The following is a 144,179-nucleotide window of genomic DNA, read 5'->3' on the forward strand; positions in this document are numbered from 1 at the left end:
CAAACAAACACATACAAATTGAAAAATTATGAAAATCTTAGATCCATTAAATACATTAAATACATCTTTACATACACAAATTCAAAGAAAATAACATGACACATAAACAGATGATTATCTCTTAGCAGTCTTTTCTAAACCTGAAAGAAAAGTTCACAAATAATTTTTTGCACACGTGGTTGTAGCCGCTTTGGCTGGCGTCCTACACTTCCATTCACAAGGGTAGAGGAGGGGAAGTTGCTATGGTGTGCGTCCTTCACGTTCTCTCTAAATTACATGGGGGAAAGGGGAGGGGTCACTGTGAGTTGTGTCCAAGTCACCCCACGCTTTCACGCAGCTACCAGGCTGCCATTATCTGGTTTGTCCTGTAGAACAAACAAAAAGAGTGCCTCAGACTCTGTTCACTTAATATCTAAGGGTGGGTCACAATGAAATGGGGATATATACATTTTCTCTTCCAATATGTTACTGGAACAAAGTTAACAGAACTTTTTCAGTATTACTCTGGCGGTTACTTAACTGTCATAAAATCGTTAAACAAATGGCTCAAAACGCCTTTAGTCATGTACTAAAGAAAATCTATGCTCAAGGCATACAATCATAAATCATATTTAATCTGAATTTATTATTTCTGGGCCGGAACACTGAACCAATGCTCGGTACATTCCTGACAAATCTGCATTTTATTTACTTAACTGACTCATCTTTGATTACTTTATTCTTAGAGATAGTATAAGTATGATTAGTGGTTGTTTTCTCAGCTTCCATGTACATGTGAGTAACTTTTGGTAATAATACAGTTGTGAGTGTTCAAAACACACTACGTTTAGTTGACTATTAAATCCACTTATTGGTCCTCTGCTTTTGTCAGTTCCACATCTGCAATTACGTACTTACTTACTTTGAAGTGTATTTATGCGGAGCTAAAATAATGTTTTACGTCTGCCATTATGTACTTACTTACTTTGCTAGTGTATGAACTTAAGTAATACTCACTCCATTTAAATTTAAAGCATAGGATAGCACATTTATTTCATATTCATAGTGTACTGCAGCTGATTAGTTTGCTCACGTGACAATCCATTTCCACTCGATCGGACGCTGAAACCTCAGGTAGTCTCTCTCGGACCTACCACTAAACTGCATCAAATAATTATGGACGAGCGTAATGCTAAATTCCTTAAACCTATAGGACACCATGAGCTGCTCTGTCTCATCTAACATAAGGGTACCTATGGTCGCATTCACGCCTCCAACTCATAACCTCACTATGTGTAGGTGTATCCTGTCACACACTACGCTAAAATAATGGCCAGCTCCAACCTTATAAATACTTCAGGGATGTGTCCTTCACGTCTCAACCACAAACACTGCTCAGTTCTATTTACTCTGCTTTTCCTTGCTAAACCAGGTGAGTTTATCCTTACAACTTATGTGCATATTTTTCATAACACTAAGCAATCTCTTTTATTATTAATTAGTTAGCTCTACAGCATACACTAGGTTTCACTACCACTTCAGATCCTGCTTGTACACGAATTAGTACATCCTTTTAAAATATTATTGTAGACCATTTCCAATAAAACAACACTTTGTACTTATTATATTACCAGGGTACTATACATACTTGTTACTCAAATACATTTTATATCTTAATTACGTCATACTTCTCTATTGTTTGTCACTATTAGGTTTGTCACATTAGGTATTTTCTTTTATCACTAATCGGTAGACAGAATGGTTACATAACTCATGGCTTGATAGCCATGACAGAAAATTTTCATGTCTGGAAAGAAGAGGTCGAAATTTTTGTGGACAGGAAAGAGGAAGAATGAGTGAGACCTGAAATGGAAAGAAGATCTCACACAGCTGGGACTGCACAGCTGCCACACTGTGTAGAGGTTACAGAACAACCTCCTCCCTACAGCATTCATTAGTTTAATGCTGTAAAGAAGAGTTAGAAATTTTAGGTGGATAGGAAAGAGGAAGAATGAGTGAGACCTGAAAAGGAAAGAAGATCTCACACAGCTGGGACTGCACAGCTGCCACACTGTGTAGAGGTTACAGAACAACCTCCTCCCTACAGCATTCAGTGGCTACCTATGAATCTGGCAGGTCGATCTGAAAATACTTTATGATGCCTTTTTAGAACCTGTCTCAGTTCTTCCTTCTGATTGGCGGAAATATTATCGATTTCCTGCAACTTAGCTTCTATCTTGTTTAAAATAATTGCTTCTTCTTCTTCTTCTGTATTCAGCTTATTGTTATTAAGATTAACATCCTCGTCCCAATACCTCCTGTTTTTCAGAATTCGTATAGGCAGCTCCCAAGTTTCATGATCAGTTACTACATGTTTATCACTAAAAGGTACTATAATTACTCCGGTTATTGGCAAGACCATTTTTAACTGGCTTCTTTCAAAATCAACAACACTCTGATATTTCGACAAGAAATCTATGCCAATTAAAACCTCAATACTGAGATTATTTACAATTAAACATGGATCATCAATTAAATTACCACTTATGTTAAAGGGTAGTAAAGCTTCTTGCTTTACCGTTTTTGAAACTTTGCCAGTAGCACCAATTATTCTTAGTCCTGATACCCTCATTACTGTAAGCTTATCTTTACCAGGTAATGCATCAAAGAAGGACTGAGATATTGCACTCACCTCACTTCCACTGTCTAAGAGACAACGTACATTGATACCCAACATATTCACTATTATTATAGGGTGGCTTATTCTAGGTTGTACAGGTGGTTCCTCAAATTCATCTAATAGTTCCTTTTGGATTTGTCTCCAACTAAAGTGATCAACATCTGTCTTCATTACATTTAGGTTACAGTGTGTAGGGGTTTCCTGAATTACACTTTCAGCTGCCTTTTCCAGTCGGTCTATTAATTTTAAATCGAAACACCGCACGACTTCATTAAATTTAGTTTGCTGAACATGACCCAAATTACTATAGTCTGAGCGATTCTGCGCCTCCAGACCGGGCATAACATTAGTTACAGCTAAACCACTTTCACCATTATCGTCGGTTTCCTTCTCAAGTGACAACTGGTCACAGCTACTGGGTTCATCGACCCTCAACAGCCTACCCTCCACATTCTCACTTATCTCCTGTCCTAAATCTATTAGTACATTATCAACATCCTGCACAGGCACTTTAGATAAGAGCACATCATCCTCATCGTAAATATAAGCATGAATTTCTTCTGCTTCTTCACCTGTCAATTCAGTATTTTGTAGCTCGTCCCTATCGTTACACTGCTGCGCCTTTTCTTTCTCTTCCCACTTAGAAAGCGTCTCTAACACGGTATCTATCAAATACTGTGAGTGATCTAATATTTCTGTTGTATCCTTAGGTGCTACCGACTCTTCATCCACATGTTCAGTTTGAGTATTCTGATCTGTCTTACCAATTCCCGTAACTACTGGCTTAGGAAAAGTAACCGCCTGGTGAGCGCCAGTGTCCTCATAGACGGGAACTAGTTTTCCTGCCTCGGCCTACTGCTGTTTCCTTTATTTTCATTATAGTTAACTGGCACAGCATTACTTTCCGTACTGTTGTTTACATGCATATTTCTGTTTGGAACAAAATTATTATCCCTTGGATGCCATTGTTGGTTCTGATAATTACTTCCCCAATTCCTACCTCTCTTAGGATGGTGAACACCTACTGTTCTGATGTTTACTTTGCCATTTTGCTCGTTCCTAAAATTACTACCATTATTATTAGCATTTCTATTATTACGTGCTTGCTCCTCATTGGCAGCAACACGTTCTACACGTTCCAAATACTCAATGAAACGATCCAGATTGTCTCTAGGGGCTGATATAATTCGAGTTTGCCAGTACCATGGCAGTTTAGCTTCCAGACCTAGTATAATCATTTCTGGTTTTAGCTTTTCCGCCAAATGTGACAAACGTGAAATCCATGACCTAGCAAACTCTTTAATTGATTCCTTGCCTGCATTGAAGCGTGTCCCACTCCAAAATTCTCTCAACACTTCATTTTGCTTATTGCTAGACCAATACTCATTAATAAAAGCTGTTTTAAATTCCGCTAATGTTTTACATTTCAACATAACATCAGCTGACCAACGCATGGCGTCACCTGCTAAATGGCTTCTAATAAATGAGATTTTCTCTCGCTCAGACCAAGCTGGTGGAATTACATCTTCAAAATCGTTCCAGAAATCTAGCGGGTGGATATTTTTATCTGGATCGAACCGCGAGAACTGCCGACACCCGATAAAAGCGGCGTTTGCAGCTACAACTTGTTGTATACTACCATTACCAGAAGTTACTGAAGCTACTTTACTCTCAATGTTAGCAATGTTAGTACTTATATTTTCTACTTTCATTTCAACATTATCTACTCTTTGCATAATATGAGTAGTGTCAGTTTTGATTGCTTTTACTTCTGCTTGACATATGTTTACTTTTATATTAACATCTTTAAATCTATCTGAGCACAGTTCAGATTCCGCTTCGATCTTTTCTGTTAACTTGTGCTCCAGCTTCGCATCTTCCATTTGGAAGTCTTTGCGAACCTCAGCAACTTCAGATTTAACTGTTTTATACATTTCAGAAAACTGTTGAGCAACCTTTTTCTTAATATCCTCATGATTGCAATCAATTTTGTAATTCAAACTGTCTAGATCCTCTTTCAAATTATTGCAACCAGCCTTGAAGGTATCGTCCATTACCTCCAATCGTTTATTAAAATTTGTTTGGCTGGCCAAAATTTCAGACTTTAATTCAGCGTTCATCCTAGCATTACTGGCTGACATTTCAGCATTACTGCTTTTGACCTGTTCACTTATTTCAGCCTTTAATTCAGCATTCATTCTAGCATTACTGGCTGACATTTCAGCATTATTGGATTCTAATTTATTGTTCATTGCCTCAAACCGCATATTAAAATTTGTTTGGCTGGCCACAATCCTGTTATTTACTTCAATTATATCAGATTTTAAATCAGCTGTCATTCTAGCATTACTGGCAGCTATTGCTTGTAATATAACATTTAGATCAACAGCCCCAGCATCTTTGGGTTGCTCACTAGCTGGCTTTTTATCACACTCAGGTGACGAAAAACTAGCTCCAATACCAGAATCATCAAAACTAAATGAAACTTCTGATTGATCAGTCATATCTAACTGCTCCTTCTTAAACTCTACCATCTCTGATGACTGTTTTAGTTTTAATTCATCAGAGAAACTATCATCCAATAAATTTACCATTTCTACTTTCCGCTTTACTACAGGAGTCTCTATTATTGAATCATTGCCCCTTCCCACACTACTGTCAGGAGACAATACTTCATATTTCACCTTAACATTACTACTTTCAAACATATTTACACTTGAACCGTTGTCTGTATTTACAGTTCCCTCAACAGACATAGGTTCTTATTTAAGTTTAACCTCAGTTTCTTTTGGCGGTTCCATCGCCGACAGTCTTTTAGTACAGGTTAGTAAAATTTTTAATAGCTTTTCACTTAACTTAGTTCCTTCTGCACGACGTATGGCGTTGCCGGCGCGGCGTACCAGGATTCCTGATGCGACGTGGCACGTTGAACTGCAGACGGCTCTCCGACGGCTGTTGTGTGTTTGCGTGGCCCGCAATTGCAGGCTCTGCGCCGGCTGCTCCAGGGAACGACTGCGGTGCGGCGAGACTTCCTTCTCGCGATGCCGGCAGCACCGCTAGACTCAGTGCCAGCTCCGTCAATCCAGATGCGTTGTTAATCCAATTGCGTCGTCCATATGCTCACGTAACACATTCACTGTTCTATACTCAGTTGCGTGTCGCATTTCACTCGCGAATCCGAAAAGTTAAAAATCACTTTCACTTAGTTGAGTTTCCCGGCCGATGCACCATATGTGGGGCGGCGGATAATTTTAGTTTGTAATAATAGTAAATCTATTGCTGGATAAACGCTTGCGTGTTGAATTAGTTCTAGCTTTTAGAATGTTGTTATTGCTGTCTTTTGCCGTTCTCAACACTGGCTCTCTATTTACTCCGTGACCCCCAGAAAGTGATTTAATAAAACTTGGAGCCAGTAAATAGATATCCTAGTGCCCACTTTACCTGAGAATGTTCTTATAGCTGCAGCTTATAGCTCTGAGGAATTAGGAGATTGTCCAGGATTTCTAATCAAAAACGGTTTTCCAAAATAGTTGAGTATATTCTGAAATTCACTAATAAAAACCACAAGTATCCCTACAACCTAACTAACAGAACAGTTCAGAGTCTAATGCGCTGATGCAACTATAAATGTCCGAATCAAATGTTAAAAAGAATGCTCGCCAAAATTTGATGAAAATATTTCATCAAACGCCATGCTAAATATTTGGTAGAATGACTGTCCCGCGACGGCACGTGAAAATACGACAATACGCAAACTGAAGCTAGATAATGAAAATCATCCCAGAATTAACACTTCACATGAAATGTTTTCATGGTTCCGCGTATCTCTAGTAACTTAATACGGCACCCGAGGCTGTTTGTAGCAGATACACTGATGCGACGCGACTACCGACACAGATGGCGTGTCATTCAGCGTCTGGAGAGAACTGGGGCCTTTCTTCCTCGCGCAGTGTTCTTATATATAAAGCCGCGATGCGGACGGCTGAGGGAACGCCTGATTAAATCCGCTCTCCCGACTAGCCGCTGGGCTAGTAACGCACCACTTCAAGTTACATAATAATTTATAGCTTCTTTGGCTGATGGCCGAAGAAGCTCTTAATTTAAACGTGCATTCAGCACGCAGGTAAGTATTGATAATAAAATTTTGACGTGGCTAAGTTAAATACTTTGGGCGAGAGAATTAATCTAATTACCCTGCACGCAGCAGATGAGCTCTGAACTGTCCCTTTTGAGATCCGCTATCGCTATAATTTTATAGGTATTAAAAAGAAACTTTACACATCTTCATAATCATAGCGGACCTCCAACCTATTTAAATCTAAACATCCTAGCCTTATTTATTAACCTACTTAATCTATCTTGCTTCCTTCAGTTTTGAGACGAAAATCAGAAAATCATGAATTTCCACTAAAGTCTTAATTTGTGAAATCCAAAGTACTGTTTTTATTAAATCATTATGAAAGATGAATCTAAATATAAATTTTGAAGTCTCTAGCTCTTTTCTGTTGCGCCAATGACTTTTCCAGAAAAACGTCCAAATCTCGGAAATGGCTGAAGTTATCGAACTGATATTTAACACACATTAATTTAGTATTATTTTTGACATGCTGGAAAAGTTTTAGTTCATTTGGTTGATTTTTAAGGTATTGCGCAACATTTATGACGTCAGAGCTAGTTACAGCAGACTGGCTGGCACACAATGGAAACTGATGTGAATTTACTACAGCGTGAGTAGGCTGCTTCCCTACAAATAGTATGTAGCTTTTTAAAATTATTTATACATGTTTTTGAATAGATATTTTATGGTTATTCTTAAACATATAAAGCTTGGTTAGAGTAACTTATTTGCAATTGTATTAAAATATAATGTGATTTACTCACGTATACTAGCCCATGTGCAACATTTGGTCTGTTCCTGTATCTAGCGAACAGGTTAAAAGATAATAAACTGTTTTACATTCTGGGCATCTGCAGCTTTTGAAAGGCATGCTGTCTGGAATAATTCCGCTAACGGCTGGTAAAACTGTTGTTTTTTGAAATGCGTCGCACTCTAAAACTGAATCATCAGGTACATCGTACATGGTAATGAATAACCCACACAGACACCACTTCGTGAGCTGTAATATTAATAAAGGAATGTCTAAAATATACTCACAATGTTAAAAGGTCATAGTCATACCTATTTCTCCTAGTCGAAATGCATGATTGCCTCAAGAAATATATAGGGCAAACCAGTAGGTTATTACGAGTAAGATTTCAGGAATGCCTTAGTATTGGAACAATCTGTGTTCTGGCACATTGCACATTGTTGCCTGATGTATCCAAGATGGCGGCGATGGCGTCATCCAAGATGGCGTCGTGTAGACTTGGCTACAGCACATGATGTCATCCAAGATCGCGACCATGACGTCAGCTGAAGATATCAAGATGGCAGCTTTTGAGGGAAAGTGTCGTACCCCCCCTCCTCCAGCAGAAAAAACGGCGGGAAGTTAAAATCCGAACAGGATAATGCATCACACCCCAGTTATCTCTACAAGGCAAAGAAAATCGTGGGAAGATAGCTCACTTGGCCTACCTCCACTAACCTAAGTCACCCGAAGACCAACTCTTCCTACGAACTGTCACTAAGTTGGAATTTTGGCGGTAAACAAAGGTCAGTTAGGGTTCTGCTGCTAAGCTAAGAAAATGGCGCGAAAGAAAGGACACTTGTACTAGCCTCAGTCACCCAACCACCACCTCCTCCTAAGGATTTGTGGGAAAAAGGACTTGGACATAAGTCTTTATTTAAAGAATTTCATGCAGGTGTGTTCGCCACAAGGTCAGGAGTCCAACTGACTTAGTAGACATCGCCGCCACCAGAGGGTGCTCTCATCTGTGATGTAATCCAAGATGGCGGCAAACACCGTGTTCACCACAAGGTCTAGACTCAAACTGACTTAGTACACAGCGCCACCGCCAGAGGGCGCTACTGTGACGTCAGCTGATGACGCAAGTACCGTAATCCAAGATGGCGGCAAACAGTGTGTTCACCACAAGGCCTAGTACATATTGACACCACCAGAGAACGCTGCTATGGACTTGGAATCAATTTTCGCGAGTGTCACGCCCACCTGGACTTGGAAAGACATGGTTAAAGTCTTCACAACGATCCTCAACCAACTGCCACGTCCTCTTACCAACCCATGTTGTCGGGATAATGTACACTAACATGCCCTAACGTGTACTAAAGTGTACTAACGTGCACTAATGTGTACTAAAGTGTACTAACGTGCACTAATATGTATTAACGTGAACAGCATGTGACGTCATCCATGTGACGTGATGGGGGGAAATAATGGGAAAACAACTTTGCCTATGATGGACATAAGTTTTTATTATTTTTCAAGAGATGTCTCCACCATGAGATCTAGATTCCAACTGACCTAGTACACAATACTGCCACCAGAGTGTACTGTCATCCCCCCTTTGACCTAATCCCAGATGGTGTTCTGTAGGGGGAAAATGATTCGAAAATGACTCAGGCTGTGCTGGACTGCTGGGGAGAGTAAGGAATGAGGGCACTCTATTTAGTTTGGAACATTTTATTTATGGATGGACTATATTTATTACACTGACACAAAACACATGCCCTTATGTGCTTGGGGTCACAACACACAGTCTGCAGACATGCAAACAACTCCTAATTTACTGAAATAATTTCAGTACAGACCTGAAAACTTCTCCTAAATAATGCAGCACACTGTTGTCTACACATGCTCAATACTTGTAAACTGTCCAAATAATGCATGGCACAGCCTACAGGAACACTCGCAAAATAATGCAATCAACACACACTAGCACTGCCCCCCCCCCCCACACCTTGTCCACCAGACCACGAAGTGACATGGTCGTCAGCTGTCAAACCACACACAGATGCCTGCATGCATGAGGTAGGGACATTCCTTCCATACTTTATTTCTGAGAAATTCCTATCCAAATATCCAAATATGTACTCTCCTAGACACACATGCTGATGTGATCGGGTGGGAGTTCAGTTGTGAACCGCCACCACTAGCATTTGAAATCTACATCCAGGCCATTGATGACGCGATCAGATGGGAGCGAAGACTTATTTACAGACTGCAGACGCTCCAAGCTTGGCCACACATGTGGGTTCATCGCTACCCTCGATCTAACTGCAGACTGGCGAAGACGCTGCAGAAATCCATTCCAGAATATCACAAGCTGCTTTCTCCTTAGCGATTGTAGTAGACCATGCGTGGTGCATGGCTGATGGTTCGCTACGTGTAGCTACTTGCCATTGCAAGTGCACCTATCAACATTCTCAATGTCATTCGTATGTCATTTGGCTTTGTAAACAATATCAGCCAAGTCGAACTCTATTAAATTGCATAGTCCCCCAGAAACACTTAAGTGCGCTTTTGTAGGAGTTTTCATGTTGTCTCAGCTTGTATGCACAGAAATTCTTGCCCTAACAGAACCTTTTTACGAAAATAGTCCAGAATACCATCGAATGCAGTCTTCCTCGCGGACCTAACGTGGTACCCAGTCCATCACGTGTTACCCTTCCCGCTTTCAACAAACACAACCATTCCCTCCACTATGTAGAGGCTCCTATATCCAAGCACAAAGGATGTGAATGAAGCATTATGATTGGCTCTTATCGAATTTACCCATCGAATTACTAATACCACCGATATCGAAGCGCTGTCCACCTTTTTTCCTTCTGCAGACGAGACTTTCAGTGGTCATTTTACACAGACCGCCATATTGCACTGACAATTAAATCATACAAACCACCATACATATCGTCAAATACCGAAAGACTCTTATGTTATGACACACAGTCATCCTCTCTAGTCATGCCTTAACATAAACCATACTAACTTTAGACTGCAATACATACACATTTTACACAGCGTAAGCCACAGTAACTTTACAATACAATATATACACATTTTACACAAACAGGGCAGTTACCTTTTATACCTGTCACCACACGAAAAACTTATTGTATACCTATACTCACACAGGTTATATGTCATGATGCTCCCCAGTCCTAGGGAAGCACCGTCAGCCTTTTGTTTCTTTCTACAGACTTGACATTCAGCCCATACAAAATCATCCCTTTTACATCGGAGCACCCTGAGCAGACCGAAGTCGCTCTTAGAACTCTTCTACAAATTTGAGACCTTTTCCCCTTGGCACAAACACGTTACTGTTTCTGCTTCGAACCTGCTCCCTTGTCTACAGACATCTCCAGACTCAGGGATTACAAGAACATACTTATTTTCGCATGGTTCACCATAATACTATACCATTTTCGCGTTAGTTCACTTTAGTACACGTTAGTGCATGTTAGTGTACGTTATCCCGACAAAATGGGTTGGTAAGAGGACGTGGCGGTCGGTTCAGGATCGTTGTGGAGACTTTAAGTATGTCCTTGATAGTCCAGGTGGGCGTGGCACTCATTAAAATTGATTCCCAGTCCATGGCAGCGCTCTCTGGTGGTGTCAATATGGACTAGGCCTTGTGGTGAACACACTGTTTGCCACCATATTGAATTATGGTAGCTGTGTCATCAGCTGACGTCACGGTAGCGTCCTCTGGCGGTGGCGCTGGGTACTAAGTCACTTTGAGTCCAAACCTCGTGGTGAACACGCTGTTTGCCGCCATCTCGAATTACGTCACAGATGAGAGCGCCCTCTCGTGGTGGCGATATGTATTAAGTCAGTTGGAGTCCTGATCTTGTCGCGAACACACCTGCATGAAATTCTTTAAATAAAGACTTATGTCCAAGTCCTTTTTTCCCACGAAACCTTAGGAGGAGGTGGCAGTCGGGTGACTGAGGTTAGTACAAGTGTCCTTTCTAATGCGCCATTTTCTTAGCTCAGCAGCGAAACCCCAAGTGACCTTTGTTTATCACCAAAATTCAAACTTGATGCCAGTTTGTAGGAAGAGGTGGTTGTCAGGTGACTTAGGTTAGCAGCCTAGTGAGCTATCTTCCCGTGATTTTTTTTACTTAGTTGGGATGACTGGGGTGTGATGCATTATTCTGTTGGGATTTGAACATCCCCCATTTTTTCTGTGGGAGGGGGGCGTGGCACTTGCCGCCATCTTGGATAATGATATTTGCATCATCAGCTGACGTCATGGCCGCCATCTTGAATGACATCATATGCTGTTGGCAAGTCTACATGACGCCATCTTGGATGATGTCACTGCCACCACCTTGGATACATCAGGCAACAATGCAGAATGCGCCAGAATACAGGTTGTTCCAATACTCACCTTAACTTAAATATTTTGCAACTAGCATTAACAGCGCACTTACGTGAAGATGGGCACAGTATCAAAACCCCTTCAGAAAATTAGAAAATACTTCATAAAAAGAAATAAAGTCATACTTGGAATATTTTGGAGGAAAAAGTAATATTTAGATATAAAAAAGAAAATTCATTGCTCACGTTGAATGACCAATTAGAATTAAAGCAGTGTAGCATTCTGACAAACACTGATTGTTTATACGATTAGGGATTAGTAAGTAATAAAATTCTGTATTATTCTCGAATTCAGGATCAGCAATCCAGCTTTACTAATCATGAGTATATGACTTCAGCCTATACATGTGGATAGCTTCTTTGCTGCCAGCCAGCTAGTGTCTCTCAGTCGTTCGTGTGGGCCACTTTTACTTTGCCCAGTACTATGTTGCCCTGACCTCGCACCAGTACGACATCCCACACAGCAATTTGCATAGTCCTGGAGCTAATTATGTTAGCATTGACAATTTTTTATCGCCAATTTGGCCCTTTTTTAAAAATATGTTGCGTCCTCTTCCTATGAAATAGTTTTCTTTTTAGATGCAGGCAAATATTAAAACAAAGCTCTCTACCTGCAAGTTTCACCCACCAGCATTTTATCCTAAATCAATGTTGCTTGTCTTCGTTACTGCCGGCCGTTGTGACCGAGCGGTTCTAGGCGCTTCAGACCGAAACCGCGCGACCGCTACGGTCGCAGGTTCGAATCCTGCCTCAGGCATGGATGTGTGTGATGTCCTTTGGTTAGTTAGGTTTAAGTAGTTCTAAGTTCTAGGGGACTGATGACCTCATATGTTAAGTCCCATACTACTCAGAGCAATTTGAAGCATCTTTGTTACCTTTAGGTCGCTATAGTATTGACAATATTCACTGAATAGCAAATTTTGACTAGGAGGATTGGGTATGCCTATGACTATTTAACGTTGTGAGCATGTTTTAGACAATGTTTCATTAATTTTGATACGGACAGAGGGCTGACACTGTATGTTGCTCCCTACCATGTTGGTTACACGCGAAACTGGTTGTATTTCAATAAACAACATGAAAGAAAATAGCAAATAAATAAATAACACTTCTTTTGTAACAAGGAAGAAAATAATACCATATATTGCGTTATGTAATGTACCATTACTTATCGCTTTATTGATGACAGGCAATTCATTTCCAGATATCCTGGGATATGAACATTTTTGTTCCTTTTGTATATTAATCCTGCATACAAATAATTTAAAAACAACAACCACAGATGAAATGATGCGTGACTTACAGATAGATTTGTGATATACACTACTGGCCATTAAAATTGCTACACCAAGAAGAAATGCAGATGATAAACGGGTATTCATTGGACAAAGATATTATACTAGAACTGACATGTGATTACATTTTCACGCAATTTGGGTGCATAGATCCTGAGAAATCAGTACCCAGAACAACCACCTCTGGCCGTAAAAACGGCCTTGTTACGCTTGGGCATTGAGTGGTGTGTACAGGTTCAGCTGCCCATGCAGCTTCAACACGATACCACAGTTCATCACGAGTAGTGACTGGCGTATTATGGCGAGATAGTTGCTCGGCCACCATTGACCAGACGTTTTCGATTGGTGACATATCTGGAGAATGTGCTGCCCAGGGCAGCAGTTGAACTATTCCTGTATCCAAAAGGGCCGGTACAGGACCTGCAAGATGCGGTCGTGCATTATCCTACTGAAATGTAGGGTTTCTCAGGGATCGAATAAAGCGTGTAGCCACGGCTCGTATCACATCTGAGATGTAACTTCCACTGTTCAAAGTGCCGTCAATGCGAACAAGAGGTGACCGAGACGTGTAACCAGTGGCACCCCATACCATCACGCTGGGTGATACGCCAGTATGGCGATGACGAATACACGCTTCCAATGTGCGTTCACCGCGATGTTGCCAAACGCGGATGCGACCATCATGATGCTGTAAACACAACCTGGATTCATCCGAAAAAATGACGTTTTGCCATTCGTGCACCCAGGTTCGTCGTTGAGTACACCATCGCAGGTGCTCCCGTCTGTGATGCAGCATCGAGGGTAACTGCAGCCATGTCTCCGAGCTGATAGTCAATGCTATTGCAAACGTCGTGGAACTGTTCGTGCAGATGGTTGTTGTCTTGCAAACGTCCCCATCTGTTGACTCAGGGATCGAGACGTTATTGTAGCAAAACATCGTTTTTGAAATGACACTGCTTCGGTTTTTTGAAGGCATCGTAAACCAATTAGCTTGAAATTCTCGAAACTCGTACCCTTGCCAACCGTCCCTCCTCATCCTAACTCCGTCTCCCGTCAATATGGGCTGAAAGGGATGAAACAATAGTACAGGAAAAAGTTATGATGAGCTGTGAATTAGCAGTGAATTCAATGGCGGCTGTCACACACTTCCAGCTTTACGTAGGTGCATTAAACACTCAGTCGAGTTACAGATCAGCGTTACTGGATCAGAAAAATAAAATGACTGGTGGTTATTTGTTCACAGCATAGTTGTCATAGCAATAACTAACCAGAAAATGAGCCTGTTCATGCCTTCCATTGTCATATCGCTTTGCTATCTCCAGTGCCAGCCGGGACAGTCAGTTACAGACGACGCTTGCAGCCGGTAGCGTAACAGTGTGGTTTGCATTCATTGTGCTTCTCCGTGCAGATGTTTACTTTTCACAACAGAATGTCCTAAACTACAGCAAGTCGACGTAAGATGATCCCTGCCTGCGCTGTTGTCAGCTTGCATAGTGCTAACAGCGGCAGGCTCAAACAATACTTGTTGCTACAACTGCGACAACAGTGTAGCTGTAGCATTTACAAATTAGTGTCACGTGACTGGTTGAGTTAGGTGTGCGAAGCTTCCGGCCCAGACCAAAGCAACTCTCAGGGACCTTGTTACCCCGATTCGACTACAGCTGTGAAAGTGTGCGGTAGGGCGATGTGACTATTACCACCTTCTGAGAAAAGCTAATACTGTACCTTAACGGACGGAGAACCCAGTCGCCGAGCCATTACTTCTGCGCCTCATGCAGACAAATGCGATCCAACAATACTAGCCACATGTTTGTTCAGCTGTGAAACACTTTATTATTATGATCAAGATATCGTCTTCATCACAATGTGATCCTTCTCAGAGACTTCCCCTTTTAAATGTAACTGTGAAGACATGTTCTAAAATGTCGATGTAGAAGCCCTAGATCGTGTTGTTTTGTTCAATTACTAAATGTTCTGCCTTGATTGCTAGTTACTGTTATTTCAGCGAAGATCCATACATGACACACTTTGGTAATTCCATCATATTTTTGAAAACACAGTATCTAAAGCACCTAAGAGCTAAGCTAGATGTTAACTATTCTGATCCACTGAACATCATAAAAAGAGGTGCAAAATCATGTAACTTCACAATAAAAATTTTCTCCCCAAAGCACACACATTACTTCGTCAGATCACTGCTTCCTTGTACAAATGTTACTGTCAGAGTGACAACTTCACTCAGTTCATGTTAGAAGAGACTACCAGATGGCGCCACAAGCAAACCGTCTAGCAGGCAATGCTAGCTTCTCGCTAAACACTGATTTCGGCAGTTTTGGTGATCCAGTCGAGAAAGGAGGTCACCCTGGCGAAAGCAGTTGGCGTCGGTGTGTGGCATCCCCCAGGTGACCCAAAGCTCGACACGCCGATCTGCTTGTAGCCTGTTGCCGTCTTGAGAACAAGTGCCCCGCCGCTGTCACCCTGCAATGCAAGCAGGTTTTGGTCAAATGTTTGAGCAGAGTGAAAACACGTCTGCCTACAAATTACACAATGAATGTTTGTCTGAAGTTTCGTAGCCATAGGAAGAGTGGAAAAATGGACAAATGGAGTCTCAAATTGTCCAGCATCAGGTCTAGTTTAGAAAAAAAAGTTTAATTGCTTGGAAGAAATCAGGGTGATTAAGAAAACTTTCATTAGTGATCTGAGGAAACATTGAAATTTTTGGCGGCGCGGGATTAGCCGTCTGAGGCGCTGCAGTCATGGACTGTGTGGCTAGTCCTGGCGGAGGTTCGAGTCCTCCCTCGGGCATGGGTGTGTGTGTTTGTCCTTAGGATAATTTAGGTTTAGTAGTGTGTAAGCTTAGGGACTGATGACCTTAGCAGTTAAATCCCATAAAATTTCACACACATTTGAACACTTTCATTAGAAATTTTTCGGGAACAGTTGCTGGTAGCTATACAATAATGTTTCAAAAAACTTCATCTCTTCAAGATCTATCTATTTTGCACATAACAAAATTGCTTTTCTGTGCTGTTTAAACATGAGAATGGTTTCCTGCGAATCAAGTACTACATTGAGTACAGAAGATGCTTGTAAATCAAATGAGGCGTCATTAAAATCATGCTTTCTGAACAAAACTTGAATATTAAAAGAATTGAAAAAAATGTCGGTAAAGTTTTTTCTGGGCCTGTTTGTATAAAAGTAGGAAATAGATTTGAGAAACATTTGACATGCTGTGACGGTACGTCACATAAATGGACATTTGGAGAAAGGGAAAGGAAGTTTTTGTTATGAGACGTGTGAATTATAAATTATTTCAAAACTGTGTACGTGCGCGCGATGTATAACAAATAGTAAAGAACGTAAGTTATTATTATCAAAACACAAATATCGATGTAATTAACAAAACACAGTTTCTTTTGGTATAATCTCTGTGTAACATAGGCCATGAAGATCAGAGACAATGCTTTGACTGAACTAGCTCTCCTGTTTTGTTTTGTCTAGCGGTAGGCCGCCATTGTGGTGCTGTCTGATAATTAACGTAAGTTTTATCTGTATTTTGAAAAATATAGTAGAAATTGTTATTAGAAAGTGTGTATTATTGATTTAATTGTCACCTCTCATGATCGCAACCATTAATTATAATTAACAAAGTTTTTGCAGAACTTCGCAGTACAGGGAGCTCATCTCCCCTAGCAGGATTTAGTCAGCCATTACGCTTATTGTATTATTTAATAAAAATATCATGTCATAATATTAAATGTAAATGCGAGAGACTACTCAGATTGATCCTTCATTAATTTAAAAGTTAAAAAGAGTCAAAATAGATTTCGTTTATTAATATTTAGAATACTGAGTGAGTTTAGTATGTTACATTTTGGCCGCCTAACGGCAGAGGAGATTCTCTCCAATTCTGCCTTGCAAATAATGAAAAAGAAAGATAAAAAAATCATTACATTACGCAATATCTCAATTAATCTTTGTGTACTTTGGTACATAAATAATCAGTAGCCCCTGAGACCCACATTAATAATTACAGTTTGCGTAAGAGTACACATTTTTTCTTTTCTAAATAGCAGCGCTCACGCAAACTATTTATTAGAAGGCCGTGAGTCACGCGCTGTGTTTAAAAAATATTATATCGTGCGTACTTCGGGGTAGCCGATGTCCGTACGAGTGTTATCGCGGTATAAGATAATTAAATGTCTCGTGCTAGCCCACAATATTTAAAGCTACCCCAACCAAAATCATAAAATATATAATTATAAAAATATACACTTATACCGTGATAATGCCTTTGAATCGGCAGAGGGGAAAGTGGAAAGAACAGCTAAAGTGCAGTGGCAAAGTATGTGGCATGTGGCTTTGTTTCATATCTCATATTTCTCAAAAACGTAGCTCATTAGCAAAACAAATTCTTTGTGTTGTTTATTATTTTTGGCGTGCTGAAGACATAGTAAAATTTGTATCTGGCGCAAACTGTCGCTATACAGACAGATCCAGATACATTTGCAGAGTTTCGTCACTCAGGTTGCCACATTATTCTGTCTTATTTAAGTTTGTAACAGAAAAAAGCCTTTCGCGCACGAATGTTGATCTGATCCATCTCTATCTTAACAGGAAGTGACTAGTTTTATGTCTCTTACTTTTCGTTCATTCTGGACAGTTTTGCCAATCACGCTATTTTTCATGAACGCGAAAGAAAAATGTGTTTGGCTGAAGATGATAACTGTCTCATACCGTACGGCAAGATGAGCACAATTACATAGTTATTGCTGGATGCACAATAGTTTTTTTAGCAACGTAAAAACTATTTTGCAAGTTATGATACATAAGTCAACTACATGAAAAATTTTCTGTACAAAGTCTTTTTCGTTGCATTAAATCACTTACTGACATGCTGTACGGGCACGTGTGTTAATCACTCCAGAAGTCATGTTAAACTATACAAGCTAGGTTAGCAGGCAAGTGATGATAAACGTTTTATATATCCAGGTAATGTGAATACTTTAGCTTGGACTTATTACCACGAGAAAGATGATGACTAATTTTATCATGTAAAATGAAATTTGTAGTGCAAGAGAAAGTTAAATGTGAATCCTGTGTGTGGAGGCGTAAAAACTTTGAATGAGCTTTCTAACTGTTTCACTGTGCTAAATATTATAAACACATAGACTGAATGAATTTAATTCATTTTATGTGAACGATCCGTCGGTTTAATAGGAGGTTGACCATTAATCTAATACATTACAGTCTTAACAAAAAAAAAAAAAAAAAAAAAATCATGCATTCAGAAGTACTTGAGCTGTCCTGTGTGAAATGATGCAACACACACTTAAAATTTTTCATTGATGGAGGAAAGCATAAGAGCTATGAGGCTACCGTATATGCCAAAGATTTCTAAATCTGTGTGTGTATGTGTGCTCACCTAATTTTGATAAAGAGAAACCAGATCGTTCATATACTTTTTTTAAATATGTTTTCAATTCAGGAGAGAAGACTTACGTAAATTTTTGATGTACAAAATTGTAGTATAAATGGATACTTTTGAATATGGCGGACTATACGTAATGATTGGCCTGCATCGTTTTAGAAGCTGTCAGAGGCTGTTTTATTTTAATTATGGCCAAAACGTTGCCCCACCATCACCAGCTTGCGTTTCTAAGCGCTGTGATTAGCTGTTTCATTGTTATCGAATGCTAAAAGAAAAACATATCTCGTCATCGTCATCTTGCAGTTCTAAAAGTCTCGCCTTCGTCATCTTATAGCTGTTTAATTTCTCGCCCACTCATGGATAAGTTAAACAGCTAGTTCCAGCTTGATTTGCACCTAGCACTTTCCATCTGAGGTGAAATGCAACCGGGATTGCTATCACACTTTGCGTACATCCGTTCATAATTGACTAATCGCATAACCAATTGGAGCAGATCTGATGAGGTGAGAGAGTTTTTATTTTACAGAAGTGTGCAGTAGGAATATTAAGATGAGTTGGAACATACTGGCAGATTAGAACTATGTTGCTGCACTTCAATACGGTGTTGACCCACCCTTAGCCTTGATGACAGCTTCCACTATCGCACTCATATGTTCAACCAGGTGCTGGAAGGTTTCTTGGGGAATGGCAGCCCACTCTTCACTGAGTGCTGCACTGAAGAGAGGTATCGATGTCGATCGGTGAGGCCTGGCACGAAGTTGGCGTTCCAAAGCATCCCAAGTACTCAGACCAGGACTCTGTGCAGGCTACTCCTTTTCAGGGATGTTAGTGTCTTGTAACCACTCCGCCACAGGCAGTGCACTGTGAACAAGTGCTCGATTGTGTTGAAAGATGCAATCACCATCCCCGAATTGCTCTTCAACAGTGGAAGCAAGAATGTGCTTAAAACATCAATGTAGGCCTGTGATAGTGCCACGCAAAACAAGAAGCCCCTTTCATGAAAAACACGATCACACCATAACACCATCGCTTCCGAATTTTACTGTTGGCACTACACACGCTGGCATAAGACGTTCACCAGGCATTCGCCATACACACCCTGCCATCGGATCGCCACATTGTGAACCGTGATTCGTCACTCCAGATAACATTTTTGCACTGTTCAATCGTCCAATGTTTACGCTCCTTACACCAAGCGAGGCGTAATTTGGCATTTACTGGCGTGAGGTGTTGCTAATGAGCAGCTGCTCGACCATGAAATCCAAGTTTTCTCACCTTCCTCCTAACTGTCATAATACTTGCAGTGGATCCTGAAGCATTTTGGAATTCCTGTGTGATGGTCTGGATAGATGCTTGCCTATTACACATTACGTCCCTCTTCAACTGTCGGCCTGTACGATTTTGTGCTGTACGTGTCGTGGAACCTTCGCTATCTGGGGGGAAGCGCTCCACTGGCTGAACAATCCGAACGCGGCTCAAGGCCGCCCCTCGCTGTTTTACTTTCGTCAGTACCTCATCGCCTACCTTACAAACTTTGGCTTTGCAGTGCATAATTTTAAACTGTCAGAAAGTTTCGTTTCACCACACACTCCACCGCAGAGTGAAACTTCATTCTGGTTACGAAAAGTTGATAACGAGACATGTTGCAGAAATCTCTTCAAGGACCTAGTACCATAACATTAAACTGCTTAATGCTATTTGTGGTAAATAACAGAAGTGGATGAAACATAAAAATTGCAGTACACGACAGTGCGACCCTCTAGCACTCCCCTGAGGTACATCCGAAGTTACTTCCGCATCTGTCGATTTCTTCTCTTTGGAACAATGTGTCGGGCTTTTTTTCTGTTTAAAGCAGATAAAAAATCTGCTTAATGGACTCTGTCTCCATTTCTTCCAAGCTAAGTACGTAAGCGTGGACCAGATGTAACTTAAATTTGAAGAAACAGTATTGACGGCAGTTGAATGTAAGGTCAATTTCTGTACTCTGCCCCTGCATCTCTGCTCTAAGCGCGAGCATTCTTGTTGTAAATCCAGTTAAACGTAATGTACTGCGAATTGTATCTCGTTCCTTATTCGTCGATCTTTGTTCCTAAATCAGCACCTGCAGTAGATTGTAAAATGCATCGTGAACTGAAGTGTAACGAGCCCGTGTTCCTGAAACGACCTCACTTTGTGTGCTTACAGTTTCTTTGACCTCCGAAGATACCTGCTTAACCATTGCACGCATTCCTTGTACCACATTTTGCCTGCCATCTGTTGATTTCATACCGGTCCTCGTATCCGGCACATCAGATAAGCGTCAAACTATAGATTGAGCTTCTGTAACTCTTAAGTGCTTGTTTTCCATTAACCAAACATCGCCGTTCTCTTGGCCTCCGCTACCTAGCTCTCCTGACTTCCAGGTGGCTACTGTTGCTTTGTATTTCAAAAAACTTTTGTGCCTGCGATTCTCTACACCTATACATATCATGAGCAGCCAGGATTCGACACCGCAAATCTTTTGGTAAACATTAGACAGGAAATATTTAATGTGTATGTGTAATATTCTCTTACAGGAACGTCGTAATTTCTGTACTGCAGAGAGAGTGCAGTATCGAAAAATTGCAACATTTTAGCCGCGTCGTATTCTAGAGGAGCAACCGAAAACTCTTTTACGAATTACGAAGCACAAAAAAATCTAATACTGCTTTATAACTGGACGAAAACACTTCTGTTTTGCACACACACACACACACACACCTATTATTCACTTTGATTAAAATTTAGCACCTCTCCAAAAACACGTTACAAGTTTCTAGAAAATGGTTCAAATGACTCTGAGCAGTATGGGACTTAACATCTGAGGTCATCAGTCCCCTAGAAGTTAGAACTACTTAAACGTGACTAACCTAAGGACATCACACACACCCATGCCCGAGGCAGGATTCGAACCTGCGACCGTAGCGGTCGCGCAGTTCCTGACTGAAGCGCCTAGAACCGCTCGGCCACAGCGGTCGGCCAAGTTTCTAGAATACGACACCGCTACAATGTTGCAATTTTTCAACACTGCACTCTCTTTGCAGTACAGAAATTGGACATTCCTGTAAGAGAATATTAAACATTAAATATTTCCTGTCTAATGTTTACCAAAAGATTTGCGGTGTAGAATCCTGCCAGGCGTCGCCAGATAAAAGTTCTTCTTACAACGAGGATAAATACCATTCTTAACGCAATATGAATAACTGACTGCCAAGTCGTCTGAGATTTAGTGAATATTAATTGATTGTTAGTCCTAGTCTCCAGTGGTTAGATATTACAGGAAAATGGGAAGCAAACGGGCATGTACGTTGGGGTGAAGCTTAAAACTAATCAGCTGCATTATGAATATTTATATCACAGATGAAGCATATTTCATGAGTTAAAATATCTCAACTATGTGACAAATATGCCTCTCAAAGACCGGAAAAGTAAAAAAGGAAACCTATATCTCAGCTGATTGAAGAAGTAAACAGCTCATGAATCTCAGAGGCGCTGCACATCGGGCATACAAACAGCGTCCCACGCCTGAAAATCGTGGTACGTACAAACGGAAACGGAGCAGAGCCAGTCAAGCTGTGACAAATGCAAAACTCAGGCGCGTCCATACATGAACCGACAACAGAAGCTTCCCATTGATGCACGAGAGGCAACTTCTATGAGCTTCTTAGATTTCAGCATGGCGTTCGACCATGACATTTTACTTGCCGAACTTATCAGCCCAAATTTCTCGCTAAGTACTGTGCAATGATTTCACTCATTCTCGATTCTCGCCAGCAGTCCATCATGTTCGTGTCCATAAAGTCAAAAAGTAGACAGTTAGAATCAGTCTTCTCCCAATGTTCGGTATTAGGTTCTATATGCTTTTCACTGTACGGTAAAGCTCAACACATCCAAAACCCAAGCGGTACTAATTGGTCATTCTAGGCTCATTAGCCAGGAATATCTGGAATCCCTATCATCTTTAACCCTAAATGGGACAAATATCAACTTCCCTCCTTCATCAAATAGTCTGCGAGTAATAACAGACGAAAATCTAAATTGGTCTGAGCACGTAACTGCAACGTGCACAAAGGCATCAGCATCTCTCCATGCTTTACAAAAATATAAAAATTTCTTCCCTCTTGATCTGAAAATGAAACTTCTACAAGCACTTAAACTTACAACTGTTGATTAGAGTGATATTATCCTGCAAGACCTTTTTAAAGTAAGCTTACTGCTTCTGGAACTGGTTATGGGTGTCTGTGTTCGTTATATCTGTGATATTCGACACTTTGATCGTGTTTCACCACATCTACCCACGCTGCGTTCAAACAATCGCAGAGATTTTCATACTGTCTCTCTACCCTTATGCGTGATCACTGTCTCTCATATCTCTCATCGACTTTAACGCTCTTACCTGAACAACACTGCAGAAACACTCATTCTACACTCGTTTCCGTTCCACTCCACAGTTCAGCCATCATCCTGAAGTCCTTCTCAGTAGCAGAAACCTGACTTTAGAACATCCTCCTACATAAAATTAGAGAACTAAATAGAATCTCCAGCTTGAAAGACAGGTAATGAAATACCTAATTAAGCAACAATAAGGATTACCATTGTCCCTGTGCTTCTAGCTCCCCTTGTGCATCCCTCTTCCCAATTTGATCTTTCTCATTCCCCAATATTCTTAGCAGATGTATTCATCTTAAATCTCCTGTTCCCAGAACTCGCTATATCAGAAAACATCTATTTAGTATACCTATAAATTCCTCTTATACGAGTATCTGCCACTATAATTATTGTTGTTATATCACAATTATTATTGCTATTATCAGTATTAGCAGCAGCTGCTGCAGTAGTACAAGGAGTGATAGTATTGACGATATTAGTTCATAGCCAGTATAATGTAGTCACACTACCTCTTCAGACAATTAAATCATTTTAATACTAGTTGTCATATCAAAATTGTTATTTCTTAAGTAAATATGATGTAAAAAAGTACTGTATGTGGGAAACAATGATCCAATATCAGAGAGGGGCCTATGGTCCTAATCAGATCGGGTTCAACAAATAAATAAAATAAATAAATAAATACTCCCCCCCCCCCCTTAACCATGGACCTTGCCATTGGTGGGGAGGCTTGCGTGCCTCAGCGATACAGATAGCCGTACCGTAGGTGCAACCACAACGGAGGGGTATCTGTTGAGAGGCCAGACAAACGTGTGGTTCCTGAAGAGGGGCAGCAGCCTTTTCAGTAGTTGCAAGGGCAACAGTCTGGATGATTGACTGATCTGGCCTTGTAACAATAACCAAAACGGCCTTGCTGTGCTGGTACTGCGAACGGCTGAAAGCAAGGGGAAACTACAGCCGTAATTTTTCCCGAGGGCATGCAGCTTTACTGTATGATTACATGATGATGGCGTCCTCTTGGGTAAAATATTCCGGAGGTAAAATAGTCCCCCATTCGGATCTCCGGGCGGGGACTACTCAAGAGGATGTCGTTATCAGGAGAAAGAAAACTGGCGTTCTACAGATCGGAGCGTGGAATGTCAGATCCCTTAATCGGGCAGGTAGGTTAGAAAATTTAAAAAGGGAAATGGATAGGTTGAAGTTAGATATAGTGGGAATTAGTGAAGTTCGGTGGCGGGAGGAACAAGACTTCTGGTCAGGTGACTACAGGGTTATGAACACAAAATCAAATAGGGGTAATGCAGGAGTAGGTTTAATAATGAATAGGAAAATAGGAATGCGGGTAAGCTACTACAAACAGCATAGTGAACGCATTATTGTGGCCAAGATAGATACGAAGCCCACATCTACTACAGTAGTACAAGTTTATATGCCAACTAGCTCTGCAGATGACGAAGAAATTGAAGAAATGTATGATGAAATAAAAGAAATTATTCAGATTGTGAAGGGAGACGACAAATTTAATAGTCATGGGTGACTGGAATTCGAGTGTAGGAAAAGGGAGAGAAGGAAACATAGTAGGTGAATATGGATTGGGGACAGAAATGAAAGAGGAAGCCGCTTGGTAGAATTTTGCACAGAGCACAACATAATCATAACTAACACTTGGTTTAAGAATCATGAAAGAAGGTTGTATACATGGAAGAACCCTGGAGATGCTAAAAGGTATCAGATAGATTATATAATGGTAAGACAGAGATTTTGGAACGAGGTTTTAAATTGTAAGACATTTCCAGGGGCAGATGTGGACTCTGACCACAATCTATTGGTTATGACCTGTAGATTAAAACTGAAGAAACTGCAAAAAGGTGGGAATTTAAGGAGATGGGACCTGGATAAACTAAAAGAACCAGAGGTTGTACAGAGATTCAGGGAGAGCATAAGGGAGCAATTGACAGGAATGGAAGTAGAAGAAGAATGGGTAGCTTTGAGGGATGAAGTAGTGAAGGCAGCAGAGGATCAAGTAGGTAAAAAGACGAGGGCTAGTAGAAATCCTTGGGTAACGGAAGAAATATTGAATTTAATTGATGAAAGGAGAAAATATAAAAATGCAGTAAGTGAAACAGGCAAAAAGGAATACAAACGTCTCAAAAATGAGATCGACAGGAAGTGCAAAATGGCTAAGCAGGGATGGCTAGAGGACAAATGCAAGGATGTAGAGGCCTATCTCACTTGGGGGAAGATAGATACCGCCAACAGGAAAATTAAAGAGACCTTTGGAGATAAGAGAATGAATATCAAGAGCTCAGATGGAAACCCAGTTCTAAGCAAAGAAGGGAAAGCAGAAAGGTGGAAGGAGTATATAGAGGGTCTATACAAGGGCGATGTACTGGAGGACAATATTATGGAAATGGAAGAGGATGTAGATGAAGATGAAATGGGAAATACGATACTGCGTGAAGAGTTTGACAGAGCACTGAAAGACCTGAGTCGAAACAAGGCCCCGGAGTAGACAATATTCCATTGGAACTACTGACGGCCGTGGGAGAGCCAGTCCTGACAAAACTCTACCATCTGGTGAGCAAGATGAATGAAACAGGCGAAATACCCTCAGACTTCAAGAAGAATATAATAATTCCAATCCCAAAGAAAGCAGGTGTTGACAGATGCGAAAATTACCGAACTATCAGCTTAATAAGTCACAGCTGCAAAATATTAACACGAATTCTTTACAGACGAATGGAAAAACTAGTAGAAGCCAACCTCGGGGAAGATCAGTTTGGATTCCGTAGAAACACTGGAACACGTGAGGCAATACTTACCTTACGACTTATCTTAGAAGAAAGATTAAGGAAAGGCAAACCTACGTTTCTAGCATTTGTAGACTTAGAGAAAGCTTTTGACAATGTTGACTGGAATACTCTCTTTCAAATTCTAAAGGTGGCAGGGGTAAAATACAGGGAGCGAAAGGCTATTTACAATTTGTACAGAAACCAGATGGCAGTTATAAGAGTCGAGGGACATGAAAGGGAAGCAGTGGTTGGGAAGGGAGTAAGACAGGGTTGTAGCCTCTCCCTGATGTTGTTCAATCTGTATATTGAGCAAGCAGTAAAGGAAACAAAAGAAAAATTCGGAGTAGGTATTAAAATTCATGGAGAAGAAATAAAAACTTTGAGGTTCGCCGATGACATTGTAATTCTGTCAGAGACAGCAAAGGACTTGGAAGAGCAGTTGAATGGATTGGACAGTGTCTTGAAAGGAGGATATAAGATGAACATCAACAAAAGCAAAACAAGGATAATGGAATGTAGTCTAATTAAGTCGGGTGATGCTGAGGGAATTAGATTAGGAAATGAGACACTTAAAGTAGTAAAGGAGTTTTGCTATTTGGGGAGCAAAATAACTGATGATGGTCGAAGTAGAGAGGATATAAAATGTAGGCTGGCAATGGCAAGGAAAGCGTTTCTGAAGAAGAGAAATTTGTTAAGATCCAGTATTGATTTAAGTGTCAGGAAGTCATTTCTGAAAGTATTCGTATGGAGTGTAGCCATGTATGGAAGTGAAACATGGACGATAAATAGTTTTGGCAAGAAGAGAATAGAAGCTTTCGAAATGTGGTGCTACAGAAGAATGCTGAAGATTAGATGGGTATATCACATAACTAATGAGGAAGTATTGAATAGGATTGGGGAGAAGAGAAGTTTGTGGCACAACTTGACCAGAAGAAGGGATCGGTTGGTAGGACATGTTCTGAGGCACCAAGGGATCACCAATTTAGTATTGGAGGGCAGCGTGGAGGGTAAAAATCGTAGGGGGAGACCAAGAGATGAATACACTAAGCAGATTCAGAAGGATGTAGGTTGCAGTAGGTACTGGGAGATGAAAAAGCTTGCACAGGATAGAGTAGCATGGAGAGCTGCATCAAACCAGTCTCAGGACTGAAGACCACAACAACAACAACAAATAAATACTCCTGGAAGAGCAGCTACATGGAGCACACGTGAGAGACACTAAACCTCTGGTTCCATGTGGACTAACGATAGTAACATAACGGACTTGCAATTACTCACACACAAAGATTTTGAAGAAAAATATACCAATTTCCATTAATAAACGAATAATCAAAGATTACCCATGACTCACAGTGGAAAGAATCACGATAACTGACTGGGCACGTGATAAATTAAGTGAATAATGACAGATTAAAGAGCGAATTTGGTTCCATATGAATTATTGTAAAATTATTCTAGTACTCGCTAGAATCCCACACTGTCCCTAACGACTGAATTTAATCGTAGTTATAGAGAGACCTCTCAAAATCGAACTAATTCCCATTAAAAAATCACATCGCACTTGATCACAGAGCGGCAACTGCTGGCTGCGTCTCACTTCTTCTGAAGCCATGTAAGTAATTTGCGGATCTGAACTGGCTCACCTCTGGATACAGATATCCGCAACCGGGTATCTATAGAGAACTTCAGAGAAAGTTTAAGAAATTTTAATTGGGGAGATGTATATAATGAGCCACATGCTAATGATAAAAGCAACATATTTCTTGATAAATTTATATCCCTTTTTGAACATTTTTGCCTAAAAAGATAAATGTAACACCAAACAGTTTTCAAAGAGACCTAGGATTACTACAGGTATTAAAGTATCTTCAGAGAGAAAAAGAAAATTGTACGAGACAGCAAGAATTAATAAGGACCCAGAAGTAATTTTACACCATAAATTTATTGTAACATGCTAAGAAAAGTTGTTAGAAAACCGAAAAATATGTGTATTAGGGATGAAATTAACAATTCGGTCAATAAAACAAAATCAGTATGCAATGTTGTTAGAGGAGAGACAGGAAAAGTAACCACTGGGATAGGTAGCATTACTATTGAAGAGAACTAGACCATCTTAACCAACAGTACACAAGTACCTAATGTATTTAACAACCATTTCTTAAGTGTAGGCGAAAAAATTTGTGAACATAGCTCAAAAGAAAGAGGCAAGCAGTACATGGAAGAGTCAGTTTTGGGAAATCCTTGTCAGATTAATTTTCGTCTAACAACCTTTTGTGAAATAAGGAAAATCATTAAATCTTTGAGAAATAAATGTTCTGTTGGGGTAGGTGCCATCTCTAACAATATATTGAAACAATGTGGAGCAGTTACAGCTGATGTTCTGTCACATCTGTAATGCATCACTAACTCAAGGTATTTTCCGAGATAGGTTGAAATATGCCACTGCCAAGCCTCTCTACAAAAAAGGGGACACCACAGATGTCAATAATTACCGACCAGTATCCTTGCTTATAACATTTTCAAAAATCGTTGAGAAAGTAATGTACTCAAGGGTGATTAGCCATCTCAACAGTAATAGGTTAGTAAACCACAGTTTGGATTTCAAAAATTCTGTTCTACTGAAACAGCACTATACAGTTTCACTGCCCACATAATCGAGTCATTATACAATTATATGTCAGCAACCGGAATTTTCTGTGACTTATCCAAAGCATTTGATCGTGTGAAGCATGACATTATGTTACAGAAATTACAATTATATAGCATAAACGGAACAGCATATGAGTGGTTCAATTCAAATCTACAGAACAGGAAACAAAAAGTTTCTTTTCATGATTTAAGTGATTTAAGGAAGTTTCTCACTTCATCTAACTGGGGTGCTATTATATTAGGTGTTCCACAGGGTTCGATCATGGGTCCCCTTCTGTTCATGATATATGTGAACGACCTCCCTTCTTATCTGAAACAAGAAGCTTAACTAACACTGTTTGTTGATGATACAAGCATCATTACTAATCCAGTAAAAGAGACTCCAATAGAAAATGATACAAATAATGTCTTTGGAAAAATTATTGATTGGTTTTGTGCAAATGGGCTTGCTCTGAACTTTGAAAAAACACAGTACATCGAATTTTCTTCTGCAAAAAGTACAGTTCCTTCAATAAACATAACACATTAACAGAAGTCTATAGCCAGGGTAGAGCATACTAACTTTTTGGATGCACATATAGACGACCATCTTAATTGGGTTGGGTTGGTTGGGGGAGGAGACCAAGCAGCGAGGTCATCGGTCTGATCGGTTTAGGGAAGGAAGGCGGCTGTGCCCTTTCAAAGAAACCATCCCGGCATTTTCCTGGAGCGATTTAAGGAAAAACCCAAACCAGGATGGCCGAAAGCAGGATTGAACGGTCGTCCTCAGGAATGCGAGTCCAGTGAGAACCTTAATGGCAAAATTCATATTTTGTATCTCCTAATGTGATTAGGTTCTGCATCTTTTGTGATCAGAATAATTGTTAATTTTGAGGACATAGAAATTAGCAAGCTAATATACTTTGCATACATTAACTCTCTGATGTCATATGGAATAATATTTTGGGGTGACACAACACTTGAGCAAAAATTATTCACTGCTCGAAAGAAAGTGGTTAGAATAGTATGTAGGGCTTATAGCCGCCCATCTTCTAGGCATCTGTTTAAAAGGTTAGGAATCGCTATGACAGCTTCACAGTACATTTACTGAGTAATGAAATTTGTTCTTAACAACATGGACCAGTTTAAAAACAACAGTGACATTCATGATCATAATACCAGAAGAAAGAGAGACTTACACTATCCTCTACATAACCTATCTTTGGCGCAGAAAGGGGAAAAATTTGCTGCTGTAAGACTTTTCGATAAATTACAAGATGAAATAAAATATCTGACAGACACCAATAACAGTTTCAAAAATAAATTCAAATCATATCTCCTTGACTACTCCTTCTACACCATAGCTGAATTCTTGAATAGGAATAAAAAAAATCTACAGGTATAACATATGCGTTTTGTGCCATTTAAGGGAAAGAGGTAGGTAACAAAAATATTAAGGTATTTTTTATTTAATTTTTAAAAATAAACCTTGATTCACGTGTGCATTTCTTACCCACTTGACACATTCCACAACATGACGGTTTCCGTGAGACTGATCAATAGAACACGTAACTAATTAGATGGGGGCACACTGACCAATCACTAAGATGCTAACTAACTTGGTGGGGGCACACTGAAATGCTTTTGTCAGTATGAGCAGACGTTTTTACCAACCAGAAGACCGGAGAGGAACACCTGATCCTTTCAGCCTAAAATTTTCCACTTGTTTCAGTAGCTGAAGCTTTGAAGACAGCGTTCCATTGCTTGCTTTCGAAATGACCAACTGCACGGCCGCGTGCCTGGGCACACACAGACGTATGTGGCCACACAGTGTCAGCCTGTCGCTCCAGAGCTGGCTTCGAAATTCGAAAATAACATCCAACTGTCTTCCCAGGCTCCTACTGCAAAGCTAAACCTAGAACAACCGCCTGAATTTGCCTAGTTGCGTGCACTTGTCATTACACCCACATTCATTCAAAATGAGCCTGTACCCATGCTTGTGGCAGGTGGTTATAGATACGTAGTTACTGTCAGTTGTAATTAAGAGGAGAATAAACATACACATATCCAGTTTCTCCTGCGTGATCTTCCTTATTGGCATCAAACATATGAGTATGAAAAACATGAATAGATACAGGCAGAGAAAAGATGCTGTGATGAATTTGATGAAGAAGAACCACCAAAATTATACGAGAGGTGACTCGATTGACGCCTTTCAAATGCAGCTTTTGACACAGTAGTATAAGATAAAATGATATCTGCAAAATACTTCAGTTAGTGGATACATTTCCGCGAAACATGGAACAGACTTTAGTTGTAGTGGATTTATGGGAGGGGAACCTGCTTGCTCCCAGACATGAAGGTGTTTAGAATGGCACACTGCTGGACAACCAAGCTCCGGATAACTTATAGGTGGCGTTTCTAGAAACAGGTTCGAGGGACCCGACTCAAGGCTTGCTTTGCCCTATATGTCGGCGATAATGGTAAATAATTTGGCGTAAGGACAAGAAGAACACAACGACCCTGCATAATGCGAAGTTTAAAAGATGGCAAACTAGCCAGTATTCAGGAATGCACTGGAATACTGTTCAGAGAGTATATTGTTGGAGAGTGGAAATGCGGGCAAAGAGAGAATTACGCCAGAGCAACGAATGTTTCTACAAACTGATCTGACTGGCAAGACAAACAATCCAAACTTATCAGTCAGATGAGTCTACTCGCCGAGAGAACATCCTGCAGGATGCAAGTGGAGAGACATCCCATGTTATGGAACGCTTGCAGTGATTACTTTGGTGAGGCTCATGGATGCCTGCTGGTAGGTGATACAATTTTATTTGTGCAAAAGCGACCTCAATCAGTCAAAATTATCACTGGCAGACACAGAGGTCATGCCACTCCATTCACATTTGCTGCCAAGAAACTCTGCTACCACAGGTGCCCAGCGCCATGAACCTCTCAATGGCAACTCACCATCGCAATGGAGAGTAGGTACGAAATGCGCTACATCACATCCGTGACAAGTCTAGGATGACTAACGTCCAGGAACGTGGTCCTGAAATAATTGTCAACACAATGAGCATATTACTATTTACTTCTTTTATCACAGCATGTGATGGAGAAGTTTTAATTGATTTGACAGTAAGCTTTGTAAATGGCCGCTGCAGTAAATCTATGAGTATATATAATTCATAAGAGATATATTTTATGGAAATAAAAGCGATTATAAAACAATCTCTTTGTGTTCCCCAACCTGGAGCACTAACTCCTGTTATTTGTTGCAAATGTCACAGAATAAGCAGGCTGCAATTAATTTTTATTAGTATCACGATGTCAGGCTATTTCATAGCCATATAAATTGCTTCCCATTGTATCTCTTAATAGATGTATAGAGGAACCGTATTGAACGGTTTAACCTCCCTTAAGTTCTTTCTCATTGATTTCTCCTAAAAGTTACAGATCAATCACAACTAACTGCACTGCTAACTAGCTGCACCTCTGGGCTGCATTATGTGACATGTCCGTAGGAGCAACAGTAAGCGGAACTGAACAGTTTGACTCAGCTAACAATAGGAATTATTGGATATTCTTTGAAATAACTGTATGTAATGTTGAGTAATTGCATGTTTGATTATTAACAGCTCTTCAATCTCACAGTTAACGCCATGTTGAGGAACTCTTAAGAGAATGTGTTGATAAGTAGTAAGTTACCAGAACGAAACACACATTCTACTCACCTGGCAGACGTCAGAGTAATCGCTGTTGGCGCACAATGTACTTTTAAGAATAACGCCTGGGTAATAGTAACCCAAACATGTTTTATACGATACGACTTCAAGCTCAGTCCACATTAGAATCTCAGAACAGGCTGAATCTATAATCAAAATATTTTTATCATATCGTATTAGTGTTTTCATAACAACAAGAGAATCCATTTACTATATCCTAAATAATTTAATAAAATCGACTCAAAAGTATTCGATCTGGAAGGATCTATGATTAATGAAATGAAGAGTCTCATTAACAATCACTGCATTACTCATTTCGGTTAGGTCAGTTACTAAATTCAGTCTTTCACAAGCTATTTCGCTATGCCCTAAAACGAGTCACACTTCATGCTATCAATACATTAGATTTGTTTTTGTATCTAGCTACATACTGAAATTGACATGCGAATTGGTACCACAGAGATGCATATTTAACTTCATTAACATCACAACATATATTAGCCTCCTACATGACACCTAATACTAATAACACATCTCAAACCTTTAGAAGGAAAGTAAAAATGTAAATCTACTTCACAGGTCTACTCTAAAATTTTTTCACTGGAATGCAAGAAGTTTCCCAGAGTAAACACTTGCTGGCTAATTGAATATTGTCTTACGTAACTCCTGTTATTTGGTTTCTGCTTTTATTAAGAGCTGTATTGTAGACTGATTAAAGGTTTACTATAGAATGTTATAGTTAATATTTTTAATAGTCAGTATTACTAATTTATGATGAATTATTTTGACCAACTTTATTAGAAAATATACTGCCTGCTGAAGAGGAAACTATAATCGTAATGAATGAACAATTCATTCTCTATCTCTATAACATACATAGATTTTTCGTAGGTTATTCACGAAAGAATATTTTACCAAAGAGCTCAAGTGAGTGTAAACGATATAACTACTACAATACAATAATTAGTTACATGACTAACAATGGTATAGAGTGCTAAGGTAGCAATAGCTCATTGTCCATTTCTACCACATACATTCTTTTTTCCTCAGAGCTCACGTATGCAAGAATATATTACCAGAATACACTATTGTGTCAAAATGATTAAAATATAAAAACGGAATAATTTTTTGCATGATGAACAATGATATATAGTTAACGCAACTGTATCTATTTGTTTGCGAATATTCGGTAATTTCCAGAATGAAATTTTCACTCTGCAGCGGAGTGTGCGCTGATATGAAACTTCCTGGCAGATTAAAACTGTGTGCCCAACCGAGACTCGAACTCGGGACCTTTGCCTTTCGCGGGCAAGTGCTCTACCAACTTCTTCTTCTTCTTCTTTTTTTAAGTTGCAGGTAAGGAGAAAACAAATAAAAACCTCTTGTGTATGAAAATAAAAGACATTCTTCATAAAAAATAACAATATCCTTTGAAAACGTAAAACATAAAAGGTAGCTATATTTCCGCAACGGGCTTCTTTTATTTATTTATATATTTATTTATTTAATTATGAGATTGTTACATGTGTAAGGAAAAAAATACTTAGGAGAGGAGGAGAAAAGAGAAGTGAAATAAAATAGGAATACTTTCCGCGCCATGCTCCACTTTATCGCGCCATCAGAACAAAATGCATTCTATCATCGACCATTAAAGGGGAACGTGGGATCGTCCAGTCTTGGCTGGCACAGGTCGTTGAGATTCCAACTTTGAGGCGGATTGGTGAAAATACTCTGTAAATACACTACTGGCCATTAAAATTGCTACACCAAGAAGAAATGCAGATGATAAACGGGTATTCATTGGACAAATATACTATGCTTGAACGGACATGTGATCACATTTTCACGCAATTTGGGTGCGTAGGTCCTGAGAAATCAGTACCCAGAACAACCACCTCTGGCCGTAATAACGGCCTTGATACGCCTGGGCATTAACTCAAACAGAGCTTGGATGGCGTGTACAGGTACAGCTGCCCATGCAGCTTCAACACGATACCACAGTTCATCAAGAGTAATGACTGGCGTATTGTGACGAGCCAGTTGCACGGCCAGCATTGACCAGACGTTTGCAATTGGTGAGAGATCTGGAGAATGTGCTAGCCAGGGCAGCAGTCGAACATTTTCTGTATCCAGAAAGGGCCGTACAGGACGTGCAATATGCGGTCGTACATTATCCTGCTGAAATGTAGGGTTTCGCAGGGATCGAATGAGGGGTAGAACAACGGGTCATAACACATCTGAAATGTAACGTCCACTGTTCAAAGTGCCGTCAAAGCGAACAAGAGGTGACCGCGACGTGTAACCAATGGCACCCCATACCATCACGCTGGGTGATACGCCAGTAAGGCAATGACGAATACACGCCTCTAATGTGCGTTCACCGCGATGTCGTTGAACACAGATGCGACCATCATGATGCTGTAAACAGAACCTGGATTCATCCGAAAAAATGACGTTTTGTCATTCGTGCACCCAGGTTCGTCGTTGAGTACACCATCGCAGGCGCTCCTGTCTGTGATGCAGCGTCAAGGGTAACCACAGCCATGGTCTCCGAGCTGATAGTCCATGCTGCTGCAAACGTCGTCGAACTGTTCGTACAGATGGTTGTTGTCTTGCCAACGTCTCCATCTGTTGACTCAGGGATTGAGACGTGGCTGCACGATCCGAGACTCGAACTCGGGACCTTTGCCTTTCGCGGGCAAGTGCTCTACCAACTTCTTCTTCTTCTTCTTTTTTTAAGTTGCAGGTAAGGAGAAAACAAATAAAAACCTCTTGTGTATGAAAATAAAAGACATTCTTAATAAAAATAACAATATCCTTTGAAAACGTAAAACATAAAAGGTAGCTATATTTCCGCAACGGGCTTCTTTTATTTATTTATTTATTTATTTATTTAATTATGAGATTGTTACATGTGTAAGGAAAAAAAAACTTAGGAGAGGAGGAGAAAAGAGAAGTGAAATAAAATAGGAATACTTTCCGCGCCATGCTCCACTTTATCGCGCCATCAGAACAAAATGCATTCTATCATCGACCATTAAAGGGGAACGTGGGATCGTCCAGTCTTGGCTGGCACAGGTCGTTGAGATTCCAACTTTGAGGCGGATTGGTGAAAATACTCTGTAAATACACTACTGGCCATTAAAATTGCTACACCAAGAAGAAATGCAGATGATAAACGGGTATTCATTGGACAAATATACTATGCTTGAACGGACATGTGATCACATTTTCACGCAATTTGGGTGCATAGGTCCTGAGAAATCAGTACCCAGAACAACCACCTCTGGCCGTAATAACGGCCTTGATACGCCTGGGCATTAACTCAAACAGAGCTTGGATGGCGTGTACAGGTACAGCTGCCCATGCAGCTTCAACACGATACCACAGTTCATCAAGAGTAATGACTGGCGTATTGTGACGAGCCAGTTGCACGGCCAGCATTGACCAGACGTTTGCAATTGGTGAGAGATCTGGAGAATGTGCTAGCCAGGGCAGCAGTCGAACATTTTCTGTATCCAGAAAGGGCCGTACAGGACGTGCAATATGCGGTCGTACATTATCCTGCTGAAATGTAGGGTTTCGCAGGGATCGAATGAGGGGTAGAACAACGGGTCATAACACATCTGAAATGTAACGTCCACTGTTCAAAGTGCCGTCAAAGCGAACAAGAGGTGACCGCGACGTGTAACCAATGGCACCCCATACCATCACGCCGGGTGATACGCCAGTAAGGCAATGACGAATACACGCCTCTAATGTGCGTTCACCGCGATGTCGTTGAACACAGATGCGACCATCATGATGCTGTAAACAGAACCTGGATTCATCCGAAAAAATGACGTTTTGTCATTCGTGCACCCAGGTTCGTCGTTGAGTACACCATCGCAGGCGCTCCTGTCTGTGATGCAGCGTCAAGGGTAACCACAGCCATGGTCTCCGAGCTGATAGTCCATGCTGCTGCAAACGTCGTCGAACTGTTCGTACAGATGGTTGTTGTCTTGCCAACGTCTCCATCTGTTGACTCAGGGATTGAGACGTGGCTGCACGATCCGTTACAGCCATGCGGATAAGATGCCTGTCATCTCGACTGCTGGTGATACGAGGCCGTTGGGATTCAGCACGGCGTTCCGTATTACTCTCCTGAAACCACCGATTCCATATTCTGCTAACAGTCATTGGATCTAGACCAACGCGAGCAGCAATGTCGCGATACGATAAACCGCAATCGCGATAGGCTACAATCCGACCTTTATCAAAGGCGGAAACGTGATGGTACGCATTTCTCCTCCTTACACGAGGCATCACAACAACGTTTCAGCAGGCAACGCCGGTCAACTGCTGTTTGTGTATGAGTAATCGGTCGGAAACTTTCCTTTTGTCAGCACGTTGTAGGTGTCGCCACCGGCGCCAACCTTGTGTGAATGCTCTGAAAAGCTAATCATTTGCATATTACAACATCTTCTTCCTGTCGGTTGGATTTCGCGTCTGTAGCACGTCATCTTCGTGGTGTAGCAATTTTAATGGCCAGTAGTGTAGTTCGCGAAAGTTGCCCGATAGTGTCGATGTCGGCGAAGGGTGTGGTGATGTACTTGGAGGCGTGTCCAAAAGTCCGCCGGATCAACGATGTCGTTCCGGAAGAGGTAGTTGACAGCCATGCCACTGATCCATGTGATGGCGTGCCACTTAGCCGATGGAAAGAAGGTCGAGTCGGGAGATATCATCATGGTAGGAGAAACGTCATGTGGTGATACTCTGAGGTAGAAAGCCACAATCTTCTGTGCGAGGGTCCAGACAGCTGCTGCTGGGCCACACTCAAAACGATGTAAATCTGTGTCTTCGACATTGCACTTGAGGCACAGGGGTGAGTCCACCAGTGCGATGCGATGCAGTTTTGTTGTCTAGTATACTTGGCGAGAAGGTTCCACATAGAGGTGGTGTCAGTGGTGTGATATGGTTGGTGGATCGCTTTCCAAACTGTAGGCCATGAAACCCGGGGGTGACGTGTTTCGACGGAGTTGCGGGGTGGAGACTTTCGGAGAAGGCAATAGATGTCGCGGGTGGTCGTCTTCCTGGTCCTGGGGAGCTCGGTGCATATGTAGCTATACTCCAAAAAGAAACGGCCGATATGTGATATCGGAGGTGGGATGTGTGCCAGAGACGTCGGTGGGCGTCTCGAAACAGGTGCGAGCTCAGTGGTCAACATTCGAGTAAAACTAGCATTTTGGCTTTTCCATAACCGGAGCATAGTATTGGTGTAAAGTGCCGTAGTCCTGGCTCTCACATTAACCAGATCGAGACCACCGTCTCGCTTCGGTAAGGTGAGAGCTTCATACTGGACTTTGAAGATGTGTCCAGAACAAATAACACAGCCGAAAGCCGCCTGTAATCTGGCCGCCATTGTCGCAGTGATGGGCAGAATATGCCCTATATGGGGTATCCGGGCTGCCAGATGGGTATTGACGAAGGTGACTCTCTGGCACATATTCAGCGGGCGTAGTATGTGATTTTGTATGTTGGCCCGGATGCGTTGCAGTAGTGCCCGAAAATTGATCGCCGGGATACGGCGAATGTCTCGTGTGTACACCAATCCGAGACAACGAAGGGTGTCCACCAGTCGAAATGGGACTACGCTATCTGCGGGAAGGCCGCGGCCGATCTTCATGGCGTATGATTTTGCCACGTTCATAGCGCTCCCAGCGCCTGGACTGTAACGGGTAATCCACTGCATCGCAGCTTGTACGTCGGCCGATAAATGTACGACGAGGGCAAAGTCGTCCGCGTAAGCTCGGCAGCGGAACATATGATCCCGGAGTGGAATACCTGTCAAACGTCGCCGTAATCCGCAAATGAGTGGTTCCATCGCAATGGCATAAAGCACCGTAGACAAAGGGCAACCCTGCCGTACTGAGCGTTCAATCCGTATAGGTTCTGTAAGTCTGCCGTTGACGAGAAGTCTGGACGTTGCCCCACGAAGGAGCCGCATAATCACTTGCGTGAACGTCGGGGGAAATGCCATTCGGTCCATCACTGCGTTGAGGAATGCATGATTGACGCGGTCAAACGCTTGTTTGAAGTCGATGGAGATTAAAGCGCCTGGCAGTCGCGAGTGTGTTGCCACAGTGATCACATCTCGATATTCACTGAGGGCTGTCTGTGTATTACGATCGCCGCCTAAGGATGTTTGTTCGTGGGAAACAATGTCTCGTAAGACATGTTTGAGTCGCACTGCTAGAAGGCGTGTGAAAATCTTGAAGTCGGAATTGAGTAACGTGATAGGCCGATAACTGTCGAGTCGTGTTCCTCCTGCGGTTTTCGGGACTGGTACAAGTAAGCCTTCCATGAACATTGGTGGCGGGTTCGCCGCGCCGGACAAAAGTTCCCAGTACATGTCCCTCCATCGTGGCATCATCAAATCTTGGAAGGTTCTGTAAAATTCGAAAGGTAAACCATCTGGGCCGGGAGATCGATTCAGAGACCCTTTGGCCACAGCGCCTTGGACGTCGTCGGTGGTCACTTCAGAAGTCAGGAGGGTTGCAGCTACTGCGTTGAGAGTACCAAGTGTCTCCTGGGAAACCTCAGCAATGGCCTCTGCACCGGTAGGTACTTCTTGATAGAAAAGTCTATAGTGCGTTGTGAATGCACCCGCAATGGTAGCTTGCGAAGTCAACCGTCGTCCATCAGGTAAGTCTAAAGTTGTCATTAAAGCCTGTCGGCGTCGACGAACATATTTAACAATATGATGCATAGAAGGTTCTTCACCGTTAATCCTATCTTGGCTGCGTGCTCGTACAATAGCTCCCTCTAGACGGCATCTGGTCAAGGTTAAAATCTTTGCCTTGATGCGTTGAGCTTCTTTTAGACGATCCGGGGATGGAGGATGATCCATGAGTTCACGTAGAGCGCTATAGTAGAAATCAGTTGTATGGTGAATCCACATGACTTTGGCTCTGCCATAGTGTGTCAATGTGCGTCGGATGGCCGGTTTGGCGCACAGCAACCACCACTAAAGTGCGGTCTCTTAACGCATAATGCGTTGAACACAGGTGTGCCACTTGTCGGTGACCTGTTGTCGATATTCAGGGCCCTGCAGTAGCGCGACATTGAGCTTCCAAGGTCCTGCACTGCGCTATATAGATTGTCGACGTAGGTTCATGGTACAGATGTATATGTCATGATCCGAAAAGGCAGACGGCCAACGTTCCGCGTCGAGGAGAACTGATTTCAGAGCGTCAGAGATGTATATTCTATCAAGTCGGCTGGCGGAGTGGCTCGTGATGTGTGTATACCCCTGGCGGTCGCCGTGTACCACTCGCCAAGTATCGAGGAGACGAAGGCGGCGGACTAGGAAGCGAAGTTCCGGACATGTGGTGAAATGGGGGTATTGGTCTGTGCGCTCGAGAACACAGTTGAAATCTCCACCTAAGATGAGGTGATCGTATCGGCCGAGGAATAAAGGCGTGATATCTTCTGCGTAGAACTGGGAGCGATCCCTCCGTTTGTCAGTGCCCGATGGGGCGCAGAGATTTATGATTTTGAGTCCTTCAACTGTTATGGCCACCCCTCGCGCCGTTGGGAAGTATGCGACATCGGAAACTGCGATCCCTTCTCGTAGGAGGATGGCTGCGCCTGTGTGTTGCATAGCTGCAGGTGCGGCGTACGTCTCATATCCATAGCACCCAGACCAAGTTGCTGTCCTCAGTTCTTGTAACAGGGCGATGTCGATGTCCGCTGCTCTTAGCGTGTCACGGAGCAGTTGAAGTTTAACGTGGGAGCCGATATTATTAGTATTGATAGTAGCTATTCGGTACGCCTGATGGGAGATCCGTGCTGCCGATAGGTTCGTAGCTGGTGAAGATTGCCGTGGTGGATGCGTGAAGTCCATAGAAGTCGCCGTAGAAACTTCCCCCATTTTAGTGTTGGTCTAACGGAGGAACAGCTCTCATTTCCGCGTCGGATGGAGGTGGGAAATCCGTGTCATCCGCCCATGAAAAATGTCCGACAGGTTTGACATCGGCGAGAGGTGGCAGCGCTGGCCGAGTCGGCGCAATTGCGTCGGTGACAACAGACGTTCTATGTTCCATGGCTTCTGGGGGCGGGACTTGCGCACGATCTCTGTTGTACGGTTCACAATCTTGCGGATGACGCGTCTCCGTGGCAGAGGAGAAAGTGTTATCGTGTTCTTCGTCAGAGTGATGTGCCATCTCTTCGTCCTGTGGAGAAAGCTCAATGGTCGATTCTGATGTCTTGCGACGTTTTTTTCGTCGTTTGGGCGACTTCTGCTTTCGGCAATGAGTTTCGGTGTCTGAGGAAGGAAGAGATTCACGTCATTCCGGTACAAAAGCCGCGGGTGTTATGATGCGGTCGTCATTCTCCAGAACAGTCTCGTTGGTATCTTTGTGATCTTCTAGCGTGGGCGTGTCCGTCAAGGTGCTGGGACGCCTCCGGGTGTATCGGACCAGAGAGACGCTCATGAATGGCGTCTTGTGAGGGCTGGACGTGCAGTGTCGCCGCATAGGTGACTGGAAGGGTGGTTGTGGTTCTGTCGGTGTTCGTGTCGTCGTGCCTTAGTTGTGTGATGCGACGTTGCAGGCATTCATTACGGACGTGGCCTTCTTTGCCACAACCGGAACATGTTCGAGGTTGTCCGTCGTAAATGACCACCGTGCGGCAGCCGCCGATAGAAATGTACGATGGAACGTGCCGTTTGAGATCGATTCGGACTTGTCTCACACCATTAAGCACCGGATACGTCGTAAACTGTGTCCATGTCTCGGCTACGTGGCTCTAGACTTTTCCGAACGGGCTTAGCGCCGCGATGACTTCATCTTCATTCACCTCGAAAGGCAGTTCGAATACACGGATCGTCCGAAGGCCAAGTCCTGCATGGTCGACATCCACAGGCCCGACGTTTCCGTCGGAGTGCCGAAATTTTAGTCCATGTCGCGTCCTTTGAATGATCTCGTTGCAGGCAGCGTCGGAAGTCATCTTAACATAAACGACGCTGCTAATGATCGATATGTGTATGCCGATGAGTTCGTCACGCGGGATGTTCACGTCTTCGCGTAGGAAGCGTTCGACGGCCAGCGCTTTAGGTCGTGCGTATTCATTTGAGACGGGGAACTTAAGAGTGTTCTTCCTGTAAGAGTTGGCCATTAGAGCTTGTTCGACTGAGAAGCGCGGTGACGACGAAGTAAACAAAACACTCCGCGCGCGCAGCGGCGTGGACGGCCGAGCGCGGTGCGCACTGCTGCCCTGCCGAACGCAGACTGCCATCTGAGCTAGCCAAGCACGACTCACGCCCGGTACTCACAGCTTTACTTCTGCCAGTACCTCGTCTCCTACCTTCCAAACTTTACAGAAGCTCTCCTGCGAACCTTGCAGAACTAGCACTCCTGAAAGAAAGGATATTGCGGAGACATGGCTCACCCACAGCCTGGGGGATGTTTCCAGAATGAAATTTTCACTCTACAGCGGAGTGTGCGCTGATATGGCAGAAGTAAAGCTGTGAGTACCGGGCGTGAGTCGTGCACCGGTAGCTCTGATGGTAGAGCACTTGCCCGCGAAAGGCAAAGGTGCCGAGTTCGAGTCTCGGTCGGGCACACAGTTTTAATCTGCTAGGAAGTTTCATATCAGCGCACACTCCGCTGCGTAGTGAAAATGTCATTCTGGAAACATCCCCCAGGCTGTGGCTAAGCCATGTCTCCGCAGTATCCTTTCTTTCAGGAGTGCTAATTCTGCAAGGTTCGCAGGAGAGCTTCTGTAAAGTTTGGAAGGTAGGAGACGAGATACTGGCAGAAGTAAAGCTGTGAGTACCGGGCGTGAGTCGTGCTTCGGTAACTCAGATGGTTGCCGGCACGGTAGCTCAGCGTGTTCGGTCAGAGGGCTGCGTGCTCTCTGTAATAAAAAAACTGAGTCAAGAAATCAACGATCAACTTGAACGGATGTCTTGTGACGTCCGCCCAGACCAAACGAAACGAACCACATCGAAAAAAAAAAAAAAAAAAAAAAAAGAAAAAAAAAAATGGTAGAGCGCTTGCCCGCGAAAGGCAAAGGTCACGAGTTCGAGTCTCGGTTGGGCACACAGTTTTAATCTGCCAGGAAGTTTCATTCAGTAATTTGTTTTTCAAAGGATTATTTTGCAATTTTATAGAGATAATCAGCTAAATACAAAGAAAACATTTGTTGTATAAACAGACGTATAAACTACATGGTGTTTCAAAAAGAATATACCATTACAAAGTATTATTTTGTCCAAAATGTCGATCGCTACGCCTCGGCTCGGCTACTGGGGAAACGAATACATAGTGTAGTCTATATTAAACGCCGCTAGATGTCAGTTGTCTTCTGTTTTGCTTGGTAGCCGTCATATGTTTAAAAGGGCTTCTCCGCAGCAGAAATCATTTTGTATCCTCGAGTTTGCGAAGTGCCATTCCGTCATGACAGTGCAAAGAAGTTTCAGATTGGGGAACCAAATTGATCCTTCGAATAGGTGCACCATTCGCAGATGGTATCGACAGTTTCTAGATACAGGACGTGTATGTAAAGGAAAGAGTCCTGGCCGCCCTCGTGTTCCTGAAGCAAATGTTCCACGAATTCTAACTGCTTTCCATCGTAGTCCTCCAAAACCAACTCGCCGTGCCATTCGGGCTGCAAAACTGGTTGTTTCCGAGGCTGCACGAAGACAATTTTATTTTTCAATAAGACGGGGCACTCCCTCACTGGAGTCGCCAAGTGCGTGAATATTTGAACGAAACTCTTCCGAACCGAGACTGGTCTTCAAGGAACTGGCGACTTAGCTTGTCTCAGCTGGGCTCCACGGTCACCGGATATGACACCCTCTGACTTCTTCCTGTGGGGTTTCGTTAAAGACAACCTTTATGTACCACCACTCCCACAGAACCTGGAAGAGATGAAGAACCGGATCCATACTCCCATAACATCAGTGACAAAGGACATGCTTGCCCGAGTGTGGGAGCTATTTGAGTATCGATGTGATATTGTTCGGTGTCGCTGATGGAGGACATATTGAACGTCTGTAATCTGAACTTGAGAGGTTCAAAAATATGTGTGTAAAGTTTCATATTCGTATGTCTTAAAGTTTAATAAATATATGCATTCGAAATACGTATATTCTTTTTGATATGCCCTGTATTAGCAGATTACAGCAACACTAGTGCAGAGCCGTTTTCCAGAAAGTTCCAAGTTCGACTCACCTCTCCTTGCAAATAATAACAGCATTATTTGTCTTAAGATACCGTCGCTGTTATGCTGCAAATGTATGGAATGTAGTTAAACCTACTTACAATTCCCTTACATTTGTAGACAAACATGGAAGAACTTAAGTTTAACACTTGAAAAAATAACGACACAGTGTTCCTTAAGGCTTTTCACACTTTTCACTGATGAGACACACACTCGCAGATGACCTTAGGAACACGATGATGCTGCCACGCCTCTATTATAAAATCGTGTCTTAGCCTTTCCTGTTTGAAAAACTGAGTTGTCAATTCAATGATTAAGGAACATTCTCTCCACCATTTTAATACGTACTTTGGAGGAGCGCACAGCATATATATAATACCGTCGCTACGATTGTTCCCCTTTAGGAGAGCGATTGAACTTGAATTCATAATTTCATCTCTGAACGTTTTTTATCTTTGCTTCCCAAAAACTATTCATCCTCTCAGAATGCTCCTTCTTCCGTTCTTCTCATCATTTTTTACTATGCTGGCGCTATGTTCTTTCCTCAAACTTCACACTTGTGGTTTTATTCTGGCACTCAGTGTGGTCTTCGAGATTTTTTATGTTGGTCTACTGTAGATCCCTCTTACCTTCTTTCAGTCATTCTGTGCCGCATTTATTCTTTGTTATAATATTGAAAAGTCTCTTTGCTGTTCTGGAGACTTCCATCCTGTAGATATGTGTACAAAATTTGGGTCGGCGTTTTCTGATTTCGTCTATTGCTGTGAATGTCTTTATATACAGCTCATTTTGTGGTCTCTTCATCCAAATGCCGTTTTTGTTGTTTCCCCCTCAAATCTTCCTGAGAATTTTTCTTTTCTGCTTTTCTATTTCCCTAATTTTTGAATGACCATCAATCACCATGGTTTCAGCCTTGTAGATTGCTTCTGGAAGAATCACTGTTCTATGGTGCCTTAATTTTGCTTCTGTCGAAATACACTTCTTGATGTAATGCGTTCGTGTTAGCTTGTAGGCCTTCTGGAGTTCGATGATTCTTTGTGCATTGGCGATTTGGTTTAATCCTGAGGACTGTATATAGTTCCTCTGAGGTATTTAAAATGGCAGACTTGTGCAATTTTTGTGACTGCTAAATTTTCTCCACGCAGTAATTCGGTTGTCGACTGCCTGATCGCAAGTTGCGTTCCACCAGCGATGTTTCCTGGTGCGAGGGGGTCGTCCTAATTTGATGGCTTCCTGAATTTTCTCTGTCAGTTCCTTACAGTCTGTGGATTTTTCCTGATTGATTTGCATGACGATTCTTCCTTTGTTGAGTTTAAGATATTCCGGATCTGTTTTGATACTTTTAGATGGCCTTTTTAGCATTCTGTTGGGTTGGAATTTTGTTTTTATTTGGAGAAGAAGATAATCTGATTCAAAGACACCTTTGCGGGTTCTCACGTTTAGAATTCGTTTTATGTTTTCCTTGCAGACTGCGACATGTTCAATTTGGTATTCACCATGTCTGAGATGGGTGATCTCCATGTGGTTAATTTATGTGCAGGTTTTTGAAATTGGGTATTCATGATTTTAAGTCCGAAGTTTCTGCAGAAGTCGATTACTTTTTCACCGTTCTTGTTGGTACGTTTGTGTTTGGTATGGGGACCAGTGGTAACTCAGAATTTTTTTTCTTTGCCTAACTGTACGTTAAAATCGCCTAATAAGATTTTCACAGGATGCCTTGGTATTTTATTTGTTGTTTCTTCTAGTGTCTTCCACATGTTGTCCACTGTTTCAGGGTCGAATTTATTGTGGTGATTTGTGGGGGCGTGCACATTGATAAGAGTGTGGCCTTTATTAGCAGATTTTACTGAAAGCAGGGAGACTCTTTCATTGGGAGTCGAACACGGACGTGTGTACGGTGAATCCAGTTCCGAAAAGTGGTAATTTGTCTCTTACTTTTATGGCAGGTTTTCTCTTGGAGATCCTGTAATTCTCTGTGTTAAAGTATCCTTCATCCATAAACTTGTCTTTGCAGTGCGCTGGTGAGTTGCATTAATTTGTCTGTTTTAGAGAGGGTGTTCACATTGATTGTGCCAATGAAGTTCTTACATTTCGTTTTGAGAGTGTGAGAAGTCTTTCAGAAGCTCCGATTCTTCTTCTCATGGTGTTCCTGATGCCCCAGAATCCGATGATCAAGTGAATCCAGTCTGTCGACCGGTGCCTGGGGTAGAGACTCTGTAGTCGTCTTTTTCATCATGTGTTGAAGTTGAATTTTTGTTTTTATGGTGATATCTGTTGAGACCACAGGTATACGACTCAATTTTTGAGTAAGAGAAATTTTTAGTACAGCCGCCTCAACTAGAGGAACAGACGCTGATCACTGGCCACCAGATACTGAACAGACACCATTGGGTTTGTGTTTTTTGTTGGTTTTTGATCCGCCCTGGGTATTTCATTTCCGTAGTACCACCTATATATAGGAAACTTTCCCTTATCCACCACCTGGGGAGGCGCTCGATGGGGTACCAACACGTTATGGTTCATGTTAGAGGACAATCTAATACCGCCCAGAGATTTAGAGTTTGAATAATATAATAAGAAATTGTTATGTAAGTTAGTAATGTTATTACTTCTAGTATAATTACATATGTAATATTCTGTACGTTTTATTTGTGTAGCAAAAAATTCTGAGTTAGGAAGAGACAGATGACGAGTGCGTAGTTCACAGTGGGACTTGGATACGTTAACACGACATGACAGGAGCGCGGTGTAATTTTGCGAAAAATTAATTCAGTTTGTGAAAAGAAGAGTAGCTTTAGTATTAGTGGAAAGAGAAGAAGTTTGGAGGATAACGGGGACGGCATCTTGAGACAGATAATGCTGTTATTACTTGCAACGAAAAACGAGTCAAACTTGGATGTTTCTGGAAAATGGTTGCTGCCTAATGTTGCTGTAATTTGCTAATACTTCAAGAAAAGGGTTTACTTTCGAAGATCGATTAAAAAGGGTAAATTGCAAGTGTCAAAGATATCAAAAAATGAGAAGAATCCCAAGCAATGAGACTTATTTCAAGACCATAGCAGAAATTGCCGGGAAGAAAAAGATATCGAAGAGGGATCGAAAATTACAGAACCAACAGCACTCACCTTAAGAGAGAGCAATTACACCGCGTTTTATTCGCGCAGCAAAGTGAAATATTTTTCGTGATCTTTAACTGATCTGTGACTGTTTTCCAGAGGGTGGTTTCTTAGAGTGGGAGCCAAGCTGCTGATCACTTATTTGAAAAGAGAAGTAATAAACTGAGGACTTGCAGTTTAAATACATAGTTAAGTAGTTGTTAGTTGCTGAATGTGAAATCCATGTCTACAATAATGACCCAATACAAACCAGTCGCCATTCTTATGGAAACAGTTTATACTCTTTTCGTGTGGTTCGCTACTGTCCGATATGTCAGGGAAGCCAAAAACGTGTATATTTCAGTTTCGTCAGTTTGTTAATCAACGAGATCGCCATCTCCATCTTGCTGCAGATCAACGGTCTTCAAGAACAGTGGAGTGCGGACTCCAGAGAACTTCCTTCGGAGCAGCGGTGACTTAAGTTAGAAAAGTGAATGTATCAATTTCGTTTCACATCACGTAACAACGAAAACTTTCGCCAAAAGATATACGTGGACAAATTGAATGAAGAGTGATAGCATTTCCTAATACAAGTAATTAACAGCGTTATATCGAATATACATTCCATTAACAGCAATTAGAACTCTCTCATTCCTTATGTCATCTGATCTTGCCGTGGTGTTGTGTGTCGCGTTTGCCGATAGTGACACAGAGGTCGATTTTCGGGTAGGCGAGTGAGCGAAACAGCACAGACAGCGTAGTTCTGCGGGTTGATGGACTGGCTGTTTGTTCTACTGTCGTACTTCCAAGTTCGTCTGGCTTAGCATCTTCCGCACACGAGGGATGTGTACCGGAAACGGGAGTGGACACATTATGCCTTCACCGACCAGTTTTGGAGGAGAGCGGTGGGTCGTCGTCATCCACACATCTTCTGGCGGCTGCAAGTTTCTTCACTGTTTGCCAACGCAGAGCGGCTGTGGATGCTCTGTGAACTACTTCTAGTTCGTTTGTTGGGTGCCGAGATCTTGCGGCATTCGTAGAGACTGATCTCGCTCCCCACTGTGAGCGTGATGACTGTCACTGGTGTGTTTGCCTTGCTGTGTAGATATCGGACTCGGTTCAGCCTCCTGTTGTTGTCGCTGTTCCCTGTTTCTGCGTCTGGCCAGGCGATTTGAGGAGCGTGTCGCTTGAATGAAAACATAATAGCTTCAGTTTGGTAACTGTCATAGAGTTCTGATTTGACTGCTTGTTTCAAATTATCTGGGTTTTGTAAATTTTTATGTTCAACGTGTCATTACTCGTGACGTCCAAAATATTTTTGCCTGGTACGTTGTGTACTGAATCGCAAAATCGGTCACTTTATATATTTGGAGACCGCAAGCTCGTATGTCTTACGTGAGCAAATCCTGTTGCATGTATTTTGGTTTGTTACAGTTCCAGACCAATTCTATGTCTAAGGCAGGTGATGTTTATCAGCCAACTGTTCGTGTCTTCCTTCCATCTATGGTTTCCACCCCGCCTACGTTTCTCGGTTTCCGCCTCGTGGTCTGATGTGAAACTGGATTTCGCTCACCCACCGCTTTACAGCCAGGCGTAACGCCTTATCACAACTGTTTTGGCTACGCTGCCAGCGTGTAATCTGATGACTTAAGTTTTTATTTGTTTTACTTAAAAATTACTTCTCTGCTCGTCAGACTATCATCGTAGGTCTGTGCCTTGTGGCGTGTTCCCACTGGTTGCTTAGAAATTTCGGGGCCGTTCGTCCGTACCACATTGCCTTATGCGTCTTGCTTTCATATGACCCAGCTTTAACTGTTTTCCTTTCCTTTTAATGAACTCCCTTTTAGGTAAATCTGAGTTATTTGTTGTGTCTTAGCCAAACTCATTCCAGAGATGTTTATTGCCTGTGTGTTTTGAAAACTACTTTTCCATCATATTATACTTGTAAAATGCTGTTATTTGGGGCATTCTTGAGCTTTGTATTTAAATCTTAAGAACCTTTGAAGATAGGGGGTAGAATCATGATGTTATGCCGATAAAACTGGTGTAGGCCTGCATATTCAAATACATAAATATGTAAACTGGGAGAATACGGTGCTGCGGTCGGTAGTGTCTATATAAAAAGGGTCTAGCGCAGTTGTTACATCGGTTACTGCTGCAACAATGGCAGGTTATCAAGATTTAAGTGAGTTTGAATGTGGTATTACAGTCGACGAAGGAGCGATGGGACACCTCATTTCCGTGGTAGCGATGAAGTGGGAATGTTGAAGTACGACCATTTCACGAGTGTACCGTGAATATAAGGAACCCGGTAAAACATCAAATCTCCGAAATCGCTGCGGCCGGAGAAAGATCCTGCAAGAACGGACCAACGACGACTGAAAGAATCGTTAAACGTGACAGAAGTGAGACCCTTAAGCAAATTGCTGCAGATTTCAATACTGGGCCATCACCGAGTGTCAGCGTGCGAACCGTTCAACGAAACATCATCGATATGGGCTTTCGGAGCCGAAGGTCCACCAGCGTACCTTAGATGACTGCACGACACAAAGATTTACGCCTCGCCTGCGCCCGCCATCACAGACATTGGCATGTTGCTGGCTGGAAACATGTTGCCTGATCGGACGAGTCTCGTTTCAAACTGTATCGAGCGGATGGACGTGTAAAGGCATCCAGCAACCTCATGAATCCGTGGACCCTACATATCAGCAGGGGACTGTTCGAGCTGGTGAGGCTCTGTAATGGTGTGGGACGTGTGCAGTTGGAGTGATTTGGGACTCCTGATACGTCTAGATACGACTCTGACAGGTGACACGTACGTAAGCATCCTGTCTGTCCGACGGACTTGGGCAATTCCAGCAAGACAAAACTACACCACACACATCCAGAATCGCGGAGTGGCTCCAGCAACACTCTTCCGAGTTTAAACACTTCCGCTGTCCACAAGGCTCCCCAGACATGAACATTATTGAGCTTATCTGGGATGCCTTGCAACGTGCTGTTCAGAAGTGATCTCCACCCTCTCGTATTCTTACGGATTTATGGACAGCCCTGCAGGATTCATGGTGTCAGTTCCCTCCAAGCACTACTCCAGACATTAGTCGAATCCATGCCACGACATGATGCGGCACGTCTTCGTGCTCGCGGGGGCAATACACGATATTAAGCAGGTGTACTAGTTTCGTTGGCTCTTCCGTGTATAAATTTAAGGTGGAGGGGGAGAAAGAAGAGGAAAGAGAAGGAAGTAAGGATATAAGCTGCATTGTGACTTTCTACGGAATCAGCGACGATGAGTGAAAATTGCCGGTGGTGAACTGAACTGGCCCACGGCAATGGAGGGTGAAGCTTTGACAATGCCAGCCACTCGTGCTGGCGAAACGTCAGAAAAATCATTAGATGAACGTCGGCCGAAGAACCCGAGACAGAAGCCAATAGGCAGTTTGTCAACAAGTGGCCACGAAAGCCTTAACAATTTTGTATGAGTGAAAATGTTTGCTCGACTGGGCCTCAGACTCGAGATCTTTTGCTTACTCGGCAGTTGCGTAAACCACTACGCCACCTGGACACAGTGTTTATGGCAATAGCGTGGACTACCTCAGTACGCTCGCCAGGAAACCCACACTCCTACCTATCGCCACCTATCAAATGGTTCAAATGGCTCTGAGCGCTATGAGACTTAACTTCTGAGGTCATCAGTCGCCTAGAACTTAGAACTAATTAAACCTAACTAACCTAAGGACATCACACACATCCATGCCCGAGGCAGGATTCGAACCTGCTACCGTAGCGGTCGCTCGGTTCCAGACTGTAGCGCCTAGAACCGCACGGCCACACCACCTATCCTCTGTTCCTGTCTACGCTAGCTAATTTTAGATTCCCGCTGGATATAGAACTTAAAAAGTGCATCCGCAGTGAAGATTGTGTATTCATTGCCCATCAAGGCGTATCAGTCAGTTACTGCGTGGTGTTTGTTCTTTCGAACATGTCTGAACCATCTATTGACAATAGTATCAACTAGGCCTAAAATCAGAACTAGTGGTGATGGATTAGAAACCTATATTAATCAGAACACAGCGTCGCCTGTATCTGCATCTACATGATTACTCTGCAATTCACTACTAAGTGCCTGGCAGAGAGTTCAGTGAACCACCTTCAAGCTATTTCTCTACCGTTCCACGGTTTCATTGAGCGACCTTCAAGTAATTTCTCAGAAGTTCCACTCTCGAAAGCGCACGGGAAAAACGATCACTTAAATCTTTCCGTGCGGTCTCTGATTTTTCTTGTTTTATTATGATAATCCTTCCTCACTACGTAGGTGAGCGCCAACAAAAAATCTTGGCGATTGAAATTTAATGAGAGAATCCTGCTGCAACTAAATACGCCTTTCTTTTAATGATTGCACACAAATTCCACGTATCATGTATGTGGCACTCTCTTCCATATTTCGCCGGCCGCGGTGGCCGTGCGGTTCTGGAGCTGCAGTCCGGAACCGCGAGGCTGCTACGGTCGCAGGTTCGAATCCTGCCTCGGGCATGGGTGTGTGTGATGTCCTTAGGTTAGTTAGGTTTAAGTAGTTCTAAGTTCTAGGGGACTTATGAGCTAAGATGTTGAGTCCCATAGTGCTCAGAGCCATTTGAACCATTTTTGAACAAGTGTAAGAAGGGCAATCCCTTTAGTAGACGTGCTGCATTTTCTCAGTGAACTGGCAACAAATAGTAGACTTTGGTTGCTGTACTCACAACATTATCCAAATTTAGCGGATTTCTTTTGGTACTCACGTGGATGACTTCACACTTTTCATTACTTAGAGTCAGTTGACAACTTCACGCCATACAAATATCCTGTCTAAACCATTTTGGAATTTGTTGTGGTCATCTGATGACCTTGTAAGACGATAAATGACATCGTAATCTGCAAAAAGTCTGACAGTGTCACTCGGATTGTGGCCTGAATCGTTTTTGTAGTTCAGGAACAGCTGGGAGACTTAAATACTTCCTTGAGGGACGCCAGATGTTGCTTCTATTTTGCTCCATGACTTCCCGACAATTAGTACGAACTGTGACCTTCCTGACAAGAAATCTGGAATACAGCCGCACAACTGAAACGATAGGCCAATTGATTGTTGGAGAGCACCTTTTCTCAAAGCCTACAACTGAAACTAATGAAAGTACAATAAAAAGCTATATTAGCTAGACAATAACACCAGTTATATTTATTCTTGTAAAACATGGTGAATTATCAATTTTTTCACCTAAGGAATTGAAGCCGTGCACTGTTCCTGAAAAACTTCTAAAGGGCGACAGGTGAAGCAAGCTACATTTTTATACCACCAGTGGAACATTATCTCAACTAGACCTAAAATCGAAACTAATGGAAGTAGCATTATAAGTCTACAGGCTTTTGTGAGGACTCTCTGTGAATGTTACATCTTCTAGGTTACCTGTTTCGCTATCTACCCAATGCCTACGGCCCATCAATAGACGCTGGAAGAGTTTCGCTCTGTAACCCCATTTCTTCAGAACAAAAGTGGGAAAACATCTTTTTAAAAGTGAACAAAACACCAATAGACAGTGGAAGAGTTTCCAATAGACACTGGAAGAGTTTCACTCAGTAACCCCACTTCTCCAGAACAAAAGTGGGATAATACCTTTTTAAAAGTGAACAAAACACTGGTTTCAGTGTTCTGATAACTGGGAACAGCAGAAGTTTCAAGCACAGGAGGCGAAACGTCAACTGACTAGAAGAAATTCAAAGAATAAAATCATGTTCTCCTACAACCTCGAAGATATTTTTCGAGAAAAGAGCGATGTTATTCAGACAAGACAACTATCCTTTTTATGACATATGGATATTACAGAGGCATATTTATTTGTATTTTAGTTATGCAAATAAACAAGTATAGTAGGCCACTCAGTAAAAAAACCTTCTAGGTGATATTGATTATGGACATCAGTTCTGAATGGTATGTAAGGTTAATAATCTAAAACCCATTATGTGATGAACTGCTCTGCAAAATCTTGTAAATATCGGATTTGTTGGTTCTTGAAGGTCAGCGACATATTTATTTTTTAGTAAACTACACATGCAAAAACTCACCACATTACCCAATGATATTTTAACACAAAACTAATTCTTTGATTTACATTTAAGTTCACTCAGCCAAAATATATCTTTTTTTCACATTAAAACTTAAAAATATGTAACAGAATGTTGTTTTGAATAGATGTTAGTAATATTAAAATACATAATAAACATTTTTTATGTTGTTGTGAACTATCTGTAATGATTAGCATTATTATTAATCTAGAATTTTTATGATCTCTTACAACATTTATATTGTCAATTATCAAATTTATAAATTACACATAAAATTGCTTGTATATACAGATATCAAATAATCTTTTTGTACAGATAAATTATAACTGATCTCTCTGACATGTTTTCAGTGGTCGTATTTGAGAAGGGCACATTGTGAACTGATGTGCTGTTGAAGCAGACATTTTTATAGTGAAGATTTTTGTAATTCAAGCTTTTCTGTGTTATGACATTTTCTTTAAAATAAAATATTAAAAGATGGAAACAATCTTGAGAAGAAATTTTTCAACAAATCAATAAATAAAGCTGATGTATAAATCAATCACAATCCAAGATCTATCATCATCAGACAGGAAACATACTCCTTGAAATACTGTGACCTTGAAAAACATTGGGAAGTTTACAAAGAAGAGACAAAGACAAATAATAATCAAGTTTACAGGTTTTGTGAATTATTATATCACACAATGCTAATTCACCACTGCAGGAAAGATAAATAATGATGACATCAGTGTATGATCAGTAGAAACAGAAGTGTGTCAAGTAGAATCTAAACTGAACAATGAAATTAGACAAGCTGCATTAATAGTAGGCACATGTGTAGAATAAACTAACATTGTACAGCCATTGTACAGCAACTTAATGTTTGGCCCCAGCAATGCAATCAGCCAATTATTGTACTTTAAACTGTAAATGCTACTGTTTCTAATGATACTTCGTTAAATTAAAGAGCAAAACTAGTCAATGAAACATACTGAGTAAGTTGCTCTGAAAAAACTTAATTTCAGCAGTCGCTGTTGAATGTGTACAGGCAATGCCTGCTCTCACTGATGACATTGTTCAAACAACACTAACTTTTTATTTTCAGTTACATTCATAGAGATGGCAAAGTATAATTAGTTCATATCTGAATACAAAAAGATGTAATGGAAAGAAAGTTTCGAATACAGGACTGTCCATAATAGTAAAAATTGGTCAAATTTATTTTCTGATTTTGAGAAATATACATAATGATTAGTATTATCATTATCTATATAGCTTTTTATGATCAGTTTTAATATTTATAGCAAAAATTATCAAAATTATAAATTACAAGTAAAATTACCTTTCTTGCACAGACCGATTTCAAACAACAACTTTGTATATGTTTCCCTCTTTATCACGTTTTCAGTAGTCGTTGTTGAGAAAGGTACATTCTGAACCAATGTTATGTCAAGGTGGACATCTCTATAGAAAAGTTTTTTATAATTCAAATTTTTTTTGTGTTATGATGTGTTCTTTGAAACAGAGTATTAAAAGATAGAAATATTTACGAGAAATCATTTCCAGGGTTAACCATAGTGAGGATACTTTGTACTGTTGTCTTGAAAGAGGAAACCTACTTCTAAAAACATTGTGCCCATGAAACACATAGATAAAACTTCAAGTATTAGTAACAAACAATCTTACAAATTTTGTGAACTATTGTACCACACAACATTAATTCAGCAATTTGTTGTGTTCTCACGATACTAAGAATTAGTTATGCAGACCACACCATTGAACAGTGCTGAATAATGCAAAATCGTCGGTTAGGCTGTGTGATACTTTCCCTTCCATCAGAGTAGTTCCAATTGCATGGCTGCAAACTCTACATTCATGAGAAATATCTCACAGTGGATGGCCATTTTTCTGAGAATATTTTAATTTTTATAATATCAGCTGATTTACTTGATACCAAACGTAATAATGCATTTACTCGTATCGACATTGAGACGATAAATGCCTAATTCTCATTTTCAGTACTCTATCCATACCAACCCATACGGGTGATGTGGTGACGGCATAGTTCGACTTTCATTATTTTGATTATATTGAGGTCGAACCGTCAAGAATTTCATAATTGTATATCAAGGGGGGATTTTTATTCGAAAAAAAGCAACCTTAATACACAAGGTTAATGTGCATAACATGCACCTCAAAATTATTTTGAAAATTTTATATAATATATAATTCGACGTAGGCAGTTATTCATTTTTAAATTTTATGCAAACATTGTTCTCCTTCCAAATCCAGCTCAATTGATTTTTTATAAATAGTGCCCTCAAACTATGAGGGATGCATATTAAAATTGTAGTCTGTCAGTTTGTGTTACAGTCAGATCTTAACTGAGAAATAGTATCTATTAATTTATTTTGTTGACTGTGCTGTCTTTAAGTGGAACCTCTTGATAAAGAAGGGAAGTTGTTGAACTCCTGTATGAGTCAGATGTGAGTCTGCAGACTTTTTTTTTAAGTATTTGAATTTTAATAAGAGGTGAGGCACGTTTCATTATGTTGCAAGCGTGATGTTTTAGTTTAGAAAACATACGTCTATCAGACAGTTTGTGTTTACATTAGTGTCATAACGTCTAATAAACGAGTAACTGCACAATCCTGCGGATATTCAGTACTGGATAACGATACTGAGTGAAAAAATATAATTAATAATTTATAGAGGGCTATTGCAAAGTGCATGAAAAATCCTGTGCTGGGAAACAGTAAGCGACTTTCAGACTGCTGGCAACAAAATTTATTATGTACTGTTTGTAGACAGAACACTTACTGTCGCCAGTCAGTCCCCAGCCACTAACCAGAGCATTTTGTCCCACGAAGGTTTCGTTGATCTCAGCAAAAGAAGGTAAGGCCACCAGCTTGATGTACTCTAAGAGGATAAAAATTACAGGTTATACACACAATATATTATATCTGGATAATCTGCATGTAAATTCGGTATCTAAGTAAATCTATTTACTGAATCACTACATTTGTAATCTGTGTGTAAGTTTTCTGATATACCTTGCTCAGCAATAGCGTTAGATGATAATACTGCCTTCTGTCGGAACGATGTTAACACCAGCTCTCACGAGACTTTTTTTTGCTAGGTTCCAGAGGACGACGACTTGGCACAAATTGTGCCGTCGCCTTCAATCCTATTTCTGAGCCTCTTCTTCGTCATTGTTGGCTTCACCGGATCATCAGCAACTTATTCATTACCAATCTTAAATTTTAGCGTCAACATCATCATCATATTGTTAGCGTCAAGGCCATTGTCGTCGTCCTCGTCATTGTCATCGTTGTAGTCATCGTCATTGCAATAGTCATCGTCACTCGAATCGCCAACGTTGTAATCGTTACCGCTATTGTCGTTGCCACCGTCATCATCGCTCTGTTCATAGTTATCATCAGCTTTGACATCATCGTATCGCCTTCAGAATTAAAGAGTGGATCCAAGTAACACGTGGCGTGACTTTCCAGGTTTTCTTATCCCTGTAGTGCGGGAATTTTGGTTATGCAGGTTTTCACTTAAGCCGGTCCAGAAACATACAAATTACATGGTCACTCCAACGTGTTGCCATAGACACTGCTTCACAGGTAGATGCCGTGTTTCTTGACCTCCGCAAGGCGTTCGATACAGTTCCCTACGGTCGTTTAATGAACAAAGTAAGAGCATATGGACTATCAGACCAATTGTGTGATTGGATTGAAGAGTTCCTAGGTAACAGAACGCAGCATGTCATTCTCAATGGAGAGAGGTCTTCCGAAGTAAGAGTGATTTCAGGTGTGCCGCAGGGGAGTGTCATAGGACCGTTGCTATTCACAATATACATAAATGACCTTGTGGATGACATCGGAAGTTCACTGAGGCTTTTTGCAGATGATGCTGTGGTGTATCGAGAGGTTGTAACAATGGAAAATGTACTGAAATGCAGGAGGATCTGCAGCGAATTGACGCATGGTGCAGGGAATGGCAATTGAATCTCAATGTAGACAAGTGTAATGTGCTGCGAATACATAGAAAGATAGATCCCTTATCATTTAGCTACAAAATAGCAGGTCAGCAACTGGAAGCAGTTAATTCCATAATTTATCTGGGAGTACGCATTAGGAGTGATTTAAAATGGAATGATGATATAAAGTTGATCGTCGGTAAAGCAGATGCCAGACTGAGATTCATTGGAAGAATCCTAAGGAAATGCAGTCCGAAAACAAAGGATGTAGGTTATAGTAAGCTTGTTCGTCCACTGCTTGAATACTACTCAGCAGTGTGGAATCCGTACCAGATAGGATTGATAGAAGAGATAGAGAAGATCCAACGGAGAGCAGCGCGCTTCGTTGCAGGATCATTTAGTAATCGCGAAAGCGTTACGGAGATGATAGATAAACTCCAGTGGAAGACTCTGCAGGAGAGACGCTCAGTAGCTCGGTACGGGCTTTTGTTGAAGTTTCGAGAACATACCTTCACCGAAGAGTCAAGCAGTATATTGCTCCCTCCTACGTATATCTCACGAAGAGACCATGAGGATAAAATCAGAGAGATTAGAGCCCACACAGAGGCATACCGACAATCCTTCTTTCCACGAACAATACGAGACTGGAATAGAAGGGAGAACCGATAGAGGTACTCAAGGTACCCTCCGTCACACACCGTCGGGTGGCTTGCGGAGTATGGATGTAGATGCAGATGTAAATGTTCTGTAACCACCTACTTTATCTACTACACACTACGTATTTCATTCTTGTCGTACGTATGTCATCAGTATAAATCTTTCCAGAAACACACGTTGAAAAGCGAAGAAGTACCATTTCACTGGACTTCTATCACGGAACTTCCATTTCCACTAGTATCAAATTTCACTTGTGTCTAGCAAAGCTGGAGTGTTCATTGTTTAGAAGAATTTATTACTTGTTTTGTTATCTCCGTTATTTTTCTCCTATTTTAGTATTTTTTACATTTATGACAGAATGAAGGAAGGAAGATTAGGATTTTACGTCAGTGAGACAACGTTACAGACACAGTGTCACATAGGGGTAGGCCTATATACGAGAATTGGTACTTTAATAGTATAGTGGCAACTACTTATTTACAACTCATACAAAATAGATGCGTGTTTTAAAGTTTTACTGACCTTCAGAGTAATCACCAGAATTGTGTATAACCCGTTGCCAGCGATGTGGAAGTCGTAGGATACCCTTATCAGTGCCAGTTGTGTTGACAGTTTGAGCTGTGCTGTCTATTGCCCGACGAATTTGCACCAGTTCTGAAGCCAATGCCGTGAAGTGTTCCCTTTAGTTTAGAAATCGAGTTGAACTCACGAGAGCTGAAGTCAGGGCATTGTAGTAGATGGCATAGCACTTAGCAGCCACATCAGGAAAACAAATCACCGGCCGGAGTGGCCAAGCGGTTCTAGGCGCTTCAGTCTGGAACCGCGCGACCGCTACGGTTGCAGGTTCGAATCCTGCCTCGGGCATGGATGTTTGTGATGTCCTTAGGTTAGTTAGGTTTAAGTAGTTCTAAGTTCTAGGGGACTGATGACCTCAGATGTTAAGTCCCATAGTGCTCAGAGCCATTTGAACCATTTGAAAACAAATCAGTAACAGCTTGCATCCACACACTGTCCTGTAAAATGATGTACAGATCCTGCAGAAAGTGTCACCAATTCTTTCCTTATGCTGTTCATTTTTGGAACACAACTTACGACCAGCTTAGAGGCAGAAGTGATGACACTTTCTGCAGGACCTGACCATCATTTCGCAGGACAATGCTGGAGCTTGTACAATGCAGGCTGTTACTGATCTGTTTGTTTGTTTGACTGATGGGGCTGCTAACTGCTGTACCACCTAATGCACTGCCCTGACTTATGCCCTCGAGGGTTCAACTCGATTTCTAAACTGAAGAGAACACTTCACGGCATCAGCTTCAGAACGGCTACAAATTCGTCGGGCAATAGACCGCGCCGCTCGAACTGTCAGCACACCTGGCACTGCTAAGAGTATCCTACGACTTCCACATCGCTGGCAACGGGTTAGACACAATGCTGGTGACTACTTTCAAGGTCAGTAAAACTTTGAAAAGCGTATCTATTTCGTACGAGCTGTAAATAAGTAGTTGCCACTATTAAAGTTCCAACCTTCGTATGATGTTGTCTCATGGCGAGGGTATGACCTCCTGGCACTATATACAAGTTCTTTATCTTAGCAAATCAATACTGTCATAGATATTCTTTCGCCCTGAATTTTAATCGCACTCTCGAACCTTTCGTTTATTTCCGCCATTGAAATTTCTGTGTATACATTGAACAATTGGTAAATAACTGCATCACTGTCTTAGTCACTGCTTAATGCGGCCATTTCATTCTTGGTCTTACATTACTATTGTTCCTCCTTGGTTATTACACGTATTGTATACGGCGTGTAATTTAAATGACAAAGTTGGCGGATGGCAGGAAATTTAAAGGTCCCAGATGGTGATGGAGGTAAATTATAAAAAATGTTAGGTGTACTGGCAAGAAAATTTTTATAACCTGCAATCCCACACTGCCTGTTGATCTGGATTTCATCTTTAAACCTTTCCTAATAACTGATTTCTTCCAGTGCAAAACAACATTTTTCCATTCTTAAAATAGGACGTGCGGCACATAATCTCTTAAACACTTCCCCCATCCTCTGGGTATGTTCCATCATTTGCCTCGAAACCACAGTTACGTCATTGGTTCATAATGCGTCATAAAATTCCCACAAGGAACGAACCACTTGTGTATCGGAAACCGTATCGCATACCTCTGAATTTACTTGACTTCATTAACCAACATTACGGAAACCCTTGACAGCTTAGGGCAGTACAAGTACTTCTCCAAGATAGTTATATCAAGTTCCACAAACTGTGTGTAAAACTCAATATAATATAAGTTTGAGAACAATAAGTTACCGAGAATCGTAGGATATCCAACAAGAGAGAGATAGAGAAAGAGAGAGAGAGAGAGAGAGAGAGAGAGAGAGAGAGAGAGAGAGTATTTGTGGTGTTGAGGAGGTCAACGGCTCTTTTGTGAGAACATTAGAAATGTATGTGGCTAAAATGTGGAAAATGCAATAAAAGAAATGGGAAGCAGTCTGAGATAAAATCGCGCTACTCTCCTCCAGTCTCACCCATGACCCGAAAAATCACATTAGCTCGCACCATGTAAGATAAAGTTAAAAATGGTGAGATGTTCTAAAAGTGTCAATTAAAACACAAATAAGGGAGGAGAAAAACTAAAATTTATTGCAGGAGTATGTGGTCGATTGATCACTTACAAAAGACACGGGTGAGTCAGTCACCCTGAAAACGCGTTAAAGCTGTCCCCCAAAAATTTTATGGGACAAGCCGGACACTGAACAAAACTTAAAAATGTGTTCCACGTTCGTGTTATCGTCATTTAAAATATAGGGCAAATTGAGTGACTGCTCTCCTGTTATTTGAATACAAAATACAGGTTACTAAAATGTGGTGCAACGTGATCTGTACGCCACGAGGACCATGTATTGGAGGATCTTCTGGACGGAGCAAGAAGCAATAAGTCAGAGGGCTGTGACCTATGCGAAGACGAGTGAGAATTGCTTCATTCCGTCTGCGTGGCTGAAAGGGGCTACGCCAAGGCCGACGTGTGGCCTTTAGCAAACGCAGTTTGTTGTCTATCACTTTCAGCTATTCCTCTTCCCAACGGCACATTACTCCGTAACTCACCAACGTAACGATAGCATGCAGGGGCACCACACACTGGACCAACTGAGGGTCACGCCTAGCCTGCTTGGTTGCTACATCTGCCATTTCGTTCCTCTTAGACCCCCTGGCGTGCTTCAGAAAGACATCTCCTTCCTCAGCCTTTGTAAGTGGAGAAGAGCATCCTGGCTGTCCTGGACTAATTTATCTGCTCGGAACATGTGTGATGATGAGGAGGTCCCATACTCCGAGGAGCGTAGGGAACGACGCCGGAGACTCGCACTGCCGTACTAGGCAAGGTCCTAGTGAAATTGGTTTGCCATTGCCTTCCGCCGACCGTAATGGGGATGAATGATGATGATGCAGACGACACAACACCCAGTCATCTCGAGGCAGGAAAAATCCCTGACCCCGCCGGGAATCGAACCCGGGAGCCCGTGTCTGGGAAGCGAGAACGCTACCGCAAGACCACGTGCTGAGGACGAAAATGAGTTGAAGAGACAGAAAAGGACTCAGGAAGTCGTAACAAACGAGGAATTTAGCAGGCACATAATATCTCATTTGCTCCGTCGCCCTCTAGATCTATTATAATTCGACATCGATAACAATGAAGTCTGAAGGCAACCAAGTCTTGAGGATCCGGTCAGGGAAAACGACAGAGCAAGCATCGGAATCCCCTTGATTAAACCCATCCACGAATACAGCCACGTAGCTGTGATGCCAATTCCGAAGACTGCAAAGGGCCGACAAGTGTGACAATTATCACACAATCAGCTTAACAGCTCATACATTCAAGTTGTCGACAAGAATAATACAGACAAGAATTGAAAAGGAAATTGAGGATGTGTTAGAAGACGATTAGTTTGGCTTCAGGAAAGGTAAAGGCAACAGAAAGGGAATACCGACGTTGCGGTTGATAATGGAAGCAGGACCAGAGAAAAATCTAGATACGTTCTTACGCTTTGTCGATTTGGAAAAATCGTTCAACAATGTAGAATAGTGCAAGACGTACGAAATTCTGAGAAAAATAGATAGGGGTAATAGGGAACGACGGTTAATACGCAACATATACAGGAGCCAAGAGGGACCAATAATAATGGAACACCAACAAAGAAATGCTAGGATGAAAATGAGTGTAACACAGGGATGTTGCCCGTTACCCCTACTGTTCAATCATGGATCGAGGAAACAAATGGCGGAAATAAAAGAAAAGTTGAAGAGTGGGATGAAAATTCAAGGTGAAAGGATATCAATGATAAAATTCGCTGACGACATTGATATCCTCAGTGAATGTGAAGAAGAAATACAGGATCTGGTAAACGGAATAAATAGTCTAATGAGTGCAGAATATGGACTGAGAGTAAATCTAAGAAAGATGAAAGTAATGAAAAGCATCAGAAATGAGAACAATGAGAAAACTGATATCAGTACTGGTGATCACGATGCACATGAAGTTACTTAATTCTGCTACCAAGGCAGCAAAACATCCCATGACGTACGGAACAAGGAGGACATTAAAAGCATACTGGAGAAAACGGCATTCCTGGCCAAGAGAAGTTTACTAGTATCAAACAGGTCTTAACGTGGGTATGAAATTTCTGAAAACCTACGTTTGGAGCAAAGCATGTATGGTGGTTAAACTTTTACAGTGGGAAAACCGGAATAGAAGAGAATCGAAGCATTTGAGTTGCGGTGCTACAGAAGAATGTTGAAAATAAGATAGACCGATGAAATAATGAATGCGGATGTTCTCTGAATAATAAACGAGGAAAGGATTATATGGAAAACACTGACAAGAAGAGGTGACAGGATGACAGGACATCTGTTAAGACACCATGGAAATAATTTGCGTGGTACTAGAAGGAGCTGAAGAGGATAAAAACTGTAGAGGAAAACGTAAATCTAAATACATCCAGCAAATAATTGATGATCTAGGTTTTAAGTGATTTTCGGATATGAAGAGGTTGGTAGAGGAGAGGAATAAGTGGCAAACGCATCAAACCAAAGACTGATGACTCACAAGAAAACAAAACAAAATTGTGACGTTCGTTTGAAATGTTGGAAAATGTCATATTAAAAACACAACGAAGAGTGCAAACACTCCTGTGCTGCACTGAATCGAAAATTATTCTGGATCTGTGCAGTAACCAGGACGCAGTAAGTTACAACCACGGATTTGGGCCTGTGCTTGCCACATAGGGGCTCAAGGTTTACGAGAATTCCAAACTTCCTCGTTGCTAGAAGACGACTGGAGAAAAGGCGTTGCAACAGGATGGTGCGCTGCTGAACTCGGAGGATCTTATATGGTTGGCGCACCACGAGGAGTTGCCGCCGGGTGGTAAGAGGCGATGTGCCAACGTCAGCACAGAGACTGGGTATGGGGCTGGTCGTGTAAGAATCGATGGCCATCCCGATCCCAAGACAGATAGCATCGGTACTCTTCGGGTAAGAATATCTCTCTGATCCGTATACCGCGCACCCGCAGTCCAGCTGAGATCTCACGGAAGTTCTGTAAAACTGAAACATACACGCCCTGTCTGGTCCCCAAGACCTGTAGCTAAGACTAAGGTATTCAGCGTCTTCTGGGCCCTCGGCTTCAGATGTTTTTTGTGTGGTAACCACGACGGTTTGGAATAAAAAATGAGGCCCATCAACATCACAGGGTCCTTAAAAAGTAGAATGATGTCCTTAATATGCAAGTCAGGTACATTAAAAATACGACGAAAACGATAAAGAATAAACACACACACACACACACACACACACACACACACACATATATATATATATATATATATATATATATATATATATATATATATATATATATATAGAAAATGTAAAACCTGTTTTGAAGCCCTCTCCTCCAACCTCTTCACTTGAATTCGCAACTGACGCTTCGCTACTGCGATGCTGGTTGAGCAACAGAAAACTGCAAAATTGTCCACAAACAAGGAGCATTGTTCGGGTGTCCTTTCCATAGACGTGATACTGTTGATGGCTGTGATAGAGTGGGTAACACTTAAAACACTACCCTGTGGGACACCATTCTCCTGTTCAAAATATGTGACTGCACATCACCATTTAGGTAAGAAAATGAGCGCTTAGGTAAGAAGGCCCGAATGAAGATTCGCTATTGGCTACTGGTGTAGCTGCCCTAGAATGCTGCGTATCCAAGTAGTGTCATATGCTTTACCGATTTCAAAGAATACACCAATACAATACTGTTTACGTAGGGACGCCTATTAGATAGCTGCCTCTAACAGGGTCAGGTTGTCGAAAGTAGCTCGTCATTTCGTGAATCCACGCTGATAGTGGTTAAGAAGCTGCCTGGTCTCTGACGTCCAGACAAGATGATGGTTAACCAGACGCATGAAGTTCTTTTCTAGAAAGAACGTTAAGACGACGCTCTACTACCTGCTGGGACATATTTGGTCCTTTTGGGCTTGAGGAAAGGTATACAATTGCCTCCCGCCATGATTTAGGAAAATAACCTGTCTGGTATATGGAATTAAAGCACTTAAGTGAACATAACTGGACACCGTTTTCAAGCTCCATAGCACGCTGTATCGAATTTGGTCGTGACGATCCCCAGTATCACCAGCGTCAAAAAGTGCTGAATCCAGCTCCCACATAAAGAACTAGGGCATAGGACTCCGAATCGTTGGATCTGAACGGTGAACCCCGGGCAGTCGACAACGCTTTCCCAGACTTCCATCACGAGACTTCCCTCAATCACTTCGTCGTCTGTCACAACACCTACACTCGTCTCTCTCCCTCTTCCCCTCCCCCCCCCCCCTCTCTCACTGTGTCTTTCTGTCTCTCTCCTAAACGAACCAAGGGTGCTACATTATTTTTGCGCTACTCACCGCTCAGAGGGGCTTTCCCGGGCAGGAAGATAACAGCCACGTCGTTATCGACGTCGCCCGTCGAGTTGTACTGCGGATGCCTCTTGGCCGAACTGCTGACTGCAGTCCATGCACTGGACTCGGACTCTACCATATGGATGCCTCCCATGCGTAGGTCGAAGCTTTTGAACCTGCCGCAGTAAATTTCCGACTTGCAGGTTCGAAGCAGGAACTAGCGACAATACTTATTCTTATTTATGGTTTTGTACTAGAGACATTAGGCTCGATTCACACTGTGGGCAACGTCACGTCAACGTCAACGCGGGTCACATGACGTCAAAATATTCGTCCAATGCTTTCAAATAGCGAGGTTCACACGGTGGGCAACGTCACGTCAACGTCAGTTTACCTGCCGACCGGTATACTTCAAAAGAATAGTTTGACGTTGACGTCGGGGTCACGTGGTTGGCGAACTTCTTACGATTGGCTGTTATTTTTCTGTCCGTTCTGCGGCTGCTCGCATGGCACGAGTTTGATTCTGCTATCAGTGTTCTTCACATCGAAAATATCTACTAGTTTTTAGTTATAAAATGTTTTTATATAAACATGAACGACGAGAAGTTAATCAAACTTGTTCGCCAAAATGTGGAGTTCCATGACATGAGCTGCAAAAAATACAGCGACACTTTGTTTGAAGAAGAAATATGGAAGAAAATTGGATTGGTTATCGGTCGCCCAGGTAAATGACTGTATGAATATAAATGACTGTATGAATATTGTAGGCCTACTCCAGATTATATTTATTTTGTGTGTAATGTATTTAGATGTATAACATCGCACCTGCATCTATTCATGTATGTATGTACTCACGATTAGGATGTGAAAACGCTTAGCATAGGTTAGAGCCTTCCTGCTTTCCAATTTCACAATTATTCGCGAGTCGTGAAAGTTTATTTCGACAATGTTTATACACTCCTGGAAATTGAAATAAGAACACCGTGAATTCATTGTCCCAGGAAGGGGAAACTTTATTGACACATTCCTGGGGTCAGATACATCACATGATCACACTGACAGAACCACAGGCACATAGACACAGGCAACAGAGCATGCACAATGTCGGCACTAGTACAGTGTATATCCACCTTTCGCAGCAATGCAGGCTGCTATTCTCCCATGGAGACGATCGTAGAGATGCTGGATGTAGTCCTGTGGAACGGCTTGCCATGCCATTTCCACCTGGCGCCTCAGTTGGACCAGCGTTCGTGCTGGACGTGCAGACCGCGTGAGACGACGCTTCATCCAGTCCCAAACATGCTCAATGGGGGACAGATCCGGAGAGCTTGCTGGCCAGGGTAGTTGACTTACACCTTCTAGAGCACGTTGGGTGGCACGGGATACATGCGGACGTGCATTGTCCTGTTGGAACAGCAAGTTCCCTTGCCGGTCTAGGAATGGTAGAACGATGGGTTCGATGACGGTTTGGATGTACCGTGCACTATTCAGTGTCCCCTCGACGATCACCAGTGGTGTACGGCCAGTGTAGGAGATCGCTCCCCACACCATGATGCCGGGTGTTGGCCCCGTGTGCCTCGGTCGTATGCAGTCCTGATTGTGGCGCTCACCTGCACGGCGCCAAACACGCATACGACCATCATTGGCACCAAGGCAGAAGCGACTCTCATCGCTGAAGACGACACGTCTCCATTCGTCCCTCCAATCACGCCTGTCGCGACACCACTGGAGGCGGGCTGCACGATGTTGGGGCGTGAGCGGAAGACGGCCTAACGGTGTGCGGGACCGTAGCCCAGCTTCATGGAGACGGTTGCGAATGGTCCTCGCCGATACCCCAGGAGCAACAGTGTCCCTAATTTGCTGGGAAGTGGCGGTGCGGTCCCCTACGGCACTGCGTAGGATCCTACGGTCTTGGCGTGCATCCGTGCGTCGCTGCGGTCCGGTCCCAGGTCGACGGGCACGTGCACCTTCCGCCGACCACTGGCGACAACATCGATGTACTGTGGAGACCTCACGCCACAATTCGGCGGTACGTCCACCCGGCCTCCCGCATGCCCACTATACGCCCTCGCTCAAAGTCCGTCAACTGCACATACGGCTCACGTCCACGCTGTCGCGGCATGCTACCAGTGTTAAAGACTGCGATGGAGCTCCGTATGCCACGGCAAACTGGCTGACACTGACGGCGGCGGTGCACAAATGCTGCGCAGCTAGCGCCATTCGACGGGCAACACCGCGGTTCCTGGTGTGTCCGCTGTGCCGTGCGTGTGATCATTGCTTGTACAGCCCTCTCGCAGTGTCTGGAGCAAGTATGGTGGGTCTGACACACCGGTGTCAATGTGTTCTTTTTTCCATTTCCAGGAGTGTATGTAATACTTATCATTCCGAAGCAAATATGACTATTCTACGTCACATAGTCATTTTGCTTATGTATAGTATTTATTTACATACTTTCTGATACTGAGTCTCACTCAACGTTTCGTATGGATACAGCTTATTTAAGTTCAACAGCAGTGGTTCATGGTGTGGGTTCCTGTAGTCATGTCCTAGTTCATGAACCACGGGCAACGTATGAGTGGCCAAGTAAGTGGTCCCGACAGTCGGGATACCAGTTACTTTGGAATAAGGCTGGCATCTCGGACATATTCTGAGTCGTGGTCACCTTTGTGCTCATACGGCAAAGACTATCAAATCCACCGGTTAGTCCCTCAGCCGTTAGGGGTAAAACCCAATGGGACTCGGGGCAAGTGAGGCTAGCAACCTGCTTCCCTGGTACTTTAGATATGATGCTGGCAACAATCAGAGCAAAATGCCTCGGACCTTTGGAGGTGACGGAGTCCCACCTCTAACTGACAAACCAGCGACTCCTAAGATACGACTTGGCAAACAAATGGTAATGAGATGGGGAGCTATTAATATCAATGGGGGCTACTCTTGGAAGAAGGTAGAGCTGGCAGAGGCTGCAAGTAAGATGGGGCTGGACGTTTTAGCTGTTAGTGACATCCGGATAAGGGGTGAGAAAGAAGAGGAAGTGGGAGAATACAAGGTCTACCTGTCAGGAGTCAAAGCAGGAATAGCACAATGGGGCGTAGGGCTTTACATCAGGAAAGAAATGGAACCCAGCGTAGTTGCAATAAGGTATGTAAACAAACGACTGATGTGGATAGATTTGACAGTGTCTAGCAAGAAAATTAGGATTGTGTCAGTATATTCGCATTGTGAAGGGACAGATCAAGATAAGATGGATAGTTTTTATGAGGCACTCAGTGATGTAGTTGTTAGAGTAAAGGACAAGGACAGTGTTCTGCTCATGGGTGATTTTAACGCCAGGATTGGAAATCGAACAGAAGGGTATGAAAAGGTTATGGGTAAATTGGGAGAGGATATGGAGGCCAACAGAACGGGAAACAACTCTTGGATTTCTGTGCCAGTATGGGCTTAGTAATCACAAACTCCCTTTTTAAACATAAGAACATTCACCGGTATACTTGGGAAGGCAGGGGAACCAGATCTGTCATTGACTATATAATAACAGATCAGGAATTCAGGAAGGCTGTGAGGGACACACGTGTATTCAGGGGATTCTTTGATGACACTGATCATTATTTAATCTGTAGTGAAATTGGGATTGTGAGGCCAAAAGTGCAAGAGGTCAGGTCCATATGTAGGAGGATAAGAGTGGAGAAACTTCAGGATAAGGAAATCATGTACAAGTACATAATAGCGATCTCAGAAAGGTACCAGTTAGTTGAATGTAGTCAATTACAGTCATTGGAAAAGGAATGGACAAGGTACAGGGACACAGTACTAGAAGTGGCTAAAGAATGTCTTGGAACAGTAGTGTGTAAAAGTAGGATGAAGAAAACAGCTTGGTGGAATGATACAGTCAAGGCAGCCTGCAAAAGGAAAAAGAAGGCGTATCAAAAATGGCTACGTACCAGAACCCAGGTAGACAGAGAAAGTTATGTTGACGAAAGAAACAAAGCCAAACAGATAATTGCAGCATCCAAGAAGAAATCGTGGGAAGACTTTGGAAACAGGTTGGAGACTATGGGTCAAGCTGCTGGAAAACCATTCTGGAGTGTAATTAGCAGTCTTCGAAAGGGAGGTAAGAAGGAAATGACAAGCATTTTGGACAGGTCAGGAAAACTGCTGGTGAATCCTGTGGATGCCTTGGGCAGATGGAGGGAATATTTTGAAGAGTTGCTCAATGTAGGTGAAAATACGATCAGTAATGTTTCAGATTTCGAGGTAGAATGGGATAGGAATGATGATGGAAATAGAATCACATTTGAGGAAGTGGAAAAAATGGTCAATAGATTGCAGTGCAATAAAGCGGCTGGGGTGGATGAAATTAAGTCGGAACTCATCAAATACAGTGGAATGTCAGGTCTTAAATGGCTACACAGGATAATTGAAATGGCCTGGGAGTCGGGACAGGTTCCATCAGACTGGACAAAAGCAGTAATCACACCAATCTTTAAACATGGAAACAGAAAAGATTGTAACAACTACAGAGGTATCTCTTTAATCAGCGTTGTGGGTAAAATCTTCTCAGGTATTGTTGAAAGGAAAGTGCGAGTATTAGTTGAGGACCAATTGGATGAAAATCAGTGTGGGTTTAGGCCTCTTAGAGGTTGTAAGGACCAGATCTTTAGCTTACGGCAAATAATGGAGAAGTCTTATGAGTGGAACAGGGAATTGTATCTATGCTTTATAGATCTAGAAAAGGCATATGACCGGGTTCCTAGGAGGAAGTTATTGTCTGTTCTACAAGATTATGGAATAGGAGGCAAACTTTTGCAAGCAATTAAAGGTCTTTACATGGATAGTCAGGCAGCAGTTAGAGTTGACGGTAAATTGAATTCATGGTTCCGAATAGTTTCAGGGGTAAGACAAGGCTGCAACCTGTCTCCACTGTTGTTCATATTATTTATGGATCATATGTTGAAAACAATAGACTGGCTGGGTGAGATTAAGATATGTGAACACAAAATAAGCAGTCTTGCATATGCGGATGACTTAGTTGTGATGGCAGATTCGATTGAAAGTTTGCAAAGTAATATTTCAGAGCTAGATCAGAAATGTAAGGACTATGGTATGAAGATTAGCATCTCCAAAACGAAAGTAATGTCAGTGGGAAAGAAATATAAACGGATTGAGTGCCAAATAGGAGGAACAAAGTTAGAACAGGTGGACGGTTGCAAGTACTTAGGATGCATATTCTCACAGGATGGCAACATAGTGAAAGAACTGGAAGCGAGGTGTAGCAAAGCTAATGCAGTGAGCGCTCAGCTACGATCTACTCTCTTCTGCAAGAAGGAAGTCAGTACCAAGACTAAGTTATCTGTGCACCGTTCGATCTTTCGACCAACTTTGTTGTATGGGAGCGAAAGCTGGGTGGATTCAGGTTACCTTATCAACAAGGTTGAGGTTACGGATATGAAAGTAGCTAGGATAATTGCAGGTACTAGTAGATGGGAACAATGGCAGGAGGGTGTCCACAATGAGGAAATCAAAGAAAAACTGGGAATGAACTCTATAGATGTAGCAGTCAGGGCGAACAGGCTTAGATGGTGGGGTCATGTTACACACATGGGAGAAGCAAGGTTACCCAAGAGACTCATGGATTCAGCAGTAGAGGGTAGGAGGAGTCGGGGCAGACCGAGGAGAAGGTACCTGGATTCGGTTAAGAATGATTTTGAAGTAATAGGTTTAACATCAGAAGAGGCACCAATGTTAGCACTGAATAGGGGATCATGGAGGAACTGTATAAGGGGGGCTATGCTCCAGACTGAACGCTGAAAGGCATAATCAGTCTTAGATGATGATGATGATGATGATGATGATGATGATGATGCAGTAAAAAGTTCGATGTTCCACATTCATATACAGTGTGCAGTTGGTTCTCTGCAGTGCCAAAGTTTATGCAGGACGAACTGTAGCAGATTTAGATCTACATAACAAGGGGCCATAAATTGTGAATGTTTAGCCTATAGATCAATTTGTCGATAGTGTGCAGTATTAAATAAATATTCTGTTCTATAAAATACGTAAAGGTACAGAACAGGAACCCTCAAAGGAATTGGTAAAGCTGAAGCATCAGACTCACGTCAAACAAACCATTAGTTTTTCTCGTGGAGAAATTGCACGGCGCATGTCTGTGTCTGCTTTCTTGATGCTGCTGCTTATCAAAGACAGCAAATTAAAAAACTGCTGTCTCGATATTCGTAAACATTTATAAAATGACGTCTCCTCTTCTTCCAGCTCTCTATACAATGTGTGATAATCGCCTTCACACATTCTCTTCAAAATCATTTTCTTCACCCACGTTCGTTTTGATTGCCTTGCCAAATTCCGCTCTCTTTTCTCATCATCTGAACCAATTGCAATCGTAACAAGTTCATCAAGACTAAATATAATGTCCGCCATCCTCTCTCGTGAACACTTCTGCGAGTTTCCAATAACGCGCCAAAACGTGGTTGAAGTTTTGCTGTCGCTTGACGTTCCGTCCAGTGTGAATGCAAGTGGAATTTTGACGGTGCGTGACGTCACTGACCTTGGCGTGACGTTGCCCAGCGTGTGAATCGAGCCTTAAAAGCAGGTGAAAACCCAAAAATCCGAATAAAACTGTATTAGATATCTGCAAGTAAATTAACTGCATTGACAGACTCTTTAAGTGTTGTCTCCAAGGTTCCGTATGTGGGCCAGGCTGCTGCGGGTTAGCCACTCTTCTCTTGCCAGAATTAGTAGATGTCACATACTTGGTTGATTACATACTACTGCTAATAATCGTGCTGAAGGGGCCGGAGAATTCAGAAGAAAAGGAAAGGAATTACCTGGAACGAGAGTGAAGGACGTGTTCAAAAATGTTTCGAGATAGTGTACAAACAGCAAATTGCTAATAACGATTCATACGACCCCGTACATTTGCCTGAAGGCTAATTTGTCTTTCGACAGAAGCTCGAATCTTAAATTCTGGCCGAATTCCATAAGATGTAAGGATAGTAATTGTAGGTACCTGGAACTATGGTACGATGAGGAAAAACAGTGTCATGAAACGCAAAACTACTGTGACTCACAGGGAAATGAAAATATCCTACAAACACACAAATGTTGGCTCTGCCAATGACAACCTTCTACTGCAGGCGTAAAGATAATGTTGTTACGCTATGTTCACTGCAATGGCGTGTACGACCGTCTAAAAAAACTAAGTTCAGAATTACTTATCTTCCTTTTTCTACTTTCCTGTTTGTATATGGCTGTACATAATTTGCTCTTACCACTTATGCATTTCCAAATGCTCTTTATGATGCTTCCTAGATAGCAGCTTCCTGTGAAAGTTTCCTGTAAAATTATAAGAGTAAGATGTTTACTGTTGCAGTGGAACGTGGATTTTGGAGACGCTGATTTTCATTAGGTTAACTGAGGATTATAGAAGTTCACTAATTGTGTATGTGATGATATGAGACCATCTGTTGGAACTCCTCCAGTATTTCACAACATCACTTCTGTCATTTGCCATATATTGTAAATGTTTTTTGTGTTCGAATCATTACTTAATTTATTTGGTATTCATAGTGGAACATAAACGAAACGTATGCGATATATTGTTTTTGGTTGTGTTGTATTTTGATTATGAGTATATATAATTTGGTTTATTTTATGAAGTAAACTTGATACAAATATCTTGAAAATAATTGAAATAGAATTTTCTAAAAGCTATTTGTTGATATATTTTGAGGATGATCAACAATGGAAAAACTTATATAGAGTTTTATAAGGAAAACAGAAAGATACTGGGGCGCCAAAGGAAAGGCACGAACTGTACATTCGCCATCTAAAATGATCCATGCCCTTGAATGGTGATCTAAACTTGCATGATAGTCCTGATAGTTCGACAATGTTAAATAGTGCAATATGTTTGAAACTGTGAGATAAATAGGGGTTAGCTATAAGGAAAGAGTGGTAATGTACAGCATGTACAAGAGCCAAGAGTGAAAAATAAGGCTGAAAGACCATGAGCGAAGTGATAGTATTAAAATGGATGTAAGGCAGGGATGTAGTCTTTCGCTCCTGCTGTTCAATGTATACATCGAAGAAGCAATTATGGAAATAAAAGGAAGGTTCCGGAATGGAATTAAAATTGAGGTGAAAGGGTATGAATGATAAGTTTCACAGATCACTTTGCTATCCTCAGTCATAGCAGGATCTGCTGAATGAAATGAACAGTCTAATGAGTATAGAAAACAAATTGAGAGTAAATCGGAGAAAGACGAAAGTAATGAGAAGTAGCAGATGTGAGAACTGCGAGAAACTAGAACTAGATGAAGTTAAGGAATTCTGCTGTCTAGGAAGCTGACGGAACAAGAAGGACCTAAAGAGCACTGACAAAGAGGGCATTCCTGCCCAAAAGAAGTCTACTAGAAATAAACACAGGCCTTAATTTGCGAAAGAAGTTTCTGAGAATTTAATTTAGGAGAATAGCATTGTATCGTCGTGAAACTGTGGGAAAACCGGAACAGGAGAGAATCGAAGCAATTGAGATGTTCTGTTAAGAATGTTAAAAAATGGGTGGGGGATAAGGTGAAAGGGTATCAATGATAAGACTCACAGATCACTTTGCTATCCTCAGTGATAGCAGGATCTGCTGAATGAATTGAACAGTCTAATGAGTATAGAAAACAAATTGATTGTAAAGCGGATAAAGACGAAAGTAATGAGAAGTGGCAGATGTGAGAACTGCGAGAAACTAGAACCAGATGAAGTTAAGGAATGGAATTAAAATTGAGGTGAAATGGTATCAATGATAAGATTCACAGATCACTTTGCTATCCTGAGTGATAGCAGCGGTTTCTGGAGAATCAGCAAGGAAAAGAGTCTATGAAAACACTGACAAGGAGAAGGGACAGGTTGATAGAACACCTGTTAAGACATCACGGAATAACTTTCATGGCATTAGAGGGAGTAGGAGAGATTGGAATACACAGTTGAGGACATAGGTTGCAAGTGCTACTCTGAGATGAAGAGATTGGCACAGGAGAGGAATTAGTGGCGTGCCGCATCAAACCACTCATTCTTCTGACTGGATTATCATGCTATCCTCAGTGATAGCAGCGGTTTCTGGAGAATCAGCAAGGAAAAGAGTCTATGAAAACACTGACAAGGAGAAGGGACAGGATGATAGGACACCTGTTAAGACATCACGGAATAACTTTCGTGGCACTAGGGGGAGCAGGAGAGACTGGAATACACAGTTGAGGACATAGGTTGCAAGTGCTACTCTGAGATGAAGAGATTGGCACAGGAGAGGAATTAGTGGTCACGTATATTTGTACCTACTTATTGTCAACGTTATGGTTGTGGTGCAGGTATATATTCAAAGTGTGATTAGGAAATGTATTGTCAGAGAAATTTATATTTCTTATAAGTATACGCTAGTATAAAGCCGTAGTTAAGCAATGTTTCCGTATCAATGAACATTCTTCCGCTAGAATTAGAAGCAATTCGGTGAAGTCAATCTGTACTACATTCTTTTTGTTAGGGATTTAAGTTATCATTTAAAAACATCATTGTGTCTGATTTGCTCTGTGTCACTGAGGCGAAAGTGAGACGAAAGTTGTATGTCGGCATTGCCTGTGTAAATGAGTAATTTTGGGCCAGTTTAATTTTAGTAAATGCCTTTCAATCTGTATCTGTTGGTGGTCATCAAGATGGCGTAACCGTAAGAGAGACTCATTTGTTAGACAAAGGACGACAAGAGAGCATGGACAACTTTCTGAGAGATAGGTCCAGCTAAGTAATGGCAGTGTAGCAGAACTGGAAAGTTCCCTCAGAACTGGCTTGTAAGACGGACATAGCATCCGCAGGAATGGCCGTTTAGGGCGGAAATACCAGACAGTGTTTACCCTGAGAGTCTTCTGTTTCCTTGGTGTGAATGAGTGTATAAGTTCGTTTTGAAATTTGTTTTCGTGAGATAACTTCTATGAATAGATTCTGTACGCCTGGTTTGGTCATACCTTTCTCATAGATCATCGTAATGGTCATTATATTACACTACAATGTATTATCAAACTTTGACGTGCGGGGGGAATGTGGAGCCACCAATGAATTACGGTCGCAGGTAGATACATAATATTCCTTACATGAGTATTTAAGTGATATTTTCACCATCGATTGAAAATTATTGTAAAATTAGTGAAAGAGGGAGGAAATATAAAATAGTAGTCAGTAGTGTTACTACTGACAGGAGAGTTTACGTAATCACTGTAGTAACAGGGTAGTTAGTGTAGAACATGTAAAGAAGGAAGATCTACATCTACATTTACATGGATACTCTGCAAATCACATTAAGTGCCTGGCAGAGGGTTAATGTAACCACCTTCACAATTCTCTATTATTCCAATCTCGTATAGCAAGCGGGAAGAATGAACACCTATATCTTTCCGTACGAGATCTTATTTCCCTTATTTTGTCTTGGTGATCGTTCCTCCCTGTGTCAACAAAATATTTTCGCATTCGGAGGAGAACGTTGCTGATAGGAATTTCGTGAGAAGATTCCGTCGCATCGAAAAACGCCTTTTAATGATGTCCATCCCAAATCCTGTATCATTTCTGTGACACTCTCTCCCATATTTCGCGATAATGCAAAACGTGCTGCCTTTCTTTGAACTTTTTCGATGTACTCCGTCAGCCCTATCTGGTAAGGATCCCACACCGCGCAACAGTATTCTAAAAGTGGACGGACAAGCGTAGTGTAGGCAGTCTCCTTAGTAGATCTGTTACATTTTCTAAGTGTCCTGCCAATAAAACGCAGTCTTTGGTAAGCCTTCCCCACAACATTTTCTGTGTGTTCCTTCCAATTTAAATTGATACAAGAAAAAGAAGGAAGGTACAAGAAAGACACAGTACCAGCAAGAATTGTATAACGCAAAAGGTACTGTATAGCATCGTCAGCAACAGTTTGATAAGTTTGTAAGGGTTCTGCAGGGGTGATTGTGCTGAGAAATAATTGTTAAAAAAAAATGTGACAGAGATGTCCTGTTTCTGAGTTAGTTACACTTGAAATTAGTCAAGCAGGACGTTGCTCTCGCAAATTGAAGTGGCGTTCCAGATAAAACTAATGTCGGATGCTCTCATAGCGTTGATGGTAGTGTATGACGTCGCGAGTTATTATGTGATAACCGTTAATGGAGTAGACCTAAGCTACATTGCAGTACAGCCTGCGGTATTGGAGCCGTTGGCTGTGAAGGAGACAGCAAGCTGTGTCCTAGCAGTGAGTGATGTGCACCTGTTGCTACTGCAGTGTGTAAACGCGCCAGCATGTCACTTAACAGGAGCTCATATTCATGCCACCTGTGAACCTATATAAACTATATTAAATATTATTCAATCATTTTAAAAATCGGTACACTACCTTTCGTTATTCAGGAGAAGATTGTATAAAAATTTCAACCCTTTAACTATCATAGTTCCGGAGATAGAAAAAAAGTAAAAATTAAATTCAGTTAGGAACTATAACAGTTTATCTTTTGGTATCATTTGAAAACATAACCAGAACTCTCAATGAGCAGAATTATTTTATTGAGATTTTAATTTAAAAATTTTAACTACTTTTCACTTTCGTAACATAAAAATCAAATAAAATTATTATTTGTGTCTTCTGTTGTTGTGGGAATAAATGAGAGTAAATGTGAGGGTATATGAGAAACATACGTTAAATTTCAAGATTAAATTTATGTAATACATTAGGGTAATCATAGCGTGGAAAAGATGTTTGTGCCCACTTTTCCGATGAAGTATGTGTAATTTTACTTGATTTTGTACAGAGGCAGCCAGAATAACAGTTGAAAGTAAAATCATATTCTAAATTATTCCAAGATTAATTTTCTTTTCGTTTAGTTTTATTAAATCTTATATTAGTATTTTCATGTTGAAATGACGTAAATGCATCTGTGAACAGTGATTGGCGCAAGTCAGGTTAGGCGCGAGAGTGATCTCGAAAAATTCTTCTGATTGGCCAGCCAAAATGATGGGCCAATCAGAGTTAAGCCATTCCCGCGCACTGCTAGATAGATATGCGGTAGCAGAAGCAGCATCCAAGACAGTCGATAGCCAGCTATTGGACGTGCAGGTCATGTTGAACGTTTCAGTCTTCATTATGTGTAAAATGAAGAAGTAATTGGTTTCTCGTAACCAGATTGTGTTGTCGTGAAAGCAGTTGCATTTACAGACAGTTTAGTGAAAGTTGGAAGTTTAGGAATTGTTTTGTTGGAAAGATAACCGCGTGTGAACTTTTGACCTGTTTAAGAATTCCACGGGGCATGTTCTGTTTTCATAAAGGGAATCTTTGGTGAGCAACTTCCTTAATAGAAATCCACTGAGAAGCACTGAATGTGAAACTCAGATATAGGAGCGGAGTATTGAATATGAAATCGCGTAATTCTTTGGGTTGGACTTAAGTACATTTCTGGCTGCCTTGCATGTGCACTGGGTTGCATGAACTGTGAACTGAGGACAGTGATGTTGTTCACTAATTACACGTGGGCTGATGGCAGATATTTCGTTTTGAACTGAAATGGAATAAAAGACTCGTTTCAGAATTTTGACATTTTACTGAAAGAATGAAGCAATTTACGTCCGAAAAGTATTATAAGAGTTTACAGAGTAGCTTGCTACCAGAGTTTACACCGACTTTGTAACGTAAGTATTGACGGCGTTTCCTTCAACAGTGCTTTTACGTCATCACTGCAGTACAGACGTATGCAGAGAAACGGGCTGGTGATCTGTCACCGTACTGAGGTAGATGGAACGAGCAAACCATTTATAACCCGCTCCGCCGCAATTGGTGCTTTATCGGCCGGGAAAAAAACAATAGTAAAGTTCGGATGGGTAGGAGCTGTATAAAAACAGCGGTGTCAAGTGAACCTACGAAGTGGAAATGTCACATGCATGCGTAAAGGAATTATAGAAAGACAATAGGCGTCAATTAAATGAACTTTCGCCAGGAAACGGCATCAAGTTGAATGAAATGGCAGTCTATGTCGGCGACTGCTGAACTTCGAGAGGCGGCGTTCTACAGTAGCAAAATGGTTCAAATGGCTCTGAGCACTATGGGACTCAACTGCTGAGGTCATTAGTCCCCTAGAACTTAGAATTAGTTAAACCTAACTAACCTAAGGACATCACAAACATCCATGCCCGAGGCAGGATTCGAACCTGCGACCGTAGCGGTCTTGCGGTTCCAGACTGCAGCGCCTTTAACCGCACGGCCACTTCGGCCGGCTCTACAGTAGCAGCTAGGCGGACGGAGCAGTTGGTAGCTGTGGCTTGAGCGGTGACCCGTATTGTGGACCAATGTGGGAAGAGCCTGGACACGCGGTACCATCACGCCGTGTCAACGACAAGAAGATAAAGATAAGTAGTGTTCTAGTTAGAGTTTTGTGTGTGTGTGTGCCTAAAAACTTTGCATAATGGCTGTAAATAATCAGGCGATAGTAGATGAGAAACTGAAGGTAGATTTAGGTAATGTAAATTACGAAGATGATTCCATGATTGGTAATTTCAGTTCTGAGGTGTCACAATCAAATGTTAGTAATAGTTTGCCGAATTCAATGTATGTTAATTGTGGGACTGATAGTGAACAAAACATGATGGGAGATGAATTTGGAAATATACCTGTTACTGTTAAAGACATAAAGCAAGAACCATTGTCAGCTGCTTGTGAACCAAAGGACAATATGTCAGAAATGTTAGCAAATATTTAAAACATATGGGTCAGATGAATACTAATATGAGTAAAATGGGGTTAGAAATGAAAGAAATTGGCAGGGAAATTAAAACCTCATTAAGTTATGAAACAAATGAATTGCATGCTGAAGTTGATCAGGGATTTAACAATTTGTCATTTGAAATGGCATCCAAAATGGAAGATAAAATTTCGAATTTAAGTGATTCGTGGAAAAATGACCTGACTCTTTCTAGTTATAATATTAAAAGTGATATTAATCAGGTAAAATTCGAATGTAATACTGATATTGTAACAGTGAAAAGTGAACTAACTTTGCAGATTGAGCAAGTTGCTGAGGACAACCAGCAGTTAAAGCTACAATTACAGTCAGAAATAAATAAAGTTCAGGAACAGATTCAAAATGTAGAAAAATGCTGTGAGGATAGTCATGTTGTCTTAGAAAGTAAAGTTAAAGAAGGAAAATATGTGGGCGCAAAGTTTGGTTTGCAAGGCGCTAGTAAAATTATTAACATTGAAGCTAACATCTAGCAATTCAGTACTAGTGTGAATGAACTATTGTGTGAGCGTGAGGGTAGACTAACTCGAGTAGAACAAAATGTTAACAGTAGTGGTTGTATTGTTTCCAGTAGTGTAATAGAATCATCTGAAATTGCGTATGTTACCCGCAGACAATTTTTACGCTTTGATCCAAGTAAGAATATCCATCCTAAAGAATTTTGTTTTGAAGACGTTTTGCCTAAAGCGTGGAATGACAAACAAAAAATTGGGTTCATTACTACAAATCAAATGGGGGAGGCACGAATCTGGGGAAATTTGGCCTCAGATAAATATTATAGATTGGTGGATTTTAAACAGGCCTTTTTTGAAGAGCACTGGGGAAAATGTAAACAAATGGAGGTTTTAAATAAATTTTGGCCAGAGGAAAAGTATGATCCCAAGAGAGAGGGCATTAAAATATTTGTACAGAAATGGGTAACTACTTTGTCATATTTAAATGCCAAGGTTGAAACAGAACAAATTATTATGGGAATTGAAAACAAGCTGCCGTTGTATTGGAGGAACAAGATCATATCAACTCCTCGGGATGATATCAATACGTTCATTCACTATCTTGAGAGAGTGGAAAACATTTTAAAAGAGGAGGAAAATGATAGAAGAGATTACAGACCTTCCGCTAGACCCAATGACAACAGAGCAAAAGTTACTGTAAACAGAATATGGATGCAAAGGGGTAATGGTCAGGTGCAGTCACCTGATGTATGGGATAGGAGCAGCCCGCTCGGTAACCGGAATGTCAGAGGCAATGCCGTCATACAGGAGGGAAACGAATAGCAGTCTCTAATAACGCCAGCGTTTGCAGACTGAAGCAGTACAAACTAAACCCGCTAGTGACACCATTTGTAAGAACGGTACCTACGGAACATCATGGGAATAATGTTATCAGGAGGGCAGAGGAGAGTGACACTGAAAAACAATTTGGCTATCGGGAAATTACGTAGCAGTTTTTGAAAAGAAACGTACCAATAAAGATTACAGGAATCATGGTAAGGAGGTATATACTGAAAGTGAAGTCTCAGATCCGGAGGTGAGGGAGAATTAGCACTGCAAAGCAGATGTTGAGTTACCCTTAAACTGTGGAACTAATATAATAACTGGTGAAGCAATGTCAGAAGTGCAGAGGGAAGAATATCATAGGGCAGAAGCAGTAGTGAATACATTAAATGATCTTAGAAAGGGAGGAAGAAGAGTCAGAAGAGGAAGAAGGAGATGAATTAAATAATTCTGATAACACCTTGGACAGGGTTGCAGAAACAAAAGTTGTTATGGAGGGTGAGAAGTTGGAGAGATGTTTTGATTTATCTGTAGTGAACAGGATAGTAAAAGCCGCCACTACCAATGAACTGAAAGAGGACCCAGTTAAGGTATATGTACTTTCCACACAACGGGGAGGTTTTGACAGGTGTGAAGTAGTGCAGGATTTGTTAGAAGAGCCTGAGTCTGTAAACAAAAGAGAATATAGTGGGCAACCTGTCATTGTAGTAACTGTGTTTCCTTCTTTAAGAGATACTGGTTCTGAAGTTTGTGCAGCGTCCCAGAATTTTGTTAATGGCCGGCCGCTGTGATTGAGCGGTTGTAGGTCCTTCAGTCCGGAACCGCGCTGCTGCTATGGTCGCAGGTTCGAATCCTGCCTCGGGCATGGATGTGTGTGATGTCCTTGGGTTAGTTAAGTTTAAGCAGTTCTAAGTCTAGGCGACTGATTACGTCAGATGTTAAGTCCCATAGTGCTTAGAGCCATTTGAACCATTTTTTTGTCAATGCTCTCCCTGAAAGTAAGCAAATAGTTATAATGGCAATGAGTGGGCTGAAAATTATGGTGGCCACTAGGGAAAGTAAGAAGGTGGTTACCAATTATTGTAAGTGGAGCACAAATAGAACTAATTTTTTTGATTATTAATGGACTCAGTGTTGAAATGTTGGTAGGTGCCGATTTCTTACATAAATATGAAGGATGGGTTAATTTTGGGACAAATGATGTGATTATTAGAGTAAATGAAAAACCGGTAGTTATTCTTTTCACAGGAAAAAAACATTGTGTAGACAATGAACAAAGTGATATTCCGATAAGATCTCCAGTGCGGAAAAATTGATTGAGGACTACAATGAATTTGGAGAAAGGAAGGAATTGGCTCCTTCTCAGACGGAAAAGTTAGGATTAGGATCGAGGAAAAACTAAAGGAATTTACGGAATTGACGGAAGTACAAAAACAAGATCTGAGACAAATTTTGGACAAGCATTGTGAAGTATTTTCAGACCAACCCAGGTTAGTAAGTTCTATTTGACTGTGAAAGAGGATGCACATTTTTTCCGAAAACCATTTGCTGTTCCGGAAGTACATAAGGAAGCAGTCCGAGACTTGATACAGGAAATGCTCGAATGGGGAATAACAGGAAAAGCAATTAGTGTATATAATAACCCATTGGTTGTTGTACCTAAAACGGATGGCTCTATTAGGCTTGCTTTAGAGGCTGCGGCATTGAACAAAATCATATTGCCAGAGAGTGATAGGTCTGAAAATATTGAGGAGTTGTTACAAAAATTTAAAGGGGCAAAATTTTTCACATCTATGGATGTAACGTGTGGTTACTGTAACCTACCATTGAGTAAGGAATCTCGAAAGTATACAGCTTTTCTGTTTGAAGGACGGTGTTGCCAGTTATATAAAGTGGTGCCTTTTGGTTTAAACGTCAGTGTCTGTGCATTTGTTAGGGCGATGTCCCAGGTTCTAGGTGACCATTTATTAAGGAGAATTACAGTTTATGGGGATTATGTATTAATTTCGACTCCCGCTTGGAAAGAACACTGCCTGTTGTTAGACAAGGTGTTGGATACAATTAAAACTTTGCGAATGAAACTGAAACTGGACAAAATGGAATTTGTTAAGGAAGAAATTAAATTCCTGGGACATATTGTGAGCGGTGATGGAATTATGCCCGATCCAGGAAAGATAAAGGCTATTAGAGATTATGTAGCACCAACCTCATGTAAAGAATTAAAAGGAATGATTGGACTTTTTCGGTTTTATCGCAAATTTGTGTCTGGGCAGTTATTTAATGCACCGTGTTTGAAGGAATTACTTAAAAAAATATTCCCTATAAGTGGACCCAGGTGTGTCAAACAGCATTTGAAGAACTTAAAGAAGCACTGGTGAATAGTAAAATTTTGAACCATCCCGATTTTTAGAAATCTTTTTGTCTGGGATCAGATGCATGTGGTTATGGTCTGGGGGTGGAATTATTCCAGATAGAAACAGTGGGAGAAGAGCAGGTCCATAAAACGATCGCATTTGCAAGTCGATCGTCGCAATAAGCAGAGAAGAATTATAGTATTTCTGAACTGGAAGCATTAACCGTTATTTTCGGATTGAAAATATTTGAACAATATCTTTTCGGACATAAAGTTATATATTTTACTGATCAGAGTGCTTTTATATATATTTAAATATTTGTCAACTTAAACACAGTAGCCTAAGGAAGTGGTCTATGTATTTACGGCAATTTGTTTATGAAATGAAGTTTATAAAAGGTTCTTAAAACATTGTAGCAGATGCTTTATCCAGAAGAGTAATGGAAAAAGAGCACGGGGTAGATCCATTAAGGAACCGGGATTGTGATGAAATTTTGTTCGTGGTCATTCAACTGCAGGAAGAGGGACCAATTAAGCGCATCTGCAAAAATCTTAGAAGGGGAAAAAATCAAGACGACAATCTCAAATCGGTAAAAAGCAGGAGAGGTCACCATGATTTTCCAAAATTAGCTTAATATTACCATATACACAATGATATTCTGTTTAAAAGAAGAAAGAACACGAATCAAGTTTGGAATATTTGTTTCCCTTAACAACATGTAGATTTATTAATTGATTTTATAAATGGGAACTATGGACATTACAGAGTCCGTAAGTGTATTGCTAAGTGAAGTGAGGTAGTGATTTTTGACAAAATGTGGCGTAGAGCACAAAAGAGGCTAGAATGCTGTGACAGATGTCAAAAAGTACGAGCAAATAACAAAACTATGCAGAGACAGATGTACTCGGTGGAACTTCAAAACAAACTAGATTTAGTTGCTGTCGATCTTTTCGGCCCTCTGCCAGTTTCAAGGGGAGGTTGTGAATATGTGTTTGTATTGGTGGATGGATTTTCAAAGTATGTGAGGTTTTATCCTATTAAGAAGGCTAATTCCAAAGTAATTGTGAGTAAAATGGAGGAAGATTATTTTGTAAACATTGGGGTGCCAAAAGCCATTTTATCAGATAATGGGCCACAATTTATATCAAAAAGATTTGACGAATATTTGAATAAGAGAAACATAGAACATGTAAAAATTTCCGCCTATTTTTCTCAAGGGAATATGTGCGAAAGGATAATGAAAGAACTGAACCGACTATGCAGAACATACTGTCATAAGAAGCATTCCGCTTGGGCTAATTATTTGGAGTATTTTGAGGAAGTGAGTAACAATTTGAAACATGAAGCCACTGGTTTTGCACCAGTAGAATTAATTGGGGGAATTAATCCTAATAACCTCCTGTTTGACCTCTTAGAATTTCCGACTCTTACTGAAATAGCTATGCAGCAGAAAAAGAAAATAGCATGTGCAAATATTAGGAAAAAGGCTCTGGAAAGAAAAAGAAGGAACGATGATATGGCAAATTCGACAAGTTTCCAAATAGGTGATATGGTATTTTTAAGACCAAAGAAAAATCTAAAAAACTTACACCTGAGACTAAAAAATTTACTGATGATTATGTGGGACCCTATGGATTGTGGAGAAACCTCATGCAAATGATTACAAACTGGATTATATGAAATCACATACATTGCTTGGTTTTAGAAATACTGTAGATTTAAAAAAAATATATACAGAAGGACGGTGGGGACAACAGTAAGTAGGAAGCATTCAATGCGTTGTCCGGTGGTTGACGAACAGCAGGCATCCTGAGCTGTTGACAATACTATTTCCTTTTCATTTCATGTTGTGAACTTCACTCTTCATCATTCAGAATTTTAGCTATCACCTTTCCTTCTTCCCTTTCGTAGTAGAGAGTGTGTTAAAGAGGTAAAAGGCAGACAAAAAACTAATAAGTATGAGCAATGAATGGGAATGAGATGGTAAGGCATACAGTAATGTGACTAGTTTTGGAAGCTTGGAACCTGTAAAGATGTTTTTGTAAGTAATATGTTCGAAGCAGGAAAGAATTGCTTGCAAAAGGTGTAAAAAGAAGTGTTGTATGTGATGTGTTTTGAGAGCCACAGAAGCCATTTCAATACTTTTATAAAGTTATACTATTTGTGTAAGGTGTGTCTGAGGTGTAATGGAGAACCACTGAAGATAGCTAGAATAATTTTCCGCAATTTTATATGATTGTATTCTCCTTTGTAAGGTGTCTATAAGGTGTTGCAGAACTGCAGAGTGTGGGCTAAATGATTTTCAATGTGTTCAACAATTTTGTATCTTTTATGTAATGTATGTTCCAGAGATGCAGATGGTGGCAGAAATAACTTTCAATATGTTTATTAATGTTGTGTTTTCCTATGTACATAAAGCCTATGCATGTAAAGCCATAAAGATCAAGCGTGTTTTGCAGAGCCACAGATGTTGGCAGGAATGATTTTTCAGTATATTTAATGATGTTGTATTTTTTCTTTGTGTATAACAGCTCATTTTGTGTGAAGTCATGGAGCTTAAATAGTAAATATAAAAGGAAAATATTTTTTGCTAAGGGAAAATTCATAGAGAAAAATATTTGTGGCAGCAATATTTGTAACAATAACTTGCTTAACGATTGAAATGAATTTGGAAAAACGAATTTAGTAGTAGTACCAATTTTTGGTACTGTTGATTTTTTTGGGAAACAGTTATTTAGCTTTTTACTAAGAGGATTAATATGAAAACGTAACTACAGTAAAGTTTGAAAAAAATTTGAAAAAAAAATGTTTTGCAAAGTTTTGATTTTGAATTTGAGAGTTAAGATTTGAGAAATTTGTAACTATGATAAGAATATGTGTGGTAGGTTAGGATGTAGATATTAAGAGTGGATACTTAGATGTACTGTATATTGCAGGTATTAGAATACGGCAGAACCCAATGCGAGACTGTGAGTAGCCCGATATGAGACAGAGCTGGATGTTGTATCCCTGTGATGAGCCCATGATGTAATCCATGTGTAAGTGTGGAACCAAAGATATCAGTACCCATTTTACTCATGAGAAACAGTTGTCAAAAGCCCAACTTGTTGTCAGAAAAAGGGTTAGATTAAGAGATGACCCCCCATATCGAAGAGAAGATTTTGTAAAAATTCAGCCCCATATCAAATTGAATGTGTTCTGTTAAGGTTCAGGAAAGGACACTCTACACAGTGCCTAATTATTTGGATAGATAAGCAACGTAATAAAACTACTATTTTTGCTTAAAGTCAATGTGAAAGAAAGAGAGCATTTCGTTCCGAGAAAATTGTAATTTCAAGAAGAGTTCAATGTATATATTTTTTTAATTCAGTTTTGAGAAAATATTCAAGAAAATAATTTTGTGAGAAAAATGCGATTTTGGGAAAAGATGGAAATTTTTGTACATTAAATTACATGTATGCTATCAAGCCCTAGCCTTTGATAATTGATGTAAAAAAATATAATGTTGTTAAGTCATGTAGTTTAGATATTTTGTTTATTTGAGAAAGACTTCTGTTAAAAGTAGATTTTCGTAGGAACTACTTAGAATTGACAGTGTCGGTGTAGTTAACCAAATCATCACTAAAAAAAAAAAAAAAAAAAATAATTAAAAAAACTCGTCCGTTTTAAGAACCATAAAATATCAGATAAAATATCAGGAGAAATTTTAGTTTCTTAGGGGGGGTGAGTGACGTCGTGAGTTATTACGTGGTAACAGTTAATGCAGAAAGCTACCTTGCAGTACAGCCTGCAGTATTGGAGCCGTTAACTGTGAAGGAGACAGCAGGTTGTGTCCTAGCAATGAGTCATGTGCACCTGTTTCTTCTGCAGCATGTGAACACGCCAGAATGTCACTTAACAGGAGCTTATGGTCATGCCACAGTGGGCGTGCTGTCCGTGTGAAGAATGGGGAAAGCCCGCGACCTATCTGAGTTGACCGAAGAAAGATCACGATGGCCCGGAGGCCCATCACGAGCATTTCGGAAACTGCAAGACTTGTCGGGTGTTCGAAGAGTGCTTTGTCGTGAGTGTCTTCAACAAGTGGTGAAATGAAGGGGAAAACACATTCAGACTCCCTGGGGTTGAGCGGTTCATTATGGACGTCGGTCGTCGTAGGATGTCGACAAGCTGGTTGTGCCTCCATTATGCCTTGGGTAATATTCACGAGGGGATCTATGGGTAGAGTAGTGTTCGTGCAAGGCACCATGACGGCCAAGGAGTATCGTACATTAGTTGCAGACAAGGTGCACCCCTTCATGATGATCATCCGACGGCAGTGGCATTTTGCAACAAGATTAAGCCCCATGAGTCTGATGGAGTGGTTTCAGGAACACAGCAGCGAATTCCAAGTGATGTGCTGGCTACTCAGCTCGCCAGATCTGAACCCGATCTAAACATCGATGTGACTGAATGCGGCGTCAGAGCTCATCGCCCCCTCTCCAGAGTTTAGGGTGAATCCATAGGACATGTGGCCTGTAACTGAAGAAGTGTCATTATGATCTCTCCATTGGCAAAAGATTCCGGAATAGTCCCCCATTCGGATGTCCGGGAGGGGACTGCCAAGGGGGAGGTTACCATGAGAAAAAGATTGAATAATCAACGAAAGGATAACGTTCTGCGAGTCGGGGCGTGGAATGTCAGAAGCTTGAACGTGGTAGGGAAACTAGAAAATCTGAAAAAGGAAATGCAAAGGCTCAATCTAGATATAGTAGGGGTCAGTGAAGTGAAGTGGAAGGAAGACAAGGATTTCTGGTCAGATGAGTATCGGGTAATATCAACAGCAGCAGAAAATGGTATAACAGGTGTAGGATTCGTTATGAATAGGAAGGTAGAGCAGAGGGTGTGTTACTGTGAACAGTTCAGTGACCGGGTTGTTCTAATCAGAATCGACAGCAGACCAACACCGACAACGATAGTTCAGGTATACATGCCGACGTCGCAAGCTGAAGGTGAACAGATAGAGAAAGTGTGTGAGGATATTGAAAGGGTAATGCAGTATGTAAAGGGGGACGAAAATCTAATAGTCATGGGCGACTGGAATGCAGTTGTAGGGGAAGGAGTAGAAGAAAAGGTTACAGGAGAATATGGGCTTGGGACAAGGAATGAAAGAGGAGAAAGACTAATTGAGTTCTGTAACAAGTTTCAGCTAGTAATAGCGAATACTCTGTTCAAGAATCACAAGAGGAGGAGGTATACTTGGAAAAGGCCGGGAGATACGGGAAGATTTCAATTAGATTACATCATGGTCAGACAGAGATTCCGAAATCAGATAGTAGATTGTAAGGCGTACCGAGGAGCAGATATAGACTCAGATCACAATATAGTAGTGATGAAGAGTAGGCTGAAGTTCGAGACATTAGTCAGGAAGAATCAATACGCAAAGAAGTGGGATACGGAAGTACTAAGGAATGACGAGATACGTTTGAAGTTCTCTAACGCTATAGATACAGCAATAAGGAATAGCGCAGTAGGCAGTACAGTTGAAGAGGAATGGACATCTCTAAAAAGGGCCATCACAGAAGTTGGGAAGGAAAACATAGGTACATAGAAGGTAGCTCTGAAGAAACCATGGGTAACAGAAGAAATACTTCAGTTGATTGATGAAAGGAGGAAGTAAAAACATGTTCCGGGAAAATCAGGAATACAGAAATACAAGTCGCTGAGGAATGAAATAAAAAGGAAGTGCAGGGAAGCTAAGACGTAATGGCTGCAGGAAAAATGTGAAGACATCGAAAAAGATTTGATTGTCGGAAGGACAGACTCAGCGTACAGGAAAGTCAAAACGACCTTTGGTGACATTAAAAGCAACGGTGGTAACATTAAGAGTGCAACGGGAATTCCACTGTTAAATGCAGAGGAGAGAGCAGATAGGTGGAAAGAATACATTGAAAGCCTCTATGAGGGTGAAGATTTGTCTCATGTGGTAGAAGAAGAAACAGAAGTCGATTTAGAAGTGATAGGGGATCCAGTATTAGAATCGGAATTTAAAAGAGCTTTGGAGGACTTACGGTCAAATAAGGCAGAAGGGATAGATAACATTCGATCAGAATTTCTAAAATCATTGGGGGAGGTGGCAACAAAACGACTATTCACGTTGGTGTGTAGAATATATGAGTCTGGCGATATACCATCTGACTTTCGGAAAAGCATCATCCACACAATTCCGAAGACGGCAAGAGCTGACAAGTGCGAGAATTATCGCACAAGCAGCTTAACAGCTCATGCATCGAAGCTGCTTACAAGAATAATATACAGAAGAATGGAAAAGAAAATTGAGAATACGCTAGGTGACGATCAGATTGGCTTTAGGAAAAGTAAAGGGACGAGAGTGGCAATTCTGACGTTACAGCTAATAATGGAAGCAAGGCTAAAGAAAAATCAAGACACTTTCATAGGATTTGTCGACCTGGAAAAAGCGTTCGACAATATAAAATGGTGCAAGCTGTTCGAGATTCCTGAAAAAAGTAGGGGTAAGCTATAGGGAGAGACGGGTCATATACAATATGTACAACAACCAAGAGGGAATAATAACAGTGGACGATCAAGAACGAAGTGCTCGTATTAAGGAGGGTGTAAGACAAGGCTGTAGCCTTTCGCCCCTACTCTTCAATCTGTACATCGAGGAAGCAATGATGGAAATAAAAGAAAGGTTCAGGAGTGGAATTAAAATACAAGGTGAAAGGATATCAATGATACGATTCGCTGATAACATTGCTATCCTGAGTGAAAGTGAAGAAGAATTAAATGATCTGCTGAACGGAATGAACAGTCTAATGAGTACGCAGTATGGTTTGAGAGTAAATCGGAGAAAGACGAAGATAATGAGAAGTAGTAGAAATGAGAACAGCGAGAAACTTAACATCAGGATTGATGGTCACGAAGTCAATGAAGTTAAGGAATTCTGCTACCTAGACAGTAAAATAACTAATGACGGACGGAGCAAGGAGGACATTAAAAGCAGACTCGCTATGGCAAAAAAGGTATTTCTGGCCAAGAGAAGTCTACTAATATCAAATACTGGCCTTAATTTGAGGAAGAAATTTCTGAGGATGTACGTCTGGAGTACAGCATTGTATGGTAGTGAAACATGGACTGTGGGAAACCGGAACAGAAGAAAATCGAAGCATTTGAGATATGGTGCTATAGACGAATGTTGAAAATTAGGTGGACTAATAAGGTAAGGAATGAGGAGGTTCTACTTAGAATCGGAGAGGAAAGGAACATGTGGAAAACACTGATAAGGAGAAGGGACAGGATGATAGGACATCTGCTAAGACATGAGGGAATGACTTCCATGGTACTAGAGGGAGCTGCAGAGGGCAAACACTGTAGACGAAGACAGAGATTGGAATACGTCAAGCAAATAATTGAGGACGTAGGTTGCAAGTGCTACTCTGAGATGAAGAGGTTAGTACAGGGAAGGAATTCGTGGCGGGCCGCATCAAACATCAGTCAGTAGACTGATGACCAAAAAAAAAGATAAAAAGGTGACTTGTGTGTGCGTATCTGGTGCCAACTCCCTCCAGTGACGTACCAAGGCCTCATTGCTGCCATGCCTCGGCGAGTCGGCTCTGTTACCTATGCCAAAATAGACATACCGCGCCGACCGCGGTGGCCGAGCGGTTCTAGGCGCTTCAGTTCGGAACCGCGCGACTGCTACGGTCGCAGGTTCGAATCCTGCCTCGGGCATGGATGTGTGTGATGTCCTTAGGTTAGTTAGGTTTAAGTAGTTCTAAGTTCTAGTGGACTGATGACCTCAGATGTTAAGTGCTATAGTGCTTAGAGCCATTTGAAGCATTTTGGACATACCGCCTGTTGGGTAGGTGGTCATGTTCTTCTGTCTGATAAGTGTAAGTTAGCAGTAAGCAAAGTGTGCAGGGAGTGGTTGACGAAATAATGAAATGGGAATGGCACACAAAGAGCCGTTAGAGGCCATACACCTTCAAGTACTGGGAAATGTTTCAGCTAATGCAATTCTGGAGGAAAGACTACACAGTGCTGAATGGATGGCGAAAGGATGTTCAATCGACACTCTAGAGATGGCCAGGCCTTGTCTGAAACCTAGTAACTTCTTCCAAGAGCCGCCAGCAACAAGAGAGGTGCCAGAAGAACTGAATGTAAAGGATCTCAGCGCTGCTTGCCGCTCAAACGTCCAGTACGGGTAAAATTTCGGGAAATTCAGAATTAACCATTTTTCGAAGTTGAAATAATCACCAGAGAGCTATTCTGGGTAAGGCCAGAGCACCTTCACCCTGGCCCAGGCCTAGAGAGGCCTGTGTGCCGTCTGATAACCGGCAAAATCAGGGCAGATCGTACTGGAAGGAAGGCGTTTCCTGCTGGCACAAGTAGGTGATGATGTGTTGGTGACAGGTGGATCAGTTGGATTAGCTCTGCATGTACTCACACACATCTGCAATTAATGCCACTTTATAAGCTTAGAACCGCAGATGTAAAACTATTTATCTTGTTGTTGTTGCGGTCTTCAGTCGAGAGACTGGTTTGATGAAGTTCTCTATAGTACTCTGTCCTGTGCAAGCTTCCTCATCTCCCAGTACCTACTGAACCTACATCCTTGTGAATCTGTTTAGTGTATTCATCTCCTGCTCTCCCTCTACGATTTTTACCCCCCATGCTGCCCTCCAATACTAAATTTTTGATCCCCTGATGCCTTAGAATATGCCCAACCAACCGATCCCTTCTTCTAGTCAAGTTATGCCACAAATTTCTCTTCTCTCCAATACTATTCAATTCCCCTTCATTAGTTATGTGTTCTACCCATCTAATCTTCAGCATTCTTCTGTAGCACCACATTTCGAAAGCTTCTATTCTCTTCTTGTCTAAACTGTTTATCGTCCACGTTTCACTTCCGTACATGGCTACACTCATTACAAACACTTTCAGAAACGACTTCCTGACACTTAAATCAATACTCGATGTTAACAAATTTCTCTTCTTCAGAAACGCTTTCCTTGCCATTTCCAGTCTACATTTTATGTCCTCTCTACTTCAACCATCATCAGTTAATTTGCTCCCCAAATAGCAAAACTGCTTTACCACTTTAAGTGTCTCATTTCCTAATCTAATTCCCTCAGCATCACCCGACTTAATTCGACTACATTCCATTATCCTCGTTTTGCTTTTGTTGATGTTCATCTTATACCCTCCTTTCAAGACACTCTCCATTCCGTTCAGCTGCTCTTCCAGGTCCTTTGCTCTCTCTGACAGCATTACAATGTCATCGGCGAACCTCAAAGTTTTTATTTCTTCTCCATGGATTTTAATTCCTACCCCGATTTTTTTTGTTTCCTTTACTGCTTGCTCAATATACAGAGTGAATAACATCGGGGATAGGCTACAACCCTGTCTCATCCCCTTCCCAACCGCTGCTTCCCTTTCATGTCCCTCGACTCTTATAACTGCTATCTGGTTTCTGTACAAATTGTAAATAGCCTTTCACTTCCTGTATTTTACCCCGGCCACCTTCAGAATTTGAAAGAGAGTATTCCAGTCAACATTGTCAAAAGCTTTCTCTAAGTCTACAAATACTAGAAACGTAGGTTTGCCTTTCCTTAATCTATTTTCCAAGATGAGTCATAGGATCAGTATTGCCTCACGTGTTCCAACATTTCTACGGAATCCAAACTGATCTTCTCCGAGGTTGGCTTCTAACAGTTTTTCTATTCGCCTGTAAAGAATTCGTGTTACTATTTTGCAGCCGTGGTTTATTGAACTGATAGTTCGGTAATTTTCACATCTGTCAACACCTGCTTTCTTTGGGATTGGAATTATTATATTCTTCTTGAAGTCTGAGGCTCTTTCGCCTGTGTCATACATCTTTCTCACTAGATGGTAGAGTTTGTTAGGCCTGGCCCTCCCAAGGCTGTCAGTAGTTCTATTGGAATGTTGTCTACTCCCGGCGCCTTGTTTCGACTCAGGTCTTTCAGTGCTCTATCAAACTCTTCACCCAGTATCATATCTACTGTTTCATCGTCACCTACATTCTCTTCCATTTTTATAATATTGTCCTCAAGAACATCACCCTTGTATAGACCATCTCCTTCCACCTTTCTGCTTTCCCTTCTTTGCTTAGAACTGGGTTTCCATCTGAGCTCTTGATATTCATGCAAAGGTATCTTTAATTTTCCTGTAGGCAGTATCTATCTTGCCCCTAGTGAGATAAGCCTCTACATCCTTACATTTGTCCTCTAGCCATCGCTGCTTAGCCATTTTGCACTTCCTGTCGATCTCATTTTTGAGACATTTGTATTCCTTTTTGCCTGCTTCATTTACTGCATTTTTATATTTTCTCCTTTTATCAATTAAATTCAATATCTCTTCTGTTACCTTAAGATTTCTATTAGCTCTCGTCTTTTTACCTACTTGATCCTCTGCTACCTTCACTATTTCATCTCTCGAAGCTACCCATTCTTCTTCTACTGTATTTTTCCCCCATTCTTGTCAATCGTTTCATAATGCTCTCCCTGAAGCTCTCTAAAACCTCTGGTTGTTTCAGTTTATCCAGGTCCCATCTCCATGAATTCTCATCGTTTTGCAGTTTCTTCAGTTTTAATCTGCAGTTCATGACCAATAGATTGTGGTCAGAGCCCACATCTGCCCCTGGAAATGTCTTACATTTTAAAAGCTGGTTCCTGAATCTCTGTCTTACCATTATATAATGTATGTGAGATCTTCCTGTATCTCCAGGCTTCTTCCATGTATATAACCTTCTTTCATGATTCTTGAACCAAGTGTTAGCTATGATGAAGTTTTGCTCTGTACAAAATTCTACCAGGCGGCTTCGTCCTTCATTCCTTAATCCCATTCCATATTCACCTAGTACGTTTCCTTCTCTTCCTTTTCCTACTATCGATTTCCAGTCACCCATGACTAATAAATGTTCGTCTCGCTTCACTATCTGAATAATTTCTTTTATCTCACCATACATTTCATCAATCTCTTCGTCATCTGCGGAGCTAGTTGGCATATAAACTTGTACTACTGTGGTAGGCGTGGGCTTCATATCTATCTTGACCACAATAACGCGTTCACTATGCTGTTTGTAGTAGCTTACCCGCATTCCTATTTTCCTATTCATTATTAAACCTACTCCTGCATTACCGCTATTTGATTTTGTATTTATATCCCTGTATTCACCTGACCAGAAGTCTTGTTCCTACTGCCACCGAACTTCACTAATTCCCACTATATCTAACTTTAACCTATCCATTTCCCTTTTTAAATTTTCTAACCTACCTGCCCGATTAAGGGATCTGACATTCCACCCTCCGATCCGTAGAACGCCAGTTTTCTTTCTCCTGATAACAACGTCCTCCTGAGTAGTCCCCAACCGGAGATCCGAATGGGGGACTATTTTACCTCTGGAATATTTTACCCAAGAGGACGTCATCATCATTTAACCATACAGTAAAGCTGCATGCCCCTTGGAAAAATTATGGCTGTAGTTTCCCCTTGCTTTCATCCGTTCGCACTACCAGCACAGCAAGGCCGTTTGGGTTAGTGTTACAAGGCCAGATCAGTCAGTCATCCAGACTGTTGTCCCTGCAACTACTGGAAAGGCTGCTGCCCCTCTTCAGGAACCACACGTTTGTCTGGCCTCTCAACAGATACCCCTCCGTTGTGGTTGCACCTACGGTACGGCTATCTGTATCGCTGAGGCACGCAAGTCTCCCCACCAACGCCAAGGTCCATGGTTCATTGGGGCGTGGAGACTATTTATCTTATTCTTATCTTACTACACGTTAAACTGACTCTACCAGTTGGCTGCTTTGGTCGGCAAAACAAGCTCCTGATTATAAGCATGCATTTAATTTTCAATTATAAAATCAAGTCTTACCTTGTTCAAGCTACTTTATGGAATTTTCAGACAAAATCTGGTGGAGAAGTCTGGTGGCAATTCGCTAGGATTACCATATGCATTACCATATGCTAGTGTGTTTGGTGTTACTGATTATCGTAATACGAACCACTGCATAAATCAGAGACCAAAAAGAGTGATGCAAACAAAGTGCGTAGTACTGCGTGAGGAGACTTACATAGACCCAACAACAGCTCATATATAAAGCTGTCAGATACGATGCAATGTACGTTTCACGGTGAAACAGGAAATATTACAGAACCGTTTATCAGAATCATAGCTGCAAGTGCTGGATGTTACTAAATTTTATACTTCAACAGCGATGCTAGCTGAAAATTGTTTCTACCAGAGCACCTAAAATGCGAATATGCCTCTCTTTAAAAGACTAACAGGAAAGCTGGGAATTAGCTGCTTCAATTCTCATTCCGCCTCCCACCAAAAATTTTGGGATACGAACATATTCCCGCTCTCTTAAAACAGAAGACCCTACATCCTTTTAGCCAGTCTCTCTTTGTAGTGAAGCCTTCATACTCAGCATCTCCCTCTCACTGCCAGTGTGTATATGTGTCTCCCTCCCACTTTTTTCTTATTTCTCCCATTGACACTTTCCGCTGTCTGTCTCTACCATTGTCACTATCGCCATCTCTTTCTCTCGCTCTTTGTTACCACTGCCTCCATCTCCGCCACTTTCGTTATCTCTCTCTCTGTCCCATTGTCATTGTCTTTGTCCCATTCTTCGTCTCTCACTGTCTCTTTCTTACTCGCTTACAGTCAGCTGCCTTCTTCTTCAGCCAACACTGTCACTTCTCCAGTCATGTCCTTCCTCAGTGTTTTGACACCTAGACAAGGAAACCTTAACACATGGGTATAGGGCATGAGGAAAAGAGCAAATTGTTTCATGTGAAAGTTCGCCAGTCTGTGGAATCCAGATCCCCCCTCCCCCTTCTCCTCCAAATAACCTATATATGGTCTCTACTCATATCTCTTTTTAATTTCACGGTCTTCTCTCTTTTGCTCCCACTGCTACTATCTCCGCCGATATCTCTTTCTCTTTTACTGACTCTGTCTCTCACTGGCCATCACCATCTCCTCTCTCTTTGGCTTCCATTGCTATTGGATTCGTCCGTCTCTGTTTATCTTTCATTGTCACTCTCTCTCACACACAGTCACGGTCTCCTCTGTCTTTCTTTACCATTGACACTGTCTTCTCTTTTTTCCATTGTTACTGTCTCTACTCTCTTTCAGCACAATAAGGCATTAACGTGTTTGCCTGAGGCAGCTGGTTACCCACCTCTCTGTCAAAGCCTTTTAAAGACGACCACTTTCGCCGTTTTCTGCTCTGACAGGAGCATTTTTCAGCTGGTTCATTTTTTCCCATGTTACAACAGGGTGTGCTGCTTATATGAAACGAATTGCGTAGCTCAGTCAAGTTTTGACAATTTATTTATACGCTTAAACATTTACATACTGTGACACATATAAAAAACAAATAAGTACGCATAATACAAACTTAACACAAAATTATCACCCATCCAACGCAAGTCCACTTTACAATACATGGATAAAAGTGTACGGTATCTGTACGCTACACCTACAGTATACTAAAAAATATGGCGTTTGATTTGCAAGGCCAGAGAATTTCATGGGTCCAAATAAAATTTTGGCACCACCGATTATATTCCATGTCAAGTTTTGCTGGTGCAAACATCGCAAGTAAAAACAAAGTTTTATGACCCCAGAACCCTAACAAGTGTTCACTATGTCAGTTAAAAGTATATTTATACATCATGTGGGATATTAAGTGCATATTTTACTTGCATAAGTACGGTATCTTTGAACATCTGCACCTCGGTAACGGATAATGATACCGAAAAAACTATCGAAGTTTATCTTCTTAAGAAGAAGATAACATCATCTTAAAAAATATTTATAAATTTCAACGACGTGTCACGAAAATAAATTAAAGAAATGGTCATCTCCAAAACTGATACTTCTCTTACTGAAAAATGTTTTCGGGGTTTTCTCAGGAATTACTCATAAACAAATGGTGCCTTTACAAGCTGTAGACACACCTAATGCAGAAGAACCAACTGATTTAAGCAATTAGCATGGGCTGGAGAAAGTAGGTAACGTTTAAATTTTGGCTCTGTACTGTAGCGTAGATACAGTGTGCCCGTTCTTCCGATAGGTGTATAAATCGTCCCTTGGCCAAGGGTTCGCAAAACACTTGATCTCGCATCTCTGAGATCAGTTGAACCAGAGACGTAACTCCCTCAAGAAACACATTTTCGGCCCGACTTTTTGGAACATGTTGGTAGCGTGTACGTCTGAAGCACTCGAATTCGGTCATTGTATCGAGAGTTGCTCTCCCATGGGGCACCGCCTTATCGTAGCACTGTCCGTGTGGGCGGGAGAGTTTGTGTGCTCCAAGGAAGCTGAGAGCTATATCGGCGGTAGCGTAGCTACTGGCAGGTCCAACCTAGCCGGGCAGGTCTCAGCAGAGGAGCCAGACAAAGTGTGCCTCACAACGACCCGTCTTATATCCTATATCCTATATATCCTATTCCCTACCCTCTCCTCAGTTACCATTCCTTTTCTTTCTTTAATTACCTTAACACACCAGTGCCTTGTGGTTGGTCTCGGGAGGGATGAAGGCTAAGGGAGAAAACCCTGAAAGAAAATCTGGAGTGGGGCCCCAAAGGCGGTTGGAAGGCGTACTACGTCCTCTTCCGGCAGCTCCTGTAACCGAAGTGATACCAGACGTATTGGCTTGCCTTTCCTCTGGATATTATCATTTAGGTCGAGAGGGAGACCGTGATGATTGGGCAACTCACGTGTCCTCATATTTATCGCTCGGGCTTGTAGCATCCTGGAGTGGACACTTCAGCGACGTCCAAGGATTTCGGCACAACACGGGAAGAAGCAGTTACCGGTTATAAGCTCTGTCTGATTGGCGTAAGACTCGCGTGCCAGTGGCCACTTCCGACGGTGGGAGAGATCACTGCATTGCATTGGACAGCTACCGCCCGCCTCAAGCTGGGCAGCCCCCAACCAATAAGGTGCTGTCCCGCCACTATCCGCCTGCTTCACGGGGTGTGCGGAGCTTAGAAGTAATATTCGACAAGCGGGTTGATATAGTACACCAACCAACAACAAAAATGAAATAATAAAGAAATCACTATTTCGTATTGCCACCTAGAATATTATGACCATGTGTCCAAGGTACATTTACGATGCCCAAGAGGTTGATTTCATCCGTAAGATTGACGTAATTGACACAGAGCTCCATCGTTTGAATGTAGACATCGCGGGACTGCAGGAGACGCGGCTTCCAGACGCGGGCTCTATCAGGGAGGATAATTACACATTCTTCTGGCAGGGGAAGTCTCAAGACGAGCCAAGACTACATGGCGTAGGATTTGCTGTTAATAACGCCCTCCTGGACTGTACTGTGCCACCATCCGGTGGAACAGAGCGAATTATTGATTTGAAAATATGCTCCTCAAGTGGCACTGTCAACATCCTAAATGTGTACGCTCCCATCTTATCATCCAGCATGGAAGAGAAGGATCTGTTTTATGATTTACTCAGTGACAGAACAGCCAAGGTACCTAGCACCGAGACACTGTATATTCTAGGGGACTTTAATGCTAGAGTTGGATCAGATAACGACATATGGCCGAATTGCCTGGGACATCATGGGGTGGGAAAAATGAATGAAAATGGCCAGAGACTGCTTGTAGTTTGCTGCTTTTATGGACTCTGTATCACAAACACGTATTTCCAGCTTAAGGATCAGCACAAGGTGTCTTGCAGACACCCGCGTTCTCATCACTGGCATCAACTTGACTTAGTCATAGCTAGACGTACTGGTCTCAAAAATGTGCTACTGACACGAAGTTATCATAGTGCTGACTGCAACACAGACCACGCCCTGGTGGCGTGCACATTGAGGCTCACTCCTAAGAAATGTCACCACGCTAAACCGAGAGGTCATCCCCGTATCAACACGGATCATGTTCATGACACACAAAGAAAGCACGATTTTGCCAGTAATTTTGAAAGTGCTTTCCCAGGGAACGTGCAAGCAGAAAGGAATGTTGATAAGAAATGAGCAAAACTCTCGGTTGCAATCTACAAATCAGCAGTATTGGCCTATGGAATAAAAGGAAAAAGAAATAAGGACTGATACGAGCAAAATTTGGATGAAATGGAACCAGTCACTAAGGCTAAACGGAAAGCCCTGCTTGCTTACAAAAGAAACCCAAATGAAAGAACTCGAGATGACCTACGAAAAGCAAAGAACAGGGCACAGCATAGACCCAGGAGATGCGCAAATAACTAATGGCTGAATTTATGTGCAGGTATACAGAAAGCGGCCGATTCTGGGAATGCTAAGGCAATGTACGATGGTATTAAGAAAGCAATTGGACCAACTGTCAGAAAAACAGCTCCTCTGAAGTCCAAGACGGGTGAAGTCATCACTGATGAAGGCAAACAAATGGAACGCTGGGTTGAACACTACCTCGAGTTGTATGCAGCCGAGAATGAAGTTAGCGAGGATGCATGTGACGCCATCAAACAAATGGCCGTTATGGAAGAACTAGATGCAATGCCTACTATGGAAGAACTTAGTAGAGAAATAGATTCTCTTGCTGAAGGAAAGGCCCCAGGTGAAGATGGGATCCCTGCAGAAGTTATTAAGTATAACAAGTCTGTTTTTCTCAAACATTTATATTCACTTATCACAACCAGCTGGGAAGAAGGTTACGTCCCGATGAGTATGCGGAATTCGAGGATAGTTACTCTATATAAACAGAAAGGGAACAGAAGTGACTGTAACAATTACCGAGGCATTTCATTACTAAGTATTGCCGGGAAAGCTTATGCAAGAGTCATCCTAATGCGATTACAGATCTTAGCTTCCAGAATCTACCCAGAATCTCAGTGTGGCTTCAGGCCCTGCCGATCAACCGTAGATATGATCTTCTCCTTAAGGCAGCTACAAGAGAAATATCGTGTGCAGCAGAGGCCACTTTATATTGCTTTCATTGACCTTGTTAAAGCGCTTGATTTAGTGAGCAGAAATGGGCTTTTCAAACTGCTGCAGAAGATTGGATGCCCACCTAAACTACGACAGATAATTGTCTCTTTCCATGAGAAAACACAAGCAACAATCTGCTTCAACGGTAAAACATCAGAAGCATTCCCTGTTAATAGCGGTGTGAAACAGGGGTGTGTGTTAGCTCCTACATTATTTGGGATTTTCTTTTCCCTTCTGTTCAGATTTGCCTTTGAAGACTGTGAGGACGGAGTGTATCTACATACGAGGTCTGATGGAAATCTTTTCAACATTCAAAAATGGTTCAAATGGCTCTGAGCACTATGGGACTCAACTGCTGAGGTCATTAGTCCCCTAGAACTTAGAACTAGTTAAACCTAACTAACCTAAGGACATCACAAACATCCATGCCCGAGGCAGGATTCGAACCTGCGACCGTAGCGGTCTTGCGGTTCCAGACTGCAGCGCCTTTAACCGCACGGCCACTTCGGCCGGCTTTTTCAACATTGCTCGCCTCAAGGCCAAGACCATAGTAAATACAGTTGTTATCTGTGAGTTGTTATATGCGCACGATGCAGCTCTAGTAGCGAACACATAAGATGAGCTGCAGTATATAATCAACAAATTATCAAATGCCTGTGAAAAATCATCAGCCTTCAAAAGACTAAGATCATGGCGCAGAGCACTACTAACCTTCCATCCATCAGCATTGATGGCAATCCTCTCCAGATAGTTGATGACTTTACCTACTTGAGATCCACAATATGTAGCAACTTGTCCATGGACACTGAACTTACTAACAGAATCGCAAAGGCATCATCTGTCATGGCTAAATTGAAAAACAGAGTATGGAACAAAGGACTGCTTACCACAAAAACTAAATTAAAAGTCTACAACGCTTGTGTTATAAGCACCCTTCTCTATAGCTGTGAGACATGGACAACTCTTTCTAGGCATGAATATCGACTCAACAACTTCCATCTCCACTGTCTCCGGAAGATCCTTCAGATCTCTTGGAGAGATAGAGTACCCAACACCGATGTCTTTCATCGTGCAAGCACAACCAGCATCTTTGCACTCCTGAGTCATCGACGTCTAAGATGGTTGGGACATGTCAGGCGCATCGATCCTGAACGGATACCGAACCAACTGCTGTACGGAGAACTTCAGGAAAGTGTGAGGCCAGTGGGACGACCGCATCTTCGTTTCAAGGATGTCTGCAAGAGACACCTGACCAAGACCAGAATCAATCCAAGTCACTGGGAAAGCACTGCAGATGACCGTGTCAAGTGGCGAGTAACTGTGCGCAACGGCGTCAAGCTCTCAGAGGACGAACGCACACAGCAACAAATCAGGAAGAGGACAAAGCGAAGAGACAGAGCGGCTTCTGTTCGAAGTCCCTCAAACTTCACATGTCCAAACTGCAGTAGGGGCTGCCACTCTCGAGTGGGACTTTTTGGCCACAGCAGACGCTGGAGACTCTGAACCAAGCATGCTACACCATCATCCCTCAAGGATGGACGGATGCCATTATTATAATCGAGAGTTGGCGTTAATTTTTGAACGCCTTTGTGCAAGTCCGGCTGCTGTTGGTACTCACGAGTTGGTGCAGTGGGCGGCGGTGAGGACAGCCATCTCCGAGATGAGGGATCCGCTGCATATCATCCTCCTGTCGCCTTTGACGAAAACCTGGTATGGGAATTGGCCGAGTTTCGCTTGTTGCCCGTTGACTATGTAGGTCGCGTGCTTTCCGGCTGACCGCCACTTGTCTGAAACAAGACGTAGCGTCACGCCACAGTCATTCCTGTCCCTCCGTGGCAGTCGTGAATCACGTCAGTTGCAACAGGTATTTACATGAAAATATAAGTGATGAACGTGACAAGTGCAATTACATCCGTCTATACGTTAATGAAAGTAGTTGTGTTCTGTTCTGTGCCATTACCCCAGGTCACCTGTATTTAGATTCACAGTTTCAAGAATTTTCTAATATTTGGGTGTTACAGCACTAACTCAGTGGAGCACTGGTATTCGCAAACACAGTTATGCAGTGGACAGACACTTCGCCCATCCCAGACAAGCAATAATGATATCAGCCTAAATAGCCCGCCGGAGTGGCCGTGCGGTTCTAGGCGCTACAGTCTGGAACCGCGTTACCGCTACGGTCGCAGGTTCGAATCCTGCTTCGGGCATGGATGTGTGTGATGACCTTAGGTTTGTTAGGTTTAAGTAGTTCTAAGTTCTAGGGGACTGATGACCACAGCAGTTAAGTCCCATAGTGCTCAGAGCCATTTCAACCATCAGCCTAAAACAATAAGAAAAAATTTACTAGCCGTGATAGTAGATACATTTTGGGTTTCTGCGAGTACTCAGCAACAATTATCATATCTGAGCGAAGCGCTCCTATTTAAAAAGCATAGTTTATTTATTCAATCATGAGCCAAAAGTCCAACGTCATAGCTGAATGAATATCAAATTCGGATATACACAACCTGACAAAAAAGTGAAGCACCGAAGTGGGAAGGAGGAAACGAAATGAAACCTCACGGGTGGAAAGGTTGTGTGATTTGGTGGTTTCAGAGTCGAAGCAAATATATAAAGAACTTGAAACGAAACGAAACCACACCTGTGGGAAGGGTGTGTGACGTTATTACGGTGGTTACAAAACAGAGGCAAATATACGCTATACTCCATAAGTTTGGAAACACCTAGTAATTATAGACAACGGAAAGGAAATACAGTATAAAAATGCATTTTCTTGTTTCCCAAATGTTTATTGAGCTCAAATAATACACAAGAAGATGCAACAATAAAATTTTCCATTCTTCAAAGCAGCCACCCTTTGATTTCATCGCTGCCTTGCACACTCTAGGCATGCGCTGCGTCAGTTTTGCCAAGGTTTCAGGTGGAGTTAATCTACAATCTTGCTGCAGGACCTCCCACAACTGTGACCCACTCATGATTTCCCGTTTTAGAATCCTCCTGTCCAATTCATCATATAGCAGCTCGATTGGGTTACAATCAGGGAATTGGGGCGGCCATTCCATGTTTTTCAATATTTTACGAACGTCTAGAGACTTCACATAGTTCTGACACAAGCGATACATATGTTTCGGGTCGTTGTCTTGCTGCAAGACAAATCCTTTCCCAGTCAGACGCCAACCAGATGTCTTAGCACGTCGCTTGAGAATGGTACGACAATCCTTTTGGTTCAATTTTCCATCTATTTTCACCAAATCTCCGACTTTATTCTCTCCATAGGATCCCCATACCATCACAGAACCCCCTCCATGCATTACAGTTGGAATTACGCACTAAGTATTCAAGCGTTCATGGGGTAAACGGCGTATAAATTGACAGCGTTAATTCCAAATATTTCGAACTTGGATTCATCAGTCTCTTTCCCAACCCTGCGCTGTCCAATGTTGGTCTGTTTTATCCCACTGAAGCCTTTTCTTCTCGTTAACAGGGCGCAACAGTGGTTTCCTTGTTGCTACATAACTTCGTAGGTTGTTGTCCGCCAGGCGTCGTCTTACTATCGACTCACTCACCGTTGTATCCCTCGTTGCATTTAGTTCAGCAGTCAATTCACGGACAGTTTTTAATCTGGTACGTTTACTGGTCACTACCAAATACTTTTCCTGGCGTTCTGATATTTTCCTGGGTGCTCCTGAGCGAGGACGATCTCCACAGGAGTCCGTTTCTCGATGCCGGTGTATGGTTTTGACAACTCCGCTGATGGAAATCATCAGTTTCTTTGCAATTTTCGGACACTGTTGCCTTCTTGGTGCAAAGTGATTATCATTACCCATGATTCATAAGGAATCTGGCACTGTGGGGCCATTTTCAATTACTTTCGCGGCGTGTTATACCTTTAGGCAAACGCATCTACAAGTGAACAGAAATGTAAATATCGTACCTCTACATAGCCATGCGGTCTACACCGCCACGTGGCGTGTTTAGTAGAACTGCTTGAACAGGTAACGTCAGTTTACATAAAACGGAGCAATACTAGTATGTTCGAATATGTACGTACATGCACAATAATTAAGTGTACAATACTGTAAGTGTCATTATTAACCGTTATTTGAGCTTGCTACTCCGTATTCTAACCAATACCTCGCATAGATCACTTCCATCTTGCTCCGTTGTAAGACGAAACATGGTGTTTCGAAACTTATGGAGAGTAGTGTACAAAGAATTTGGCAGTGTCATTCCTCTTACCGGTATGACATTGTATCCATTCTGGCTTGAACACATGCACAGATGTTGTTGAGGAGGGTGTTCAAAAATTGCTCCAATCACTATGGGACTAAACATCTAAGGTCATCAGTCCCCTGGACTAAGAACTGCTTAACCATTACTAACCCAAGAACATCACACCCTTCCATGCCCGAGGCAGGATTCGAACCTGGGACCATAGCAGCAGCGCGGTTCCGGACTGAAGAGCCTAGAACCGCTCGGCCACAGCGTCCGGCGCGGAGGGTGCCTTAATATCCTCTCATGTGGTAAGCTACCTCACCATTTTTGTAACTAGTTTTTGATATCGTGGGCCGGCCGTAGTGGCCGTGCGGTTCTAGGCGCTTCAGTCTGGAACCGGGCGACCGCTACGGTCGCAGGTTCGAATCCTGCCTCGGGCGTGGATGTGTGTGATGTCCTTAGGTTAGTTAGGTTTAATTAGTTCTAAGTTCTAGGCGACTGATGACCTCAGAAGTTAAGTCGCATAGTGCTCAGAGCCATTTGAACCATTTGATATCGTGGATACTGGCACTCTTGAGTTGACTTCTGACCTGGTCCCTTATACAGGGTGTTACAAAAAGGTACGCCCAAACTTTCAGGAAACGTTCCTCACACACAAATAAAGAAAAGATGTTATGTGGACATGTGTCCGGAAACGCTTAATTTCCGTGTTAGAGCTCATTTTAGTTTCGTCAGTATGTACTGTACTTCCTCGATTCACCGCCAGTTGGCCCAATTGAAGGAAGGTAATGTTGACTTCGGTGATTGTGTTGACATGCGACTCATTGCTCTACAGTACTAGCATCAAGCACATCAGTACGTAGCATCAACAGGTTAGTGTTCATCACGAACGTGGTTTTGCAGTCAGTGCAATGTCTACAAATGCGGAGTTGGCAGATGCCCATTTGATGTATGGATTAGCACGGGGCAATAGCCGTGGCGCGGTACGTTTGTGTCGAGACAGATTTCCAGAACGAAGGTGTTCCGACAGGAAGACGTTCGAAGCAATTGATCGGGGTCTTAGGGAGCACGGAACATTCCAGCCTATGACTCGCGACTGGGGAAGACCTAGAACGATTAGGACACCTGCAATGGACGAGGCAATTCTTCGTGCAGTTGACGATAACCCTAATGTCAGCGTCCGAGAAGCTGCTGCTGTACAAGGTAACGTTGACCACGTCACTGTATGGAGAGTGCTACGGGAGAACCAGTTGTTTCCGTACCATTTACAGCGTATGCACGCACTATCAGCAGCTGATTGGTCTCCACTGGTACACTTCTGCGAATGGTTCATCCAACAATCTGTCAATCCTCGTTTCAGTGCAAATGTTCTCTTTACGGATGAGGATTCATTCCAACGTGATCAAACTGTAAATTTTCACAGTCAACATGAGTGGGCTGACGAGAATCCACACGCAATTGTGCAATCACGTCATCAACACAAATTTTCTGTGAACGATTGGGCAGGCATTGTTGGTGATGTCTTGATTGGGCCCCATGTTCTTCCACCTACGCTCAATGGAGCATATTATCATGATTTCTTACGGGATACTCTACCTATGCTGCTAGAACATGTGCCTTTACAAGTACGACACAACATGTGGTTCATGCACGATGGAGCTCCTGCACATTTCAGTCGAAGTGTTTGTACGCTTCTCAACAACAGATTCGGTGACCGATGGATTGGTAGAGGCGGACCAATTCCATGGCCTCCACGCTCTCCTGACCTCAACGCTCTTGACTTTCATTTATGGGGGCATTTGAAAGCTCTAGTCTACGCAACCCCGGTACCAAATGTAGAGACTCTTCGTGCTCGTATTGTGGATGGCTATGATACAACACGCCATTCTCCAGGGCTGCATCAGCGCATCAGGGATTCCATGCGACGGAGGGTGGATGCATGTATCCTCGCTAACGGAGGACAATTTGAACATTTCCTGTAACAAAGTGTTTGAAGTCACGCCGGTACGTTCTGTTGCTGTGTGTTTCCATTCCATGATTAATGTGATTTGAAGAGAAGTAATAAAATAAACTCTAACGTGGAAAGTAAGCGTTTCCGGACACGTGTCGACATAACATATTTTCTTTCTTTGTGTGTGAGAAATGTTTCCTGAAAGTTTGGCCGTACCTTTTTGTAACATCCTGTATGTTCTATTGACGATAGATCTGAGGACTGCCTCAGCACCAAGTAAACAGCTCATAGGAACACGTCCATGTGTGGATGAAAATTGTTTTGTTGAATCACGGAACCAAAATACTGTCGCATGAGAGGTAATGCATGGTGACTTATGATGTCCGGGTGACATATCGCTTTGTAGTCTGAGTTCCCTCAATCGCTACCAGACGTGAGATGAACTCATCGCTGATGGTCTCGCACGTCATTACGCCAGGAGTAACTTCTCTAGGCCTCCCTGAAGCTTGGAAGAAAGAGACCTCTTCCCAAGTCAGCGCCGTACTCGCCGACGATGATGATCCACAGAAGCTAACAATGTTAACTCATCGCTCAGTACAATGCGACGCCATTCATCAGCAGTCCTTGTTTCCTGCTCAAGGTGCCACTCCAATCCAGTCGCTTGTGTTACGGTGTTGACGGCAACCTACGCATAGGACGACGATGCGCTAGTCAGGCTTCTACATGTCTCCAGTTAATTCTTCGGAATGACACAGAATATGACAGTGAATTCATTATCTGTCCTCTGGTGGCAGGTGCAGATGTGACGTGCTTGCTGTACAATATGGCGATCCTTCCTCGATGTGGCTGACGTAAGTGGTTGGGACACTGACGACGACGATGCCTGCCCTGACGCTCCGATACAATTCAAGATCCGCATCTGCCACAAATCGGGATATGCACCATTGCGCCTCCAGTCGACTGGAGACTCACATTGAGGCCCCTTTCCAACTCCGCCAGCTGTTAATGCTGCCTCACACGACTACGCAGCATCTCATTGCCCTTCACAGCGGTCACTCAACGTCTCATGCTATTCACACCCCTTATACAGGGTGGTCCATTGATAGTGACCGCGCCAAATATCTCACGAAACAAGCATAAAACGAAAAAACTACAACGAACGAAACTCGTCTAGCTTGAAGGGGGAAACCAGATGGCGCTATGGTTGGACCGCTAGATGGCGCTGCCATAGGTAAAACGCGTATCAACTTATTTTTTTAAAAATAGGAACCCCCATTTTTTATCACATATTCGTGTAGTAGGTAAAGAATTATGAATGTTTTACTTGGACCACTTTTTTCGCTTTGTGATAGATGGCGCTGTAATAGTCACAAACGTATAAGTACGTGGTATCACGTAACACTCCTCCAGTGCGGACGGTATTTGCTTCGTGATACATTACCCGTGTTCAAAAATGGACCGTTTACCAATTGCGGAAAGGGTCGATATCGTGCTGATGTATGGCTATTGTGATCAAAATGCCCAACGGGCGTGTGCTATGTATGCTGCTCGGTATCGTGGCCGACATCATCCAAGTGTCCGGACCGTTCGCCGGATAGTTACGTTACTTAAGGAAACAGGAAGTGTTCAGCCACATGTGAAACGTCAGCCACGACCTACAACAAATGATGATGCCCAAGTACGTGTTTTAGCTGCTGTCGCGGCTAATCTGCATATCAGTAGCAGACAAATTGCGAGAGAATCGGGAATCTCAAAAACGTCGGTGTTGAGAATGCTACATCAACATCGATTGCACCCGTACCATATTTCTATGCACCAGGAATTGCATCGCGACGACTTTGAACGTCGTGTACAGTTCTGCCACAAGAGAAATTGCGGGACGATGACATTGTTTGCACGCGTTCTATTTAGCGACGAAGCGTCATTCACCAACAGCGGTAACCTAAACCGGCGTAATATGCACTATTGAGCAACGGAAAATCCACGATGGTTGCGACAAATGGAACATCAGCGACCTTGGCGGGTTAATGTATGGGGCGGCATTATGGGAGGAAGGATAATTGGCCCCCATTTTATCGATGGCAATCTAAATGGTGCAATGTATTCTGATTTCCTACGTAATGTTTTACCGATGTTACTACAAGATGTTTCACTGCATGGCAGAATGGTGACGTACTTCCAACATGATGGATGTCCGGCACATACCTCGCGTGCGGTTGAAGCGGTATTAAATAGCATATTTCATGACAGGTGGATTGGTAGTCGAAGCACAATACCATGGCCCACACGTTCACCGGATCTGACGTCCCCGGATTTCTTTCTGTGGGGAAAGTTGAAGGATATTTGCTATCGTGATCCACCGACAACGCATGACAACATGCGTCAGCGCATTGTCAATGCATGTGCGAACATTACAGAAGGCGAACTACTCGCTGTTGAGAGGAATGTCGTTACGCATACTGCCAAATGCATTGAGGGTGATGGACATCATTTTGAGCATTTATTGCATTAATGTGGTATTTACAGGTAATCACGCTGTAACAGCATGCGTTCTCAGAAATGATAAGTTCACAAAGATACATGTATCACATTGGAACAAGTGTAATAAAATGTTCAAACGTACCTACGTTCTGTATTTTAATTTAAAAAACCTACTGTCACCAACTGTTCGTCTAATATTGTGAGCCATATGTTTGTGACTATTACAGCGCCATTTATCATAAAGCGGATAAAGTGGTCCAACTAAAACATTCATATTTCTTTACTTACTACACGAATATGTAATAAAAAATAGGGGTTCCTATTTTAAAAAAAACGCGGTTGATATCCGTTTGACCTATGGCAGCGCCATCTAGAGGGCCAATCAGAGCGCCATCTGGTTTCTCCCTTCAAGCTAGACGAGTTTAGTTCTTTGTAGTTTTTTCGTTTGAAGCTTATTTCGTGAGATGTTTGGCCTGGTCAAGATCAATGGACTACCCTGTACATCACGTCTGACCCGGTAACGACACGAACAACATTAACGCACACTGGTGACTATTCCACATGCCGATGATGGCTGCGTGTATAAAGTTACCTTGAAATCCAGCAATATCATCAGAGGGCTTTTTTTTTTTTTGTTAGGCAACGTAAAACAGGTTAAGAGGAAAGACGTAATTAAAAAATAGCGTAAAGAAAAAGATATTTTACACGGTGACGCCTACCGATGGCTTTCATGCTAACCACACCACCTTCAAATACAACACGCAAGATTTTAATATTTAATTTGAATGAACAGGACCTGTTTGTGGGAAATTTAACGTAATATAATTTTGTACTGGTTTGCACTTTCACTAGAGGCTGTAGTTTCCGATTTACTCAAGAAAAAGTTACTAAAGTAATCAAACGCATCCCTACTCCCACACTCAGCCCCCACTGGTCAGGATTTCTAGTACGTTGTTCATGCCATTCCCTGCTTCTACTTAACAAACTTTTACGACTGTACGAACTTTTTCCAGGACCCAACCTTTCTTGATCTTCGTTGAATGGCCTTATTATGCCACCAGATTTTCCAAGCACTTAAAAATTCTAAAACTGACGAATATCGAAATTTTCTCTAACAATATTGTGAATTTTATCAGCATAAAATACACAATTGCATCAATGTATTCGTCAGGCCTTCTGACTACGAAACTACTATACTTGTGCCGGCCGGGGTGGCCGAGCGGTTCTAGGTGCTACGGTCTGGAACCGCGCGACCGCTACGGTCGCAGGTTCAAATCCTGCCTCGGACATGTATGTGTGTGATGTCCTTAGGGCGCTACAGTCTGGAACCGCGTGACCGCTACGGTCGCAGGTTCGAATCCTGCCTCGGGCATGGATGTGTGTGATATCCTTAGGTTAGTTAGGTTTAAGTAGTTCTACGTTCTAGGGGACTGACGACCTCAGAAATTAAGTCCCATAGTGCTCAGAGCCATTTCACCCTACTCTACTTGTAAAGGTTAAGTTTGGATCGAATCGTCAACGTAATTATTTATAGCGCAACGTTTACAAAAGTCATTTTTCTTTCATTGCCCTCACAGGAACGTCAGCGAAATACTTGACTATGCGAATGGCGTAAGAGTCCCGTCAACAGAGACCAAAAAAGATCGAATATCACACATAGTTCATGTAGCTGGAAATTTTTGTGTAATGGTGGGAGAGAGTGCTACGAACAACATACTAGAAATCCTGACTGGTGAGAAATAAATGTGAGGGTAAAGGTCCGTTTAAAGGCCACTTTTGCCGGCCGGAGTGGCCGTGCGGTTCTAGGCGCTACAGTCTGGAGCCGAGCGACCGCTACGGTCGCAGGTTCGAATCCTGCCTCGGGCATGAATGTGTGTGATGTCCTTAGGTTAGTTAGGTTTAATTAGAAGTCTCATAGTGCTCAGAGCCATTTGAACCCAAAGGCCACTTTTGTACGTTTTTCTTGAATAACCCGAAAACCATGGCATCTAGCAAAAACGTATTCCAGTACAGAATTTAACTACATTAAATTTCCTATAAAAAGATCCTGTTCATTTTTTTTCTATAGGCCAAATAGTATGTACTAAGGCTTTCAAAGGCGTTGCAGGTTACATAAAACCCTCTGATAGGGGCACTTGAATCACCCTGTAAGTAACCCACCACCCGATGGCGCAAGTCAAGGAATCTGCAGCCTACACGGTCACATAACCGCCTAAGCCTCTGATTCAGGCCCTCCACTCGGCTCTGCACCATAAGACCACTGTCGGTTCTATCGACGATGCTGCAGATGGTGAGCTCCGCCTTAATCTCGGAAGCAAGACTGCCAGTCTTTACCATTTCCGCTAGACACCCGAAACCAGACAGACTCTGCTCCGATCCAAAGCGACACACATAATTGGTACCGACATGATCCACCACCTGCAGCTGGCTGCACCCTGTACTCTTCATGGCATCCGGAAGCACCCTTTCCACATCCAGAATGACTTCCCCCCGGAATTCACACGGAGTGCACACTGGCTTCCATCCCCTCCTTGGCAGCCATGTTCTTAAGGGGTCCCATTACGCGTCTAATGTTGGAGCTCCAACTACACTCCTGGAAATTGAAATAAGAACACCGTGAATTCATTGTCCCAGGAAGGGGAAACTTTATTGACACATTCCTGGCGTCAGATACATCACATGATCACACTGACAGAACCACAGGCACATAGACACAGGCAACAGAGCATGCACAATGTCGGCACTAGTACAGTGTATATCCACCTTTCGCAGCAATGCAGGCTGCTATTCTCCCATGGAGACGATCGTAGAGATGCTGGATGTAGTCCTGTGGAACGGCTTGCCATGCCATTTCCACCTGGCGCCTCAGTTGGACCAGCGTTCGTGCTGGACGTGCAGATCGCGTGAGACGACGCTTCATCCAGTCCCAAACATGCTCAATGGGGGACAGATCCGGAGATCTTGCTGGCCAGGGTAGTTGACTTACACCTTCTAGAGCACGTTGGGTGGCACGGGATACATGCGGACGTGCATTGTCCTGTTGGAACAGCAAGTTCCCTTGCCGGTCTAGGAATGGTAGAACGATGGGTTCGATGACGGTTTGGATGTACCGTGCACTATTCAGTGTCCCCTCGACGATCACCAGTGGTGTACGGCCAGTGTAGGAGATCGCTCCCCACACCATGATGCCGGGTGTTGGCCCCGTGTGCCTCGGTCGTATGCAGTCCTGATTGTGGCGCTCACCTGCACGGCGCCAAACACGCATACGACCATCATTGGCACCAAGGCAGAAGCGACTCTCATCGCTGAAGACGACACGTCTCCATTCGTCCCTCCATTCACGCCTGTCGCGACACCACTGGAGGCGGGCTGCACGATGTTGGGGCGTGAGCGGAAGACGGCCTAACGGTGTACGGGACCGTAGCCCAGCTTCATGGAGACGGTTGCGAATGGTCCTCGCCGATACCCCAGGAGCAACAGTGTCCCTAATTTGCTGGGAAGTGGCGGTGCGGTCCCCTACGGCACTGCGTAGGATCCTACGGTCTTGGCGTGCATCCGTGCGTCGCTGCGGTCCGGTATGCCCACTATACGCCCTCGCTCAAAGTCCGTCAACTGCACATACGGTTCACGTCCACGCTGTCGCGGCATGCTACCAGTGTTAAAGACTGCGATGGAGCTCCGTATGCCACGGCAAACTGGCTGACACTGACGGCGGCGGTGCACAAATGCTGCGCAGCTAGCGCCATTCGACGGCCAACACCGCGGTTCCTGGTGTGTCCGCTGCGCCGTGCGTGTGATCATTGCTTGTACAGCCCTCTCGCAGTGTCCGGAGCAAGTATGGTGGGTCTGACACACCGGTGTCAATGTGTTCTTTTTTCCATTTCCAGGAGTGTATTAGCAAACCCACCTTCTGTGAATGCCCAGACATTGTGGGCTGAGAAGCTTCGTCAGGAACGCGGTGAACGATTGCATCCGGCTTAGATATTTCGTTAGCCACAGATAACGCCTGAAACGTTCATCAAATGAATCGGGGAGGCCCCACAATCGGTACCTCTGAAAGTTTTTCGTTGCCTGCCAGACTTTGGAATGATCTCCCACTTGACCACAGGTGAGAGGTCAACCTCAGTGCAGGCAGTACCCGGGGAGGCCACAGCAGTGGACCGATCAGAGGGCACGTGGGACGTGCTCGACTTCCCTCGCATCCCCGCGTTCGATCTCCCACAGTGACGCCCCTTGGCAGCAGCCTGAAGCTGTGTGACGGACGCCAACGCAGCCTGGAGCTGTGAGTGAAGGGTCGCATCTGTACACAACCATCACAGTTCCTATCGATTACTGCAATCGCTCCTGTTTGAAGCTCGTAAAAATATGCAACAAATGAATAGTGTACTAGCCTTTTTAGTAACAGGAACTAACGGTGCGCTCTCGCTGACGGTCTAACCGAAACTGAGCTGTTCTAAGCAAGCAAACAAAAGCCTGTACGATACGAGGAAAATACACTGCCTGAGTTTACATCAACGACTAGGGCTGGTAACCGGAACGAAATGGTTCCAATGGTTCAAATGTCTCTGAGCACTATGGGACTCAACTGCTGAGGTCATTAGTCCCCTAGAACTTAGAACTAGTTAAACCTAACTAACCTAAGGACATCACACACATCCATGCCCGAGGCAGGATTCGAACCTGCGACCGTAGCGGTCTCGCGGTTCCAGACTGCAGCGCCAGAACCGCGCGGCCACTTCGGCCGGCCGAAATGGTTCAAATGGCTCTGAGCACTATGGGACTTAACTACTGTGGTAATCAGTCCCCTAGAACTTAGAACTACTTAAACCTAACTAACCTAAGGACATCACACACATCCATGCCCGAGGCAGGATTCGAACCTGCGACCGTAGCAATCGCGCGGTTCCGGACTGCGCGCCTAGAACCGTTAGACCACCGAGGCCGGCCAACCGGAACGTTAACGGCCACAAGGCAGAAGATTCTGCTGGTGCACTTGAATTCAAAAATAATCAAGTTCACAGGAGGGCGGCTAGAATTTCGGTAGCTTGAAAACACATACTGTTGCTCGCGGGAATGTCCCAACAGTCCGCAACGAAATTCAAACGACACGATGTGAACAGTTGGGGCTGGCTGGTAGGTTCAGTAAAAATTCAACTTTCGTGTCCAGGATCGGTGAGCCACGGACCTCGTAGCAATGAGAACAGCCCCTCACACTCCGCCCGCGCGTGGACGCCGACAGCAGCCCTCGGCCAGACACACGCCACGGAGGCTTCCTCGCTGCTCCACGTCAACCATCCAACTGCCCAGGCCCGGAATGGTGAAAGGACCAAATACACGTCGGTCGATAAGATGACCAACCAAACAACCAACCAACGGTCGCCCTGATCCAGCCTCCCTCCGTTGGACAGTTCATGTGTGTTGTGGTGTCACCGCCAGACACCACACTTCCTAGGTGGTAGCTTTTAAATCGGCCGCGGTCCGGTAGTATACGACGGACCCGCGTGTCGCCACTATCAGTGATTGCAGACCGAGCGCCGCCACACGGCAGGTCTAGAGAGACGTACTAGCACTCGCCCCAGTTGTACAGCCGCCGTTGCTAGGAAAGGTTCACTGAGAATTACGCTCTCATTTACCGAGCCTTCAGCTAAGTCAATTGCTACGACCTAGCAAGGCGCCATCACCAAGTTACTGTATATTGAGATGATAATACTGTACCAACAAGACCAATGTTCACCAACTGTGGATTAAAGGTAAGTATTCCAGCAGCTACGTACTTTTCTTTATAGCATTCATTACGTGTCCTGTTTCAGACCTCACGCCAGCCTGCGTGAGCTTATAGCGTGCGTTTCGGCTTCCTCAAACAACACGGTGTTGGCACTTCTGCCGACACTTCATGTGTCACCAGCGGTCGGCGAGCTCTGGCTGTCTGCACCTCACTGCCGCTCCGTCCCTAACTTCGCTGCTGCTGGATCTCGACTGCACTGCTGGTCCGTCTTCAACTGACTGGCAGACACACGACGACCCAGAAATACTATCAGTCGCTCTAGAGATGGTACGACAGTGCACTTATCAATACGCGCTGCCGCTGCTGCTGCTCACGGTAAAGTAAGGCAGGAAGTTAGTGATGCTAGGAAATGGAATAAGAAAACGGGGCGGCATTACCGTGATTGACGATGACAAACAATAAATGGCCTGAACACGATCCGTGCACGACTCACCTAAAAATGTTGCGACAAGTTTTGAGGGATTGTAGAGAGCGTTTTAATAAAGAAGTCGGTGATAGACGTCACTTGGTATGCTGACGGGCCGTAGGCGTAACGTCTCGCAGTGGTCTTTGTTGTTCAGTGATCTGTCGCCATTGGAGAAGATGGAGCAAGCTGTTGCTTAGAAAGGTCTAGTTTCCTGATGCTCTGTTGCCTCGGTTGATGTCGGAGTCAAACACTGGTTTCCAATCGCAGTTTATTTTTCTCCTGGGATACTCAAGTATTTCTAATGTTTTTCGGTATACGGGAGAAGAAGAAATTGCAGGTGGAAACCTGTCATCCACCAAGGTAACAGAGCATCGGAGTCTTAGGAGACAAGGCCTGTCTACGCATTGACGATCGTGGAAATCAATCGCCACCACCGAATGACAAACAACAATGGGAGACGTCCCACCTAGCGCCCGTCATTGACCAAGCTGTCACGCTTGTTGCCGAAGGAGGAAGACACCAGCGCCAGTAATTTCAACGATCTCTAGCGTCTTTGGACAACGCTTCCGGAAACGGGTTCCTATCCTCGATTTGTTTCACAAGCCTCCCCTATAATCCTTCGAATTTTATAGCTACATTTCTGGGACCCCCTGAATATCAATTTAAAACGGCTGCCTTCTGGACTAGATTGTGGAAACTCTGCGCTCTGAGATAGAAATCAGTGTGGGCCAGCTGATGGTACACACATTGGCTGAGACTACCTTCCTACTCCCATTGCGTCAAAACATCTAAAAAAGGCAACTTTCTTTCCTTTTCTATCTCGATAGCCATTGGATGTTTCAGTGCAAACTGATCATGTGTTCAAATAACTGCTCAAGAGCTTTGACGCCATGTGACCAGACCATAAACGTGGAACGTGTAACGATGAAAGGACTCTGGGCGAAATCGAGCCAAATTTAATGTACATTTATGGAAATATTCCATTAAATATTTTGTGAACTCACGGAAGGAATGGCTATAGATTTTTCTCTGCCTCCAGCAATCGGCAACTTTTTTTATCGAAATATGTGACTCATACTGCTTTCTCCTGTCTTTTCTTGAGAATTTTGGTGATTCCTTCGTTCGTTGACTGATGTATTTCTTCTCTTACCCAAAGTTTCTTCGCAATGTTTGTCTGTCTAACTTCTGTGATTGATCATTTAGAGATGTCCATTCCTTTTCAACTGAACTTCAGTCTGCGGTATTCATTTTGCAGTATCTACAACCTAAGAGAATTTCAAATGCACATCCTTAATAGCTTAATATTCCACTTGTTTTCACATTGATTCTATTAAACTTCAGTCTAATCTTCGCCATTACTAAATTGCGATCTAACGCTGTATCTACTCCGGGGTATGCCTTACAGTCCAATATTTGATTTTAGAATCTTACCAATAAGCAATCCAGCTGGATTCTTCCCGTGCCTCAAAGCCGTTTACAAATATACCTCCTCGTCCTGTGAGTTTTTAGTAGTTTACTCGCCACCACTGACTGAATTCTCCTCTCTCGTTCCTACTACGGATGTCATATTCTCCTGTAGCTAAATCTACTACAGCAAATCAATTGCCCTTGATTGTTTAAATTTCATCGCCCTTTTCATACTGCATTACCCATTCAATGTCCTCACATACTCTCTTATCTCTTTATCTTGTGATTATGGTGTCGATATTTATACCTGAGTTATTGTTGTTGAAATCTGTTTGCTGCTGATTCTGTTATAAATAAATGTCGTTTGACTAGGGCCTCCCCTAGGGTAGACTATTCGCTGGATGGAAGTCTTTCGATTTGACGCCACGTCGGCGACTTGCGCGTAGATGGGGGTGAAATGATCATGATTAGGACAATACAACACCCAGTCCCTGAGCGCAGAAAATCTACGACCCCGCCGGGAATCGAACCCGGGCACTTAGGATTGACAGTCTGTCATTCTGACTACCTAGCTACCGGAGCTGGACGCCGATTCTGTTGAGAACAACCCTATCATCTAATCATTCACAGTCCCTTACTATCTACTTCACCTTGTTTTTCAAAAAGATTCCTGGCCCTGATACACCACTCGGGATCAGCACACCCATGGTTACAGCTATCTCTCGACTGCTGCGGTCGCAGGTTCGAATCCTGCCTCGGGCATGGATGTGTGTGATGTCCTTAGGTTAGTTAGTTTTAAGTAGTTCTAAGTTCTAGGGGACTGATGACCATAGCTGTTAAGTCCCATAGTGCTCAGAGCCATTTTTACAGCTATCTCTGTGCTTACCGTGCGACAGGGTCCGACTTAAAACATATGTGGCAACTGTCAGTATCACGCTGAACATCGGAAACCAATGACCGATTTCACACAAAAAAGGTGCGCGGACTGTTGACATTACTTTAATACGTAAAACCTGAAATCCTTATTTTCTTTCTAATTAACTTCATTAACTCCCGCTATACAGCGTATTAGGAATATAAATGCAGATATTTTGATTGGTGATTGAGGACGATGTACTGAACAACGTTACATATGTATTTTCTGCATTTGAAAAACAATAACTACGAGCTCTATTTTTTGGTTGGTAGGTATCTCTAAGTACGTGTGGCAAGAGCAATTCATTAATGCTTATTTTTCCTTTTGCAGCGGGCCAGATGTAGACTTGTGGACATTGGACGTCAACAGGTATAATCCAGTTAGTGGTGCAGCTTCGACTGTGCAGAAAACCTCTGGGGGGGGGGGGGGGGGAGGGGGGGGGGAGTTACGTGAGGTGCTTGTGGAAAGACTGCTGGATGCAGAGAAAAAATACTAAGGCACCAATGATTTCCGAGCGAGGTGGCGCAGTGGTTAGTATACTGTACTCCCATTCGGGAGGACGATGGTTCAAATCCGCGTCCGGCAATTCTAATTTAGGTTTTCCGTGGTTTCCCTAAACCGCTTCAGGCAAATGCCGGGATGGTTCCTTTGAAAGGGGACGGCCGACTTCCTCCCCCATCCTTCTCTAAACCTATGGTGTCTTCCCCCCCCCCCCCCCCCTCCCCCTAACCAACCAACCAATGATGGCAATACTTACACTTATAGCCCAAACATCCTACATATACAGTAGGGACAAAAGAAAACTGACTCGGAAAATATTCACAATGAGATAGATGCAGGGTTAACACCTCTTCATGAAAATCCTAGAAGGTGCTGGAAATGGCCATCGGTGACGCTGATGCTGCGCTGTGGTCGTTTCATCAAGCTACGAGGCACATGTAGTAGCTCTGCCAGAGGGTTAGCAGTAATAGCGTTTACATTGTTCCGCTGTAGCACTTTCGGTGTGTAATGATTATTTGTGTACATCCAACCCTTCGATTATCCCCACATGTAAAAATCACGGGGGAGAGATCAGGCGATCGAGGTGGTCTGGAGATTGCTTTGCGTCTGCTGATAGTCCTCAGCGAACACCTCAACCACCCCTGACGTGATTGTCAAGGCGGTGTGTGCTGTTGCTCCGTCTTGCTGAAAATATCCACACAGTCGTTCAACTTCTGTCAGTTGATTCACATATGGATCATACAGTTTGTGGACATACAGGTTGAAATTTAGAGTTTTGTGAAAGAATCGTGTTACAGTTAGGACACCATATATTACGCACGAATCACTGGTCTTGAGAATATGAAACGGCTCTCGAAGTATTGATGCGGACTGTTTTTTGTTGCAGAATAGCACATATTCTATGAGTTCACATACCGTGACAGGCTGAACCAGCTCTGTCCACTTTACTAGGTAACCAATGGCAGAACCCAACAAGCTCATGCACAAGAATAAATTCGTAACGATACGGATGCAGGTACTTTTTGATAGTGTTTCTACACCGTGATTTCTTAATTCCCACTTTCAAAGATAATTAAAATTTCGTCGACTGTGTTTTACCATCTCTTAGTTCCAGTGTTTTTGCATAGTTACGATTGTCATTCGCATCAGACCCCGTTCCGCGCTGTTTAGCAACTAAGTTTCGCATTGCACTTCCTGTTTCGGACTCTAACGCACAAAGTTCAAATGGCTCTGAGCACTATAGGAATTAACTGCTGAGGTCATCAGTCCCCTATAACTTAGAACTACTTTAATCTAACTAACCTAAGGATGTAACACACATCCATGCCCGAGGCAGGATTCGAATCTGCGGCCGTAGCGGTCGCGCGGTTCCAGACTGCAGCGCCTAAATCGCTCGGCCACCCCGCCCGGCGCACAAAGTTCCACACAGGTTTTCTACGACTTGTGATTCGCATAACATTCGACGATGAACAGACGCTATTTTATCGCGAGCATCACTTTGTGTTGCGTTAAACAGGTCGATAAACAAGTCTTCTCTCACTCACCCAAACGTGATGACACAGCGAAATACTCGGGCAGAGCATGTGAGAGATGGCCGTGCGCAGACACGTGACTGCAAATTATTGGTGTTAACGAAGTCACGATTTGTAGTATTTTCTGTGACGAGCGGTTCTCCTGTTCATTAACAAACGACAATTCCGAGCTGTCTTATGCATATATTTTTCATACTAATTTTATTTTTACCGTTTGCACTCACCTTTTTAGATCTTATCACTTGTTTACCATATTCGGACTTCAGACATTCCACCCTCCGACTCATAGATTGAAACCCTCTCTCTTGTTAGTACCCTCCCAGAGATCCGAACGGATGATTTAGCCGGAATATTTTACCGGTGGAGAGATCATGATGACACTTTTTAATTAGAGGTCGCATTACATGTCTTTCCATTCAGTGGTTTTCTTTCTGCTTCTTCATTCGTTGGATCGTTGCTGATTCTTCTGTCTTCTACAGGCACTTCCCACCACAAGCAGAAGATAGTGTCCTGAAGCTCTGTTCATCCCGCCGCTCTATTTGACTAGGCTGTTGGCAGAACTAGGGTGACTATTTGTACTAAAAGTCTTCGGCCAGCATTGCGAATGCTTTTTATTCAAAACATACACAGTGGGTGGGATATAACTTGATATCCAGGATGTTCTCCTTGGTAATCAAGGAAGCTACCCCTAAACTATTATGTCAATAATTTGTTAACATGAATGTTGTATCCCAAGAAAAGTGCGCCAGAAACTTGTAATTGCAGTTATAGGAGGGAATTGTTACTAATGCTACTATAAAATATAAATACGAGGGTCATCCAGTAAGTAAACAACGTTTTGCCATATCAAAATGTTCTTCAATAGTAATACATAAGCAGAATGTATATGTTTTAACAAATACTTTTTCTGCTTTTCCACATAGTCCCATTTGACATTAAGGCACTTGTCGTACCATGGCACCAGTTTGTGTATATCCTTTTCATACCACTTGGCCGACTGCCTATTCAACCTGTTTACGACAGCATCCTTCAGGTCTTCATCATTTCCGAAGGGTTTACAAGCAAGCTGCAGCATCAGTTTTGGAAACAGGAAAAAGTCCGACTCTGTCAGGTTAGGACTGCAGGGAGGATGCTCGAAATTGTCCCACCGGAATTTCTCAGGCAGCAGGGCGTGCATCTGCCGGCCTGTGTTGAGATGTGGATTGCTGTGCAACCGAGCAGATCCTCGCAGGAGCTTGCCCCCTTCGCAGTTTCCGGATAGACAGACGGAGGCGTTCAAGGGTAGCACAGCACGAATCACTATTGACTGTCGTGTTGTGAAGCAATAAATCGACGAGTAGGACCGGCTCACTGTACCAGAGAACAGAAACCGTCAGTTTTTGAGGTACTGCAGTTTGTTTGAACTTGCGTGGCTTCTGTGGCGACTGAACACGACTCCACTCCATAGACTGTTGCTCCATTATGAAAGTGTAGTGACAAAATTCATGCTCCATCTCCTGTAACAATCTGGTCAGTGAATGTGTCGACGACCATTACTTTCCGTAGTGCTCCAAGAACGATAATGCAGCACCCATTCTCACTGCTTTCTTGTCATCTGTGATCCATGTGCCAACTTCCATGCGCAGATTTTGTGGTAGCCTAAGCACCGAGTGACAATTTCGTTCACAATTGAACGAGACATTCCTGACATTGTTCGTGTACGTCACTAATCACGAATCATCGATTCACTCGAATAATGCGGTTCACCTTTTGTTTCAGTGCATCTGTGATGACGGAGGGTCGCTTCCGATCTCTCTCCGTTCTGAACATCTGTTCTTACATTCTTAAGCATTATGCACCACTGTCGGACACAGGCTGCATTTAGAATGAGATTTTCACTCTGCAGCGGAGCGTGCGCTGATATGAAACTTCCTGGCAGATTAAAACTGTTGTGCCCGACCGAGACTCGAACTCGGGACCTTTGCCTTTCGCGGGCAAGTGCTCTACCATCTGAGCTACCGAAGTACGACTCACGCCCGGTACTCACAGCTTTACTTCTGCCAGTATCTCGTCTCCTACCTTCCAAACTTTACAGAAGCTCTCCTGCGAACCTTGCAGAACTAGCACTCCTGAAAGAAAGGATATTGCGGAGACATGGAAGGTAGGAGACGAGATACTGGCAGAACTAAAGCTGTGAGTACCGGCCGTGAGTCGTGCTTCGGTAGCTCAGATGGTAGAGCACTTGCCCGCGAAAGGCAAAGGTCCCGAGTTCGAGTTTCGGTCGGGCACAACAGTTTTAATCTGCCAGGAAGTTTCACAGGCTGCATTCATTACACCTTCTCCATATATGCTAGCAAGTCTTCGGTAAATGTCACAAGGTCTAACATTTTACTCCTGCAAAAAAGAATAACAGGTCTCACTTCACAGTTGGTGGGATTCGGAATCAGCACACCCATGCTTACGGCTATCTCTGTGCTTACCAAGCGACACGGTCCGACTTAAACAATATGTGGCAACTGTCAGAATCACGTTGAACATCGGAAACCAGTGACTGATTGCCATAAAAAAGGTGCGCGGACTGCATGAGCAAACGTTCTTTACTTTCAGGAGGGCGCTCTTATAAATATAAATGAAATGACACAATTTAAGAGACTCTACCGGCCTCATACAGATGTGATTTTATGTCTGTAGACTGAAGAGGGGAGTGAAAATGAGTACCAATGCCGGGGATCGAAGCCGGGTCCCCTGCTTACTAGGTAGGTGCGTTAGTCACCAAGCTACGTTGGCACAGCGGTTCACACATCTGCACCGATTACCCTGGCGTACCTTGCTCCTCGATACAATTTCTTACTGCTAGCCCAGTCTGCTATAGATTCCCCCTTACACACGAAGAGAATTGCCAAGGCTCTCCATGTTCTGGAATAGAACCCCAGCATAGAACGCAGATGGTGGACCCATCCTGAAAACCAGGTGCAGGACTTACACAAATGAAATTACACAATTTGAGATACTTTACTGGTCTGATAAAGATATGATTTTATGTATATAGACTTCTGTTTCAATCTATATTCATAAATACAAATTTAGGATGAATGTTTAAGAATCTACAAGCAGCCAATTTAAAATGTATTAAGGCAAAGTCGATATTCTTTTAACAAGGGGTTCAGCACATTGACAAATTCTGTCATACGGAAGCAGTAAAGAGCCATCCGCGATGTTAGCTCAAATCAGTTAATACTGAAATTTCATTCCACATGCAGCAGCTAAACAAATACTTACAAAAAAGGAATAAATGGCTCTGTAACAATGAACGTGATCCAACTAAAGCGTTAACTATTGCTGCAGATGCTTCTACACTACTGCCCATTAACATTGCTACACCACGAAGGTGACGTGCTACAAACACGAAACTTAACCGACAGGAAGAAGATGCTGTGATATGCAAATGATTAGCTTTTCAGAGCATTCACACAAGGTTGGCGCCGGTGGTGACACCTACAACGTGCCGACATGAGGAAAGTTTCCAACCGATTTCTCATACACAAACAGCAGTTGATCGGCGTTGCCTGGTGAAACGTTGTTGTGATGCCTCGTGTAAGGAGGAGAAATGCGTACCATCACGTTTCCGACTTTGATGAAGGTCGGATTGTAGCCTATCGCGATTGCGGTCTATCGTATCGCGACATTGCTGGTCGCGTTGGTCGAGATCCAACGACTGTTAGCGGAATATGGAATCGGTGGGTTCAGGAGGGCAATACGGATCCCAACGGCCTCGTATCACTAGCAGTCGAGATGACAGGAATCTTATCCGCATGGCTGAAACCGGATCGTGCAGCCACGTCTCGATCCCAGAGTCAACAGATGGGGACGTTTGCAAGACAACAACCATCTGCACGAACAAAAAAAAAAGAAGTTCAGATGGCTCTGAGTGCTATGGGACTTAACTTCTCAGGTCGTCAGTCCTCTAGAACTTACAACTAATTAAACCTAACTAACCTAAGGACATCACACACATCCATGCCCGAGGCAGGATTCGAATCTGCGACCGGTCCAGACTGTAGTGCACGATCAGTTGGACGACGTTTGCAGCAGCATGGACTATCAGATCGGAGACCATGGCTGCGGTTACCCTTGACGCTGCATCACAGACAGGAGCGCCTGCGGTGGTGTACTCAACAACGAACCTGTGTGCACGAATGGCAAAACGTAATTTTTTCGGATGAATCCAGGCTCTGTTTACAGCATCATGATGGTCGCAACCGTGTCTGACGACATCGCTGTGAACGCACATTGGAAGCGTGTATTCGTCATCGTCATACTGGCGTATCACCCGGCGTAATGGTATGGGGTGCCATTGGTTACAAGTCTCGGTCACCTCTTGTTCGCATTGACGGCACTTTGAACAGTGCACGTTACATTTCAGATGTGTTACTACCCGTGGCTCTACCCTTCATTCAATCCCTGCCAAACCCTACTTTTCAGCACGATAATGCACAACCGTATGTTGCAGGTCCTGTACGGACCTTTCTGGATACAGAAAATGTTCGACTGCTGCCCTGGCCAGCACATTCTCAAGATCTCTCACTAATTGAAAACGTCTGGTCAATGGTGGCCGAGCAACTGGCTCGTCACAATACGCCAGTCACTACTCTTGATGAACTGTGGTATCATGTTGAAGCTGCATGGGCAGCTGTACCTGTATACACCATCCAAGCTCTGTTTGACTCAATGCCTAGGCGTATCAAGGCCGTTATTACGGCCAGAGGTGATTGTGCTGGGTACTGATTTTTCAGGATCTCTGCACCCAAATTGCCTGAAAATGTAATCACATGCCAGTTCTAGTAATATATTTGTCCAATGAATACCCGTTTATCATCTGCATTTCTTCTTGGTGTAGCAATTTTAATGGCCAGTTGTGTAAATATGTAATAAGTGCAATGTTATCACATTGAGAACACGGGTTAGAAAGACCAAATGCTTTCGCATCGGAAACATTAACAATTAATCAAAGAAATTATAGCCAAGTTGAGAAAGAAGCGCTCTCTATTAAATGTGCTGTCAGTAAGTTACAGGAACACATTTACAGCCGATGAAGCAGTCTACTAGTAGATCACATGCCATAATTAATTATATCTTGAGAGAATAATTATGTGCCTTCCAGAACGGGGTAAAGCTCACAGTGATGGGCAGTGCTTTTATTGGAATATGATTATGGAATACTTTTTAGGTCCAGCCCTCAATACGTGTACGCAGACTTGCTACCACGAATGCCATTAGGGCAGGATAAATATTGCGATTCTTCTGCTAATACAAACTTCGATTCAGACATCAGCAGGCGTTTTAAAACATTTTCCATTAAATGTTAACTTGAGAGCAATATTTGCGGCAACAAATCCAGTGCTATCCAAAATATAAGAATACGTTCAAGGGAAGAGGCCGTTAGATAAAAAAATCAGTTAAATCATACACTTGAGAAATGCTCTCACTATCGACAAATCTTTCCTTCTCATACGATGATAATCTGGAAAGACACGACTGGTGATTGCAAAATGTTAAAACTGTAAGTGCTTCAAGTGCTGCATCTATGCTACTGAAGCATCCTACGTACCCAACGCGTTAGCAGGAAGCATTCCTATTGGAAAAACATAAGACCACAGAAATTATGCTGGCTATGTGCCATTTATGCTATAAGTACCAGTGAGCTTCACCATGGCAGTATTTTCCGTGGTCACAGGCATCATAAGATTGGTCAGGTTTACAAATGGATTATGGATCATTTTTAGGTAGTTTCTGGCTCATTGTCATACATTTTGGAAAGTTCAGTATGAGGTACAAATGTTGTCTACAACGTCTATGAAAACAATCAACTTCTTTAAGGATTTTGTCAATCGAAGGTTTGCCGAATTCAGTAGTAACAGACAATCAATGGCACTTAATTTCTGTCGCAGGAATTCAATTTTCTGTAAACATAATGGGACAGCACGTTTCAAAACGACACTGTTTCAATCGGACGCAAATAAACTCACTGAAATGCTTGTCGGAACATTCAAATCGCATATGACAAAGATAACACAGGAGTAAAATTTGGGTAATGCGTTACCGATTTTTCTTTTACATTACACAGCGATTTCCCATGACAGAAACTCGCAAGCTGAAAAACTGCATGGAAGACTGCACTGTACAATAAAGTCACCAGTTTTGCCACTCGTATACCCACAGATCGAGCACAGTTGACAACAAATGTTTTCAAGGACAATGATCAACTACTGCCTTCCGTGCGCAAAAATGGGAAGGAACCATGAGTCTCAGCAAAAGTGATACAATTCGGAGACGTAATGTACAGTGACCAATCTCATAATTGCGTCAGAACGGGAAACACAAACAAAGCGAAGACACGTCACATAGCATGCATATACAGGTTGATGCCGAAATGATGTTACAAACTGTCAGGGATATTGGAGAAGAGTAAATGTATCGATTTGAGGTAAGGGATCCTGGTCCGGAAACGATCGAGTTAGAAGTTATGAGCGAAAACCGTTCTGATCCGTCTGACAGTGGAATATGAGAGCCGGTAAGGTTTTCTAAGACGTTGTGATAGGCAACTTTCAGAGGAGGTAGTATGGACCAAAACAAGAAAAAAACATACAGTAAATAGGCCTCTAAAATGCGCACCTTAAGGGCCCATTCTCCTGTGAGCCTTCAAAGTAAGCGACTTTTACGATTTTGTTTTGGAAAATTTCAATCAACGTGAATCTTTTTGGACGTTATTTATTGATTCTTGTTGAATAATTTCAGATTTTTTAAAGAAATTGAGTCGTCGTTATGCCTCTCTATTCAAAATGAGGTGTGTTCATGACGTAAGTCCTGCATTTTGCAAACCTTATCTGAAACCAAAAACCAAACAATATCCTTTATCTATGGAACATTCGAGGTGTGAATCTGTTCATCAGTGGTACAAGCATAGAGCGAGTTTCACAGTAACCGTATCTGGGCACCATCATTAACGAAGCGTGGAACAATGCTCAGGAGATAAAGAATCGCATCGGAAAGACGAGGAGTGTTTTGAACTCGATGAGCTCAGCCTACAAGAGTCACGATCTTACCATGGACACAAAAATGCGTCTCCTCAGCTGTTATGTGTTGTCGGTTCTCTTATACGGTGTGGAAACATGGACCCTTACAAAGGCAACCACTGCCAGACTCCAAGTCTTTGAACTCTGGCTGAGTCTTTGAACTCTGCTGAGAATATCATGGTCTCAAAAAGTGATAAACGTCGATGTTTTACCTCGAGTTAACAAAAGCCCAGAGCTGATAAACATCATCAAGTGTCGCAAACTACAATACCTTGGCCACTTCACGAGGAATCAAAAAAGATATGAGCTGCTTCAACGTATCCTACAACGAAAAATCGAGGGATGAGACCTCCGGGACGAAGAAGAATTTCCTGGCTCGACAACCTTAGATCTTAGTCTAATATTAGCTCTGAAGAACTATTTCGCATTGCAACTACTAAAGACAGAATTGCCATGATGATCGCCAAACGTCCGAAGCGGACACGCACGCAAAGAAGAAGAAGGAGAAGAAGAAGAAGAAGAGAACATTGTAAGTGGCGTAATAGCACAGTTTTTTGAAATTCGATAAAATAATAAAATGATAGACCTTTGGAATAAAGATGTAATTTTGTCGTGTATGTGTGTGTTTTTTAAATAATTATTCATCAATTACTGTAAAAAAACGTGACGAAAAACATAAGACAAACCTACGTCTTGGTTTCAAATATCTACCACTTTATAGTTTTGTCAAATTAAAGACCTGTGCTATTGATTCGTGCGCGATATCCTATAGATTAAGAAAACGGTTTGTTTGTGATCTTAGATGAGATCTGGAGGATGCTGGGCTCCCCGTCATAGACGTGCCTCATTTTGGACAGAGCAACTGTGGCTCTTCGGTTGGGGGACTTAATTATGACGGAGTTTGCTTGAAAAAATCAGGAAATGTTGTCCAATAACTAATAAATAAAGTGCAAAACACTTATGTTGATTGTTTCATTAGCTTTTCCAAAATAAATTAAAAATTGGTTTATTTACAGGCTGATTGAAGAGACTAGACCCTTGAGGACTATGAGCACTTGTTTGTCTTCGCTACGGTGTAACACACCCTTTCCACAGAAAAAAGAGCCAATGGCTCTCAAGGTATGCATTTTAGAGCCCGTATTTACTAGATTTTTTTTGTTTTGGCCCATACTAACACCTCTATAAGTTGTATAACTTCCAATTTTGGCAACTACAGTACTGGTACATGTATTCCACTGGCTCATAACGGTTTTCCCTTATAACTTTTCGCTCGGTCTTTTCCGAAGCAAGGTTCCTTACCTCAGTTTGAGACATCGCCATCTGCACCATCGCCACGGTACCACCCTGTAGAGATGGAAGTTTTGAAGCTGTTTCCTTTTACAGGCTCGCATGACTACAGTATAGTCAGCCATCTTGGAGATCTGCAGTCGCCCGTGACAGAGAGAGCAGAGCCCAGCTGCAGAGAAGTGACAATATCGAGATGAAGGTGGACATCGCGCCTCACCCCAAACGCGCTTATGGAGCATCCCGACCGACCGCTCCCTCATCGAGGTTTTGGGTAGCATAGGGTACCAGGTGGAGCCTACTATTACTTACATGGCGGCAAGCACTGTGAAGCATGACGATAAGAAAGCATGCCTCATTATCCCCCCCCCCGCCCCCCCCCCCCCCCCCCTCAGAGGAGGGATGCTATATCGTCCAGAAGATACAGGGCAAGGCCAACATAGAACAGTGCCGAGTTTGACTAAGAAGAGTACCGAGTTTGACTACGATTCAGGTTCATTGTAGTTAAGGTTAAACTTCAGTGAGGAGGCACAAGACGTGGACTATTTTGCACATCCATCTTACGTCACACAGACCGTTCCAGAACGTACATTTACCCATCAAACATGAATATAAGCAGACACACAGCTCCATACAGTAATCTCAAGACAGTCGTTGCACATTCCTGAGACAGCATCAGAACAGTGTTTCAACGGTTGTCTCAGGACTTATCTACAGTCGTTACTAAGAAGAGCCAAGCTGGACTTTATACAGCTGATGTTAGTCATCGGTCACTACATACACAACTGCATTATACAGGCAGATCAGTGAAAATGAACGTTGAACCATACAGCCAAGCATAATCTTCATATTCTAACTAAGTACTAGTAACTTTGTATCAATTAATTGTAGTTAATTGCTGCTGATTTCTTATCATAGCTGCTGCCAATAGTTTCGCTCATACCTCTCGTCTGTCCAGCAATGCGTCATGTCAAGCAGCCTAAAGTCACATTCGAGGCAGTAGTATCAGGCGTCCCCCAGGGTTCAGTATTTGGTCTTTTCATTGTACGGAAATGATATGTCATCAGTTTTGTCCTATTGCTAAAACAAAATGTATGCTGGTGATCTTTGTATCTAAGTGCAAAAGCAATAAACCCGAAGAGAGCTATGGATAATCTCAATACAGACCTGTGTGCACTATGAAAATGGGCACAGCATATAGGGTTAAAGCTCGCCGGCCCAAAACCCAAAAGGTACTGATTGGTCACTCTATGCTCATTAGCCCTAAATATCGGGAATTTCTGCCATCTTTAATCCGAAATGGGACTCCAGCAAAGAATCTAGGAATGATAATAGATGGAAATATAAATTGTAATGAGCAAGCAACTGCAATGTTCAAGAAGGCACCAGCATCTCCCCATACCCTACACAATCATAGAAAGTTCTTCTCTCTTGGCCTAAAAAGGGAAGTTGTACAAACACTTATACTTCCAATTATTGAATACAGCGACATTATTCTTGATAGTCTTTCGTAGAAGAGTTCACAGCTCCTGAAACTGCTTATGAAGGCCTTTGTTCGTTATATCTATGATGTTCGACTCTTTGCTCATATTTCACCAATATCTGAACAGCTACCCTGACTTCATGGAGACAAGCGCAGAGATTTCCACAAATTCTTCTGTACGATCTTATCAGTGAACACTGTCTCTCACACAGTCCCTCCACCTGAACGCTGTTATTTGAACAACATGGCTGAAGCACCTGTTTCCATAAGAACCTAATCCTTTCTGTTCCATGCCATCGTTCAGCCACTTCCTCGAAGTCCTCCTTAGTAGCAGGTACCCGACCAGGGAAATAACCCCCCGCATTGTATTAGAGAACCGAGTAACATCTCCAGCTTGAGCAGAGAGTTAATGACATCTCTACTAAAGCAACAATAATTATTTAAGTTGTCCCTGTGCGCAATCGTTACTCTTGAGCATCCTTCTTGCCAACCATACCTTCCTCTTTTGCTAGTATTCTTAGCTGCTGCTGTCTCTTTAAATTTACTTTCTCCAGAACTCGTTATATCAAAAAACATCTAGCTTTTACACTTATAAATTCTTTTTATATATGCCACTGTCATTATGGCAGAAATACAAGTACTGCCAGTATTAACTTTGTTAGATGACAGTCACTGTTATTTACTGACATTGCCATTGAGAGGCTCAAATCATTTTGTCATACTAAAATTGTTATTTGTTAGGAAACTATGATGTAAAAAGAGGACTGTTTGTTTGAAGCTCTGTTCCAATGTGAGGGAGGGCCTGATGACTCTAATCTAATCAGGTTAAATAAATACATACAAATAACTCCACTCAGCCTTGCGATGAATCTGCATAGTCGCTGTATGCAACAATACCTCACAGCAGCTACTACTTCGATGGTAGGGGGTTCTTTTCCTGCCACATTTATATGTTAGAAGCGAAATGACTTTGGTGAACACAACACATCTCAACTCTACATCTGAACTTATTTCTGAACGTCAGCGCTCTCAGAGGAAATTTCGTTCTGACTCTTCACTGCCTGGCATTCTGACTAAGAACCTACAGTTTAATGATTAACCATTCAATTGACTAGTAATGTATTTTTATAGACTCGTAGCTTGCAGTACAGAACCATAATGTATTGTCTATGACCACGTCTTTGTTATTTCTGACGCTTCAGCATTTTATTTCGCAATATAAATTTGAACTGCAGTACTTAGTTTTAGCATATCAACGTACAGAGTGCGGCAGAACCGACTAAGCAGTTTTAAGGACCAATAAAAAGGAAATCTTGATGTGTAGAGAAAAAAATGTTTTTATTTTCTAAATTAGTACAATATACCATTTTATATTCATTTAGTTTTGAAAATAATGTCCTCAAGATGGCGGCCGTTAGCATCAATACATTATTGTAGACGATCCATCAAGTTTCGAACAGCTCTTGCACACGGTTCTGCCGCACCATGTATAAATAAAATGGCATTCTTGGACAATCGGAATTCCATCATTTGCCTTGAAGATGACTCAAAGATTCACACTCCATGTACCGAAAATATCGTTATCTGTGATGAACGCTCGAAAAATTATGGTATACGAGGAGGTGCTGAAATGTAATGCGTTTGAATTTTTTATTCTGTGCTCAATATCGGTATAACATGTCATGCATATTACTCGGTCGACTCTTCTGTTTCGCTGACGTAATTAACAAATCTCTGCCGCTGTAGGGTTCCGAACTGAAGCGTGTGTAACGTAACTATGTCGATGCGTGACAAACCGCGTGCTGTAATCCATCAGTAAACTGAAAGCACGAATTCTGAGAGTTTGTCCACCCACGGAGCACCCTTTCCTTCAGGATAACAATACCAGACCACAAACAAGCGCTGCGACAGCTGCACAATCCTATTTCCTGGGTTAGTCATTGATCATCTTCCATACAGTTTCGACCTGGTCCATTTTTACTTGTGTATATTTCCAAAACTTAAAGAACACTTTCCACGGCTACACTTTGATATTGATTAAGCGGTGCAAACAGAGATGAAGTTGTGGCTCCGTCAACAAAGTCATACATTCCACAGTGACGGTATCTACAAACGGGTGTCTGGGAGAAACGTGTTCGTTGCTAGGGTGGCTATGTTTAGAAATAAAAGTACAGACATAAACAATAATGAAGAAAAGCTTTAAGTGTTTTCATATAAAAAATTCGAAGGCATTAGTTTTCAACATGCCCTTGTAGTTCATCGAATATGGTAATCTGTCGTCGGTTTGTGATACTCATTCGAGAAATCGAACGATTTTATACCAAAAACCAATTTACAATTGTGCATCAGTAAATTTCCTAAGAACTGGGTAGAAATATAAAGCGATGGGCGATATCTTCAGAAATAAAGTTATTAATCAGTGTTAAAGAGAGGTGAAACAAGGACATAACCATCTAAAACATGTAACACAGTTGTAGGTAATATCTTCAAACATTCTATTGAAACATTTCTTTGTCTTGTATACTTCCACCAATATGTAGTTTTGCAAGAAGATAGCTTCGTAGTTTATACATTGATGTAATCAGATACGGTAAAATTAATAAAAAATTTCAACAGTTCAAGAGGTCGTATCACTAGGTTTTTTGGTTGTATATTTTGCCTTACACTTAAGACTAGATAAATTGAATTGAAGTTTTGGTCACCTAGTTAAGTACTTACTTGCTAGTGGCCTCGTTATAGAAATACAATGTCCCAACAAATCTGCAAAAGAAAATGGAGTAGTTTAGTGTTAACAGAGAAACTGCATATCTTTCTATTGATATTTAAAATGCCTACCAAGGAAGTTAATCAGCACAGAGCTTGACTAAGGCGTAGATATAGGACTTAAAATATTATAAAGTTAAAGTCATATGTAATTGTTCAGTTCCTCTCTTTCTCTATAATTCTATAACTTCTACACTCTCATAGTCTCTTATTCTCACTGCCAACTTTCTCTTACTCACTTTGACACTTTTATCATCGTGCTGTCCCTCTCTAGAACTCATACTCTCTCTTACACTCTGCTTTACCTTTTCTTGCTTTCTTTCTTACTGTTACTGTCTCTATTTATCTCTTTCTCTCTTATCTCTCTCTCTCTCTCTCTCTCTCTCTCTCTCCCTCGCGCTCACACACACACACACACACACACACACACACACACAGACACACACGCACACACGTAGAGAGAGAGAGAGAGAGAGGGACGCTTAGACAGTGGGGCTTCAGAAACAATTATTAGAACAAAATGATTAAGCACTGATACAGAGAGTTTAAACCACTAGAATAGATACCATACCGATCTGTTAACCAAATGAAAAAGAGTGTAATGTGCCACCGGTTGTGTCGTCTGTGAAGGAATCCAAATTCAGTCAAGGTTATAACCCTCATAAGCACCATTATCTTGAGTACGGGAAGTCATGAATGGAGGTGAGGTATAAATTACAGAGGTTCAAATGGCTCTGAGCACTATGGGACTCAAAATCTGTGGTTATCAGTCCCCTAGAATTTAGAACTACTTAAACCTAACTAACCTAAGGACATCACACACAGCCATGCCCGAGGCAGGATTCGAACCTGCGACGGTAGCAGTCGCGCGGTTCCGGACTGAGCGCCTAGAACCGCTTGGCCACCACGGAGCAATCTAGGAAACTAAAGAATGTTGTGAACTGTACCTCATGACCTTTAAACTTAAAGTTATTTTATGTTCTTATCAATAAAAATAGAAGCATTTAGTTGAAACAAGTAATTTTTTCCTTGCGTTTTGTGGTGAATAAAAATCTAACGACAGGAGGTTCTAAGATTCTGACTTTCACAGATGACTTTTAAATGCCAAAGTGTCTTGAGAGATACTGCAAGCACAGAAGAAAAAAAAAGGGAAATACTGTAAAATCGTCACTTCAGGACATCATGTTTGCATATAGTGGTGACAGAGGTCAGTAATCATGGCTATGAAAAGACCTATTATGAAAGGAGTAGCCAAAATAACTGTACCTATTTATTTATGCATTATAATACTTGTATTCACTGAAGCTGCGAAGAGTTGTGTCTCGGACGGACAAAGAAGTTAAAAATGTTAATTTGATATAAACGTAATACAGTGTAATTAGTTAACGTTACTGAGGATTTTGGTATTGAAGAAAAAGGTTTAATTGTAAAATAGAGTGAAATTTAAGTATTATAGATTCAGTGAAATTTAGATTCCATGGAGAGGAAAGAACTCTGTCTTGAACTCCACCACATTCCTTGCGTGACATTTAATACGCTCTGACAAAGTGTCGAATACACGCGTATCAACGCACCTGCCTCTGTTTTGTACTCCCGGTAACACCGAAAACCATTTTTGAAGGTAGTTTTTGGCTCTTGTATTTTATTAATACCGTTCCTTATCTTTAAAAAAAAGAATAGATTAACATTGATAATGAGAAACGACTTTAATGAATATACATACATTTTAAAGTAATTTTAGGACTAACACAAGTTATAATTCATCTAACATATTTCTGTATTCTCAAAAAGCTGTCCATAGCTGTAGATTTTCTGAAAAAGTCACTAATAAATGAAAATAAGCAGGATAAACTAGTTTTCTTCATTTTTGAATTATCTATGGCAGTAGTAATGAGTACTGCAAGCTTAGCTGAACTAAAACGATTCATCAATGAAGTATACTGGGTTCGCCAACTACAGCTGTGATCTATGCATAGTCTCAGAAACCTAAAAGTTTCTACTTCCTGTATTTCATTGATTGAGAAACCTTTGGAACATGCGGAGCTGTGCGACAATACTGAATTGTAAACGACTATGCTGGTCATGTTAAAATTTCCTTTATACTCCACTGAATCTGGATTTGATGACTTCGAATACTTCATTAGCCTCCTTTCGATTAATAGGATTAGTACCGGTTCTTAGTCCTGCGCTTTTAGCATTTACAAGGGGGACAAATATTGCATCTTATGAAACTCTGACAGGAACATCATTTGCGTTTATAAGAAACAACAGAGCTTCCAGAATAGATCTTGGTGATATTCCATGTCTTTAACTATGAATGCATGTTATTACATGATTGTCATGGAAGTGCCATAGTTTACTTTCTGTCAGTTTAGATGAGATAAAAAGAATAAATTTATTGTGCGTAATATTCCATAATATTTTAACTTTTGTCTGAGGGTAACATTATTCACACAGTCAAAACTTTTAGACCAGTGGCGAAACACTGATAGCACGGAAGTTGAAGGGTACCTATTTTGAAACCCTGTCTTCCTCTCCATTGCGACACAAAAGGTCGATGTTTGGCTCGAAGATGTCCACAGTCTTCCTCTGCAGCGGTACAGAAGTGCGGAGTCATACGACGTCACCATCAGGCTTGGCAGCGCTTCAGCCAGCAAGGCGTCGACACGCGCGAAATAAAGGCCTGAGCTAGAATACGAGCTGTACAGTGAGTTAGTGATGGCACAAGGGTACCGTGCTTCACTACAAATATGCGCAATGACACCATGGACGTGTTACACCACGTGCAGGTCGTCAAACTTTCGTTACCCACTTCTCACCCTTTCTGTTGAAGTGTCTGTGAAAAAAATCAGAACCGGAACACTCACCGTTGTAATCACTCGATTTTCTTACGGCTGGCTGAGAAAAAAACATTTTGGACACACCGCTGGTCCGAATCAAACGTGCAGGCCTCGGAGGCGTCACAAAGCGCGTGAATTAAACTGTCCCTTCTCATGGAGATTTTATTTTCACACATTTGTATTCGGAAACTTCAGTTTTATGTACTACAGGTTCAAATGGCTCTGAGAACTTAAGAAGTTAACGCAGAGAAGGAGGGATGAAAACTCATAAAAACCTTCTTCTGCTTCGGGTTATGTTCAGATTTCATCGAGTGGTTTTCAAAGGTCCTTAGAGATTTCACCCTGTATACCAAATCAGAAACTGCTACCACTCTACACTACAGAGGTGTAGACTCTTGCAGAGTATGTCCATGCTCAATGGCGTAGCAGATCCACGATACCTACCGAGCGAGGTGGCGCAGAGGTTAGCACACTGGACTCGCATTCGGGAGGACGACGGTTCAATCCCGTCTCCGGCCATCCTGATTTAGGTTTTCCGTGATTTCCCTAAATCGTTTCAGGCGAATGCCGAGATGTTTCCTTTGAAAGGGGACGGCCGATTTCCTTCCCAATCCTTCCCTAACCCGAGCTTGCGCTCCGTCTCTAATGACCTCGTTGTCGACGGGACGTTAAACACTAACCACCACCACCAGCACCACCACGATATCTTTAGAAAAAGTTTGAACCGACTGGGCTGTCAGCAGCGTCAAATGTTGTCAAGAATGTCGTCCTCTTGCACATAGGACTGAAAACTGCCGTTTTCGAATGCAAGTGTGTAATAATTTGCGACCCAGTGGAAGGAGTGGCCTCATTCAGGCTCTTTATGACACCCTGAGGCCATATCGGGTCGATTATGAGCAGCTCTGCTTCCGAAATACTTTCTGCGTTCGAATCAAAAGAGAATCACGTGATTCTTAAAGCTGGGAATCGCGGTTCTGACCTGCGTTCGAAACACATCAAAAGAAGAAATGAGATGTGTGTAAGGGGAAGTGTGACGACCTGCCCGTGGTGGGACAAGTCCATGATGATGTCGTACAGAATCTCAGAGATATGTGGTGCCCCTGTGTCATCACTAACCCACGTTGACTTCACATGAAGTTCTAGCTCGGGCCTTTTTTCTACAGTTGTCGACACCTTGCTGTTTGAAGCTTTGGCTTGGTGTGCTAATTTTTATGTCAACGAGGTATACTGCCAATACAACAGACCTCAGAATAAGGCAGGGAGAAACGCAAGCACTGCTGCGCAAGATAACAAGGCACTGTGAGGTAGAGCTTCGAGCACATAACTTCACCGCTCGATCGCCCCTGCAAGATCCAATGTAGACAAAAAGAAACAGAGCTCGGCGGCCCAGAATTATTACCGAATTACGAGAGACAGTAAATAAGAAAAAAAATGCGCTCGTGCACTCGGAGCCAACGCACGGAGATGCTTTAAGAGCTCAAGAACACATTGTCAAGCTGCCATTATGTCCATGTCACTAGAACCAGAGAGAATGTCATTCCAGTGAGTCGCAGTGAAAGTTGTAAGGAAATGGATGACGGCCAGCCTCCTACATGCCTGCTGACTTGAACCCTGAGGCGCAGAAAACATGATGCACACCACAGCACGCCTCCAGCTCACGGGTCGCAACAACCCACCGATTCTAAACTACAAAACTTGGCACACACATCACTTGCAATGAAAAGAACTATGGAGGCAAAAACCACATACCGAACATAGGGGTAGAGGCGTGGGTGAAAAAGTAGCGTAACGCAAATAGCCACAGTACATTTATCCGTTATTGGACGTCAAGTGCACTTAGTCATCTGCAACATGTCTTAATTTACGAAAGTTTTTCTCGGTGATATCTACGTCTACATTTATACTCCGCAAGACACCCAACGGCGTGTGGTGGAGGGCACTTTATGTGCCACTGTCATTACCTCCCTTTCCTGTTCCAGTCGCGTATGGTTCGCGGGAAGAACGACTGCCGGAAAGCCTCCGTGCGCGTTATAATCTCTCTAATTTTACATTAGTGATCTCCTCGGGAGGTATAAGTAGGTGGAAGCAATATACTCGATACCTCATCCAGAAACGCACCCTCTCGAAACCTGTACAGCAACCTACACCGCGATGCAGAGCGCCTCTCCTGCAGAGTCTGCCACTTGAGTTTGCTAAATATCTCCGTAACGCTGTCACGCTTACCAAATACTCCTGTGACGAAACGCGCCGCTCTTCTTTGGATCTTCTCTGTCTTCTCTGTCAAGCCGACCTGGTACGGATCCCACACTGATGAGCAATACTCAAGTATAGGTCGAACGAGTGTTTCGTAAACCACCTCCTTTGTTGATGGACTACATTTTCTAAGGACTCTCCCAATGAATCTCAATCTGGCACCCGCCTTACCTAAGATTAATTTTATATGATCATTCCACTTCAAATCATTCCGTACGCATACTCCCAGATATTTTACAGAAGTAACTGCTACCAGTGTTTTTCTGCTATCATATAATCATACAATAAGGGGTCCCTGTTTCTATGTATTCGCAGTACATTACATTGTCTATGTTACGGGTCAGTAGCCACTACCTGCACCAAGTGTGATCTCTAACAACATGATCAAAGTAAAAACGTCGGCAGCTTAGTACATTTTTGCTGTTCATGCAGTAAAATTACTTCAGCTGGTATGGCGTTTTAATTTATTACTTCTTGACTACTTACATATTTCGCAAACGGTATACACATGCAACACTAATGAACCTGCAAAATTATATCATTTTATGACACATAGTTCAGGAAATATGAGGTCATAAACTCTGAGGTGTGTAAACAATTAGGTTTCCTTACAACGAAGTGAAGTATCCCAGACTATACCCATCCGTGTTTGATAACGAGAGCAAAGGAAACTGCCAACAAACTTTTAAAATAATTTCTAAACTTTTCTGTCTTTTCTTTCTCATAAGCTTCATATCAAAAATTTAACAAATTAACTCATTTGTAAATTTATCAGAACTATGAAGCTCTTTTATACGGGAAATTTCGCTTCTTTAAGGAATGGGTGGTTTACTGGTTAGCCGCGCGGGATTAGCCGAGCCGTCTGGGGCGCTGCAGTCATGGGCTGTGCGGCTGGTCCCGGCGGAGGTTCGAGTCCTCCCTCGGGCATGGGTGTGTGTGTTCGTCCTTAGGATAATTTAAGTTAAGTAGTGTTTAAGCTTAGGGACCGATGACCTTGGCAGTTAAGTCCCATAAGATTTCACACACATTTGAACATATTTTTTTACTGGTTACTTACTGTCTGGAAAGACGCACTGCGGGGCGAACAACCACGTACAACCCATAGGCGTGCGAATGAGAAGTGTGAAAGCGAAGCATAACTGAGGAACACCTGGAGCTATTTCAAACACATTTGTTACGTACCAGACTTACTATTTTTATAAACATACTGCGAGAGTAACATTCGCCACTACCACTACGTGTGCGGATTTGGATGAGAAGGGGTGACGTTAAAGCGAAAACCCCCTGTTTGTATTTATTCCCTGTGTTCAGTAGACTTGGAAAACTTTTAAAAGTATGAAACGCGATTTGTCTCTCATTTGTGCTGATGCGTGTGTCAACCAGCTCGCGAGGGAGCAAATAGCATTGCCATCGTGTTTTGGAACCTAAGATGAAGCAGGAAACTTTCCGTGAGGGCTCTAGGTTTGACTTAACTTGCATATTTCCACAGTCTCTTTCTTTTTTTACAAGTCCCACTCAAGGTCACGCGCCTTACACAGCGGTATGCAGTAAATGCACACAGCCATAGAAATAACCCACCCACCTCCCCAGGGGTCATAACCCCTGCAGCCCACAGAAGATAAAGATGCTTCAGTAGCTGGTTTTTTTTTTTAATGGATAGGATCTTTATTAGGGATGATAATATACAGTAATGTCACCTTGAACTTTAATATAATTTGTTAATACTCCATCAATCTTGGCAATTCTTGGTTAACAGTTGCTATAGTACGAGGTGCTGATAAGCCATTATTAGGATTGGAATCGTACTATGACAGAGACATTATTTCATATCGTACCTTTTCTATAGGAGTAAAAGGTCATAGGAATTATGGTACAGCTGTTGTACTTACTGATAAACCATTCTCATTATACACAAGAAACAGGAGACGTGTTAATTCTAATGAGAGAATTAATATTTGGGCCAAGATTGATGGAGTATTAATAAATTATATTAAAGTTCAAGTGACATTACTATATATTATCATCACTAATAAAGATCCTATCCATTAAAAAAAAAAAAACAGCTACTGAAGCATCTTTATCTTCTGTGGGTTGCAGGGGTTATGACCCCTGGGGAGGTGGGTGGGTTATTTCTATGGCTGTGTGCATTTACTGCATACCGCGTTCAATAAACAATGCAACACATTTATTTTCTAAAAGGAGGTTGGTTTTATTGAGGATTCCAATACACCATATTGGTCTTCACTCTAGAAAATCCTATTTCTTTCAACATACTCTCCGTTCAATGCGATGGTCCTACGCCACCTTACTGGAAGGCCTGAATACGTGTATAGTAGCACTGCGTTGGTCGACTACGGAGCCACAATCTTGCTGCAGCAATAACCTCTCCATCATCCACGTACTTCTTCACGCAGAGTGTATCCTTCAGTGGACCAAACAAATGGAAATGAGAAGGTGCGAAATCCGGGCTGTAGGGCAGATGAGGAAAAACAGTACAGTGAAGTTTTGTGAGCTCGGCTCTGGTGCACAGACGTGGCTGGGGCGTTGGCTTGTCGCGTTTGATTGTGTTCTGTCGATCACCTCGAACAGGGGTGACTGCACGTCCCAACACTGCGGGAGTCACAGCTGTGTGCGGACGGCCGCCACGCGAGAGATCGGAGAGATTTGCGCGCCCTTGTTGCCATGAAGACAGACGCCTCACGCAACGACTCACCGAGCTTTTGTTCGCTGCCAGGTCCCCGTAGACATTCTGCAAGTGCCTATGAATATCTGCGGCGTCCTGGTTTTCCGCCAAAAGAAACTCACTGAAAGCTCTCTGTCTCGAAAGCATCTCCAATACAGGCGCCATTTTGAAGGATACGTATAGCACCGCGGCGTATAAGGGCTGAAACGGAAATGTTCCACGGCGTCCCACAGCGAATTTCGCATTTTTTCGACCGAAAGTGGCATAGAAAAAAAATGTGGTGCATTACTTATTGAACGCCATCGTATTTAGGGTTCCACTCTCATTTGCTCTGAATTCACTGAGAGTTCCGTTTGCTACCCCGTCCCATTGGACAACACAGCAGCTCAATTTGTCAGGCTACGGCTGTCGACCGCTAATGCCTGCAAACTACATTTTACTGCAACGTGAAATTTGGTACTGGGTTAGAATTTACGGTCTATTTTGTAACAACTCAAAAGTTTAGTTATTAAAGAAAAGTATAAAAATATAGCGAGTTATATTAAAAAGATTCTTGTTAATTTATTTATCTCTCTTTCAAAATCCATTTCATTTGCATTTATCCATGAAAGCGTTCGCTAGGTAACAAGGATTACGAATTTACTTGCCTTGCTGGAAAAGATTACAGCGCATTGTTTCTGATTGATTGTAGTTGGCACGAAACTGCATACAGTTCGGGTATTCAGTCTTGTATATTCCAAGTTTGGATTCCGTAGAAATGTTGGAACGCTTGAGACAATACTAACCTTACGACGTATCTTAGAAGAAAGATTAGGGAAAGGCAAACCTACGTTTCTAGCATTTGTAGACTTAGGGAAAGCTTTTGACAATGTTGACTGGAATACTCTTTTTCAAATTCTAAAGGTGGCAGTAGTAAAATACAGGGAGCGAAAAGCTATTTACAATTTGTACAGAAACCAGATGGCAGTTATAAGAGTCGAGGGACATGAAAGGGAAGAAGTGGTTGGGAAGGGAGTGAGACAGGGTTGTAGCCTCTCCCCGATGTTATTCAATCTGTATATTGAGCAAGCAGTAAAGGAAACAAAAGAAAAATTCGGAGTACCTGTTAAAACCCATGGAGAATAAATAAAAACTTTGAGGTTTGCCGATGCCATTGTAATTCTGTCAGAGACAGCAAAGGACTTGGAAGAGCAGTTGAACGGAATGGACAGTCTCTTAAAAGCTGGATATAAGATGAACATCAACAAAAGCAAAACGAGGATAATGGAATGTAGTCGAATTACATCGGGTGATGCTGAGGGAATTAGATTAGGAAATGAGATACTTAAAGTAGTAAAGGAGTTTTGCTATTTGGGGAGCAAAATAACTGATGATGGTCGAAGTAGAGAGGATATAAAATGTAGACTGACAAAGGCAAGGAAAGCGTTTCTGCAGAAGAGAAATTTGTTAACATCGAGTATACATTTAAGTGTCAGGAAGTCGTTTCTGAAAGTATTTGTATGGTGTGTAGTCATATATGGAAGTGAAACATGGACGATAAATAGTTTGGACAAGAGGAGAATAGAAGATTTCGAAATGTGGTGCTACAGAAGAATGATGAACATTAGATGGGTAGATCACATAACTAATGAGGAGGTATTGAATAGAATTGGGGCGAAGTGGAGTTTGTGGCACAACTTGGCAAGAAGAAGGTGCCTGTTGGTAGGACATGTTCTGAGGCATCAAGGCATCAGAATTTTAGCATTGGAGGGCAGTGTAGAGGGTAAAAATCGTAGAGGGAGACCAAGAGATGAATACACTAAGCAGATTCAGAATGTAGTTTGCAGTAAGTACTGGGAGATGAAGAAGCTTGCACAGGATAGAGTAGCATGGAGAGCTGCATCAAACCAGCATCAGGACTGAAGACCACAACTACAGCAACGTATTCCAAAATACCGGTGCATTAATATTTCCAGTGAAAGTTATGTTTCGACGAATAAAACGAGGCTATCATATGAAAACGAGGCAGATGTAAAAATGTAAGTAAACTGTTCACTATTTCAAAAGTAATTGCCATAATTGTTAATAGATCCATCACACTGTGAGACAAGACGGTCAGTGCCTTTAAGGAAAAGTGTTTGCGGCTGCCTTCAGAACCATGATTGTACCCAGTCGTGCACCTCTTCGTCCAAAACAAATCTACGGCCACGAATGTCTTCCTTCAGGGCTCCCAAAATATGAAAATCGCACGGGGAGAGGGCAAGACTGTATGGAATATATGTAAGAGCTTCCCAGAGAAAATTCTGCAGCGTAGCAGAATCGCCGTTGGTAACATGTGGACCCGCCCGGATCCTCCATTACAGTCCCAATCTCTCCGCCTGCCGTTTCCATATTTCTGAAGGCCTGAGGAAAGACATTTATGCCCGCCGATTAGCTTCGGGGGAAGAATTGCATGCCGTTCCGCAGAGAGCCGCAAGCATTTTCCCATGAATGCGTTGACTATCTTGCCTGGGAGTGCGATAAGCGAATTAGCAGTTACGGTGATTTCTTTTGAAATAATTAACGGTTAACGTAATTTTTTCAACTTGCCCCTTCTTCATTTAACTGATCCTTATATATGTGCGAAGACATTCCATAAGTACAGTAATTCGACTGTGAGCCAAGATTTCGCTAGAAAAGAAGAAGATACGAAATACTGTCTAAGGTTGTAATGCTTTCGGAGAGCGCTTTTGCGAGACAGCAAGCGCGAGGAAATGTATGTGACTACGAGCTTTCTTAAGTTATAACATAATTTTTAAAGTAAAAGCCGTTGATTGTAGCGGATGATGATTACGTATTGAGAGGGATGGTACCCGTATTGCAGGGCAGAAGGAGTTACGGCTGAGTACATGGTGGAAATCTGTATGTTTCACCGACAAGCATTCTGTGACCTGACCTCACTAACAGCTTCATTCTCCGGAAGTTCGCTGTTTTTCCTTTCATGTATCAACATCAGATTTTAGTGTTAATATTGCGAAAGAATCTCGCCAGAAATCGCAAACCGTCCGCGCAAGAGTTTTAAATACTTTTTATCGACACTCATTACTAGATCCCTAGTGGTAAAAAAAAAAAAAAATGAAAAATAAAAAAATTTATTGACCCAGCCTTCTTCTTAGAAATGTTTTTTTCTTCCACATTTAATACAAGGACGTATCGGAATGGCGAATATCTTCGAAGTGGCAAACAGAGAAATTTGCAAGATAGTTCCCCTGGGTAAACGTCACATACAGAAAATTGTCTAAATGTGCTCTGATCGATACTGCTTACCTCGATAGGCGAGTTCATCCCAAACCTTGATTAGTGTGTCTGGTGCAATTGTTGCAACAAGGCTATTTCTGAAGTCGGGTAGGTGAACTGGTAGCGGGCCATGTGGCTGATCTATTATGAACCCGCGAAGACAAAAATCACAAGACGTCAGATCGTGTGTGAACGCGGATCTTATGCAAAACGTAGGATTTAAGTGAGACTGAACGTGGTTTTGCAGTCGCCGCACGAGCGTTGGGACACAGCATCTCCGAGGTAGCGATGAGGTGGGCATTTTCCCGTACGCCCATTTCACGAGTGAATCGTGAATATCAGGAATCCGGGAAACATCAAATCTCCGACATCCCTGCGACCGGAAAAAGATCCTGCAAGAACGGGGCCAACGGCGACTGAAGAGAATCATTTAACGTGTCGGATGTGCAACTCTTTCGCAAACTGCTGTAGATTTCAATGCTGGGCCATCAACAAGTGTCAGCGATGAACCATTCAACGAAACATCATCGATATATGCTTCCGGAACCAAAGGCCCAGTCGTGTACCCTTGATGACTGCACGACACAAAGATTTACGCCTCTCCTGGGCCTGTCAACACCGACAATAGACTGTTGATAACTGGAAACATGTTGCCTGGTCGGACGAGCCTCGTTTTAAATTGTATCGAGCGGATGGACGTGTACGATTATCGAGACAACCTCGTGAATCCACGAACCCCGCTTGTCAGCGGTGGGCTGCTAAAGCTGGTTGAGGCTCTGTAAAGGTGTGGAGTGTGTGCAGTTGGAGTGATATGGGAACCCTGATACGTCTGGATATGACTGTGACAGGTGACAGGTACGTTAGCATGCTGTCTGATCACCTGCATCCATTCACGTCCATTGTGCATTCTGGCGGACTTTGGCGATTCCAGCAGGACAATGTGACACCTCACGCGTCCATAATTGCTACAGAGTGGCTGCAGGAACACTGTTGTGAGTTGAAACACTGACGCTGTCCACCAAACTCCCCAAACATTATTGAGCATATTTGGGGTGCCTTGCAACGTGCTGTTCAGAAGAGATCTCCAACCCCTCCTAATCTTCCGGATTTATGGACATCCCAGCGGGATTCATTGTGTGAGTTCCCTCTAGAACTACTTCAGACATCAGTCTAGTCCGTGCCACGTCGCGTTGCGGCACTTCTGCGCGCTCACGAGGGCCCTACACGATATTAGGCAGGTGTAGCAGATTCTTTCGATTTTCAGTGTATATCGAGGGAAAATAATGTTGAATATCCTTTTAAACAATACTGACCACATCGGCCGGGAAAGTAGAAGAAAATGTCGTTCTGCATCAGTTAGTACCACAGTCTTACCGGAAATATCATCCGATAGCAAGTGAGTGTGAAATTTTTCAACTGATAACAAACATTTCGATGAGATTAACATACGCACATATGAAAGCACTTGCAAAATTCGTAACGAACAAAAAACGGACCGAAAAACCTAGTACCCTTCACCTCACAGCAGACATTGTCATCCAGTTCCGATCTAAGTTTCAAGTCTCTAGGTAGTCAGGAAGTTATTTTAAACACAATTGAAATATATGTAACAGACAGACAAACAGGAAAGCGATGTACCCTCCGCACAGACCCCACACGAAAACGAGTTAATATTGCATAGTCATGAAGTTCTGAACTATGCTGAACGTTTCAAGTCTGCCGCTCGGTGGTAAGTTTAAAATCAGCTGCAAAGTTTGTATGTAAGAGACCAACAGACAAGAAAGTAACTTAATAAGAACCTGTTAAAAGTGCTTCACACATAGTGTTCTAGTGCTATATCCGCCAATGTTTATTGCCTGTAGATTGTATTCTCGTGCAATTAGTGTATAATTATTCAATGATAAATATAGTTATGATATTTAATGATTTAGTAGTTGAAAGTTTAACTATCAGCTACAGTTGTCATTCATTGATACGTGGTATAATATTTTATTAAGTGCATTGTTAATTAAGAGTCAGTGATCAATGGACGTAGTTTATATTCCTAAGTTTTATAATTTTCAATCCAAATTTAATACTTCAATTAAATTTCTATGAGAAATTTTGATTTTGGTCGGAATGTGTAAGGGTGTAATGGCCTCATGTATTGTTAGGGCTGGATGTTGACACAAGCAACGGTGGACGATGCTAGGGTATGATGCGCCATTCTCTTTGCCTGGGCGTGCGTTGTGAATGGCGGTATGACTGAAAATGTACAGCAGGCTGCTAGTAAGACATCCCTGAATGTAGAGCGAATGAAAAATCTGAGCAGTTTGGCCACACTGTGGCTGCAGTGTACAACACCATGAAGCATGGTATCTAAAACGTAGTTCCCAGCAAGACAGAGAACACAGGTGGATGCGTACACTGAGTGTTGATTAACTACAGCGTCAGCTACGGGGACCGGTGGATTTCAACAGTGTAGCTGGGCAGCTACCAGCCCAGACTCAAAAACACGACACACCAGGAAGGTGGTCGCCAACAGGAAGGAGGTCATCCAGCAATTCATCTGGCAGTCTGAGTTCAAAAGTGCTCTGCATGCAAACACCTTCTCAGCCGGACGCCTGCAGTTCTGCATTTGAAGTGTGGAGAAGGTGGTTGGCTGCATCATGTTGTACTGCAAGCGATCTCCGTCTAGAAGTTAGTGGCTGGGGTTGACTGTGTCGTTCAGCGTCACACACACACACACACACACACACACACACACCACACACGCCTGGATTCTGACAGAGAAAATCTGAGCACA

The 144,179-nt window shown here is 42.4% G+C and overlaps 1 protein-coding gene across 1 annotated transcript; it reads right to left on the bottom strand.

Annotated features, from left to right (window-relative positions):
- Nucleotides 1–15,545: 15,545 nt before the first annotated feature.
- On the bottom strand, nucleotides 15,546–64,347 carry LOC126419431 (uncharacterized). Its single transcript, XM_050086620.1, has 3 exons — nucleotides 64,200–64,347; nucleotides 55,445–55,515; nucleotides 15,546–15,713 (listed from the first exon to the last, which is right to left on the bottom strand). The coding sequence occupies exons 1-3, from the start codon at nucleotides 64,345–64,347 to the stop codon at nucleotides 15,546–15,548; spliced, it is 387 nt and encodes a 128-aa protein (XP_049942577.1).
- Nucleotides 64,348–144,179: the final 79,832 nt, after the last annotated feature.

The sequence above is a fragment of the Schistocerca serialis genome, chromosome 9 (assembly GCF_023864345.2).
Source record: "Schistocerca serialis cubense isolate TAMUIC-IGC-003099 chromosome 9, iqSchSeri2.2, whole genome shotgun sequence".
NCBI classification, from domain to species: domain Eukaryota; kingdom Metazoa; phylum Arthropoda; class Insecta; order Orthoptera; family Acrididae; genus Schistocerca; species Schistocerca serialis.

Coding starts and splice junctions, on each gene's coding strand:
- LOC126419431 (XM_050086620.1), bottom strand. CDS start 64,347: ATGGGAGGCATCCATATGGTAGAGTCCGAGTCCAGTGCATGGACTGCA. Junction 55,516..64,199: donor CGGGAAAGCCCCTCTGAGCG/GTGAGTAGCGCA, acceptor TTATCCTCTTAG/AGTACATCAAGCTGGTGGCC. Junction 15,714..55,444: donor TCGTGGGACAAAATGCTCTG/GTTAGTGGCTGG, acceptor CTTGCATTGCAG/GGTGACAGCGGCGGGGCACT.